This window comes from Mus caroli, unplaced genomic scaffold (assembly GCF_978045245.1).
Source record: "Mus caroli unplaced genomic scaffold, Mus_caroli_1 scaffold_5, whole genome shotgun sequence".
NCBI lineage: Eukaryota > Metazoa > Chordata > Mammalia > Rodentia > Muridae > Mus > Mus caroli.
This window is the reverse complement of record NW_028227260.1, coordinates 83,504,791-83,648,969: the sequence shown is the minus strand read 5'-3', so window position 1 is coordinate 83,648,969 and position 144,179 is coordinate 83,504,791. Positions and strand designations below refer to the sequence as shown.

Sequence of the window (144,179 nt, the reverse complement as noted above, 5' to 3'; positions counted from 1 at the left end):
GGCAACAGGTAAAAGAAGTATTTGTTATTGTGGTCTGTGCCAGGGACTGTACTAAACTGATTGGTAGCACTACATATTGCCCTGAAATTTAAGTATTGATATATAAAGACTGAGGACAAAAGAATAAACTAATTCATTAAAATTATATCAATAGTCCTTCTGCCTAGTGCTTGCTGCTGGGGCAGACCCATAGTTGGTCTGCTCCTGTGAAGACTCCATATCCAATCCATCCTAGAGATACTGCTGCATGCAGAGCAGTTGGTAAGAATCCCCCACCCCTGCCCTGAGTCCTGGAGCTGCTGCTTCAAGCCTGGTGGACTTGGGATCCATCTTCCACCAAAACCCCGCCCTCTTGAATACCACTCCCCTTCCTTCCATTCCTCCCAACCCTTCCACCTGGTTCTTGCTGCCAGGGCAGACACAAAGTTGGTCTCCTCCCGTGAAGACTCCATATCCTGATACATCCTAGAGGACCTGCTGCACTCAGAGCAGTTGGACATACTGCACTCAGAGCAGTCGAGAAGTTGAGGACCCTCTGCACTCAGAACAGAGCAGTTGAGGATAGGCTGCACTCAGCACAATTGGACTACAGCTTACCACTCCACGGAAGACTCAACTCTGAAGGCCTCCCACAAGACCTACTGTAGCCAGTGCAACAGATCAGCAGCTTCTCTGCCCCTGTGAAGAGCCCCCAGTTGGAAGGACCCACAGGTGGCCTGACACAGCCAAGGCCTCAAGCCTAACAGGAGACCTGAAGCAACCCAGGGACAAAAGAGGCAGACTCCATACAGTCACCCAGACCAACAAACACCACGGATATCCAGATGGCAAAAGGCAAGCACAAGACCATAAGCAACAGAAGGCCAAAATACGTGGGCATCATGAGAACCCAGTTCCCCCACCACAGCAAGCTCTGAATAGATAAAAACTCCTGAAAATCAAGAATCTGCCCTTAAATCCTATCTCATGAAGATAATAGAATCCTTTAGGAGCATAACAATACCTCACTGAAAGAAATACAGGAAAACACAGGCAAACAGGTGAAGGAATTGAATAAAGCAATCCAAGATCTAAAACTGGAAGTAGAAACAATAAAGAAAATGCAAATTGAGGCAAACCTGGAAATGGAAAACCTAGGAAAGAGGTCAGGAATTACAACAAAATACAAGAGATAGAAGAGAGAATCTCAGGTGTAGAAGATATGGCAGAAGAGATCAACTCAAATGTCAAAGAAAATTAAAAACAAAAACAAACAAACAAACAAACAAAAACTGCCTAACCCAAAGCAACCAGGAAATTCAGGACACAATGAAAAGACCAAACCTAAGAATAATTGAAATAGAGGAGAATGAAGATTCCCAGCTCAAAAGACCCGAAAACATCTTCAACAAAATCATAGAAGAAAACTTCCCCAACCTAAAGAAAGAGATGGACATAAAGGTACAAGAAACATATAAAACACCAAATAAATGGGTGTTCTTGTCACATAATTATCAAAACACTAAATAAACCGAGCAAAGAAAGAATACTAAAAGCTGCAAGGGAAAAAGGCCAAGTAACATACAAAGGTAGACCTATCAGAAGTACACAAGACTTCTCAACAGAGACTATGAAAGCCAGAAGAGCCTTGTCAGAAGTCATGCAGACTTTAAGAGAACATAAATGCCAGACCAGGTTACTATACCCAGCAAAACTCTCAATCAACATAGATGGAGAAAACAAAATATTCCAGAACAAAACCAAATTCAAACAGTATCTCCCAACCCAGCCTTACAGAGAATCCTGGAAGAAGAAATCCAACACAAGGAAGATACCTGCACCAAAGAAAGGTCAAGATATTAAGCATCTCACAGCAATGTCAAAAACAGAGAGCCACAAGCACATAAAACCACCTACAAAAACAAACATGTCAGGAACCAACACTCATCTTTCTTTAATATCTCTCAATATTAATGGACTCAACACACCTATAAAAAGACATAAGCTAACAGACTGGATATGCAAACAAGATCCAGCATTTTGCTGCATACAAGAAACACACCTCAACAACAAAGACAGCACTATATCAGGATGGAAAAAAAAATATTCCAAACAAATGGTCCAAGAAAACAAGCAGGAGTCCTAATATCCAATAAGATAGGCTTTCAACCAAAAGTTATCATGCATGATTAAGAAGGACACTTCATACTTATCAAGGGGAAAATCCACCAAGAGAAACTCTCAATTCTGAACATCTATGCCCCAAATGCAACAGCACTCAAATTCAAAAAAGAAACTTTACTAAAACTCAAAACACACATTGAACCCCACACAACAGTAGTGGAATATTTCAACACCCCACTCTCACCAATGTACAGGTCATTAAAACAGAAACTAAACAGAGACACAGTTAAACTAAGAGAGGTTATAAACCAAATGGATTTAACAGATATCTACAGAACATTTCACCCTAAAAGAAAAGAATACACCTTCCTCTCAACACCTCATGGTGCCTTCTCCAAAATCGACCATATAATTGGTCACAAAACAACCCACAAGAGATACAAGAAGATTGAAATAATACCATGCATCCTATAAGACCATCATGGTCTAAAGCCTGGTCTTCAATAACACCAAAAACTACAGAAAGCCCACATACCCGTGGAAACTGAACAACTCTTTACTCAGTGATAACTTGGTCAAGGAAGAAATAAAGAAATTAAAGACTTCCTGGAATTTAATGAAAATGTTGGCATATCATACCCAAACTGATGGGACACAATGAAAGCAGTGCTAAGAGGAAAGTTCATAGCACTAAGTGCCCTGGTAAAGAAACTGGAGAGATCTTATACTAACAACTTAACACATACCTGAGAGCCCTAGAAAAAAAAAGAGAACAAACTCACCTAAGAGGAGTAGAAGGCAGGAAATAATCAAACTCGGGGCCGAAATTAACCAAATAGAAAAAAAGAAAATATGTATACAAAGAACACAAGAAGTTAGACTCCAGAAAACCAAATAACCCTATTAAAAATGGGGTACAGAGCTAAACAAAGAATGCTCAACTGAGGAATACTCAATGGCTGAGAAGCATCTAAAAATGTTCAACATCCTTAATCATCAGGGAAATGCAAATCAAAACAACCATGAGATTCCACCTCACACCAGTCAGAATGGCAAAGATCAAAAACTCAGGTGACAGCAGATGCTGGCAAGGATGTGGAGAAAGAGAAACACTCCTCCATTACTGGTGGGATTGCAAGCAGGAACAACTACTCTGGAACTCATTTTGGCAGTTCCTCAGAAAATTGGACATAGCACTACCAGAGGATCCAGCAATTCCTCTCCTGAGCATATACCCAGAAGATGTTCCAACATGTAATAAGGACACATGCTCCATCATTCACCACAATCAAGTAGGCTCCATCCCAGGTATGCAAGGTTGGCTTAATATATGAAAAACCATTAATGTAATCCTCTATATAAACAAGCTCAAAGAAAAAAAATCACATGATAATCTCCTTAGATGCTGAAAAAGCATTTGACAAAATACAACACCCCTTCATGTATTGGAGAGATCAGGAATTCAAGGCCCGTACCTAAACATAATAAAAGCAATTTACTGCAAACCAACAGTCAATATCAAATTAAATGGAGACATACTTGAAGCAATCCCACTGATATTGGGGACAAGACTAGGATGCCCACTCTCCCCATATCTATTTAATATATTACTCCTAGTGTTAGCTAAAACAGTAAGACAACAAAAAGAGGTCAAGGGGATAAAAATTGATAAGGAAGAAATAAAAGTATCACTATTTGCAGATGATATGATAGTATACCTAAGCAACCCCAAAAATTCTACCAGAGAACTTCTCCAGCTGATAAACAACTTGAGAAAATTGGCCAGATATAAAACTAACTCAAATAAATCAGTAGACTTCCTTTATACAAAGGATAAATAGAATGAGAAAGAAATTAGGGAAATAATTCCCTTCACAATAGCCACAAATAGCATAAAATATCTTGGGGTAACTCTAACCAAACAAGTGAAAGACCTATATAGCAATAATGTCAAGACTCTCAAGAAAGACATCAAAGATCTCAGAAAATGGAGAGATCTCCCATGCTCATGGATTGGAAGAATTAACATAGTAAAAATGGCCATCCTACCAAAGGCAATCTATAGGTTCAATGCAATCCCCATCAAAATCCCAAAACAATTCTTCAAAGACATGGAAAGAGCAATTCTCAAATTCATCTGGAAAAGCAAAAAAACCCAGAACAGCGAAAACAATTCTTAACAATAAGAGAACAGCTAGGGGAATCACCATCCCTGACCTCAAGCTTTACTACACAGCAATAGTGATAAAAACTGCACGGTATTGGTACAGAGACAGACATGTTGATCAATGGAATAGAAATGAAGACCCAGAAATAAAACCACACTCTTACCATCACTTGATTTTTGACAAAGGTGCCAAAATTGTACAATGGAAAAAAGAAAGCCTCTTCAATAAATGCTGCTGATCTAACTGGATGTCTATATGTAGAAGAATAAAAATAGACCCATATTTGTGACCTTGTACAAAGCGCAAGTCCAAGTGGTTCAAGGACTTCAACATAAAACCAGATACACTGAATCAAATAGAAGAGAAAGTGGGAAAGAGCCTTGAACTCATTGGCACGGGGGGAAATTTCCTAAACAGAACTCCAATGGCTCATGCTCTAAGATCAAGAATTGATAAATGGGACCTCATAAAACTGGAAAGCTTCTGTAAGGCAAAGGACATAGTCAATAAGATAAATCGACAACCTATAGACAGGGAAAAAAATCTTCACTAACCCCACATCCGATAGAGAGCTTATATCCAATATATATAAAGAACTCAAGAAGTTAATCACCAAAAAACCTAACAACCCAATCAAAAAATGGGGTATATCACTAAACTGAGAATTCACAACTGAGGAATCTCAAATAGCTGAGAAGCACCTAAAGAAATGTTCAAAGTCCTTAGTGATCAGAGAAAGGCAAATCAAAACAACCCTGAGATTCCACCTTACACCAGTCAGAATGGCTAAGATCAAAACCTCAGGTGACAACACATGCTGGAGAGGATGTGCAGAAAGAGGAACACTCCTCCATTGCTGGTGGGATTACAAACTGGTACAACCACTCTGGAAATCAATCTGGGGGTTCCTCAGAAAATTGGAAATAGATCTACCTGAAGACCCACCTATACCACTCTTGGGAATATACCCAAATGGTGCCTCACCATGACACAGGGGCAAGTGTTCCACTATGTTCATAACAGCCTTATTTGTGATAGCCAGAAGCTGGAAACAGCCCAGATGTCCCTCAACAGAGGAATGGGTACAGAAAATGTTGTTCATTTATACAGTGGAATAGTACTCAGCTATTAAGAATGAGGATATCCTGACTTTTGCAGGCTAATGGATATAACTAGAAAATATCCTGGTGAGGTAACTCAGACACAAAAGGATGTGCATGGTATGTACACACTAATCAGTGGATATTAGCAAAAAAAAAAAAAAGAAAGAAAGAAAAAGAAGAAGAAGAAAGAAAGAAAAGAAAAAGAAAAGAAAAGAAAAAAGAAACCATACAGAATACACAAGATACTGCCCACAGAATTCAAAAGGCTCAATAAGCTGAAATGCCCCAGTGAAGACACCTAAGTCCCACTTGGGAGAGAAAGGAAAGCAATCATAAGTGGGGAGGGAGGCAGGGAATTGGGAGGGAAAGTGGATGGGGAGAGGGGAACCTGATCTGGTATTGGGTGAGGGAAGAGGACTGAAGCCCTGAGGGCCTGCAGAAAGAATATAAACAGGCAACCTCAGAAAAGAGGAGGTTGGGAGATCACCCCCCCCCCAGAGTGCACCAGAGACATGGGAGAGGAGAGACTCCCAGGACCTTTGATGAGGGAACTTATAGAGCCCACCTCCTGAAGGAAGACAGGACATCAAATAAGGAATTGGTTGCCATCCCACAGTCACTCCTTTGACCCATTATTGTTTCTGTATGAAAGAGTTACAGAGATGGAAATGGAGAGGAGTTTGAGGAAAAGAAGATCCAGTGGCAGGCCTAAAGCAGGATCCCCCTCAAGGGGAGGTCCCAAGGCCTGACACTATTACTGAGGCTATGGAGCACTCACAAAAAAAAGGGAACTATCATGGCTGCCCTCAGAAAGACCCAACAAGCAGCTGAAAGAGTCAGATGCAGATATTTGCACCCAACCAATGGACAGAAGCTGCTGACCCCTGTTGTTGAATTAGGGAAGGATGAAAGAATTTGAGAAGGGCAATCCTATAGCAGGACCAGCACTCATAATTAATCTGGACCCCTGAGAACTTTCAAACACTGGACCACCAAACAGAGAGCATAAACCAGCTGATATGAGGCCCCCAACACAGAAGCAGTAGAGGAATTCCAGGTCTGTGTTCATTCAGAGATGATGCACCTAACCCTCAAGAGACTGAAGGCCCTAGGGAGTTTAGAGATCAGATGGGCTAGAGGGTGGAGACATCCATGTGGAGATGGTGGGGAGGAGGTGTGGGATGTGGAGGAGTTGGAAGGTGGAGGGTGGAGGGGAGGGGCAGGGAATGGAATATGGAGTGTAAAAATTAATTACAAATAAAATTAAATTTTAAAATGATTATATCAATGGTCATGGTAGAATCATAATATAAAATTAAGACTTTGGGTGACTATCAGAAATATTTCTTATTGCTAATAGTCCTCAAAGCAAGGTCTCTGGACAAAAGCATCAGTATTACCTGCAAATATTTGGAATCCATCCCATACTTACGGAGTAAGATGAGTAAGGCAACCAGCAACTCTATCCTTCCAGGTAACTGGTTAATGCCGAACCTTGAGATTCACCACTGTCAGATACTCTCTGCTTAGAATCACTTGGACAGCTGGTCAATTCGCATTAAATAAGAACCTCTGAGACTAAGGCTTGGGCAACAATAAAATATGTTTTAACATGTGGTTAAAATGTGTAGCCTCTGTTGAAAAAGTTCCATGGCATTTAAATATCAAGTCAGCTGCAGACATAGCTCTGGCCAGAAGCAACAACTTGGCTAAGTCCAGAGCCCAGCAATCTGAGCTTCTGCTCTGGATACATAAGTAGAATAAAAGAGTGGGACGTTGTTTTACTCTTAGGTGCTCAGGAGAGACCAATCAACCTTTAGGAACATAAACGGTTAGTAAGTGTTTCAGCTTGTGCAGCCACTATGAACCAAATCATAGGATACTGAATCGAAAAGACTCTTGGGTAGAATTTGTATGAGAGGTGAGAAAAAAAAATCAAAGTTCAGAGAGGTGAGCTAATTTAGATTCAGTCTGTTTCAGAGATACCTTTTTTGTCCCAAATTTCTTTAGGGCATGTCTACTACATGAACGTATACAAAAACTATATTATAAAATCTCTATTTACTTCCATTTTTTCTTTCTAGGCTTTCAATAAAGATGAGAACTGATAGCTAAAGAGGATTGTAGGCCTCAAGATTGGAGTAAGTACATTAAACACTCTGAGAACAACAATCACATATTTTAATTCTAATAGTTCTAAATTGGATACAGGCTGTTTGTGGTATTTGGACTTTCATTGTGAAAATACACCATTAAAATATATTTAGTGGTTAAACTTGGTGATACATGTCTTTAGTTGCAGAATTTAGGAGGCAGAGGCAGAAGCAGGCACATCTCAGTAAGTTGGCGGCCATCCAGGACTACGCATAGAGATCCTGTCTTTCTTGTGTCTGCATGTGTGCATGAATGTGTGTGTTTGTGTAGTGGCAGGGAGTTGTGTATAGCCCATGGAGATTTCATTCTATCCATTTTCAATGGGAAGTTTTTGTACAGATAAGGATTATTTGTCTTCATTCAGCAGATAGCTATCAACACCAGTGCAGAAGATACAAAGATAAATCTAGTCACTAAACTGAAATAGCCTAGCATCTGAATGTGGGTGGTCTTAATGTTAATGTATCTTTCTAACATCACAGAGAAGTACTTGTTTTGAGTTCTTAAGCTCGCAACCTCTTATGCTAGTTTTAAGGTTGGCTGCTATCCCATGCTAAGCCTTTTTTTTTCCTGTTCCTTTTAACTGTAAGTCTTCTTTGAAACCAGCCCACACATCCTACAAGGTACTTAGTTACAAGACCTTTTTAAAGCCAGTGTATGAAAGAATTCTGTCCAGTGGGAACCAAATTCTAAACTGCCATTGACTCTTGGGTTGATATCTACATATAGTCTCCAAAGCACATAATCTGTTTATATAATTAATAGACAGAATAAAGCATTGTTGATGTAAGGAATCTAGCTCCAGTAAACACTAATGCCTGTAACTATAAATTGTTATGAACCATTATTATAGAGGAGAAAGAAAAGGAAAGAGGACTTGTGTAGGTTGCCAATGCAGATTTGTTATTAATCAACAAATTGATTTACAAAAGAACTGTGTGATGTATTGACTAGTCAAAGGGAAATGGGATGATCCTTTTTGTAGTTGGCAGATTTGCAAATGAAGACACAGAATTAAATCCTGTTTTAGTTTTAATGCTGTGTCTGCAATGCTAATTTGAATTTGAGTTTGTTATTACTGAATACTTGTATACCTTCCAGGCCATGCAGTTCTTGGAAGATTATTTTCCTTATGTGCCTTATGCTGTTTCCTATCTGCTCTGGTTCTTATGTCCCCTTGTATCCATAATTGTAAACAGCAACTGTTTTCCAGGTTATATGCCTGAGAGATAATTGAAAAACAAGTAGACATAAAATCACTAGGAAGTATCACTCCCTATGCCCTTTTCCAAACTCATGTACTTGTTGGTGTTGGCTGATTTAGTGCCTTGTGATTGTAAGACTGAAGCTCTCACTTTCTTCCTAACTACTGACTGAAAGTGGCTCTCACTTTTTTAGGGCTTGCCCAGTTTCTTCCCATGTTGGTTCGCAAAATACAGCCACGTGCTTCTTCAGGTAAAGAGGAAAATCCCCTTTTCTGGGCTATTGAAACAGTTTAATATAATGTAACACAAGCAAGGGAATAGCTATATCATCACGTTTTTTATACTTTATTGATGAGGAGCCAGTGGCAGGTTCCAGCCACTCTCAGAAAAAAATATTTGAGAAAAGATCTGCCATAGCATATAGATGCTGACCTCACCATCACCGGTGCTAGCCTCTTATGACCAGTATTACATAAATGTTATCTTTCTTTTTAAATAAATTATCTTTAATCTTATTTTATAGTCTACTTCATTATTCCCCTCCCGGTCTGTGCTCCATCCCATTCCTCCTCCCACATCTCCAAGAGGATGTCCCCACCCCACACTCCCACACACCTCACCCTTACACCCCACCCCACATCCACCACCACACCACACCCCCACCCCACCCCACCCCACCAGGCCTCCCCACTCCCTTGGGCCTCTCTCAAGGTTAGGCACCTTTCCTCTCACTGAAGCCAGACCAGGCAGTCCTCTGCTGTATCAGAGGGCCTCTGTGTCAGAGGCCCCATACCAGCTGGTGTATGCTGCCTGGTTGGTGGCTCAGTGTCTGAGAGATCTCAGGGGTCCGGGTTAGTTGAGACTGCTGGTCTTCCTGTGGGTTCACCCTCCTCCTCAGTTTCTTCCAGTCTTTCCCTAATTCAACCACAGGAGTCCCCAGCTCCTGACCATTGGTTGGGTATAAGTATCTACATCTGTCTCAGTCAGCTGCCTGTTGGGCCTCTCAGAAAGGCACCCATGCTAGGTTTCTATCTGGAAGCACACCATAGCGTCAATAAAAGTGTCAGGTCTTGGAGCCTCCCCTTGAGATGGACTGCAACTTTTGCCAATCACTGGACCTCCTTTCCCTCAGTCTCCTCTCCATTTTTGTCCCTGCAGTTCTTTTACACAGGAACAATTCTGGGTCAGAGATTTTGACTGTGGGATTGCAACCCATTCCTCCACTTGATGCCTTGTCTTTCCACTGGAGGTGGACTCTAGCAGCCTTATTAGTGATAACTAGAAGCTGGAAACAACCTAGATGTCCCACAGTGGAAGAATGGACATAGAAAATGTTCATTTACACAATGGAGTACTACTCAGCTGTTAAGAATGAGGACTTCATGAGTTTTGCAGGCAGATGGATGGAACTAGAAAATGCCATCCCAAGTGAGGTAACTCAGACCTAAAAGGACATGCGTGGTATCTACTCACTGCTAAGTGGATATTAGCCAAAAAAGTATAGAATACCCAGGATACAATCCTCAGAACACAAAAAAGTTAACAAGCCAAAGGGCCCAAAGTGAGGATGTGTCAATCCCACTTGGGAGGGAGAAGAAAGCAATAACAGGGTGGGAAGCAGGATGTGTGAGGTGGGGGAACCCTCTAGAATATACCAGAGACCTGGGAGGTGAGAGACTCTCAGGACTCAAAGGGAGGGACCTCAAATGAAAATCCCTACAGTGGGGAGAGGAAACTTGTAATGTCTACCTCCAATAGATATATATAAATGTTTTCTATACTCCATATTTTGCTGTTATGACTTCAAGATTCAAAGAAGCATTCATTGGCTATATTGTTATGTGCACATTGTTCCCTTTCTAGGTAATAAGAAATAATCATTTTCTTCATTGTGTTCCATATTGTGCCTACTAATACTGCACAAAATAGGGAAATCATCCTAGATGTCTGGTTCCCTTCATTTTCTCAGGTTATCTGTTTTAACACAATATAAACTGTTGTGCTATTGGCCACATTACCTATACACATCAACATTAGGAATTTGTTTGTTTGTTTGAGATTTTGTGTTGCTCAAATCCAGGTGGATCAAAAACTTCCATATAAAACCAGATACACTGAAACTAATAGAAGAGAAAGTGGGGAAGAGCCTCAAGCACATGGGCACAGGGGAAAATTTCCTAAACAGAACATCAGTGGCTTATGCTCTAAGATCAACAATTGGCAAATGGGACCCCATAAAATTGAAAAGCTTCTGTAAGGCAAAGGACACTGTCAATAGGACAAAACAGCAACCAACAGATTGGGAAAAGATCTTTACCAGTCCTATATCTGATAGAGGGCTAATATCCAATATATACAAAGAACTCAAGATGTTAGACTCAAGAGAAACAAATAACCGTATTATAAATGGGGTACAGAGCTAAACAAAGAATGGTCAACTGAAGAAACTCATATGGCCAACAAGCACCTAAAGAAATGTTCAACATCCTTAATCATCAGAGAAATGGAAATCAAAACAACCCTGAGATTCCACCTCACACCAGTCAGAATAGCTAAGATCAAAACCTCAGATGACAGCAGATGCTGGTGAGGATGTGGAGGAAGAGGAACACTCCTCCATTGCTGGTGGGATTGCAAGCTTGTACAACCACTCTGGAAATCAGTCTGGTGGTTCCTCCGAAAATTGAACATAGGACCTGAGGACCCAGCTATACCACTCCTGAAGATGCTCCAGCATGCAATAAGGACACATGCTCCACTATGTTCGTAGCAGTCCTATTTATAATAGCCAGAAGCTGGAAAGAACCCAGATGTCCCTCAACAGAGTAATTCATAAAGAAAATATGGTACATTTACACAATGGAGTACTACTCAGCTATTAAACAATGACTTCATGAAATTTGCAGGCAAATGGATGGATCTAGAAAATATCATCCTGAGTGAGATAACCCAGTCACAAAAGAATACACATGGTATGCACTCACTGATAAGTGGATATTAGGAAGAAAGCTTGGAATATCCACAATACAATTCACAGACCATATGAAGCTCAGAAGAAGGAAGACCAAAGTATGGATGCTTCAGTCCTACTTAGAAGGAAGAATAAAATAATCATGGGAGGTAGAGGGTGGCACAGACTTGAGAGAAAGAGAAGAGGGAAAGGAGAAGGGGAGGGGGGCAGGATCAGGTTTGGGAGGAGACAGGGGAGATGTACCATGGGTCAGGAAATTGAACAGATGTGTATAGCATTTGGGTATGGGGAACTGAGGGTAGCTACCAGAAAGTCCCAGATGCCAAGAAAGCAAGAGGTTCCCAGGACCCAAACAGGGATGATATTAGCTGAAATACCCCAAAAAAGGGCAGGAGAACCTGTTAGAGACCATATCCAGAGGTTAGGCATGGCCCCCTGCTTGAGGGATGGGGCCACACATACATCTCCAAAATTTTAACCCAGAATTGCTCCTGTCTAAAGGAAATACAGGGACAAAGAATGGAGCAGAGACTGAAGGAAAGACCATCCAGAGACTGCCCCACCTGGGGATCTACCTCATCTGCTGACACCAAACCCAGACACTTTTGGTGATGCCAAGAAGTGCTTGCTGACAGGAACCTGATACAGCTGTCTCCTTGAGAGGCTCTGCCAGGGCCTGACATATACAGATGTGGATGCTTGCAACCAACCATTAGACTGAGCACGGGACCCCAAAGGAGGAGTTAAGAGAAGGACTAAAGGAGCTGAAGGGTTTACAATCCAATAGGAAGAACAACAATATCAACCAAACAGACTGCCCCCCCAGAGCTCCCAGGGACTAAACCACCAGCCAAAGAGTACATATGTGAGGGGGGATCCATAGCTCCAGCAGAGGATGGCCTTGTTGGGTATCAGTGGGAGGGGAGGCCCTTGATCTTGTGAAGAATCAATGCCCCAGGGTAGGGGATGCTAGAGGGGTGAGGCATATGTGGGTGGGTGGGAGGGCACCCTCATACAGGCAGGGTGAGGGTGGATGGGATAGGGGTTTGACCCTTGCCCAGATAGGAAGTTTGGGACAAGCCTATGCTTTAAGATACCCTCTGTCAAGAAAGGAAAGGAAAGGAAAGGAAATGAAAGGAAAGGAAAGGAAAGGAAAGGAAAGGAAAGGAAAGGAAAGGAAAGGAAAGGAAAGGAAAGGAAAGGAAAGGAAAGGAAAGGAAAGAAAAGAAAAGAAAAGAAAAGAAAAGAAAAGAAAAGAAAAGAAAAGAAAAGAAAAGAAAAGAAAGGATTATTGTGTCAGCTATTAATACTGCCAGAGGCAGTGCTAGTTTACAGACTCCCTTGGAATGTCTCTCTCTCCCCACCCCATCCCTATCTTTCCCATTCCATCTCCCTCTCTTTCCTCATCTCCTGGTTTATCTCCTGCCTTAAGTCCCTCCAGGAGCAACAGACCTTTGCCTGTGAGATAAGGAATCAAGTTGTGCAATGTATCTATACCTGCACAAAGAAAACAAACATTCACAATCCCAAAATTTGAGTGCATCCAAATAAAATTTTCAAATCTGTTGTAAAAGTATTTCACTGGAAATTAGAAACCATAAAAGATGTGAGAACTTCCATTCCTTATAGTAATATGTTTTAAATATACATTACAGTTTAACTTTTTGTATAAATGTTTTTAAAATTAGAATATAATTATGTGATTTTTCCCTTCCCTATCTTCCCTCTAAACCCTCCCATGCACCATCACCACCCACTCTACCCTGTATACCCTTTCAAAATCATGTTTTTCCTTTGATTGCTATATATGTAAAATAATTATCTACAATATATGCCCAAATATGTAAATCTAACATGTTTAGCCTTTTAGTACCAAGTGGTCAGCCATAAAATCATATACATACAAATAATTTATCTCTTAAGTAACCATAAAAATGCAACTTTCTTTCTCTTTATACTTAATCTACCTATTAAGGTTCCCCTGGGGTGGGAGGTCATGGGATATTCAGCAGTATGCACCTGGGTAAAAGTCATATTTAACTTGCAACTCAGACTTCCTTGAGTGACTCCTACGTCTTAATCTTCCCACAAATGAGCTACTTTCTTGCTGGGTGGTTTATTGCAGGTCATGGTTCAAAGAGTTTCTAGATACAGAGGTCACATCTTTGCTCAGAATTTACTGGAATTTAACTTCTTATCTGCTTTTAGTCACTGAGTATAATCCCACTATGACCCTTGGTCCCTAGAAAACAACTGATATTTCTCCATTGTGACCGTAGACGTGCTCAATTCCTCTAGCACTCTTCAAGACTTTTGGTGGTTTAGAAACAGTCACCTATTTTCCTAACATTAGGCTAATGCACGGACTTCTGTGAAGGTCACCTAAGCTATATCTGCTTGGACACTTCTCTCAGCCTGTGCCTTCTGTTTGATAAAGGAGAGGCTGTCCTGCTAGGACTTCAGTCTGCTGGCTACATTTTGAGCCATCTGGCATCTACCTTCAGATACCCCCAGGCCTATCTAAGACTTGGATCAAGCCTTCCCTTTCCAGATACACACTACAGAATGCAAAGAAGGCGCCAGGACTGTCGGGGATATTTGCTAATCTCTAACTCCTTGTTTCTTCTTGAATTTCAAGTTTTTCCTGATCCCACTGGAGTCATCTGTTGGCATGATACAGGAGCTACTTTTTCAACAGCAGGCACTCTCATCTACTTTGGTGTTTACAGGTTAAACTTACATTCTCCGCCACTTTGGAAGTTATAAATGGGATGAAATGGATGGAATGGTCCTTAAAGTTACTAAAGTTCTATTACAATACAAGGTTGTATGTCACCTAAGATTTTCATAATGGATTATACTTTCATAGTTTTAACTTGGTATTTCTCAAAACTATTTTTTGAGGAGTGGGGGTGCAAAGCATTACATAATTGATGGTCCTAAAACACACATTAATAAAGCTGTTTGCCCCTGATATTCTTCAACAAAATACCTTATTTCTGTAGGGCATGATTCCCCTTTGCAGAAAGTTTGCATTAGCTACAATAACAGCTGATTTTTCTTCTTGGCATCAAAACTAGTTTTAGGCTACATTTTTTTTCTCATGTCTCATGTAATTAATTGTTAGATGACTCTCCTCCAAAAACATTGACCAAACTTTTAATATATTCAGATCACAGGCATCCCAAGCAATCATTGATGTAGAATTGAAACAAAGAGGAAAATGTATAACATTCAACTTGAAATCAGATATAAGGAGCCTAGGAAGTATTACACGCATTCCATAGGCCAGAGAATCATTTCATAATCCTCTCTCATTTGTGTTTATATATTAGAATATCCCCAAACATTTGTAAACATAGTATTTTATATTTTAAACAACTTTATGCTGATATAATCGTATTTTGAAAAATTGGATACAGCATTTAAATAATCTTATCAACACATTTTTCTTTTACAAATTGCTGAATTTCATGTGGCATTTACATAAATATATGCATGTATTTATTATAAATACATGCTTTGAACAAATTAAATCACTAATCTCTATACTCAGTCCCCCTTTCTCAGTCTTTCCTAACAATGATAATACTTTCAGGTAAACATTTTTAAACATTCATATAAGAGAAATAATATATAGTATTTTATTCTGTGTCTGCCTGATTTTCTTTACCATAATGTCCACCATTTCTATACACTTTTCTGTAAATAATACAATTTCCTTCTTCTTTGTGGCTGAATAGAACTCTGTTGTAGAGTAAATACACCATATTCTTTTCACCCATTTAAGCATTGATGGGAACAGAAGTAGATTCCAAGCTACTACATTTATAGTAGCTTTTGGCTACTATAAATAGGGCTACAATAAATATGTGTGTGCAAGTATTGCTTAGATGTGTTGAACTTATTTCCTTTGACTATATGTCCAGAAGTAGGATGGCTGGGTTATATGACTGATCTGATTTCAGTCTTTAAGGAACTTCCAATTATTCTCTGTGAAGGCTACACAAATTTATAGGCCGATGAACAGTGTATAAGAATACCTTTTTCTCAACAATCACAGAAAGAGAAAAGTTACAGAACAAACATTTCTATAATAATATTTCAATAACGTTTTGAAAATGCAAAAATGCCATGTTATACACATATTCCATATAATACATATGCTACTTAGAAAAATACATCTACAGAGAGTTAATACATTAAATACATAATTCTAGAAGATCTCTTAAACAATATAGCACTTGTAGGACTCATAGTACTTTTGATATACTTTCACATTTATTTTTAGTGATTTTATACACACACACACAGGTACGCACACATGCACACACTCAATGTATCTTGCTCATATCTATCTCCAACTCCCACCATAACCTCCACCATGCTTCTCTCCCAAAGTCATCTCTTTGTTTTAATCATCCATTGAGTTCAGTTCCAGCTCCCTGTATGAGCACTGGCAACCTACCCATGGCCACGCCACAGAACAAAAATGACTCTACTTCCTCTAGCAGACATCAACTGCCAATAGAACCTCCACTAGCGGTGAGACCTCTAAGGCCCCTTCCGAAAACATGCAGGGATTTTGACTAGCTTGATGTTGCACAGGCAATCACAGTTGTAGATTTATAATTTTATACTATTTTTTTTACATTCTGTATTCACTCAATAGTATCATGAATTGCTTGAGGGTATAACTCTATGGTAGAAAACTTAATAGTCACAAGGCCTAGCTTCAATTCTCAGGCTACAAAAATGTGATGAATATCTTTTATTATAGTTACCATATATTTCAAAATATTTTAACGTATTATACTTTCATCATGATTTTGTACTAAATTGAATCTGCATTGTATTGCATCAGAAAGTTATCTGTATTTTATTATCATAATCACAACTTCAAAATATTATTTTTGTGTGTTTATAAACTTTATTTATTTATTTATTTATTTATTTATTTACACTCCAGATTTTATTCCCCTCCCAGTCCACCCTCTGAATGTTCCACATCCCATACCTCCCCCCAGCCCTCCTGTCTCCAAGAGGACGTCCCCACCACAACCCCTACCACCGCCCCATCAGACCTCTAAACTCCCTGGAGTCTCCAGTCTCTTGAAGATTAGGTGCATCTTCTCTGACTAAACACAGATCCAGCAGTCCTCTGCTGTATATGTTTCAGGGGCCTCATATAAACTGGTGTGTGCTGCCTGGTTGCTGATCCAGTATCTGAGAGATCTTGGTGGTCCAGGTTAATTGAGAATGGTGGTCCTCCTACAGGGTCACCCTTCTCCTCAGCTTCTTCCAGCTTTCCCCTAATTCAACCAGAGGGGTCCGCAGCTTCTTTCCATTGGTGGGGTGCAAATATCTGCATCTGACTCTTTTAGCTGCATTTAGGGTCTTTCTGAGGACAGTCATGATAGGTCCCTTTTTGTGAGTGCTCCATAGCCTCAGTAATAGTTTCAGGTCCTGGGACCTCCATTTGAGTTGGATCCCACTTTGGGCCTATTGCTGAACCTTCTTTTTCTCAGACTTCTCTCCATTTCCATCCCTGCAGTTCTTTCAGACAGCAACAATTATGGGTCAAAGTTTTGACTGTGGGATGGCAACCCCATTCCTCACTTGATGCCCTGTCTTTATGCTGGAGGTGGACTCTATAAGTTCCCTCTCTCTACTGTCAGGCATTTCATCTAAGGTCCCTCTCTTTGAATCCTGAGATTTTTTCACCTCCCAGGTATCTGGTACATTCTGGAGCCCTCCACCCCAACCTCCTACCTCCCGAAGTTGCATGTTTCCATTTAGGGATTTCAGTCCCTTTACCCCACCCAATATCTGTCTCTTTTCACTCGTGTGATTATATTTTTATAAAATAGTCTTGAAATAGAAGATGCTTTGATAAAAACCACACTTTTGCTTTTCAGTTTTGACACATTGACAAGTTCCCTTTCTGAGAAAAATAGTCTATTATATACTTTAAGTATTTCTATGATTCTGTTTTCTCTATTTAAATCTTTATAACCTTCTATAATCTTTGAAATTCTAAACTCACAACTGACAGAGGCAGCTATAACTGGTCTTCCATAGCAACTATCTTTAGAGACCTGTGATCACTTAAATGCAAAATTTCTCGACAAACTGTCTATAACTGTAAATTGTATGTTGGTGAGTGGCAGGAAATATGATGCATCTTCAAAAATTAGTATATATTGCCTTAAAATTGGTATCATACATTTTGTTATAGATATTTTAATGCTGTAGAAACTAATAAGCTTACTTCTACTCCAACCAGTAACTTGTCCTAGAATCCAATTAGTCTAAATAAGAATGATAAAAAGTTGAGAATAGTGATCTGGAACACTTTTTATTGGATATTTTATTTATTTACATTTCAATTGTTTCTTCCCCCTCAGCAAACCCCCTATCGTATCCCCCATCCTCTTTGCCTCTATAAGGGTGCTCCTCTACCCACCTACCCACTCCTACCTCACTGCCCCAGCATTCCCCACTTAGTATCCTCATATGTATATAGCTATTGAGAGCTGAATTTTTGGGACTCATACTGGAAAACACCCATTCTTATTCCCCCACAGCCATTAATTATTTATAACTTTTCATCATGTTCTTGTGGGATTTTCCTTATCCATGTTGGTCTGTCAACTGGTGTTTTGATTATGCAGATCTGCTTTAGGTGACTATATTGTAGAGATTATAAGAGTGCAACTTCCCAGTCACATATAGAAGGCACTATTTTCACAAGATATTCTGCTCCTCTGGTTCTTGCAACTTCCCCTTCTGTGACATTCTCCAGGCCTTAGATATAGAGGTTGTGTTGTATTAATTGGAATTAGAAACCCCATATCTGCTGTTCTCTGCACTTTAGCTAGCTGAAGATTTGTGTATCCATGGGCCCCCAAAAGAAACATTTTTGATAAGGTGTAACAGTTATACTTATCTGTCAAGATGGGGGGATACCCAGCAGTCCCCAATTTACTCAGAGAAAAAGGAGAGAGGAGATGGGGGAAGGATTGTGGGGCGGGGTGACCTGGAGGTGGGCAGTGAGCAAGATGTAAAGTGAATTAAGTGAAAAATAAAATAAAATTTTAAAAAGTTACATTTTTTCTGTGGATATAAGGATATGTATTTAGAGGGTAACTAAAAATTATACTCATTTTAAAAAGTAGAAGTCGTAGGTTTTCCTCTAGGGTTTATGACCTCACCAGCCACTGGTAGTTGGCCAAGTTTATAGCAACAGGCATGCATTGCCTTCTATTGAGTGGCACAAAGTCCAATTAGAGAGCTGTTGTTAACCACAAGATATAGGTGCCACTGCTGCATCCTTGGGGCTATCTTGCTGGGCTGCTAGCTAATATTGAGGCTCACAGGTTTTAAAACTGGATAAGACTACTGATTGCTTCTGTCCCTTGGTAGTTTGCACAGTACCTTCTGATACTATGGCAGTTAATCTCAGAGAGGAGGCTACCAGGTTTGTCCCAGCTGAATTCCTCCAGTTCTATGTCTGTAGTATGTGTAGTCTTCAGTAAAGTTCCTTGATTTTCCCTGAAATTTCCAGAATCTTTGGAGTAAGGAGCCTCTCTTTTTGTTTCTAACAATAGACTATTGGCAATTAAACTTGTGTTTCAGATTTTGTTCAGTATGGGTCTCGCCCTTCCCAATTCTGGTTTGACAAGTTGTGCTGGGATGCAACAAAAGAAAATGCAAGTTCAGTCAGGCTAATGAGGTACCATGTGAAAAGAGATAGAGGAGAGGTCCTCTCAGTGGTACTTACTAATGTTAACTCTCATTAACACTTGTCTCACTGTCTAAGAAATGCCCAACTAAAATAATGCATTTAGAATATTTTATACAGGACTATTCTTTGAAAATTTCATACACAAATCCAGTGTTTCTTCTCAACCCTTCTCCCATCCTCTTACCTTCATGTCCTACTTTTTCGTAATTCATTGAATCTAATTAGTGCTACCTGTGTTTATATAGATATGGTACCATCACTGGGGTATGAACATAAAATATTTGAAGTAAAAACAATGTATAAACAGTATATACCCTTGAGATATATTGTGTCCCAGGTCAAGCCCCATTGGCACTAATGAATGTAGAGTAGAGAGTGATATAAATCTGTACTTTGAATTTGATCAATCAAATTAATCCTGCTCAGATTTCAATTGACAATCATCAAACTTCCTTAATTTTTTGCAATCTTATTAAGTCATCTTAATCATCATTCCTGGCTCAAGCTTATTAAAAAATTATTTTATGGGTAATCCCTTATCGAATCTCAGCTGCAATAATGAGGTCTGTGCATACAGAATGTATTCAGTATATTTTTCTACTTGACAATTTTTTCCTAAAAATGTTTAGATCTCTGAATTTTTATGACAATTTAATAATAGTAAATCAAAATGGAATGTTGACTTAGTTGACTGTTCTTTGAATATTGATAGCCAGATATAAGCAAAAACTCTATGATTGCACAATGAACCACTTATTATTCTCACTTACTCAGCTACTACCCCTGGCGCTATTGTGAAGGTTGGATCTGGTTATACAGAAGCATATGATTTTAAATAGAGTAATACAGGGCTGTTTGTCACCTTATTTTCCTTGCCTTTTATCTTGGATGTTTGAAAGCTCTTTTAGGAAACCTAGAATCATCTCTCACTTTCATTCCCAGTATGCAATAGAAGGACCATTATGTTTTTTTATTGACTTCAACTGGCAGCAATATCAATAAACAGTTCTGTTATGTAATTATCTTCAGAAATAGATCTTAAAATCAATAGTACTAAAATTCCACCATTACTTTGTAATATGATCTTGTATCATGATAAGTATTGGCTACAAGTGACAGAAACTGCAAACATTAGCTTAACCTAATTGGGTTTATTTTCCTTGAACAGAAATAGAATCCTAAACAATCTTGTGTTGATAGAGAGGCACGATTATGATCAGGGAACTTGGACCTGCCGAACTTTTTCTTTGACCATCCCTAAAATATAGCTGCCACATTGTGCCCCGAGACTGCTGCTTGAGCTTCCATCTACATCTCACTGTTTATCTAATAAAAAAGAATTAGGGATGTTTACTCTCCCTTTCAGAAAAACCCATTTAAAATGCACTGACTGCAACTTTGATAAAATACTCATCTAACTGCAAAAGAGCCTGAGAAGTGTAATGTTTCTTTCAGGCATCAACATGTCCCACTAACATTTGTAGGCTCTCTTGGTAAAGAGAGATAGGAAAATGGATATAAGTGTGTGAGTGCTCCTCACATGTATACATACATACACCCAAATTTGTGATCTAATTGACAGAAACTCGAGTCCTGTTCAGTTTTTGCAGTCACATCATAGTGTTGGGGAATCACATCTGATGATGTTTCTTTATAGCCTGGGCACTTCAATCTAAAGGTGTAAGTCATTTGCCTTCAAATGCTTCAAACTCCAAGGCTTCTTCTTCTTCTTGAAATAGAAGACCAGAGCTAATATGTAGGCACTCCTATAATTCCACCACTAGGAAAACTCATGCTAGCCTGTGTTCTGCAGTAACAAAAAAAAAATTGTAGACAATTTTATGTAATAGAGTATAAATTCATTCAAGGTTCCAGAACTTTGTTTTTAAAGAACTTCTTAGTTAACCATTTTCTCATCTCCCTAGCAAACTGAGTTATTGTGTAAGTTAAAATCAGTATCAAAATGCATCCTTTATAACTTAGTTGTCAAGCACAGAAATCTAGTTTAAATCAGTGTACTGGCTAGTTTTGTGTCAACTTGACACAGCTGGAGTTATCACGGAGAAAGGAGCTTCAGTTGAGGAAATGCCTCCATGAGATCCAACTGTAAGGCATTTTCTCAATTAGTGATCAAGGGGGAAAGGCCCCTTGTGGGTGGGACCATCCCTGGGCTGGTAGTCTTGGGTTCTATAAGAGAGCAGGCTGAGCAAGCCAGAGGAGGCAAGCCAGTGAAGAACATCCCTCCATGGCCTCTGCATCAGCTCCTGCTCCCTGACCTGTCTGAGTTCCAGTCCTGACTTCCTTTGGTGATGAACAGCATTATGGAAGTGTAAGCCGAATAAACCCTTTCCTCCCCAACTTGCTTCTTGGTCATGATGTTTGTGCAGGAATAGAAACCCTGACTAAGACAATCAGTAACATGAAAAAAAAATTCCATTTTCAGTGCAAGAATCATGATGTGTTCACTCACCTCCTTTAAGGGAGGTAACTAATCCATGGTCACTGTATGAGATAAACTCGACTGTTGATTGTTAAGTAACAGAAACTCAACTAAAATTAGCCTAAGCCTTTTATGGTTGACACCAATGACTGAGAAGCCCCCAATAGATGGCTTGATGTGCCTGCTATTTGTCTCCTTGTTCACTCGTTGTCTTTTCCATAGTATATGTTCCCTTGTGAACAGCAACATGTGAAATGAAAGTTTTCAATCTGTGTGTCCATTAATAATTTTTTGAGATGGATATTTGTTGTGTTTATGGATCTTTTGCCTTTGTACATCTATGCATCAGTGGCATGCAGTGTCTGTGGAGGGCAGAAGAATGCACCAGATCCCCTGGGAACTGGAGTTACAGATGGTAGTTAGCCACCATGTGGATCCTGGGAATCAAACCCTGGTCATGAGGCAGAGCAGTCGGTGCACGGAACTGACGAACCATTTAGTCACTACCTCAGATTTCCTCACCCTCAAATATTCCCTTTTGTTTTCCTTTCTACCTTCCTGAACAGCCAGACAGCTTATTTGTCACTGTCCACAATTCTGTATATGCCTTCATATTGTGTGTCTTTCCCTCTGCACAAAGTTCAGCGTAGGTGGTCTGCATAAGCCCTGCCTGCCTCCTGACATTTTTCTTCACTGTTGTCATGATGGTGCTTCAAGCATGGTGCTAAGAAGTACCTGCTGACCATTTTTAGCTCACAGTTACATATCTAGTTGAACTGTGTTTAAGTATACTCAGATATTTTTCTTCTCCTTCTGGTGATGTATTGTACATGACCCACATAAGGCCATAGATGCAGACTGAGGAAAGTATACTGCTACACTCATGGTAGATAACTTGATGTCTAATTTATCTGCTCATGTAGCTTACTCATACACTCTGGGACTATTTAGGCTTGACTCTGGATGTATAATTTCCATCTTTTAATGTATTGTTCCTGAGTCCACCTAAGATTATAGTTTTGTGAATCTGACAGGAACCAACTCCTATTGGCAGTTCCTGTGTCTTTGTAGCCTGTAATTAACCACTACATCCTAACCTACTAATAGTGCCTAGTAGCCTACTGCAGAATGACAGAGGCACATTATAATCCTTCCACTGAAAGTTAGCATAAACCCCATGTATTTCTGACATCCCAACTCTAAGTCCTCTGGATCATTGACTGCACTGTAGCTTGGATCTATAGCAGAGTTCTCTATTGTTTTATACACATTTAACGTTGGCTGCACTTGTACCACCCAGTTATCTTCCCAGGTCAGTATTCCTAAATATGTAAAGTATTGCCTCCAAGAGAGATCAAGGGTATGGTGGCTTCTATTCTTTATGGGAGGTATATTAGATCACCAATTATATTTTAATTTGAAAAGGATATGCTGTCATGTCCCAAACTCTGGATATTTAATTGTTCTGCTGACATTTAAGATCCCTATTGGCCATCCCCTTTCCTGTTTTCATCCTTTCAAAGCAGGTAGGGCCATAAAACAATAGAAACATGTTAGCTAAACTTTGGCTCTCATACATCTATACTGAAATAGGAGACCCCAGTAATATTCTGAATTTATGGAGTTCCATGATAGCTCAGGTATTTATCTAATAGCCCTCCCACTGTCTTCATTTGTCTTTTCCCCAAATTAAACCATCACTTGATTACATCTGTCCCAGTTGATACTGTACTTACCATAGTATTTCAGGATGTATTCTCCAAGGGATGTGGAGACCAGTCAATGAGTTCTAGTTCAAAAACATAGCTTGGATTTAGGAATGGGCATTGAGTTGGACTTTCTACTAGAGTAGCACTGAGTTCTCTGTGTCTATACTTTTGCTTCCTTTTGATTAAGCATTACCCTGGTTGGATACCCATCAGTTTTGTCCCTAAAGAACTGTAGCTTTCAACCATCATCACAATTTGCTGCTGGTTAAGACTCCTTGGCAGCCACTCCAGTGATTTCTTGTCATAATGATAATTGCATGCCCCCATGGTTTCCGTTGATTAAGCACTACCACCTGTCCAGTTTTGAATCCACCATCCCTGTTGTTATGAACAAACCAAGCTTTATAGCAGCATCTGCATTACAACCCAGGCCAGCATGCAGCCAAAAACAGAACAAAATGCCTTAGTAATACTGATGGCCATCTCAATGTTGTTTTTCTGACAGCACTGGCGAATATGTCTTCTGGGATTTTCCATGGGGCATAATCCACTAGTGACAGTGGTGACATTTGGATTTACATAATAAATGCACTGCTGTCTATACATTTGTCTCACACTCCTCATTTCTTGATGTATCATTTGTTATAACAATGTATTTTTTTGTGCTTAGTTAGGTTTGGGCTACCGCTTTAGAAATCACCAGGCAGTGAGTTTGCCCCATTCCCCTCAAGTCTTTGTCAAGGTGTCCCAGTACAGCAATGCGAAGTTAATAAGTTCTCCTGAGAACTTAGGAAGACAATGAGTTATTGTCCTCATTGATTAATAACAATGAAAATTTAGTCCACTGTTATCCCATGACTCTTGTAAGTTCAGGGTTAGTGGATCTTTCAGCTCACTTTGGATATGCCCCAACCTCATCAGACCCAGCACATCCCCATCTGAGTGGCATTGACATATGCAAAACACATATCAGTTGTGCAGAGTACTACATTAGCTCTTAATGTGAGGAGTAGGCCACCTCTGAAGAGTCTTTGTTCAAAGAAGCTCAGAAAGCCAGTCTTCAGCATCACCTCTGTCCAAGTCTCATCTTTCAAAGCTTAAGATTTACCCAGATCTCTGACCTTGGTAGAATACAGTGACTCAACTGAGCCTTTAACATCTTGGAAAGACAGTGAATATGACAACTGAATCATGAGTTTTGTTCTCAAATTTATCTGTCCTCCCACTGAAAAGATAAGTGCCTTTTTTGTAAACTACCAAAGAGGCCTTCTGTCCTTCACATTTGTTTTTCAATTGTTCATGAACTACTCCTAGTTTTCATTATCTCTCTAGAGTGTCTTTGAAACATAATATAACCAAGCAATTCCACTGCTTTTGTGCATTGTGATTATTCCACCAAAGCCTATCAAGTCCCTGCACCAGTCAGAACATCCCCCTCCAGCAGAACTTTCTCCTGAATCAGCACCAGTAGAAGTTTTATCCATGAGATTGGATCACTAGACCAGGGACCTTTCTGCAACCCAGGATAGGGTCCTCATTGCCAGTTAGGTGTTGATTAAAATTATCCCAGTTCTTCATCTTCCCCCCTGCTCCCTCAAACCACTTTCAGTACCACTATATTATTTCAGATCTCCTGGGAAGCAAATGTCAAGACAGAATGAGTACTGCGAAAGAATTGAGTGGTTTAGCACCTGTGAGAAAGGAGAGGGAGGGAGAATCAACAGAGAAGGCCTTCAAATAGTGCTGTGAACCTGATGGCTCAAGAAGCTGGGGGAGAAGTAGAATTTGTCAGAGAGCCCCTTCAGGCTCTGATGCATATCTCACAACTTCAGCTAAGCCCCTGGAGAAAGAATGTCTACTGATGAAAACCCACATCATTCAGAAGTTGCCCTGAAAGAAGAGCACTTCCTGGGGCCCTGATGCTATTACTGACGCTGAGAATGTAATTGTGGTGTAATTGCAGACAGGGGCCTAGCATGGCTGCCCTCTGAGAGGACCAACAAGCAGCTGAAATAGACAGAGGCAGATACTAGCACCCAACCAAAATGGACAGAAGCCAGGGATCCCTGTGATTGAATTAGGGAAAGGCTGGAAGAAACTGAGGAGGAGGGCAACCCCATAGGAAGACCAGCCGTCCCAACTAACCCGGATCCTGAGATCTCTCAGACACTGAGTCCACCACTGAGGCAGCATACACCAGCTGATATGGGGCCCCTGACATATATACAGCAGAGGAATGCCTGGTCTGGCCTCAGTGAGAGAAGAAGCACCTAACCCTAGAGAGACTAAGGCCCCAGAGAGTGAGGAGGTCTAGTGTGTGGGGGCCAGGGGGATAGGGACATCCATTTGGAGATGGGGGGGGAGAGGAGGTATGGGACGGGGAGTGGTGGGGGCAGACTGAGAGGAGGGATGAAGTCTGAACTGTAAAAAAGGATTAAAGAATAAAGATTAATAAATTTAAAATAATAAGAATGATATGCTGAGGCAGATCCTAAGGACACTGGAGTTGGGGGCTATAAAGCTAACTCGTATCTGTAGCTGATAAATAAGTTATTTCTGGGAGGAAAATGCAGCTAGCACTGTTTTCATGTTTTCCACAGCAGGCAAAAACAATAGCTGTCCATCTCATTTTCAATGGTAATATGAATAGGTTTTTATCATACATGTCATAGATTCTTTATTCTGACATGGTTCTTTTTTTTTTTTTAAGAAAATTACCTTATCTATAACCTGCACTCAGAGAAAACAATATAAAAAGTATAATCACTAGTATTCTATTAAGTACCGTCTATTTTTAGATACTAAACAAAGGCCCAGTGTAAATTATCTCTAGTCTTTCTGCTATTCGTTGCCCAGGGTAACCTCAGTCTTCAAGAATATGCCATCCCACAATATTGGCAAAGCTGATTAGCACAAAGGCTGTAGGCCTTTTGTGTCTCAGATATGGAATTCAGGTCAGGATTCACTCTCATCTTCTTTTTTCCCCATTGCTTCATTTGAGGTCCAAATTCATGTAATCCTTTGGTTAAAACATGCTCCTGGATTTATCTCTGAGTTTCTTCTCCATTTGACTCTTGCTTAGATTTTTCTGCCTTTTATCATTTGGTTTTCCTTCTAGATTCCACATCCCCTAAGTACAATAACCAGGATGCAGTCCATTTTTTTCAGCCACATCCCAACACTCTCAGGTCTCTAGGACTAGTCGTGGGTGTTAGTTTTACTTAGCTCCATCTTCTACCAATTCAGGCATTATTTCTACTTTGTCTCCATTTGTTGAAGAGCTAGTAATAATAATAATAGTCAATAAAGATAATCAGTCAAGGAATAACTTTTGACCAAATTGACAGGTAAAGAAACAGAATGTGGAAAGCTAGTGTATAGCACAGTAAGGTGTCCTGTCTGTAGTTATTACACATTATTTAAAACATAGAAATGGGAGGTATGAGTTATATGTTTTCCAGTACTTCAATGGAATGATGGTAGGATCACCAAAGGATCATTTAATTATCTAAAGCAGTAGACAGTGTGCCACTGTACTGTAAACTATTAAGTACAGGCTCAAACTCTGCATATTCATGTCATTTTTTTTGTCTAATAAAAACGATATAACTGAAAGTAATTTACAGTTTCACCACCTTTGGACATTAGCCAGTTTTGTTTCTTACATTGTAAGCTTATTTAAAACGCCTTTCTAGGAGTTTTATAAATGCACCACTGCTTAAAATTTAAGCCAGCTTTTCCTGATGATTGAAGTTTTTATTCTGTGGGACTTCCATACATGAGTATAAGGCATTCTGATCATATCCACCCTTCCACCCCTGACTTCAACTCCCCCATGTCCCCATATCAAATTCATGTCCCCTTCTTCATACATGCATATATGCATACATAACCTATTAAATCCAGATGAATTTGCCCACATACACAAGGGTATAAAGCTTACCACTGAGGCATGGCTGACCAATCACTGAGCTAGTCCCAGTAGAAACTGAGTCTCTCTCAGCCAGCAGCTGCAGAGTGCCTGTAGCACTCCTCAGCTAGGGTTTGATGCCTTGTGAGCCCTTCCCCCATTCGTGCTGAAAGGTTGACTGATGTAATCTTGTTAAGAACTTATGCAGGCAATCATAATTGTTTTGAGCTCATGGGGGTACTACATCACTTTCATATCAGAAGTCACTCTCAGAGTAGTCCTCCTGACCTCATGTTTTTTTTACAGTCTTCCCGCTCCCTTTTCTTAGATGTTTCCTAAAATTTGGGTGTAGAAATTGTGTTATAGGTATCCCATTTGGGGATTGGAACACCACGAACACCTAATCTTTGCACTTTGCCCATTTGTAGTTCTCTGCTGCTCAGAGAAAGAAGGTCTTTGATGAGGAGTAAGAGATGCATTAATCTATAGATACAGGAAAGCCTCCTTCCTGATGACTAGGTCTTATTGTGTTAAAAAGTGCTATGCAGACTTCCAGGAGAGAAAAATAATCAACAACCCTATATAACTGTAAATCTTGCTAACTATAAAAATAACTACTGGCCTAACAACATATGCCCAATATTGCCCTAGTAATCTGTGGATAAACAACAGGAAGGAACTCATGCCTGGTACTGTAATTAGCCAAAAACCTGTGGCTGAATACCAAAGAGGAGCACCTATTACTACCATTTTGCTAAACTGACATTTTTCATATTGAACTATCTTCACATTATTTTCTCTTTCATGAATTAAATAATACATTTGATATGTGTCTATTCTATATGAGTATGAGAGTCATATTTTTAAATTTAGAAAGTAATATTTTACCAATATATTTTTACCAATAGAGTCCCTGTTCTAAACTACCTTTCAAATTGGCAATGGCAATATATGGAACAGGAAAGTAATTATGCTACTGGACATTAATATTCATCTTCAGGGCTGACCTACTGGCCAAAAAAATCCCTGGGATTCAAGATGAAGAATAAAGTCAGTCATAATACTGGACATAGTCTCTTTATAGAAAGGTAGACACTAGGGAGGGGCTCCCTGTTCTTTTCCAAAAAAATAAAACTAGAATGCACAAAATTAGGTAACCACCAAGGATCATAGACAGAACTACCTACCTATAATAATCTGAAACTCCTAGGTCTGATCTTTGACTAGGGATTAAAAAAAAGTTGTTTTTAAGACATTGAAATACGAGCATTTGTGAGAAATTTACTCAAAACTGATCTTAAATCTGAAATGTACAAGGCCATTTGAAAAGCAAATGTTAAACCATCTACTTTTAATATCTACTTAATCTGGGTTATACAGAAGAATCTTTTGGGTTGTTTTTTTTTTTTTTTTTTTTTTTTTTTTTTTTTTTGGTGGAGGGGAGGAAAGGGTTTATTTGGCTTACACTTCCATACTGCTGTTAATCACCAAGGAAGTCAGGACTGGAACTCAAGTGGGTAAGAAAGCAGGAGCTTATGCAGAGGCCATGAAGGGATGTTCTTTAGTGGCTTGCTTCTCCTGACTTGCTCAGCCTGCTCTCTTATAGAACCAAGACTGCCAGCCCAGAGATGGTCCCACCCACAAGGGGCCTTTTCCCCTTGATCTCTAATTAAGAAAATGCCTTACAGTTGGATCTCATGGAGGCATTTCCTCAACTGAAGTTCCTTTCTCTGTGATAACTCCAGCTGTGTCAAGTTGACACAAAACTAGCCAGCACAATTGACCCCTTGTCAACTTGACACACAAACACATCCCTAGTAAGCCTCAACCCTTACATTCTTATTCATCCCCAAGGTCTAAATAACTTTAAACGTCCCACAGTCTTTACATATTCTTAAATTTTCAATCTCTTTAAAATATCCATCTCTTTTAAAATCCAAAGTCTTTTTACAATTAAAAGTCTCTTAACTGTGGGCTCCACTAAAATAATTTCTTCCTTCAAGAGGGAAAATATCAGGGCACAGTCACAATCAAAAGCAAAAATCAATCTCCAACCATCTAATGTCTGGGATCCAACTCACGATCTTCTGGGCTCCTCAGAAGAATCTTATAGAAGATAATATTCACTAAAGATGAGCTCACAGAATGATAAATGAAGCACATGAGGGCATTCTGTGCCTTGTGTGTTTGATACTATTAATGAAAGAATCCATTGCAAAGAATGATGGTGAGATTAAACAAGTATATAAGGAACCACCAGTACCCTTTCTCTTTGCCTTTTCCTTTCTTCTTCTTGAGCTTAACTAAAAAGATAAATATTTCCCCTTTATGTTTTATTTATTTTTTTATTGTTTGAGAAATCCATGCATTCATATGATGCATTATGATCAAACCCATCACCAGTTTCCTCCCCTCCAATGCCTCTCCTATCTCCACCACCTTTTTCTCCCAATTTCATCTGCTCATCTGTCACACCCACAGAGTCCATTAAGTTATAAGTGCATGAGTGTAGGATCATCTATATCGGTACTCTCTCGGGGACCATATTCCTGAAGGGAACTGCCTCTCCATCTGCCAGCAGCCATAAGTTGCCAATATCTCCTCAGCTGGGGATAGCATTTCACCATCCCCTCACCTACCCATGTTGGGAATTTTGTCTAGATTGATGGAGTTCAGGTGTCATGTGTGCAGTAACAATCACTGTGAGCTCATTCATGCATTTCTCTTATGTCTAGATAACAGTTTCAGTGGAGTTGTCTATTGCCTCTGGCTCTTACAATCATTTCACCACCTCATTGGCAATAATCCCTAAGCTTCATAGAGACATGGTGTGATATAAATGTACCATCTGTAGTTAAGCATTTCATAGTGTATTATTCTCTACATGTCCAATTGTGGGTCTCTATATTAATCACCATTTACTAACAAAAGAAGTGATTTTGATGAGGGTTGAGTGGTGACATGCTTATCTGTGTGTATAAAGATAAGAATTTAGAGGGTAGTTAATTACTATATCCATTTAGTAGATTAATAGTATGAGGACCCCTCCTATGGCCTATGGCCTATCCACAGGTCTTTGTACCAGTAAACAGTAGCATATATGAGGTCTGTCTTGTGGAGCAGGCCTTAAATTCAATCAGAAAGCAATTGGTTACTCCCATAACATTCATGCCATTTTTACATCCATGGGTGTATCTTGCCAAGCCAGTGGTTACTGTACAATGCAAAATTCACACTTGAGTAATACTGTTGATTACTTTTCTTCACCAATAACACTTCCATAAATGAAAAGTAGCTGGTGGTTATGAAGCTCCCAAATCAATACCAGCTTAATTTCCTCAGGTTCTATAACTCAAGTATGTACCTTCAGCAATAGAGTCTTGTCATCAAATTCTGAAGGGTAATCAAGAATAATGGAAATAGCCTATAGAACATCACTGGACAACTACTCAAAAAAGGGTAACCTATGTTTGGGTTTTTAATGGATAGAAAGTGGTGTTTGTGGGATATGGTCCCTTTGTTATAGAGTAACTTCTAAGTGATTTTTATATAAATGTTTATATAAATGTTGCAAGATGTTTCTATGACATGTTGAATGGTATTTAGTGTTAGTTATCCCTTCCTGTATTCCCTCCAACACCCACCTAATTTTAACTTTTTTGCTCAATTATTTCCCTAATCCCCTTTGTACTACAATTTTCTATCTCCTTCCCTTTAACCTTTCCTTATGGCCCCTTACTAGTTTCTTCCCTTCTATAGGTACAAAAATTTAAACATATATATCTGAAGATTCAAAGATAGTGTACACATATGAGAGAATATAAAGCATTTGTCTTTCTGGGTGAAGGACACCTTAATTATAATGATTATTTCCAGTTCCATCTATTTATCTACACATTTGATAATTTCACTTTTCTTTAATATGCATTGTGTATATGTACCACATTTTCATAATACATTGATCAGCTGATGGACAATATAAAAGTATCTTTTATTCACCAAATATAATTTTCATCTTGTAGGCTTACTGCTGTATAAGCTCACACTTTCTAGCTCTTTCTGAATTCTGACCAGCTAATTCAACTCGCATATTCTGTCGCCATCTCCTCTCCAAGCTGACTGATTCAAACTTACTTCTCCCAGTTTTTGACCAAATTGCTCTGCTTGGCCTCAAACTAATATTAGCGATTTGTTCTTATCTTCTGGCTCCCCATTCTCTGGCTTATTCTGTCTTCACCCGTGTCTTGCTTGTTGTCTCTGTAACCTGCCTCTGTAAAACTGTCCTGGTAAAAACTGCCTCTGAACTCCATGAACTGAACTCCAATAACTGAACTGCCACAAACTCAACTTTACTGCATTGTACTCACTGCACTGACTCCCAACTGAATGAGCAGAACTGACTCATTCTTTCTCCCTGAATTCCTCTTAAATAGCTTCTCTTGTCTGTGCTGTTCTCTAATGAGTTGGGTGTATCCTACTTCTGACTCACTCTGTCAAATCTTTCTCTGACTTGTCACTTTGTCTGCCTCTCAAGTAGATGGCATTTCCAAACATGGCTGCTTCCTTCTACAAACTGATTTTTACCTTCATTTTTTGGGATTAAAGGTGTATACTATGGGTGTGTCTGTATTCCAGGCAAAGGAATTAGGTATGTGGTATATCTGTATTCCAAAAGATCATACAGACCTAGGTCTTTGGATGTGATCCCTTGCTAGAGCAGCCATGTTGATGTATTAAAATTCCTCTGCAGACATTTAAGCTGTTTTCATTTCCTGACTATTTTGAATAGATTAGCAATGGAAATGGAAGAACATGTATCTCTGTAGCAGGGAATATGGGAATATGCCCAAGAATCCTATGACTGGATGAAATAGATCTGTTTCTAGCTTTTTAGGGACATTTGCACTTCCACCAAGAGTAAATAAATGTTCCTCTTGCCCCATATTCCCACTAGCATTTACTGTCATTTGATTTTGTGATCTTAGTCATTCTGACTAGGGTAAAATAAATCATTGGAAAGAGTTGTGCATTGGAAATAGAGAGATGGTTCAGGAGTTAAGAACACTTCTGGCTCCTTCAGAAGACACAAGTTTAGTTCCCAGCACCCATATTAGGTGGACCACAAACACATGCAACTCTAGCTCCAATGAATCTAATGCCCTTTTCTGGGCTCCAGAGGTACCCAGACATACATGGCATGGCCGTGTGCACGTGTGTGCGCACGCACGCACGCGCACACACACACAAATAATTTAAAATCCCTTTAAAAAGTTATCCTTTGATCTAGGTGTTTGGAAAGCAGATTTGGACATAATGATGAAAGTATTAGTGTGACAGATATACAAAGCACTTGTATGAGGATGTGTGTTTGGTGGGTGTGATACAAATTTAATTATCATGAAATACAGCCATACAAACTCTCTGCATATCACTCTGACTACACATATCTTATCTGATTTAAGTAAATCAGATAAGGTACATTACTTAGCTATTTATTACATGAATACTTGGAGCTTAACACCACAGGGCAGCTCTGGAGGAAAAGCATAAAACACATAACTCAGAATTATCCTACAAAAGATATAAGATCATAGGGTTTTAGTAAATCCATATCATTTATAATAGGAAGTATAATTATAATCTCCTTTATAATTATATAAAGGTTGCTCTCAAATCTGATTCCTGGCACTTCTGATCTCTACATCACACAGAATTATTAGTGGGACTGGGGAAGTGGCAAAACCTTAAAATTCATAGGTGAAGGTATAGGTCAGTGGAGAGAACACACTGAAATGATGAAGCTTAAAGGTCAAAGGATGTGGTAGTGAGAGTCTCTACTATATAAACATTCTCAACTATGCCTTTTCCCTTTCATTCTCTTTGCCTATACAGGGGTAGCGAGAATGTGTTTGGGGAATAGAAATCAATCTCAGGAATATATTTCTATATTTTATTTTCCTTTCTGACCCTTTTCTTTGCTAGTCCTGGGGAGACTTTGCATAACTTCAGTCAGCACAGATTGATCTGGTTGTCTCCTAGATATTTCTCTGTGTAGGCTGAAACCTTCAGGGCCTTAATTTTTGATATCTAAATCATTGAGGATCTTGAAGTCCCCCCCCACACACACACACATAAAAAAAAACATTTTCTTTTATAAACAGCATCTCTGCCATAGGCTTCAAAACCCTGTTTGTAGTACAAAATGATTATCATCTGTATTTCTGTTCATTTTAGTAAGAAAAGAGCCGTAGGGTAAAAAGGAGTCACTACTAATAAAATCACACTGATTTCTACTGCAAAATATTGTCCTGCTGCTTCATATATTCAGGCATTATGTTCCACAAATCATTTTTAATTCAGTTTTGAGTCTCCATAGCCATTGAACAGATAATCTCAATCATTATTGCAATAAATCCCTTTTTAAAGTTATCAAAACAGGGGGAAAGGGCCCTATTATAGTTAAGAATTTGACTTTTTCCTAAGGAGTACTCTGCCTTTGTCCTGACTCCTACAGGTAAACTAAATGCTTGGAATTTCAGGAGTGATAGAAGTTATGTTTGTTACCCATGATGGGCCATATGGCTATAACTGATAACCTATGCTAAGGTGATAAGTTCAGGATGTGGAATACCATATAGTCTTCCTATAGGGGCTGAACAAACAGAAATGGCCAACCTTTGATGGGGTGTATGTTCTAGAGATTTCATTCTGTGTTACCAAGTCATGCTTGTACAATACAATCTCAATAGAAATTTTCATCACCAAAGTTCAAATAAAAGTCCTGAGTTGACAATTCACACATAATATTATTAGCATTACTCTTTGAGTGTTGTTTGACATCATTGTGTACTGACATCTATGGTAACTTCATGTTTGAAAGGATTTTATACATTTCCACATTGTCTTCTGTGTTTGGTTATACTTTGTCCATTTCTTATAACAAATGAAGCCAAGTATGATCTGTTTCAGTGAGTTCTGTGACTTTTTTGAAATTAGTGAATTAGAGAACCCAAGGGTGGCTTGGTGAAAAATCTTGAACTTTTAGTTGATACTAGAGCCTTGAGAAGATTTGGCAATCTGGAAGTGTGTGCCCTAAGCCTCACTATTTGAGTGACTGTTTGTAACCCTTAGCCTTCAATTATCTGTGGCTGATTGATTTGTTATTAAAATATGCATTTTCTTTGATGTACAACATTTCTTTGCTTTCATCCTTTGCCTGGGTCACAGAATTCAGAGGTGAAGCTATTCATAACTTGGGTTATTATTCCTATATATACTTTGTGCTGGCTCCCTTGAGTATTTCTGTCCTTTAGACCCTGCCAAATACCCACCCCCTCTCTCCTTATCATCAAAAATTATTCATAGCATATGCATATTCAGTAGCATAGTTCACAATAGCCTCAACGTGGAAACAATCCAAATGTCCATCAAAAATAGAATGGATAAATAAATTGTGGTATAGTTATACAATGAGATATTATATAGCAACATGAATGAAAAAACTAAATGACAGCAACAACACAGATGGATTTTTATTAAAATGATGGTAAATGAAAGAAACTAGAAATAAGAGTATGTTTCATACAAGCCATGCTAATCTGAAGTATTATAAGTCAGTATAATGGTTACTCAAGAGGACAGAGTTTGAAAAACACATGCAAAGATACTTCTGAGAAACATTCTCTTTCTTGATCTGGATATGTTTTACATGTATATGATCATTTGAACAAAATTAATGGAGCTGTAAATGTGATTTTTGTATGTGTGTCATACCCAAACAAATATACATAACCATAACACTCCTTTCTCATTTTGCCTTTAAGAATATTTGTTTTCAGTTATTTCATATTTTAGAAAAAAAATTCAGAATAAGAAGTATCGCATGTGACTTCTGCTTAAGGTGATCAGGCTTGCCAGGGGATTTTTTTATTTTTTATCACCAAGAATGCTGTGTGCTAGGAACTATTCCCCACAGTTAAAATACTAAGCAAAGTAGGACATCTGGTGCTGTGGTTTGAATGTGCTCCTCAAATTCTTGGGCTAGCAATTTAATCAGCAGTTTTTTATATTGATGGCATTTGCAGGTGGGCCACTGGGAGGTAATTGGGTTGAGAAGTCATAGAGTTGGCTTCCTATTAAAAGATGAGTGGCCTTACAGAAAAGAGGAACAGAGACTTGAGCTTATCCAGTCCCTTTCATCATGTGATACAATCTCCAATGCTACAACACAGCAAAAAGACCCTCACCAAATGCCAGATCTTGATACTGGATTGCTCAACCTCCAAAACTATGAAAAACAAGTTTCTTTTCAGTGTGAATAGTCCAGTCCACTGTATTTTATGATAACAGCAAAAAAAAGTAAAGCATTTAGTCACCCTAGTTGTTTCCACAAATAAGCTCTAAGTTCTCTTCTGGGAAGGTATTCAAAACAACTGATTAACCTGAAATGAGGAAGGAAAAAATGGACTGGAAGAATATGTACTATGATCTCAGTATTAACAACTATTTGTAGTTTACTCGTCACAGGCAGCAAAAGCTCACTCTGGGAAATTAGAGACTTGGTGTATCACTTTGAAGAGTCAGAATCCCCATTAATATAAAAGCTTGAGTCACATGTACACACACACACACCTACACACATACAACCATCATCTGAAGCTAGATCCAGAGGGAGATGCTGAGTTAGAAAGTTTACTTTTAAAAAGGTCGAGTTATTCTGCCTGAAGTTCTTACAGACAAGTGATTTTAGAGATAGAGTTCCCTTGAGCTCTAAAGGAAATGCTGTTATAATACAAATAAACCTTCGTGCAACTCTGCCGTGACATTTGATACCAGAGAGAATATGACTGAAAATACATAGCACCATTCTGGCTTTTCTCAAATGAAAAGGGAACTGTCAATGACAACTATTATAACTTGCAAGGACAAAACCCAAATCATGTGAATTTCCACTTATAGTTAAAAGTAATTGAGGCTGCTTGGGGCGTGGTGGTAGCACTGAGCTGCAGAAGAACTACCAGACAGAAATATTATGTTTAATGAGCAAACATTTCCAAAATGGAAAGACAAAGACAAAAAGGAGAATGAGGACTCTGTTTAAATTAACTTTAGCTAATGTCTCTTAAAGTGCTATTTCTTTAAAGTCTTCTATTACACAATGATTAAATGTGCTCCCACATAGCTCTGATTAAAAACACTTTGTGGGGCTCAGCTTTCCAATTCCAGTTCTATAGCACTTAATGTTCCCTCCAAAATTGCTTTGGGGAAAGCAATCTCATGTCAAGGAAATGAATTCAAAAGTGTTTCCCTATAAGGGCTGAGGGAAGTCTCACCTTCAGTCCACACCTTAGCAAATAGCAGGCTTCAGATTGCTTTGAAAATTTTGCAAAATAAATTCACAGATCTTGATATTGAATGAGGCAATCTATAGACATTTCACATAGACATGTGAGCTTTACAACTATTATTACTAATATCCCTTAGCAAAATACACTTGTAACCCAGGAAAACTCTCAGAATATAGTGTTTTATGTTTACTTTCTTTAAAAAAAAATAGTATTTCATTAATCCTTTGAGAATTTCATACAACGCATTTCAATTATATTCACTGTCCTCCAAATCTTCCCAGATCCACCCCCAAATCTCTACCGACACAACTTTGGATTGTTTCTCTTTGCTTTTTTAAAAAGATGGATTTATTTTTATTTTATGTATGTGAGTACACTATTGCTCTCTTCAGACGCACCAGAAGAGGGAACCCCATCCCATTAAAGATGGTTCTGGGCCACCATGTGGTTGCTGGGAATTGAACTCAGGACCTCTGGAAGAGCAGTCAGTGTTCTTAACTGCTGAGAGTGAGCCATGTCGACAGCGCCATTTCTCTTTTCTTAAGCCCGCAGAGTTTGGTTTGTGTTGCCCCAATTCTCCTGGGTGTGGCTCCTTCCCTAAAAAGTGGTTGATCTACCAGGGATCATACTCTTAAAGAAAACTGACTGTCCCTCTACCAACAGCTATCAAATGTCACTAGCTGTTCATCTCCCTCCATGGTGGGATTTTGTCTAGCTTGAGCTTGTATAGGTTTTGTGCATGGTGTCACAATCACTGTGAGTTCATACATAAATCTGCTATCCTGTGACTGCAGAACAGTTTCCTTGAAATCAGTTACCTCCTCTGACTCTTAAAACCTTTCTACCTCTCTTCTATGACGATCCCTGAGCATCATTGGGTAAGGTGAGATATAAATGTCTGATTTAAGGTTGGGCACTAGACAGTCTTACTCTCTGCATGTTGACCAGTTTGAAGCATTTGCTTTAATAAAAATATCCCTTTCAAAGGTTGTACTTGAAAGTTCAGAACTGTTATGCATATTGTGCATCTAAATATTAAAATACATAACTTAGTTTTCAGAAACAGACTGAAAAAGATTTCTCTATAGTTTCCTGGATCTTTCCTAGCTTTTCTGCTCTCTTCTACCACTTTGTCCATTATGCCTGCACAATACCATCCACTGGCCAGTGTTTCTGGACTTATGGGCAATGATGTATATTGGTGCATCTTGCTTGGTGTCTGTTGAGTAATAGATACCACATAACTTCTTTTACATGTGACTGTATTATTGTTTTCTCTAAATGGATTTTCTCACAAAACCCATAGATCAATATAATTCCATGGAAAATTATTCACTATATGACACAAGAGATGCTACTCACTTGAATTTGTTTTGTGTCCAGGTCCTGTCTCACCTTCTATTCTGTTTGCTGAAAGAAAGAGCATCCACCTGTTCATATTTTACTAAAACGATGGCATCTATGATTTCTTACGTTTCCCCATCAATAAAAATATTTTGTTTTCATACCTTGAATTTATCTTTATTTATAAAATTCATTCATCTACATACACATATACCTCATACCCCTATGAGAAGGAAAAATAAAACCCAGTGGAATTGAAAGGTAAAATGTATAATTCCACTGTATGATTAGCAACTTAAATACCATTTTTTTCAGTAACCAATAGACTAAGCATAAAACCATATGTGTGTGTGTGTGTGTGTGAAATTTGAGCACTACTAACATGATCATCAAGTATTGCTACTAAGAACAGAATACAGTAGAACATATAGCAACATATAGAACATTTATCAAGGTTGAACATATTCTGGGCCATAATCAAGTCTTAATATATTTAAAAGAGCACAAATTACACACTATGTTGTATGACCAAAATGGAATTGAGTAAGAAAGCAATAAGAAAAAAAGATCTCTGAAAAGTCAGCAAATAGCATAACTCCAACTAATGCATTATTAGATCAAAGAAGTCAAATGTTAAACTAGAAAGTATTTTGAACTCTAAAGTGAAAATATGTCAAATTAAATTTTATGTAACACTTCTAAAGCCATGCCTGGAAGAAAATACGTTCCAATACAAAATCAGAAAAGATATCTCAAATCCATGGCATGAGTCAGCTTCCATCGCAGGTTAGAAAGTTCTTGACAACATGCATGACATAGGGATTCTTCCTTTGTCTGTGATGCCTTCTTGGAGATTCTTGCTCAGATTCTGACTACTTGCTTCTTTCTCTAACCGGCTGGTAAGAGAAAATGAACCGTATTTCTTCTTTCTTTACCCCCTCTCAACTAGAATATAAGCTCCGATGCCCAAGTAACTTCCCATTAGAGACTTGAGCAAAACCATGTTCAGACCTAGGAGGAAGGACACACAGAGAAAGCCACTGCAGCTAGCCAGGCAAAAACAGTGGTCATTGTTTCATATTATGAGCTGTCTACTTTAAGGAGGCCAAAGAAGTTTAGAGTACATCTTTATCAGTTTATGCTATCATAAAATTTTCATATATTGAGAGACTTAAACAACAGAAGTGTGTTTTTGGCTACAATGTCATAGATAAATGTGTCTACTGATTTGCTTCCTGGTCAGGACTTTCTCCATAGACTTTAGATATCCACCTTTTCACTATGTTCTCACACGGGCTTTTTACTCTCTGTGTGGGTAGAAAGTAATGATGTCCTCTTCACCTCATCTCTTCTCCCCTCTTCATTCTTCTCTTCATGCTCCCTCTTCATTCTCTTCTTCTTTCCTCTGATCTTCCTCCTCCTCCTTCTCTTAAATAATTTTTATTAAATGTGTTTATTTATTCACTTTACAACCCAGTATCAGCTCTTCATCTCCTCCTAATACCCCCCTCATGTAAACCCTACCCCCATTTTCCTTAGAAGGGGAAGGCCCCTCTGAGAGTCAACCCCCCATACTCATCTCACATTCACTCCCCACCCCCCCACCTACTCCACTAGCTCTCCCCTCCCACCCTACACATTAAGTTGCTGCTGAACTAGGCACATTCTCTCCCACTGAGGCCTGACAAGGATGTCCATTTAGGGGCATGGGATCTACAGGTAGGCAGGCAACAGGCTCAGGGATAGGTCCTACTCCAGTTGTTTGGGAAACCAGCATGAAGACTTAGCTGCTTATTTGCTACATGTATGTGTAGGGGGTCTAGGTCCAGGCCATGCTCACTCTTTGGTTGGTGATGCAGACCTTGAGAGCCCCAAGGGTCCAAGTTAGTTGACTGTGTTGTCTTCCTATAGATTCCCTGTCCTCTTTGAGTCCTTCAGTCTTTCTCCCAACTCTTCTGTATGACACCTCAACCTCCATCTACTCTTTGCCTGTGAGTCTCTGCATCTCTTTCCATTAGCTGCTGGGTGGAGCCTCTCAGAGGACAGTTTTGCTAGGTTCCTATCTGCAAGCATAACAGACAGAGTATCATTAATAGTTTCAGGGATTAGTTCTTGCCCATAAGATGGGTTTCAATTTGGGGCAGTCTTTGGTTGGTCATTCCGTCAGACTCCGCTCTATCATTTTCCCTGCATATCTTGTAGGCAGGGCACATTTTGGGTCGAAACATTGTGGGGTTATTTTTCTCTATTCTTCCACTAGGAAGAATAGGAAGTGGCCACTTACATGGTATTTATTATTTATCTATCTATCTATTTATTTATTTATTCATTCATTCACTTTACAACCCAGTGAATTTTAGGCATAAAGTACAGGATAACCATGTTATAGTCAACAGACCTAAAGAAGCCAATTAACAAGGAGAGCACAAGGGAGGATGCTTGAAGCTTTCTCAGAAGGGGAAACAAAATAGATATTGGAGGTCAATGAAAGGAGGAAACTGGGTGGAAAGGGGGATGGGAAGGGGAGCGGGGTAGAGGTTGGATCATATGTTGAGAGAAGGGCGATCAGGTTGGAGGGGTGGGGACAATCTCTAGGAAGTTCCAGAGACCTGGATTGGGAGAGGCCTCAGAGGATGTAAAGGGTCAACTCTAACTGAGACTCCTAGCAGTGGGGGAATATTCTCTTCCTCCTCTTAACACTGACACCATTATGCCCTCATTTTTACCCTCTCATCCAAAGCCCCATTACCAAATAGCATCACATTGGACATTGTGGCTTCAATGCATGCAAATTACTCTTACTAAATAACTCCCTTTGAATTCTGTAACATTATATACTGCTAGTGGACAATTCTGGACTTTGGTAACAATAATACTAAGGCAAATGCAACAAAATCTGACTACAATTTTCTTTCTTTCTTTTTAATTCTTTTTTTTCTGTAGTTTTCTACTGGGCATTTTCTTTTCTTTTTTAAAATATTTTTATTAGGTATTTTCCTCATTTACATTTCCAATGCTATCCCAAAATTCCCCCATACCCTCCCACCCAACCACTCCCACGTTTTGGCCCTGGCGTTCCCCTGTACTGGGGCATATAAAGTTTGCAAGTCCAATGGACCTCTCTTTCCAGTGATGGCCGACTGGGCCATCTTTTGATACCTATGCAGCTAGAGTCAAGAGCTCCAGGGTACTGGTTAGTTCACTAATGAGCCAGTTCAGATATGGTAGGAGATAGAGGAGAAGTATAGAGGGACAGGAATTTAAAATTAGGTGTGTAGCAGTGGGTGGGGAACAGGGGCCAGTAGTGACTAGAAATCCCAGATGCCAGGGACCCAAGACCTTCCCAGGACACAACAGAGAAGACTTTAGCCGAAATACCCAAGGGAAGATAGAACCTGTATAGACCATATCCAGTGGATAGGCATGGCGCCCAATTGAGGGATAGGGCCACCTACCCATCTCAAAAATATTAATGCAGAATTCTTCCTGTCAAAAGGAAATGCAGTAACAAAGAGTGGAGCAGAAACTGAAGGAAAGACCATCCAGAGACTGTCCCACCTAGGGATCCATCTCATCTGCTGACACCAAACCCAGACACTATTGCTGATGCCAAGAAGTGCTTACTGACAAGAGCCCAGTATAGCTGCCCCTTGAGCAGTTCTGCCAGAGCCGGACCAATACAGATGTGGATGTATACAGTCAAACATTGGACTGAGCGTGGGGACCCCAATGGGGAAGTTAGGGCAAGGACTGAAGGAGCTGTAGGGGTTTGCAATCTCATAGGAAGAACAACAATATCAATAAACCAGACCCCCAAAGCTCTCAGGGACTAAACCACCATCCAAAGAGTACACAGGGGGTATCCATGACCCCAGCTGGATATGTAGTGAAGGAATGCCTTATCTGTATCACTGGGCAGGGAGCCCCTTGGTCCTGTGGAGGCTTGATGACCCAGGATAGAGGAATGCTAGGCCGCTGAGTCAGGAGTGGGGGGGGGCAGGTGGGGGAGCACCCTCATGGAGGCAGGGGGATGGAGAAGGGTATAGGGAGCTTGTGGAGGGGAAACTGGAAAGGGAAATAACATTTGAAATGTAAATAAATACAATAACCAATAAAAAAAAAATCCCGAATCCTTGTGTAAAGTAAGCACCAAGACCAAGAGCATGGCTTTCTAAAAACTAAATGTGCTCTTATTGTTAAAATACGTTCAAATCTTGCTTTTACAAAGCAACAGCTACATGACTTTAGACAGGTTACACATCTGAATCTCAATTTCTACACTGGCAAAACAAAAATTAACAACAGAATCCTGGTTAGCCTTTGTTGTCAACTTGAAACAGTTTAAAGTCATCCTAGAGAAGAGGCATCCTCAATCACAATTAAGCAGTTGCCTAAATCATTTTCATCTGTGGCCATATCGGCACAGAATTCTCTTGATTATTGATTCCTATAGGAGGATGGAACCAATGGTGGCCAGCACCATTCCACCAACAGGTGGTCTTAAGCATTCTAAATATGGCTAGCTAAGCATGAGCAAGTCAGAAAGCAAGCCAGCAAGCAGCATTCCTCATGGGTCCTGATTCAACTTCCTGCCTAAGTTCCTGCCTTGATGTCCCTCAGTGATGGATTGTGACCTGAAGCAGAAGCCAAATAAACACTTTCCTCCCCGAGTTACTTTTGGTCAGATTATTTTATCACAGGGACAGAATGAAACTAGAACAAACAGAAACCACTTATCAACTTTGTGTGGAACTAAAAGACTCTGTATATGAAGAACACTTGAAAATGCTTATTTTGGTACTGTTTCTAGCCATTTGGATCCCTGTCTCCTTGATTATCTTCTATCAGAGACATCATATCACATAACTGTGTTCTCACAAGTTATGTCCTGGTATGAATATTTGGAGACATTAAATGCGGTTAAGTGCCTTTTCATCAAGTATAGAGGCTTTCATGACACTAACGTCCAAATTATATAATACTTTTATGCTTTCTTGTTAGCCTTGAAAAATATAATATTCTTTTAACTTCCTTTGCTAAATGTGTCCTAGAGCATTTAAGGATTATTAAAAAGAAAACCCAGGCATAAGGACTCATGGCCATAATCCTAGGCAGCAAGCATGTGCTTTTGAGATCAGCTTGGAATACACAGTGAGAATTTGTCTTACAAAAGAAAACCTACCAACCCACCAACCAACAGCAATAACAAAACAAAACACAATCAAACAAAAAAAAAAGTGCTAGAGAAAATAAATTTTACTACCTCAATAAATATCTATTGAGTCTCCACCACATGTGTTCTAGGTCCCAGGAATGTAACAGTGAGCAAAACAAGCAACCCCTCCCCATGTTTCGTAATACTGCACATAACTATAATAACACATATTTCTTTAAAAGTCTGTTGCTTTTTTTCCCAGAACTTCTGCTTAGGTTGGTCACTGTTCTCCTTCTTAAATATAAATTGCTATTTAGTTCGTATTTTGACAGTGTAGATTAATGAAAGTATCTTTAGCACTTAAATTAAATTAATATGGAGTACATTTATCAGAAGAAATGAACATCAAGGAAATTACATATAATAAAGCCGAGGAGCATGCTGAGAAGAGACGAGATAATATCTGTGACAATCATGAATTTTTTATGTTCTCTGAAGGATTTTCTTCTAATGTAATAGCAGAATAAACATCATGCAGTATTTGGAACATTATGATCTCCAAATGTACATTAAATATATCTAATAGAAGATGAAATGTTTTCAGAAGTAACTTCAGGATCTGACAAGCACACTGACAAGTTATAATGGTGCATCGCTTTCATCATTTTTGTACATTTTAAAATAAGCATGTGTTTTGCTTGACTTTCAGAATCAAGTTCTTCATTTGGTTTTTGACAGGACCCATAAATTCAGTTCCATTGCTAGTTACAATATAATCTTTAGACATCCATATGAGTCATGAAAAACTAGCAAACACTTAGCTATCATTTTTTCATGTGGGGGAGGCTGTCTGGATTTCCTTTTTACAGTGACTTCTTTCATACCATACAATATGGCAATCTGAGGATGCCGGTTTTCCATTTCACTGGCCCCGTGCCTTGTGCAAGTTGCTGACTCACTTGATGGAGTAGAATAGAGAATCAGATGATTTGTCACAGGGACTGATAGTATTCCTTCAATACCCATTTTATCCTTGTCCCAAGGAATTAGAAATTTTCATTCTGCAGAGCATCAAAAAAGTCAACAATATCTTAAAAGAAAACTCACAAATGCTGGAAGCCACAACATTGGAAAAGTAAAATCGAGTACAAATGTGAGGGGAATATATGCTTTATCATGCTAGCTTTGGCAATATCCTACAGGGGGATGGACTCTGGTCACAACTAGCCAGACAACCCCAAATAAAAGAGGATACAGCTCAGTTGGAGTAACCCTTTGCTTCTGGCCTGCAATGTCAGAGTCCCCACGTAATTGAAAAAGCCAACTACTTTCTCTTAGTTACTAGGCCTCTACAGTGAACCAATTTATAAAAGCTTCACAAAAGGGAGGCCTTGGCAAGTGATAATGGTGGCTCCTCAAGCCACTTTCTTCCTTGACCAGTAAATGAGAGTAAGGGTTAGAAAGGTCATAGTCGAGATTTTAACTTCTCAGCCAGACTCATTAAGGACGACCTTCAGGAAGCAGCAATTAAGTTGAAGAAGAGAAAATGAGTTAGCACAGAGATGGTGACAGAGGAAAAGATTTTGCCTGGAAGAGATCTTGGGCTGGGATTACTTCTATATGTAACTGACAAGTAGCAAACAGACCAGAATCCAATTATCTTAGAATGGATCCAAGAGGCAAAGAAACCAAAAGCTTCACTTACAATTTTTTGCGATGATTAGAGTGCCCCAAATAGTGTTGGCCCCCTACAAATGCTCAGCAGGAAATAACTTGTCAAAGCTGAGCAATTGCCAAGAAAAGCCCACTGCAGATGTGACCTTAGTAATCAATGGAAATGAACTATCTGGAGGGCAGAAAACAAAGCGAAGGACTGTCAGAAGGCATATTTAACTAAGGAACTTAATACAATGCTAGACAAGGGGCTTTTGTACTTCCTAGCCAATTAGGTCTTAATAATTATTATAAGTCAATGACTTCTGAGTCATTCTACTTCTTTCCTTTCAACATCAATTCGGTTCTTTTTTTTTACTTTATTCTTACACCAACAGTACATTGTAGATGGGACACAGGCATGTATACGTCTACTTGCTTAAAAAAAAAATAAAACTCAGTATCACTAGAAAACACATGTGACCATCATATAGGGAATCTTACCTTACTCAGAGGCCTTATATTGAGAAGTGTGTAGTAACAGGATTGTACTTTGGAGTTCTGTCCCTTGGTGACTCCATAGATTTTAGGTGTAGGAAGAAGGGTACACACAGCTGTTTGCATGACCATAATAGCAGAGGCCAATAATTCTTTCCACATGTATGCTTTAACTGTCTCCTGAGAGGCTTTATCCACTGGTGGATAGGGGCAGATGCAGAGACCCACAGCCAAACACCAGCCCAGGAAGTCTTGTGGAAGAGTGGGGATAGAAATGAATAAGTCAGAGGGGTCAAGAAGACCCACATAGTCAACTAACCTGAGACCATGTGGGCTCAAGAGCCTGACATCCAGATAGCATGCAGGAGCTGGACCTAGACCCCCTATACATTTGTAGCAAATGTGTACCTTGGTCTTCATATAGGTCTCCTAACAAGAGGAGCAGGGACTGTCTCAGTCTCTGTTGCCTACCATTGGATCTCCTTCCCCTTTACTTGGACTGTCTGGTTGGGCCTCAGTGGGAGAGGATGTGCCTAGACTTGATGAGGCTAGATGTCTCAGGGTGGGATGGTACCCAAGGGGGCTTTCCCTTTTCTGAGGAGAAGGGGAGGGGTCAATAGGAAGAGGGATTTGTAAGGGTGGGCCTGGGAAGAGAGGAGGAAATGGGGCCATGATCAGAATGTAAAGTGAATAAAATAATAAATAACAATTTTAAAAAGCAAAGTATATACTTGCTTCTTCCATACTCAGTGAATTTTGAGCTGCACATACATCTATCCAAAAGAATACTTCTTTCCAAAGTCTGCTTTGCAACTATATTTGCTCACCAGACCAAATTCTAGTCAGGGGTATGTCACAACGTTACATATGTACAACTTTACTTCTGTAATCCTAACTTTTGGCATAAAACCTCACAGTCACTTACTGAGTCCCCTTATTTATTTATTTATTTATTTATTTATTTACTTATTTTTGATTGAAGGAATGAGGAAAGATGGAGAGTAGTTATGGTACAATGGTATGATTATAGATAGTTTGATAAAAAATTTAAATAATTATCAATCTAATTTTACTATAAATCTATGTTTTAGTTATAATTTTCTAACTTCTTATGCAGTTTTTATTTGTTTTGGAACAAGTTGTCCTTATGCAGCCCTGGTTGACCTAAAGCTTGCCTGTAGATCAGGCTAGCATGGAATTTGGGTCAGTGCTCTTGCCTTTGCCTCTGCTTCTGCCTCCCAGCATCATAGCTGCACATCAGAACTAAGTATGCTAAGGATTAGAAACAGTTTCATCGTACCCCTCTTACAGGATTGAAAGTTGCTTTAACTTTTCAAGTTTCTTTAGCTGGAATTGTACCATGTAAAAGAAGAAAAAGAGAGATATGCTCTCTGACTCTGGTTGTTTGATTTTGTCTTGAAATTGTTTTTGCTCTATAGCTCAGGTTGGCCTAAACCTGGAGGTCTTCCTGCCTCAGTTTCCAAGCTATGGAATTACAGGTATGTGATATAATATCTGGCTTTGATACTGTTTCTAATAAACTGTATTGTGTTGCCTCTTCTCTTTTCATGTTTGTAATTCTAAATGGGGGTATAGAAAAGAAGTCAGAGAAAAAAAAACTATTGATAAGCTTGTCACAATCTCAATCTATTTGTCTTAATTATTGTTTCCAATTAAAATCCTGGTTTATTTAGGAAAGATAGTATATTTAAATTATTTGAAAATTATCTACATTAAATTTGAATTGTTATGCACACTCCTCCAAATAAACTAAACATCCAAAGGATCACATGGCTATTGCCATAAAACTACAAGTATGTTATCCCACGAGATAACCAGAAGTCATCTAAGGCAACTAAACCTATGAAGGTGTATGCCCATTAAATAGAAACTAGATCTTGGAGATTTGTCCAAGGTCACAGAGCTAGTCAAAGGATTGGAGAGAGGTTTAGGTTGCTGAGTCCTCATGCAGTATGAAACCAGCACTTAACTCGCTCTTGTACAAAAGAACTATATGTGCAATTTCTTAGTTGCCCCCAAATTATACCCTGCCCAAGGAATATAGCTATTCTTCCACACAGGCTGGAAATCACAACATAGTGAACCCAATTTCAAGTGGAATATATTATGTCAAAGTATATATAACAATACCTAATCTATTACACCACAGATCCTATAGAGCATCAGCTGCTTCTGTCCTTCGTGATATTGTGGCTGATGCAGAGTTTTATGGAGTTGCAGCTCAGCTATATTGGAAAATATAAGAACATATGTTTCTGGTATGGGGGAATCAAAATTCAAAAATTAAAGTACACTTTATCCTGATCACATATTACATTCACAACGTCAATACATTAAAAAAATATACCCTGTAAGTTGAATGATCATTCATCATGAGTCAGGTAGTTTCTGTCCTCAAAAAGACCCACTCCTGTGCATGTGATGTACTATCTCTTAGTTGTTCTTTCTCATCCCTGTGGCCTTGTAATCAATCCAAAGTCTGTGACGTTCAAAATAGTTCTTGTGCTGTCATCAGTTTCTGATCAGGAGGACAAGATCTAGGGATCAATAAAGGATCTTTTTATGTGATAAAAGAGAGTGCTATTTTGAATGCTTTATTTTGTCCTTGGTTAAACTGGAATAATGATAAACCTTATGTTTAAGGGATAAACAGGTTAGTGCTGATAATGGTTTAAGAAGGCAGAGTACTTATGCTAGGGAAGTCATAGTGGATTTATAGCAGGAACGGAGCTGAGACCTCTTTCTCCTGTGCAGACCAAAAAGCAAAAAGCAGGTAATTCTGGGAGTCAGCTCACTTTATCTTTGTTCAACCCAGGATTCCGACCCCTCCATGGAGTGGTCTAATTTTATCTTTTTTTTATTTGAATAAGTTATTTAATATATAGTGACTAGATTTGCTAGATTTGCAATCCCTCTTTTTGCTTTAATCTTCTTTTGAGACAAGGTCTTACTATGTGGCCCAACTGGCCTTAGACTCCCAATTCTCTTGGCTCCCCATCCATTTTTATCACAGGTTTCCATATAGCTTTCTTTGTGAAAAACTTCTCAGAGCACTCTACTCATAACTTTTTCCTAACCCTGCTCTCTCAAACACATGTAGACTCATAGCTTCTGCAACACCAAATGCTTGAACTCTAGCTTCATTTTCAACATCCTTTGTGCTTATTTGTTTATGTGACATTTTCTTCTAATAGACTGGAAATACCTTGAAGCCAGGGATTTTGTCCTATTTGTCTCTGTATCCTCATAGCCTGGCTCTGTGAATGTTTGTTGAACAATGAATGAATCCCTTAGGCTATGAGTTAATGATTCTCACTGTTTCGGGTATTCCTGGCAGAGAGCTCATTACATTGGGGAAAGAAAGAACCAAATTCCCTTCTATTCTGGACCAGTTACCTATTACCTTGGGCAATTCTCTTAACCTCAATTTTCATCTGTCAAACACCTCTTTGTACTATTACATGTTTACTATGAAAAGGAAACTGTGCTCCACAAAGACCCAAAGGCCATCTGGAAAAGAAAGCAGCTAAAACCAGTTTTATACTTATTAAAGAGTTTAGCAGTAGTCTTGCCAAAACTAAAGAATCCAAGACTGGGGAGATAGTTGAGTTGCTAGAGTGCTTACTTGGTATGTTTAGCTCCCTAGAACTAGTGTTCAAGCTGGGCCCGAGAATAGTGTGCACTCAAACTTGTGGGGATTCGTCAGAAACAATCAGATTCTAGGGCTCACTGGCCAGCCACTCTAGGTTACCTTCAGTGAGAGGGCCTGTCTCAAATAAAGTGGAGTATAATAGGGTACAACACACACACACACACACACACACACACACACACACACACACACACAGAGAGAGAGAGAGAGAGAGAGAGAGAGAGAGAGAGAGAGAGAGAGAGAGAGAGAGAACAGACACAGACAGATAAAGACAGACAAGACAGAGAGATAGAGAGACAGAAAGCTCTCAGCTACAATATTTGGAAAGCAGTACTGATACTTAAACCATTGATCTAAGTGATAATCGAGGGGATACGTTTCAATTTTACCTTTGTGCTAATTCCTTGTATCCTCTTAGGTTTGCCTAGATTGTTTCTTTTTGTAGAATTCAATTAATTTAATCAAGGCTTCTTGAGCACCTACATCTTGAGTGCTTGTTATATTAAATGCTGAGCCCTAAGCTCTAGGCACAAATTAGGTTGTTCTTAAATTTTTTTATGCCATGTTTCTCCAGACTCCTGGTTTCCAATGTTCAAATTATTCACCTCTATATTTATTATTCAGTCGTATATAAGTCTAGACTCTGCTGTTTACAGTGGTAGAAGTGTATCCACATAAAAGGAGATTGTATTAGTTCATGAAACTGAATAGTGTTGGGGGGATAAAGGTGGTTTGAGGTGTTCCCTCACATAGGAGTTCAAATGTTATCCTCCAAACCTAGTTGGTCTATCAGGCCTTTGATCCTCACCTTTTATTTAGTTCACTTGCTTTGGGATGGAATTAATCTTTAGACAATGTCCCCATTTGTGGTGCTGAAATGGTAGCAGCCAGTTACAACCTTTCAGGAAAACAAAAAACAAGTCCATATATATGTGTCTGTTTCTAAGTCATGGACTCACTCCTGAGCCACTTACGGTGGCCTGGAGGATTAGGAGGTTCTAACTAACCAGAACTAAGTTGGAGACAACTTTGTCAGAGATGCACATACACTTAAAGGTGGTGGCAGTCTTCTCCAACTCACTAATACAAATCTGGGGCAACTGTTAGAAGGGCTAGTATGTAATAGACACTAAAACATCTTAATCTCCAACACATCCTCCTTCTGGCTGTGCCTATCTCTGTACTACTAAAACAAAATATCTGGGAGTGGCTAATTTATAAAGAATAGAGATTGAAGGCCATTAGGGTGAGCTCTGAAGGGAAAAGACCTTGATATTGGTCCTGACAAGGTAACTTTGATCCCTGAGAACTATACAGTGAAAGAAAAGAACCAATTCCTATAAGTTGGCCCCCAAATAAATAAATAAATGTAACATAAATATTTAAAACTAATAGAAATGTATTTATCATTCTGGATGTTAGGAATGCTAATAATAGGAAGAGCAAATATCCTTCGAGGAATTCTTGCTTTCTTATCTTGTAGAGGAAGGTGACAGGGTGAAAGAGGGGAGAAACTAGGTCTCTGCCTTTTTGGAGACAGAGGCTATATATTCTGTCCAGGCTGTTAGTGCACTCAATATATAGAAAGGCTGCCCTAAAATCGGGGTGATTCTCTTGCTTCTGCCTCCCAAGTACTAGGATTAAAGGCATGCTGCCACCATGCTCCATCTCCAGCTACCCCTTTCCAATGAACCATTCTCACACTAATGACGTGAAGGTGGAGCACCTGGAGCTGTAGCTCTTAAGATCCAATCTCTTAATACTGTTAAAATGATAAAATTCCACATGAGTTTGGTAGGGCATATTCAGATCATCGCATTCTCTATAAGTATGCTTTAGATTAGATTCTCTGGGGCTTTATTTGAAATATATGAATGCACAAGTCTTGTTAAGACATTCTCTTGGGGTATATAATTTTACAGTGGTAGGGAAGACAGGATTGGATAGAGGAAAAGACTAAATCATCATGTGGTTGCAATCAAGGACTATAGATTACTACATGGAACTTAAAGATGGGACTGGCATTTCAGAGCTATCCCACATTAAGGCAAAGGTTCTTGTGTTATTTTTATCTCCACATCAGCTGGGCATTGGCTATGGGCCACCCACTGTGACAGTGCATAACCATTGTGAGGCAGTTCCTTGAAGGTGAAAGCATTTCTTAGTGAGAGGCAAAGATGTAAACTTTCAGGAACCAGTTGTTAACACAGTGACATTGCCCAGAGGCAGAGCTCTTAGAGGAGCAGCACACTACACACCATGCAGGTCATTTATTGTTAGATATAGATGTAGGAAGTTACTCCACAGGAGCCCTTTGTAATTCACCTACCGATCATTAGGAGTTTCTTGCCTAGCCAAAACCAGTGTTTGTTCCAAAATCCTATTATCAACTCACCGTTTCTGTAGCAAATCCACCTTGCTGTCGCATTAGAGTAAAAATTGTCTTAACAAATTTGTGACTCAGCCGGGCGTGGTGGCGCACGCCTTTAGTCCCAGCACTTGGGAGGCAGAGGCAGGCGGATTTCTGAGTTCGAGGCCAGCCTGGTCTACAAAGTGAGTGCCAGGACAGCCAGAGCTACACAGAGAAACCCTGTCTCGAAAAACCAAAAAAAAAAAAAAAAAAAATTTGTGACTCTTCTTACAAGTTAAGGAAAGTGCGACACTGTTGGCCTCTGAATGAAGATCAGGCTAGAACACTGTTGAGCATATGTAGCATTAAGGAAGGAAACAACACCTCAATGAATGAATTTAGAAAAGATTGAGATGTGTTCTATCGGAAATGAATGTTTGGAAAAAAGAATTAGGAATTACTTTGTTCTGTTGAAGAGAACTGCTCCGAAAATGGTTTTGTTTCTAATACTAGTTAAACTTTGACTTAAAACAAGAAAAAGAAGTTGAACTATAATCAATTTTTTCTGAGATATATTTCCCATCCTGATATGACCGCTTTGATAGGGACAAGACAGGGAAGAATTGATCTTTACCCACTGAATGGATATATAAACATCTAGTAGTAATAGACAAGAATGGAAAGGAAAAGTTGGGACAGGTCCTATAGTTTGTAACTGGAATTGCCAAGATCCGTGTCTTTTATCAATTTACTTGAGGTAATTAATCCCTGAAACCCAACCTCAAACTTTTGGCTTAGTCCAAAAAAGAGCCATTGTACATATAAGTGGTTTCAGATACCAAGAACATCATAGGTGATTTCATATATTAAGAGGAACATCAATTTCCTGCCACCAGCTATTATAAGTCCAAAGTCAGAGAACATCATGTGATATGTTTGGGGCCCACAAGTAAAACAGGGTGGAGTGATACAAAACTGCTATTTCTTCCTTCTCTGTGACTTTGCCTATTTACTAATGATATATTCCTTCTTTTAGTGTCTTGGGCAGCTCCACTTTCCTGATCACAGTCAGTTCAGTTGATAGAAAGTATTAGAGTAGGTGGTACTTAATTCTCTATCAAGCTGAAAAGAAAGTGTGATTTTCTCTTTCTCCCCCCCCCTCTTTCATTAGTTTGTCTTTAGGGAGTTGTTTTTTAGTTTATTGAAACCAAATCTGGCTATGCAACACAGGCTGCCCTTGATCTAATTATCCTCCTGCACCTGCCTGCCAAATTCTGTGGTTGCAGGTCTGTACCACAAGTTTTGGCTAGGAAGTTCTAAGTGAAGGTTGGGTGGGGAACAAGGTAGTTCATAGAATATGTGCAAAAGATTGTATTATGGGGGACTCCTACTCCTTTGAACATTACTAAATTAAAGATTACAGTAAAGATTCATTAAAGCATCTGCATAATGTAAAATTAACATAATAAAACAGGATATGTTAACATAAAGAGATCTATCTGAATGAGAGCTTGAGAACTTAGGCTAGGTTGCAGGCAAAAAGATATAGACAGAAGATTTGGCCTTGCTCAGAAGGAAGAGTTACACATCCAAGTTCAACTTCCCATGGGGGCTTTTTCCCTTACAGAGGATTACAGTGTCCCATGAACCTCAGTGTTCAAGAGGAGAACAAATGGCCTCAGAAATTCAAATTGGCTAACACCAAACAGTCTGACAAGGTAACCATAAAATAAATGGTCATTCTGTGGGCCCAGAAAGGGCTCACTCCCACCAAGGATCAACTAGGTGCTTAGCAGTATCTCAGACCAATACTGTGTCTACAACATAGCACCACTCTCAGGGAGAGCAGCCATCCAGTTTGTCAGAGTAATTACTTTGGATCCCTTCCACAGGGTGTGTATGTCTATTGGGCAGCAATTCGTTCTTTCTAGAACTGATTCATAATGTCAATAAGAGTTGTCCTTCCATATTCACAGTTCCCCCACCAACATATCAGTTCTAAACTTCACAATATGGTCACATACTGACACGATATGCTGTATACTATTACCTGAAACTAATGAATTTATTAGACTGTTAAATTGAACATTAAAATGAGAACCACAAACAACTCTTACCACATACCTCATCAGGAAGAAGCAGAAGGCTTAGTGAAATGGCCCATTTGAAAGCCACAGCTATATTTTTTAAGCTTTTATATTATATCCTATGGACTTGTTGGGAACACCAAATACTGTTAGTCTCATAAATAGCCTTTATTCATGTGACCATGTGAAATCCTGAGACCAGAAAGATAAATGCTAAACTGAATACACTTCAAGTTGCATCCACTGCATAATCAGCAAATGAAATGAATGCTTTAAAAACTATTATGTTTGAAGCAGTTTGTTGCATGAGAGAATAGGTTCTCCATACAGCAGGTGTGGCCAACAATACCTAAAAATAAGATGTGTCCGATACAGGCAAAGGAAATACATCATAAATTCTTTCCTATTTTAAAGAGGGATTCTAGGCTCTTTTTCACAGGATCCAGGCAGAGGTAGCAAAACCGGTTGTGTGACTATCACTCATACATTTCCTGCAGCCTAAATAAAAGCTGGCTACAAGGGAAATATTTATTAACTATCACATTTGAAGGACTGTTACAGATTTTCTTGCTTTATAGGGAAGGGAAGGCCACACAAGGTGGCCTCTGAGCTGAATTAGAGCTGTCTTCAAGATGTATCACCCACCAGCTGCTTCATTACTGAACTATACATATCTGTAGGTCATACCTGATGAGCCTTAGGGAGACCTTGCCACATGTCTTTGGAATTCGGAGGCCTGAATCAATATAGACACAGCTGCTTGCGTCATGAGAATCATGAAGGTAGGAATCTTAATGGAACAACAGTTCGACCTGTTTGTTGTTTAGCATAACAACGATATATCAACGTCCCCCAGGATCAGATGAATGTTTCAGAAGGAAAAATAACCCCAAGGCTTTTGCTCATGTCCTTCTTTGGTACCTATTAATGGCTAAGGGGTTCCTGGCAGTAAGAATTGTGAATATTCAGCAAGGAATGGGAACAGAGACAGAATTAGAAGACTGTTGGTTTGTATCTAAGAACTGTGTGGTGAAAAGGGTCCTGAACAGTTATGCTTGCTGCATGAGCGACAGCACTTGCCTTACAGTTACACACAATGCCCTGAAAATTAGGAGAGGATTTACAGCCTCAGTCAAGTCAAAGAGACCAGGAGCTGAGCAGAAAGTTCTGGCAGAGAAAAGGCACCTGGGGTGTCCTGGGTTGTGCTAATTACTGTTCCTGGTGAAAGGCTACAAAATTATGAACAATTAAAGCAGAAAGAAAGAACTAGTTTTAAGCATCTGCCATTTCCAGAGGACAAAGCTATCTTAAGACAGTATTGGTTAGTGGTAACTTGGCCAATTCCATTCTCACCGTCTTTGCTCCTGAAGAAGCTGCTAGATTTAGCAAGATTGGAGGTGGGGTAGGAAATGATGGAGAAACACAGGGACAGAATAAAAGAGAAGGGTTTTCTTGTTTTGATTTCAAGATTCTCATTAGTGGCACTATCCAAATGGGAGAGCGGGTAAAATACAACTTTAAATATTTATTGTTTTTTTAATTGATGTGTGTGCATGCATGTGTGCATGCACACCCTTGTATAAATATATATGTTTCGTGTGTGTGTTCATGGAGGCTGGGAGAGGAGAAGAGCTCTCCTGGAGGTAGAGTTATAGGTGGTCCTGGGATACCTGCTGGGATGCTGGGAATTGAAGTTGAGTCCTCTGCAGGAGCAGCAGAAGCTCTCGACTCCTGACCCAATTCTCTAGTTCCAAGATACGACTTTAAGTCAACTTCTAGGATTTGATTGAATATTTTAGATATTTGATGGCTATTTTCTCAAATGTTACCTCTTTCCAGGTCTCCCATCCAAAACCCCCTCCCCCTGCCTCTATGAGGGTACTCCCCCACCAATCCACCCACTCCCATCCTCCCGCCCTGGCATTCACCTACACTGGGACATTGAACACTCTCAGGCTCAAGGGCTTCTCCTCTCACTGATGTCCAACAAGGCTACATATGTGGCCAGTGTAATGGATCCCTCCATGTGTACTCTTAGGTTGGAGGTCCAGTCTGTAGGAGCTCCAGGGGGAGGTCTGGCCTGTTGACACTGTTGCTCCCCCCATGGGGCTGCAAACCACCTCAGCTCTTCCAGTCCCTTCTCCAACTCTTCCATAAGGTAAGGGACCCCCAAGCTCAGTCCAATGGTTGGCTGCAAGCTTCTGCCTCTGTATTTGTCAGGCTCTGGCAGATATTTGTCCAGCTCTCAGGAGACAGACACATCAGGCCCCTGTCAGCAAGCACTTCCCAGCATTTGCAATAGAGTCCAGGCTTGGCTACTGTTTATGGGATGGATCCCCAGGTGGGGTAGTTTCTGGATGGTCTTTCCTTTGGTCTCTGCTCCACACTTTGTTCCCATATTTCCTCCTGTGAGTATTTTGTTACCCCTCTTTTTTTTTAAAGATTTATTTATTTATTTTATGTACACAAGTACATTGTAGCTGTACAGATGGTTGTGAGCCTTCATGTGGTTGTTGGAAATTGTATTTTAGGACCTCTGCTCACTCTGGTCAGCCCCGCTCGCTCAGTCTCTGACTGCTCCGGCCCAAAGATTTATTTATTATTATAAATAAGTACACTGTAGCTGACTTCAGACATACCAGAAGAGGGTGTCAGATCTCATTAAGGGTGGTTATAAGCCACCATGTGGTTGCTGGGATTTGAACTTTGGACCTTCGATAAAGCAGTCAGTGCTCTTACCCGCTGAGTCATCTCACCAGCCCTTGTTCCTTCTTCTAACAAGTACTGAAGAATCCATGCCTTGGTCTTCCTTCTTCTTGAGCTTCATATGAGCTGTGAATTATATCTTGGGTATTCTGAACTTTTGAGCTAATATCCACTTATCAGTGAGTGCATACCATGTATGTTCTTTTGTGACTGGGCTACCTCACATAGGATGATATTTTCAAGTTCCATCTATTTGCCTGCAAATTTCATGAAGTCATTGTTTTTAATTCCTGAGTAGCATCCCATTGTGTATATGTATGTATGTATACCACATGTATGTATGTATACCACATTTTCTATATACATTCCTCTGTTGAGGGACATCTGGGTTCTTTTCAGCTTCTGACTATTATAAATAAGGCTACTATGAACATAGTGGAGCATGTATTCTTGTTACATGTTAGAGCATCTTCTGGATATATGCCCAGGAGTGGTATTGCTGGGTCCTCTGGTAGAACTATGGCCAATTTCCTGAGGAACCGCCAAATTGATTTCCAGAGTGTTTGTACCAGCTTGCAATTTCACCAGCAATGGAGGAGTGTTCCTCTTTCTCCACATCCTCACCAGCATCTGCTGTCACCTGAATTTTTGATCTTAGCCATTCTGACTATTGTGAGGTGAAATCTCAGGGTTGTTTTGATTTGCATTTCCCTGATGATTAAGAATGTTGAACATTTCTTTAGGTGTTTCTTGTCAATATGAGTTTCCTCAGTTGAAAATTCTTTGTTTAGCTCTGTACCCCATTTTTAATAGGGTTATTTGGTTCTCGGAGTCTAACTTCTTCAGTTCTTTTTATATATTGGATATCAGCCCTCTATCTGATATACGATTGGTTAAGATCTTTTCCCAATTTGTCAGTTGCTGTTTTGTCCTCTTGACAGTATCCTTTGTCTTACAGAAGCTTTGCAATTTTATGAGGTCTCATTTGTTGATTCTTGATCTTAGAGCATAAGCCATTGATGTTCTGTTCAGTTATCTACAATATATATATATATATATATATATATATATATATATATATAGCATAGTAGCCTTCCCTATGTGCAGTATGAGATAGTGACTTAGGACTCCTGCCTCTTCTGAACACCTATACCTTCCAAAACAAGTGGCTTTTGACGCCGGAAGTTAAGGATCAGATTCAGCTCTAGTCCATATCTCATTTTCATCAGACTGAGGGGAATTTAGGAAACTGGTACTTCCTTTCCCTAGCAGCCCTTGGATCTAGATTGTAGTTTCCCAGGACATGCAAATCCCGTGTCAGATGTTTCCCCCAGGGACCCCATCTCCACTGAAAGCTCCCCTCTCCTCAGAAGTTTGAGATTTGCTTTTACAAACCGTCTTCTAAGCATCTAAACTGGACCCCACCCCGCAGTCTATGTTCCCCTTTCTTCCCATTCACCTTACACAATGGAGGACTACTCAGTGACTAAAAGCAATGACTTCATGAAATTTACATATAGCCTTTAAAAATATAGATGCTGCATACAAGAGAAAGGACACATCGGAATGTCTTATTCCAATTAATATAATTATTTCCAGTTTCATCCATTTTCCTGAAAATATATAGTTTGTCTTCGTAGTAGTATAAATTCCACATTTTTACATGCCACATTTTATCCACTCATCTGTCGGTGAGCATCTTGGCTGATTCTTTATCTTGGCTGTTGTGAGTCGTGATATATAGTACATGTAAATGTACAAGTATGTCTGTGGTATGCTTGGAGTCCTCGGGTGTATATTCCAGAATGATATATCTAGGTCATGTGGAAGTTCTATTTCTAGTTCTTTTTCTTCTTTGAGCGATGACATCTCTCTTTGAATCCTATCTCTGTTTATTTATACCACAAAACTTTTTTCCTGTCCTCCATGTCAGACCAATATTTGTGTGTGTGTGTGTGTGGTCAGAGCATTATGTTCCTCAATAGTAGGTGTATAGGAAATTGAACAATACTTATTTGACTCTATGAATCAAAAGAAAAAAAAACTAGAAAAAGAGTTATTTGTGTCCAAAACCTGACAACAGTTGTTTTCTCCGAAGAGCATGGTAATGTGAACCAACAGAATGAAAGAGCATCGGAGACTTTCTGAACACCAGGGTCACAGCAGAGATCAGGAGAAGCAAAGGACTTGGAGGACTTCTGGGAGCGTCTAAGCCTGTTTTAACCTTCGGAGCCTATGTGGGATGCCAAGCCTTAAGAGATGTATCTCAGTTTGACTCCAGACCATGCGGAGCGCTTTACTGAGTTTCGCTCTGTTACTCCGCCCCACACCTCAGGAGGAAACAGGTACAAACTCTGAGCCGGGTTCTCACTTTAGAGGCAGTTCTGGGAAGCGGCAGAACCCACGGTCTCGCGCAGGCGTACTAAACTCCCCCAGTGCGGGGGCGGGGCCCAGCTCGGACCTGGGCGAGCCCTCGCGGTGGGGAGGGGGGAGCGAGATTCATTTATCACCTTTCCTGTAGGGACCCCGCCCTCTGGTTCCCGTGGGGAAAGCCTCGCGAGATCGCTCACAGCAGGCCCGGGCGGTGCCATCTTTGTGTCTGGCGAGCGAAGGCGCCCGACGGAAGCCCTGAAGCCGGTAGCTCTTTGGCCCAACCTCTCCCCGAGACCGGATCCAGGAAATACGAGGCGGGCTTCAGTGGGAGGGACGCCGCGAGGGAGGAGGAGGAGGCAAGGGGGCGGCGGCGGCGGCGGCTCACACCGGATCTGCCCTCGGCACGGCGCGCACTCAAGGGGGTTCGGCCGGGGAAGCCGTGCCCGCCCGGACCCCCCGTGGGAGCCTGCGGACAGACCGAGGGCCAGGCGGAGGAGCCCGGAGCGGCTGCGGGGGCTCGGTGAGTGGTGGCGGGGAGGCCCGGCACCTGCCCGAGGCTAGGACTTCGGAGGTGCCCTGGGGTCGTCTTAGTGACCCCGCGACCACGACGCTGGGCGTGGGCGAGACTGCGGGTGTAGGCGGGGCTCGCCCCGGCCTCTGGCTCTCAGCCGGCCCGGGTAAGTACCTGGCTGCGGGAGGTTTGCGCAGGGCCTGTCGTGGCGGCTGCGCCCGCCCGGACGCCCTGAACGCCCCGAGGCCGAGGGGAGAGGGAGTGGCTGCGGGTTGGGGGTGGAGGGGCTTGATCGCTATCAGCCCTCGCGGGAGAGGCGAGGATGCCTTTCCTCCTGGGCTCCTGGACATCCTGCAGAACGCACCTCTATGGACAGGTTTGAAGTCTGGGTAATGCGTTCGGGGATTAGGACTCACAGAACTAAGGCTGGTTCTTTTAAAGGTGTTGGGACATGTGCGCAAGGTTAGTAGTGGTAGAAATGATTGTCGTGGAAGTGGTTTGCAAATAATTGTTGCCAGGTGTTGAGGAAAGCTAAGATACTGCCGTCTTTTAAAGATGACACTGAACAGCCGCCTTCTGAGGTCCAACAACAGATTAGAGTTGGTCCTAGTTGGAGGTTTATAGTTTACTACCGCGTATCTGCTTATAAAGTGGATTAAGTAAGATAGGAGGAGGGAAGATGTAAGCAAGGTGAAGGAGAAAGTAAGCTGCACAGTAAAGAACCAAAAGTTCAGATTCAAGACGCGTCGAAGTATAAAACACTGCCTGTTCTGAAGCATAACATTTAGAATTTGGTTGTTGCTGGGAAAATTGCCTGTTAGTGGTGCAAGGCAGGGCTCTTGTTGTGGGCTTCAGTAACCTTTGTCAATTTTTATCATTTATAATGTATTTAGGAGTTTGTAAATGGAAAGGAAGGAGCAGTGTAAAAGAATAACTTGATGAACCCGGCTTGCTCTGTACTTTGTTAGTGGGTGGGGGTCCGGGGCTTACTTTTTGCTTTATGAGTGATTTATAGGACTATAAATGAACACACTTAGAAAGGAAGCATGGTTGCGAAGTTTTTGGATTTTTTTAAATGGAGATTTAACTATAATATTCAATTACAAAGTACATCATCTTCTATGGTAACTTTTCTCAATGAACACTGGAAGTGAGCAAGCACATCTTCAATTCTACACATACGTAATTTTTAATCAGTGGGTTATGTAATTTTTACAAACGTATAGTCCCCCTCCCCTTTCTCCTAGAACTTGTTTAATCAAGGCAAAGTTGGCTTTAGTGAAGGTAGATAATAAATATATGATCACTGAGGTTGCATCTGACAAGGCATAGTGAATGTGCAGTCGCCCTGACTTTTCTTCTGGTATTTGACATATTCTTTAATTGCAGGCCACCCTGTGTAGTTTGTGTTGGAGCAAAGTGAGCTGAGTATTTGCAGTCACTGGACTTGGTAGGCAGTATGCATTTTAATTGAACCCTAAGTGTTTCTCGATGTTAGAGACAATGTCTATTACACAGATAACAGCATACAACTTCAGTATTCTTCTGTAGCTTGCTTACATAGCTAAGGTTATATAGTGCATAAACTGCAAAGCTAGAACTCAGATTCTTGTATATCTAAGTTTAGAGCATGTGTTCTTTCTAGATACACTGTATGTGCTTATGTGCTGGCATAAATTTATTGAAAGTAGAAATTTTTTATTGTAAAGAAACCATTCAATTCTGTTGAAAGTTTTCGTGTGTCTTAAAAGATAATCTCAAGTATTTTTTTTTTATTTTAGATGTGTCTATTTTTTAGACAGAGGTATGGTTTGAGGTAATGTGTAAAGATTCTAAATAGTTAGCAGTGACCAATACCTGAAATTCATGGTTTTGGTAACTTCACCTTAGTGTACCCAAGATACTCAAAGAATAAATGTTTTGTTTACTCTGATCTTGAATTATATTTATAATTGTACTACTAAAGTAAATAGCAAGTGTTTATAGGGGCCTTGGGTTGTGATAGTGTCCACAGTTCCTTCTTAGACCTTAGAACAGTACTTGTTAGGCAGTTTTGCTGTTCTTTACATTTAGTCCCAAAGTTTAGAGTTAGATTGCATTTTGCAAAATATAGGGCCAATATTGGGGTAAGCAGCAGCATCTCTTATGGGCCTAGGGGTGGACAGATTTTAGATCCTCTAGAGCAGCCAGTTTCCGAGCCCCGAGCCGGTAGTGAAATCACAGGGACACTTTGCAGAGGTGTTAGGTTGGAGAAGGCATGGCTTTTGGCTCCCATTGCTCTCTGCTGTTGGGTCTCTTGACGTGCTGTTGAGCTCGTCCTTGTCCTAGCTCTTATCTCTGTTGAAGAGACAGGCCCCACATCTGGGTAGAGTTCAGCTGGAAGAAAAGCCAGAACAGTAGGGGGTGGGGTGGGGAGGGGAGGAAGATGACACCTAAGTGGTGTTCATCCTCCAGCAGGTCATTTGGCCAGAGTTAATTATGTGGTTAATTATCTTTGGCTGGAAATTCTAGAAATGTTTTGCAGTTTGGGATCTTTTTTTTTTTCTTTCTAAAGATGTTTTAGAAGTCTTCCTGGAGTAGCCCTGTCTCACAGACATGGAGAAAAGATTTCTGAGTTTCTTAGTCTGGGTATGTGTTCTATGGAGTATGGGGCTGGTTTAAATAACACCTTGTAATCTTGACGGACAATCTTTGGGCTGAAGGAGCAAGTTTTTAATTATAGTTGTACTCCCAAGAAAGAGTTAAATATACTTTACTTGGGAAGGTAATTACTCCTGGTATTTGGCCTATTAGAGTGGAAAATATTGACAAATGAGAAAACCTACCTAGAAGTAAACAGAAAGCCTTTCTGACATATTTTATATTATCACTATATAATAAAGCACACCAGGAAAGTGTATGTATGTAGAAGCTTATTTTCATACCTTTGGCATAACCCTATATTAATATCATAATCATGAATATTTGTCTAAAACTGAAATAGATGTAATGAAATACTTGGAACTATCCAACTGAATCCTAAATATTGAACAACATTTTTATAATTTAGTTAATTGAAAGCTCTATTTGCTTACTATCCAACAGTCCAGAATCTCACTTTTCTTATTGCTTAAAGTCTCTCAGCTTGTATTCCTTCCTTTCTTGATGCTACCCTACCATTACCTGAATCTTTCCTTTAATTCTCAGTTGACCCTGGGGTCTTTTGCAAGTTGTATGAAAAGTGAAGAGGCCTACAAAGCCTTTAAGCCCATCCCCTGGTCTGAATTCTTTTGCCCTAGCAAGTCGAGAGGAATGCAGTTAAGACCCTATAACCCACCAGATTGTGCCTTTAAAAGGAGAATGAGAATAACAGATTGAGGGAGGCAGTGTCCAGACTCTTGCTATGGTTTCCTGTCTCCCTTCTCCTTAAGAGTCAAGAAGCTAAGTTTGTAGAAGCCTGTGTGCTGCAGAAGTGGGCGCTGTTCCCTCCTTCTCTTCACTACCCACCTTACTCTCAGACGGTCCACTCCTTCCTTTAAGCAGTCATCCTCAATTTCTGTCCTTCTCCTAACTAGGTTTCGCCTTCGTCCTCTCTGATCTCTCCCCTACCCGCAGCTCTGACTTTTGTCCTTTTTCATGCCCTTTCTCCTGCTCTGCTTTGATCAGAATTTAAGGAAGCTCAGACTGTTTTCTTAATGAGGGAAGATTTCCTTCTACTTGCAGAACTTAATAGGGCAATGATAGTTGGTGTGCTACTGAGTTGCAATGCTAAATGTGTTTTCCCATAGAACCATTGCTCACAGAACTTGGTGTTTTGTATACTTCTGTTACCTTCTGGATGTTTAGGTTTTCATGGATTGGTTTAGAAATGCAGCACATTTATTATTGTTTCCTGGGAAGCCTATGCCTGAGGTTCCAATATATGATTTTAAAAATACTGCAAGGCAACTGTGAAGTGGAAATTTCTGGTTTCTTTGGAGACTCAGTTGTGTCATATGACGTTTTCATGGAAATTCTACCTTTCCATTCCACTACCTCTGGTGGGTGGTAGGCTAGAAGGGAGGCTAAAACATTTAAGTACCCTTATTAAAAATAGGTTTTGAAAAATATAAGCCTATACAGCTGTACATATGAATTCAAAGTGCTCTCAGCAGTGTGCATAAGACTTGTACAAGTTCAAGACAGAACAAATCCCAGTGTAAAGACGGGAGTTGGGCACAAAAAGTATTGGCAGTTTTAGCTTTTTAGAGAGGCAGAGTTAGTTTTCTCTAACAATTAATGGACCCTGATAAGTTAAGCACACTCCAGTAGAAGGCAGAACTTAATAGGGCAGTGATATCCAGGAGTATTTGGGAAGCACAAATGGGTTTTGATAGGATTTTCTTTTAAAGGACTTGAAGTTGGGAAGGGCAGGGAATCAGGGAAGAGATGGTAGAGGGAAAGTGAATATGATCAAAACATATTATTTTAAAAATCTCAGAATACTAATTAAATATTAAAAGTGCCTTGTGTTCCAGAAATTGTTGGAGGTTACTTGCTTTTTGTGAGAATAGTAGATAGCCCACCTGTGACTATCCAACTTCAGTGTACTTATGCTGATGGGATGGCTCTTCTAGGAAATAAGTTGATAAAAGGTTTGTTTTAAGTGTCTAGTCTTTGAAAATGTTTATTTTATACATATGGGTGTTTTGCCAGCATGTATATGTGTGTACCACCTGCCCAAGTTGACCAGAAGACATTAGATCTCCTGGGACTGAAGTTACAGAAAGTTATCAGATGCCATGTGGAACTAGGACTTGAACTTTGGTCCCCTGAAAGAGTAGCCTATGCTCTTAACCACTGATTTGGTCTTTTAGGATGTCAGTGAAATTTTTCTGAATTAGGGTACACATTTTGAAATAAAAAGCATCTTTGTTCCATCTCAGGTTAATGTTTGTCATTAAAGCATATCTTATGGTGGTGTTACAACAACAAAGTTCCAGTTTGTCATGGAAATGCTATCTTGCTTGCACTATTTCTTGTTGACGTTTTGAAACTTTTCAAAGGCCCTGGCCATCTTGGTGTTATTTACTCATTTTTACTTACTGATAAGTGAGGATGGTGTTTGTTACCTGAAAGTTTTAAGATAAAGGTTTATTAGGCGCTGTGATATATGCTGTAAATGGTTGTGGTAATGAGATGATTCAGTGAGAGATTTCAAAGTGAGAAAAACAAAGTCAGACTTACTTTGCACTTGTTTGTCATAAGTGTATTGAACTTAGCTTGCTGGAAGGAAATAATCCAGTAAAAGTCAAGATGAGGCTGCAAGGGTTGCTCCAGGTCGTTCTTGTGTGAAAACTGAATTTCAGTTTACACCCTCTGTTCATTTTAAGTTTACCAAATTCTCTAATTATATACAGAATGTGATGGTTGAAAAACATCTCTGTGAGCAAAATTCTCAAACAGCTAGATCTTTTGACACACACTAGCTCTGTGTTTTGGGGCAAATTGCTTAATCTCTGACCTGTTTCCTCAGTTTTGAAATGAGGATAATGTGGTATTTACCTCACGAGGATTAAATGGGCCAGAGGATATATTATATTTAAAGCATGACTAGCAATAGTCAGTGCACAAAAGAATTGTTTCTGTTACTAACATTGTCATTGTTGTTAATATTTGATCTTCCTTTCTATTGTGATAGGAGTAGCTATAAAAGATGTCTTTACTTACTTGATAGTAACCCTTGAAGCTAAAGCTTATGAAGGGGGCCCAGGCTAGATGTATGATAACTGCCAGATCTACTCACAATTGGTCATAGTTCAGGAAACCCATAGAATATTAAGATTTTTTTTCCTATAGCCCCAATTCTATTATGTCTAGTATAAAGACTGCCTATATGAGCAAAATAGGATTGAGTAACTGTAGTTTCTTTATTAAAAATTAATGATATTGGCATCTATAAAGCTAGAGTCTGTAGAAAGGGAGCCTCAATTTCTATAAGGTCTATAAATACATTTTTTTAAAAACTTGAAGTGCACTCCACTTTCCCACAGGAAAAAAAAAAAAAAACTTACATGGTGTTCTGCTTCTCAGGCCAGTTCAGCATATCTGAATTTGAATATTGATAGTACTGTTAAAAACTAACTTTCTCTATGACAATGTATCAGCAAAAACATGCATGCAGAACATCAGGTACTAAAAGATTATGAGTGTAACTTTGTAGAAAAGACAGTGGGCTCCTCCCTCTCTGTGCATGAAGAGCCTTGAGGAAGAGCTTTCTTTTCTGGTGAAGGATGAGAATAGGGTAATGATGAGAGCCATTTTTTTCTGGCTTGTATTTCAAAAGACTGTACTGCCTAATAAAGTGACTATGACTACCAACTATGTATCCAGAGTGCCTGCCTTCACTTCTCTGTTCCACTATTGAAGTGGTACTCTCCTTACAAGGCTTGTGGAAGGATTAAGTGTATTGGTAATGGATGAAATACATAAAACTGTAACTTGCTGGAAGGTGGGTTCATAAGAAATGTTATATATTCATCTTTGTTAAGCTTTACTATTTAGAACATCTAGAATACCCTGCTCTACTTAGTTGTCTACTGCCTATCTCTGGTGTACCTTCAATAGGATTCTTCTCTCCCACTTAAGAGTAGTTTTCTTGTCTTCTGTCCACAGAGGAGTGGATTTAGATTTCTCATTTTTATTTCCATTCAGATTGAGGTGAGTTTTTATTTGTTTGGGCCTTTTGGGTTTGATGGTATAATGTTAGAAAAGTAGCTAGCATTTAAAGACTCCTTCCTGGGGGCTTGCTGTTAGAGCTCCACCTTACTGCCATCTCACTGCCCTGCCAGAGGCTGGTATATAAAGGGCCAGATCACCTCAGATGTACCTCAGCACCCATCTACAGCACAGTAGCACTACATATATTCGTTTCCTTCCTTATCTAATAGCCAGAGATCTCACAGCAATATTTTTAAATGTTTTAGGATACACAGTTAAAGGGATGGATCTCCCTATTGCAAACAAACAAAAAATTCTCTGAGTCCCAGGCCAGCCTAGACTACAGAGAGCTTTTATTTAATAAACAAACAAACAAACAAAAATAACAGTATGGACCAGAGAGATGGCTCAGTAGGGAAAACCTTTGCTGTGCCAGTGTGAGGGAGGACCTGACTTCAAATTTCAAACCCACATAAAGCTGGGTACCAAACTAGCAAGATAGCTCAGAGGGGAAAAAGTTGCTATGTAAGCCCAACCATCTGAGTTTGATACTCTGGACCCATGTAAAGGTGGAAGGAAAAACCTAGCTATACAAAGTGGGTTTTGATCCTTCCAAGCATGCTGTGGCATGCACATACACTCCCCATAGTAAACAAACCAATAAATAAATGCTTTACAATCTTTTAAAAGTCTGCTTTATAGTCTCCCCTCTCCTCCATTAGGTGATTGGGGGAACTTGCTTGTGCTCAGTTGAGGTATACATTTCTCAGGTTTTAGTAGCTTTTACAAAAGCATTTATTTATTTATTTATTTATTTATTTATTTATTTATTTATTCTTTCATTCATTTATTGCTTTGGAACAACTTTAGACTTAAATTTGCAGAAATAAATTACCCACATACTCTTCACCCAATCCTGTCATACTTGTAAAAACTAAGATTATATTACCCAAGTTGCAAAGTTTATTATTTCCCTCCACTACAACCCTTTTTCTGTGCCAAGATGGCATGTTGCATTTAGCCATGAAATAGGCTACTTTTTTTTACATGTATTTGTATGTGTGTATGTACACATAATGGCATTTGTGTGGGGATCAGAGGACATGTGGAACTCCATACTCTCCTTCGATATATGAGTCTCCAGGTTTGAATACAGATCATTAGGTGTGGTAGAAGTGCTTTTTTTTTTAACTCACTGAACCATTTCACTGGAACCATTTTTAATTTTTTGCATGTATATCATTGGCATCTCCATTTTATTAGAAAAATATTGCCATAAAAGCATTCTGTGCTTTATTCTTCAATTCATGCAGGTTCCAAAAGGCCAGGTGTTTCCTCTATGGTTGGCAAACCAGAGATTTATCTTAGCACTGAACTTTATGCTCTGAAATAAAAGGTATGCGTCGTGTGAGAGTGAGAAGAGCCTTGTTGGATTTGTAGTTGCCACTAAGCACTTTTATCATTTAAAACTATCTCCACAAGATTACATGGGCAATTTGTATTGTTGGTATTTGATCATTTTAGCTTCAGAGTCACACAACATCCTTTTAAAATTTTAAGTATGCTTATTTGTTGACATAGATATAAATTGGGATGACCTGGAAATTTAACTTTTAAGGGAATTATGATTTAGTAAGAAACTAGTATAATCACTTAAGGTCAGCATTGTTTATATAAGCTTTTAGAAAACCCTAGGTTTCAATCAATGATTGAGTTAGTTTTAAATTAAACATTTCTTTAGGGATTCCATATGTGGAGCTTCCACTATTCTGAATTTTCATAAATGCTTTAAATTTGCTGTCAAAAGTCATCATGGTGTAAACAGAGTTATCTAGTAGGCTGCACATCACAGACTTTACAAAGTCTTATCTTTCCTGCCACAGAAATAACTTTCGGCTATAACTTATGGATGGCAAAGAAAATAGTTTTGGGTTGGTTGGGTGGAAATGTTTCAAATAAATGTGGTGCATATTGAGAGACACTCCCAGTAAACCCTCTTTTATGTAGAAATGCCTTAGAACTTAGCAAATTGGGAAGGCTGGCTCTAAGTCAGTAATTCCAGGTGTTTTATACTTACTTAGATCTTTTCATGACCTTGGACAAATCATCTACCTTCATAGGAGCTTTGTTTCTTTATTTGTAACATTAAGGGATGGTTGTTTCTCTTAGTGCTGAGATTATAGCAAGAATGAGAGGTGTTTCCTTGAAATGTGAGCATTTAATCATTTTCTTACTTCTGAGACAGGCTCTTACTTACTCCGTCCGTCCCTCTGGCTGTCTTGAAACTTAGAGAGGTCCACTTCCCCCTGCTTCCCAGTGCTGGCATTGTAGATGAGTAACAGCATGCCCAGCTCAACACAGTTCTAACAAATCTTTACAACTTTATTATGCAAATCTCAGGGAGAGGTTCAATATTTTAGCTAAATGTTATAATTAGAGGTTTGTGCTTTCATAACTTTCATGTACAATTCCTTCAAAAAGTGTCATATACACCTTGTCCCTTGTCACTTCCTCATATGTAGTTATTATGTGCTGGAAATAAGCTCTTGCTGTTTACAAGTACATTCTGCCACTGTGTGATATCTTCTTCCATTTTTCACGAGTCTCTTCAAATAAAATTTTCTCATTTTTAATATAGTTATTTTTTCTCACAGATTTCAATTTAAACCATTTTTCCTATCCCATGATTTTAAAGATTATCCGCTCACATTTGGAAGCTTTGTGGCTTTGGTGATCACACAAATATCCAGTGATTACCTAAAATTGATTGTTTTCTGTCCTTTTCTCCATATGGATAGGCAGCTGTCCCTGCACATAGGTTTCCATACTATTGAGAAGAATTAAACATGTATATGTACCATGGTTCTGTTTCTGTGTTCTCTGTTCCCTTTGTATCACCTTGTTCTGACACCACACTGTGTTGTTTATTAGAGCTTCATACTACGTCTCAGTACTCAGTAGAACAAGTTCTTCCACCTTGTCCTCAAAACATCTTGGCTGTTCTCAGCCCTTCGCACATTTATATGAATTTTAGTATCATGTTACATAGACAGACATGCATATGCATACACAGTCTGTTAATGCTTTGATTATGATTGTGAGGATTCTAAACATTTGGTGGAGAAGTGACATCTTTGTTTTTAACTTCGTTAACATTGAACATGACTCTATTTTTTCTCTGTGGTATTTATAATCTCTAGAAACTTTTATTATGTATTTGGTATTTTCATGTTACTGTATGTAAGTGCTTATAGACTTTATTTTGTTTACATTTTTATGCAGACCTTATATATGATCATTGAGTTAAACTTTTATTACCCTTAGTACTTATCTTTGGAATCATTTACTAGGTAGTTAATCATCTTATCTGCCAATAAAGAAAATTTTATTTCTTCCTTTCAAAATGTTATATATGATTTTTGTGTTACTGCACGGACTAATTCTCTAATACCGACTAGAAGTAGTATTAGTGGGAACCGGTTTTGTTCCATTTGTCAAAGAAAAGTGTTTACCATTTCTGTACTAATTAAGATACTTGTGTTTAATTTTTTCCTAGCTTTTTTTGAGAATAATGAAGCTTTGGTTTATTCTTAGATTGGTAAACATTTATATTATGAGTGATAAGATCTCATCAGGTGTTCTTCCTAGCAAAATAACCATATCATTATGTTCTTCAAATCAAATTTATTGATTACTAGTCAGTAAATCAAGTTTACAACCCAGCCCGGTCAACAAAACAGTTTTCTTTTACATTACTTGGGAATTTCAGACCTTTGTTCATGAGTAAGATTGTCTTGAATTACACAGTTTTTTTTTTTGTTGTTGTTGTTTTGTTTTGTTTTGTTTTTTGTATTCTTGTCAAATTTTAAGAGTTTTATATGCTGGGCGGTGGTGGTGCACACCTTTAATCCCAGCACTTGAGAGGCAGAGGCAGGTGGATTTCTGAGTTCAAGGCCAGCCTGGTCTACAGAGTGAGTTCCAGGACAGCCACGGCTACACAGAGAGACCCTGTCTCGAAAAAAAACAAAAAAACAAAAAAAAAAGTGTTTTATAATAGGGTTTTGGTGTATGTACATGGTAACATTCAGTAGAGAAGCTATTTAGATACAGGGTTTTCTTTATGGGAAACTTCAGTCACAGGTTCAGTTTTTTTTTTTTTAAAGATTTATTTATTTGTTATATGTAAGTACACTGTAGCTGTCTTCAGACGCACCAGAAGAGGGCATCAGATCTCATTACAGGTGGTTGTGAGCCACCATGTGGTTGCTGAGATTTGAACTTCGGACCTTCGGAAGAGCAGTTGGGTGCTCTTACCTGGTGAGCCATATCACCAGCCCGATAGTGAAAGTTTTTAAAATAAAAACTGGGAACCTGACTTGGTAGAATGTTTTGAGTAATAAACATTAAGCCCTCAATTCAATCACTAGCTGAATGTAAACGTGACTTGTACTTCATGCCTGGAAGTAGAGTCAGGAACTGTCTAGAGTTCAGGGTCATTCTGACTATATAATGAGTGCCAAGTGAGTGAGGGCTACATATCACAATCCTGTTTGAAACAAAAGACAGAGCGAATGAATGAGAATTTAAAAATATGTTGTTTTAGTATGTATTCTTCAGGATCATTTCTTCCCACTGTTTTGGCAGATTACTTTGATAAGCTTTTCAACTTCATTTAAAATCATTTAAAATATTATTGTATGAGGTAAACACTCATACATCTCTTAAAAAGCAAACATTTTTACAAATTAAATCCAATGCCAATCTGTTTTAAATACCATGTGCATGCCTGGTCCCCATGCAGGCCAGAAGAGGATGTTGAGTCCCCTCGAACTGGAGTTACAGATATGCCGAGTGAATGTTGGATATCAAAACAGTGAGCCCTGCAAGAACAAGTGCTCTTTAACCCTGAGCCAGCGTTCCAGCACTTTGCATTATATTTAGAACCTCATTGGGAACTCCTAGAGTCCTTTTTTCTCCTCTGCCATAGGTCTCCCCAAGTTCTGCCTAATGTTCCCATCAGTTGCTGGATGAAGCCTTTCTGGTGACAGTTATGCTCCTGTCTACCAGTATAGCAGAATATCATTAGGTATCATTTCATTGACTTTTTTTTTCTGGTTGTCTTTGGTTCTATCCTAGGTGTCTGGGTCCTGGCCCTCCAGACAGTGTCAGGAGTGGGCTTCCTCTAGTGGTTTGGGTCTCAAGTTGGACTAGTTATCAGTTGGCCACCCACAGGTTTTGTTCCACTCTTACCTCAGTACATCTTGCAGGCAGGATAGATTGTAGGTCAAAGGTTTTATGCCTGGGTCGGTGTCTTAGTCCCTCCACTGGAAACTTTTGTCTGGTTACAGATAATGGCCAGTTCAGGCTCTATATCCCCCATTACTAAGAGTATTCGATAGGGTCCTAGGGTCACCCTTGTAGATTCTAGGGAGTTTCCGTTGCCCTAGGTATCTACCTTATCCCAGAAATGTGTTCCAGTTCCAGCTGTTTCTCCCAGTGCTCTCCCCCTCCTCTCCCCACAACCTGATCCCTCCTGTTCCCATCCCCACCCACCCACAGTATACCCACAAAATCTGTTCCATTTCCCCTTTCCCCTTCCCAGGGAGATACATGTGTCTACCCTTGAGCCCTTCTTGGTACTTCACTTCTTTGGGTCTGTAGTTTGTAGCATTATTATACTATATTTTACAGTTAATATCCACTTATATGTGAGTACATACTTTAACTTTCTGACTCTGGCTTATCTCACTTAGGATTTTTTTTTTCTAGTTCCATATATTTGACTGAGATTTTCATTTTTGGCTTTGTATATAACATTTTCCCCCTTACAACCTTTCTGGCCCAGGGCTTATTTTGGTGGGGGGAGGGAAATTTTAATGACTGCATGGATTTCCTTAGTGGTTATAGGACCATTCAGATAGTTTACCTGATCTTGGTTTAGCTTTGGTAATGGGTATCTGTCTAGAAAAATCATCCATTTCATTTAGATTTTCCTTTTTTTTTTTGTTTTTTTGTTTTTGTTTTTGGAGACAGAGTTTCTCTGTATAGCCCTGGCTGTCCTGGAACTCAGCCTGCAGACCAGGCCGGCCTCGAACTCAGAAATCCGCCTGCCTCTGCCTGCCGAGTGCTGGGATTAAAGGCGTGCACCACCATTTCGTGGAGTACAGGCTTTTGAAGTAAGACCTAATGACTCTTTGAATTTCCTCAGTGCCCATTGTAATACTGGGTTTTAGTTGGGTCTCTTGACAATACCATATATGTGTGGCTTTTTTTTTTTTTTTTTTTGTGAATCTAGCCTGACAAACACCATTTGTGTTTGAAACATTCCATTCATTTAAATTTAATGTAATTGCTGGAATATAAGGGATTAAGAAAATCGTTGCTAGCTTTTCCTATAGCTCTATTTTTTTCTCTTCCTTTGCTTCTTATTAGTTTTCTTTTTATTCTAATATCACATACTCATTTCTATTCCTCATGAAATTACTATAGCATTTCCAGTGTATGTCTAATGATACTTTTACCTCACTAATATTTGGAACAAGTACATTTTACACTTCAGTTCTGTTTATTATCTATCTCCTGGAATTATGCAGTTGTGTATCCTGTAATTCTTTATACATTTGTAACTGTGGGTACTAATTGTTTTGAGACATCAGTGTTCTTTAAATTGTTTTCACATGCTTACGTACACTTCATAGCTCCTTCTTGGCTCAGTTTTGTTTAGCCTTATGACTTAGTTCGGATTGCCTGGCTGTGTTTTCTATTTTTATTTATGAATGTTTTTTATTTTTATTTTTAAAGAGTATTATATGAATATATGGAGTATGCGTGTGTGCATATGTGTGCATGCATGCTATCTTAACAGCTTTTAGTTCTTTCCTTTTACTGTGGACCTCAGGAATCAAACTAAACTCAGGTTGTCAGTCTTGTGCTGCAAACGCTTTTACTCAGTTGAGCCATTTCACTTGGGCCCTGAAATTTCATGTTTTTAAAAATTTTATTCATGGGTACTGTATATATAACCACTGAAATTCATTATTTGTATTTTTAATTTGATATATGGGTACTGTGTTTACAGTCCCTAAGATTTCGTTCTTGATCAATATTTCCCCAAGTGGAATTGTAATCTGCTGATTATTGTCTGTTTTTATGGTTTCCCACCCCCCCCCTTTTTTTTTTTTTTAAGAATAAAGCCTTCAGCCTACCATTTGTTTCTTTGAAAGCAGCCTCTTCCTCGTAAGGATGCTCTTAAAATTTCTTTCCATTGTGGGTTTTTCAACCAGTAATTTATTGAAATTTTTAAGTATGAGGTTTGACATCTTTCATCATTTTTGGAATCTTTTCAATCATACACATAATGTTGCTTCATTTTTTCCTTATTCCTTGGATTTCAATGACCTGTGGACTATTAGAACATCCAACGCTATGTTAGTCATGTTGCCTACCCCTTCTCTTCGTTCTGAAACCCTTCCCCAAGTCTTTGAGTTTACACTTGTGATAATATCCATCACCCATTAAATTATCTTTCATTAATTTAAATTTTTGCAGTTTTAGTAACAGTTACTTTTCATTTAAAAAAATCTATAGTCATTTGGTGCATGTCATTATTTGTGACAACCAAGCTCCATCCACAGATGATGCAGTCGATATCCCCAAGATTATATTCCATAACAACACCATAGAGTTGTTACCTTGCACATTATGATGTCTGCACAGTGATTTATTTCTTAAAATCTCTCCTTGTTAGGTGTAACATAATGGCTATAGTTTGCTACTTTTTATGGTTCTCAGGTTTGGTGCTGAGATATTAAACATAGCAAGCATAATTTAAAACTTGTAACCTGATAAAGCTCTAATAACTGTAGCCCCTATGAATCTATTCTAGATTATTTTGTTATTGCAGTGGTGATGTTGATGATGGTGGTTGTGGTTGTTATGGTTTGGTCATATCCTCTGTTTAGTTTTTGTTAATTTTATTCTGGACATTGTATTTGAAAAGCAATTTTAGAAATCATTTGAGGGCTGGAGAGATGGCTCAGCAGTTAAGAGCACTGACTGCTCTTCCAAAGGTCCTGAGTTCAAATTCCAGCAACCACATGGTGGCTCACAACCATTCGTAATGAGATCTGACGCCCTCTTCTGGTGTGTCTGAAGACAGCTGCAGTGTACTTACATAAAATAGTGAATGAATCTTTGGGGCTGAGAGAGCGGGACCAGAGCAAGCAGAGGTCCTGAGTTCAATTCCTAGCAACCACATGGTGCCTCACAACCATCTGTACAGCTACAGTGTGCTCATATACATAAAAATAAATAAATAAACCTTTTTAAAAAAAGAATTTAAAAAAAGAAATCATTTGAAACCAAAGGTGATTCATTTCAGAAACGTGTGTGTGTGTGTGTGTGTGTGTGTGTGTGTGTGTACACACACACACACACACACGCATACTGGTGAGGTTGCGGAGAGAATTTGCTTTTGCCAGTCCAGGTATTGCTTAATAAAATTTCAGGTAGGGCTTTTGTTGTTTCTTTTGGTGGTAGTGGTAGTATTAGGAATTGAACCTAAGGACTATACATGCTAGGCAAGCATTTTAATGCTCAGTCAGTTAGATGACTCAAGACCACATTATATTCAGTGATTGATTACTGAGTTACATTTATTTCTAAAATGCTGGTTCCAAGCTGAAGGTGGGAAAAGAGTACTCACCACCCTTGTGGATGTGGCCTGTCAGGTAAACTTTAAATTTCCTACTTTCCTAGATCTCAAAGTACTTTCCTGATAGATCTTTGACCCTTTAAGAAAAAGACTTTTTAAAATGTGCTGTCTAACTCTGTTACTTGTCTGTGGTGGGAGGGTTGATTTAAATAAAGGCTTTTGATATATTTGAGTCTTGATTGACAGAATTTCCTTATGAATGTCAGTTGACTCTTTTCTTTGAGACTTAGGCTATTTTCATAGTTGTATATAAGCTTTGTTTTAGATAGTTATACATACATGTATAATTATGTAATTTTTACTCAAAGTTTACCATATTCTGTGTATATATAAATGTGAGTAAATTCTTTCCTGACCGTTCAGCAAGAGTTTTGAGTCCTTTTAACTCTAGCAATTCCTAGTCCTTGGCAATAGATAAGTTTACTGTTTTAATGTTGTAGCTAAATGCAGTGTCTGAAATGATTATCTTTGGAATGTGAAATTCTTCTGGATTGCTGTTGAAATTGGAGTAATAAGTAATATTACTAATAGCAACTAATTTTTTATTACTTTTATGGAGACTAGTGTCCTAGTTTCCCATTGCCCATGACTTGTTAGTGTACCTATATGTAGGAATTATAGACATCTGTTGGTAAAAACAAAACACAGGAGGAAACTCTGGAAGTCTTAGATTTGCTACTATTTGAGCACTTAACAGAGTGAATAAGTATGACACATCCAGCAAATAAATATATTATAACTCTTTTCTTTTATGTATATTAATTCCTGCAGTAGCCTTTGAAGTGAGTATCTAATTACATGTGATTTTAATCAAATAACTTGTCTGTGGCCCAACGCCTGGAAAATGAATATATTTGTCTTTTATTAGTACACATTTTATTTCAAGTCTTATGATGGTCTAGAGATGCACACTGACTTTTCAGTTTTATCTCTTTATACTTTTCCCCATGTAAACCCTCATACTAAGACCTCATGACTCATGTCCTAAGGTTAGAGATAGTTAAGAGATGAGCCTTTGCTATCCTATTGTTACTGACCCTCCACTACCCTATTTCTAGAGCATTATTTTCCTGGCTCTGAGATTTACTGAGCTGTGTGCCCTGTTAGAAAGCTTGCTGGGTTACTCTTCCCTCCCATCCCTGTCCCTGCACACATTACTCCTTTCCCTTGACTAGTTCTAAAGAAGTTGTTTCTCGGCTTCCCATTATATTATTCACCTTTACAGTTAAACTCAGACTTCCCTCCTTTCTGTCTTCAAGAATGTCTTCTGTAAACCTTCCTTGTTTGCTTCTTTAGCCAATCTTGATGGAATCGTAGCCAAAATCCTGTTTGTTCTATCCCTCTGAATGTTAACAGCCAAAAGCTGAGCTGTTTCAGGCCTGTCCTAGCCATAATCAGCACTTGTGTATGTGTGGATTTGCACTGGGACATATCCCTCACATCTCATTTTCACTCTGTGTGCTGTGGTCCCCTTGGAAAACTAGCAGATTACCCTTGCAAACGTTGGTGCTTTTATTCAGTTGTAACATATCCAACTGCATGACAGTCAGTTCCTGCACTTCTAAGATATGAATATGCTGTCTCCTCTAATTTTGTATTAATGTTTTTTTTTCATGATTTTTTTCATTTAAAGCTGTTTAAGGATTCTTTTGGGGGAGAATGCAAATTAATTAGTGGTCTCCCATGTTCTACTCACAAAAATCACTTACACGTTTAAAAGTGTTGAAGGAACTCTTGACTTGTACCAAATCCCTTTGAATATACTATACTGGTTTGTCCCCCCTTTTTTCTTTTAATTATCCATACTTTTTGTGGTCTACTTTGGGGTTATTTTCCTTCAATAAGCTTACTTTTCTGAATCCATTTCTCCCTCGTATAACCTTCATTCTGAGCATACAAAGTGTGCACACTTCACTAGCTCAAGAGAATAAGGGTATGGAGTTTATGCTTGTGTGTTTCATCACTTACTGCAAGTCTGTTTGAGAATTCATGCAGAAATACACTTAGTTTCATCATTCCCACCCCTCCCTCTGCCCTTTCAACTCCTCCATCAAATTCTTGACCTCTTTTACAATTATTGCTGTGCTTTGGGGCTGACCACCTAGGATTGGGGGCTCATTCTGAAATCTCATTCTGCTTCCTTCAGCAGCCATTGACTGGAGCAGCAGTTCATCTTGGGGTGGGTTTGCAGATTTTATACAGGCAACCATATTGTTGGAAGTTTGTAGGTACCACCACATCCCTGCCCTGTCCAAAAGACACTTATCTTGTAGCAGAGTCATCCTGGGTCCCTAAGCTCTTAGAGTTTCTTTCTCTCTCTCTTCTTCAGTGTTCCCTGAGCTGTAGGTGTAGATGTGCTAAAGGTATCTCACTTGGGGCTGGGTACCAATTTTTGCCAGATTTTGGACCACTAACATAGCCTCTGCCTACTGAATTCAAAAAAGCTTTATTGAGACATCAACGAGAGCTGTTCTTATCTAGGAAAGAGGATAAGCACATTTAGAAGGCAGTTGAAAACTAGAGTACTTAAGTAGTAGTAGGTTCTCCTCTAGGACCTGTGAACTCTGTGGTTGACAGTCCATACTTGAGTTTCTTCCAACTGAGTAGGTTTGGGATACAGTTAGTTGTTGGTTACTCCTAAGAGACAAATGACTCACTTCATTTCTAATAAATATATAAAGGTACTAGCTTGTTTTTTTTTTCTGCTTCTAGCTTTTTTTCTATATTCTGAATGAGAAAATAATCCTTTTTCTTCCAACATTTTTCTTTTCTTTACTGATTGAGTCAAGGTCTTTCTATGTGGCCTGGGCTGGTCTCGAACGTGATTTTATCCCTTCCATAACCTCCCAAGTACTTGAATTTTAAGTGTGGATCACCACACTCAGTTAAAATCATTATCTTTCAGGTATTACTTGAAATATGTTACTTTTTTCTTGAATATAGTGATTCTTAGTTGATTTCATTTAACTTTATGAACATTTCCAAATGTATATAAATAAAAAGTTCAGCACACTTCTAATTGCTGTAGCTGACAACATACTGCCGAATTTGTTTTCTCCATTGCTTTTTCTTTTTTCTACAAAAACTGAAAGCATAAATAAGATGTAATTGCACTCCAAAGTGAATGTGCCTCATAATACATTTTCTTATCTAAATGCAATGGCATTATCATACAACACACCTAATAATACCCTAGCAGCCAAGGCAACACTTGGTCCATCTGAAAGTTTCCCCGGTTAAGCCTCTTCACGATTTGCTTGAGATCTCTGTCAGCTCTCTTATCCCATCCTGGTGAAAGGTTCGTCTGTTATTTATCCTTTGTATTTCAAATGAACTAGAAATTATCTAGCTGCTTAATTTGGTTCAGCTTATATCTTTGGATGTGTGGCAAGAACACTTGCTGTCATTTCATGTTGCATCATACCTGAGAGCACATAATAAATAATTTGGTCACTTCTGTTATTATTAGCTATTTTTTTTTTATCTGCGGGACATCCTTATTCTGCTTCACGGGTGCTAGTTGCTTAACCCAAAATCTCTTGTCAGTTGTGTATTGTTAAGAAAAAAATCCTAGTTTAGAGATCTTAAGACTCTGCTTTCATGTTTAATACTTTGTATTGTTTCACTGAAGTTTATGATAAAGTAATTTTCTTCCTTCTGAAAGAAGTTAAAAGTCATTCCCAGAATGATAGATTAGTGAGTTTGTGGGTTATGCAGAAGTATCTAGTCTCCTAGTTCTGGATGAGTTATCCTATTCTATTGAGATTGAATGGCAGAAAAACAAAACCAGAAAGAAAAGACTTTATACCTACTTCCTGCTGTTGCCTTGTAGTTAGGGTATGGTGCTCACTGGAGCTGTGGGAATGCACAGTCTTGTAGGTTACTGGAGACTAAATCAGGCTCACTATGGAGTCATTTAAATTTTAAAGACCCAGGGCCTTAAAAGAGCCCCAGCACAGTTTTGTAATCAAATGCATTAAATTTTAATGACTACTTTATCTTGGGAAGCTGCAGGGACCCCCTGATGGTTTACTCTTCTTGCTAGGTTTTTCTGAAGCCAAAAGCTCAGCAAAGCATTGTGCCTTTGCAATTTGGACCTGTGCCTTAGGCCCTAGAGGTGACTGATGGGAACAGCCTATCTCAGGCAGCCAAGGGAGCAGTTTTCTTCAGTGTTGATTAAATGTAAACTTAATTCAATGAAATTTCATGTAGTCAAATGACCATTTACATTTTCATGACCTTTCATTTCATTGTACACGGTTATCATTTATTCATGATCCCTTTTAAGCCTTTCACTGTTTTTAATCTTACCTCTTTGGTCATTCTTTTTTTTTTTTTTTTTTTTATAGGACAGTGGTGCCAGCATTTTCTTCAAGTTATTCATTCTGAATTATAGTGTGTCTAACTTTGCAATGTGTCTTAGCTGAAGTATTACCAATTGAGACATTGACGGTAAGACATTTGTATAACTTTGCTGAGAGTGGATTTTTATAGCTCTTAACAAGTTTCATATTTACACTGATCCCCATAAGTAATCCTTCCCCGTTATGCATTTAAAGGATAAGCTAGGTGATGTGTGCCTATAGTTCCAGCTACTTGAGATACTCAGTATCCTTTGAATGTACAAGATGAAACATCACATCAAAACTAAGCCAAACCAAGCAACCTGCAGAGCAAGGATAACAAAAGAAAAAGATGTCCATGTGATTTATTTTATTTAAATTCGGGCCTTATACCCTAAGCAGCTGTTACTGCCTGTTTAACAGAAATTTAAGTTCTTTGGATAATTCATTTAGTGTTAGATACTAATCTGGCTCATGGCTCAGATCGCTATTGTTTGGAGCTATTAGAATATTGAAGACCTACCCGAAACATTAACTTTATCTAATTTATCTCTCCGTATATACATATATATGTGTGTGTGCATATATACACACACATACACACACACACAAATATACATACATACATTCATACACACACATATATATTCTGGATTCTCACATTCTTCTATAACAAAATTGAACAAACAGTAATGCCAATATCCTTAACAAACAAGGGTATCTGGCTTTGAACCTGGTAGATCTGAATCAATTGATTATATAATGCTATCAGCTTTGATTACTGCATATCTTATCTTTTTACCTTTAAGAACTTTCTTACCCTTTTAAATGCATTTCTCATTATAACTGTATGTGTGTGTGTGTGTATATATGAATGTATTATCTCTTGCAAATGAAGCACTGAAGCCTATTTAATACATACTGTCTTTTTTAGCCAGCTTTAAACCCTTCTTCCCATCAGTTATTTTTAGTAAACCAAGAGATTAGATTGGGCTTGGGCTCAGGAATTCTCTCTCAGCTTCAGTATTATGATATTGAGGTAGATGATCCCTTGACATCAGGGGTTGTCCTGTATACTGTGGGTTGTTCAGGAGCATGCCTGGCCTCTGCCTGACAGATTCCAGTACACTCCTCGTTATGACAACTAAAGGTAGCTCTAGATATCAAATGTCTCTATAATGAAAATATTTTATATACATGTGTGCACATATAAATGTCTGAATGCCATGGAGTACATACAGAGGCCAGAAAACAAGTTTCAGGAATCAGTTCTCTCCTGTGGGTACCAGGCTTGTGTGACAAGAGCTTCTTTTAACTACTGAGACATCTCAGCAGCCTTCCAAATGGCTTTTGCAGGGAGACCAGCTGGTATATATGATGTGGTAGAGCCTTCTAGCTTTATGATTATGTTCTTTTTATTTAAAAGAGAGCAGGGCCTACTCTTTGTAGGTGCAGCTTCAATGCCATTTCTTCCATGAAGTTTTCTGCAACTCTCCTTTTCTTTGTCTTACCATAAGCAACATTTTCTCATTTATAGCTTCCAGTGTGTTGTTTTTAATTTGAGGGTATGGACTTTCTTTATTTTTAATTTCAGTTTTTCTTGAATGAACAACTATTTGGGAATATCAGATTAGAAACTGTTAAATGAATGGTTTTAAATACTGTTTTTGTTGACTTTTCAAATCCATCCACTAGAAGAACCCCTCAGAACTTAAATTTCTGGATTAAGAAGACCAATATAGATCATCTAAATCATTTGTAGATGTATTCTAAGATAGAAACCTGTTAATGTATATGTGAAATAGCTATATAGGAACACTTGGAGGCTATATTTGAAAGACACAGAAATTAATAGCTTAAGCTGTTTGAGTTTTCATATAGACATTTTATCACATTTTTATTGTGTGCATGTGTGCCAAAGCATGCATGTGGAAGGTGAGAGTACAACTTGCAGAAGTTTGTTTTCTTATTTTGCCATGTGGGTCCTAGGGATTGAACACCAGTTGCCAGGCTTGATGCCAAGCACTTTTGATTGCTAAGCCAATCTCATAGGTCCAAAGACTTTTTTTTTTTAATCAAATAGAAAGCGTCTAGGTTATTAAAAAAAGTAAACAGGGATAGCAGTAAATATTTTATTTAAGTAACCTAGAATATTTACCACACTCTAAGCCAGCTATCAAATCCTCCAACAATAAGAAACACATTTTAATTATATCTTATATATACACACACATATTAGAAACCAGTTTTTCACTTAGTATTTTTCGGTATGCATTGAACTTCATTATTTTTCAGTTATCTTTGTTTTATCTTAAAGAATAGCCATTGCCTAGTACATTTGTCTAATACAGGAATTGGTCATAACCCTAGAATTTGAAAAGCACTAGTAATAAATATCGAGATTATCTGCCTCTAGAGTATGTCACTAATAGGTTGTGTTGTCATTCTTTTGAAATAATGTCATTTAGGAATTGAGCCAACAAAGACATTAGGATACCTTAACCAGAGCATATTAAATTTCCAACTACTTTGAATTCCTATATTTTGACATTTCTACTAAGTATTTATAAATTCTACTAAGTATGTATAAATTATTGTACTCAAAAGAGCTTGTCTTTATTTGTATTCAAGAATTACATTAATAAAACTTAGGAGAGAATAAAAACTTAACAGATATATTATGTGAGGTTTAGAAAGTGGTATCAAACACTCCATGCTTTTATAGGCATGTAAAGGGGAGAAAACTGTATTTATAGAAGTTCCTGGTAGATGAGGACTGGATTTTGTGTTATATCAGAGGTTATTGCACATGGTAGAAATAGCAATAAGTTGGATGATGAATACTTATACCTGATACTTAAAGATCATTTTTATTCAAGATAAAGTGAGAGGTTTTAAAATTATATGTTAAAGTTCTGGCAATGTAAATGAGATATAGTACTTTAGTTCTGTGTTTATGAAATGAAGTGTATTCAGGAGATTAATTAGAAACTTGTGTGTATGATAGCTATGATAGAACCTGATACTCTAGCATGATGATGTTAACCTTGGATTACTAGGTTTACTGAGAGTGCGGATAATTTCTAAATTACAGAAAGTATTCACCATCAAAATATGTGGATAAAGTTATTCTCAATATAAACCCTTCTTTGTAGAACAAAAACATGCAATAGCATTTTCAAAATAAATATTTTACTTACACAATTAAAAGCTATTTTTTATATCATAGACCCAGGTGTAATCCTTTCTTGTCTCAATAGAATGAGAGCTCAGGATGTTAAGTTACAGCCAGGCGCCACAAAGCCTCAAAGTAAGCATAGACTATGCCTTTGTCTTTTTAAACTGCAGCTTCTTCTATGGAACAATGAAGAATTTAATTACTGTAGAAAAAAATTATCTAAAAAAGATAAGTCAGCTTGTGATGATACTTGGCAAAGAGCCACATGCCCTAGTCAAGTATCATGTCTGCCAGTCTTGTAAGTCACCAGAAGTCTCATAGATGTCATACATTTTCAGTTGAGAAAAGAGCAAAAGGATATCTTTACATTTCTCGGATTCCTAGACAACTGAAAAGAATGTCATTTCAGAGCTGGAGATGTGAGTAAAAATCTTCTGTTCCAGGACACATACACCATATTATAGACTTCAATTTTTTTAAATTTTTAATTGGATATTTTATTTATTTACACTTCAAATGTTATCCCTTTTCTTGGATTCCCCTCTGCAACCCCCTAGCCCATCCCCCATTACCATGCTTCTATGAAGGTGCTCCCCCACCTGCCCACCCACTCCCACTCACAGCATTCCCCTACACTGGGGCATTGAGCCTTCACAGGACCAAGGGCCTGTCCTCCTTTTGATGACAGACAAGGCTATCCTCTGTAGACTTTAATACTTAAGAACAGATTTAGTTCGCAAAAGAATTGAGAATATAGTACAGAGTTTCCAAATACCTTGTACTCAGCTTCTGCTCTTATTAATAGTGTATATTAGCATGGTGTTTTTGTTAAAACATATACCTGTAGTTTGCACTTTATTCACTTTTCCTTGGGTTTTAACCAGGTCTGTTTTTTTCCCTTGTGTTTTAAGCTTCCATACAGGAAAATAGGTAACTTTTGGTTGTTATGTCTCCTTGGGTTTCTTTTGGCTGTTACACTTTTTCAGTCTTCTTTTTCCTTTTGAGACCATGACAATTTTGAGGTGAACATGGCAATCGGGTACTTTGTAGAGTATTCCTCAGATGTGTTGCTCGTAGCTAGGCTGGGGTTATGGATGGTTTTAGAGGAAGGCTATAAACATAAAGTACCATTTGATGCTCTTTTCAAATATCCAGAGTGCTATCAATAAGGCTTAACATTGCTCATATTGACCTTGATTCACCTGGGAGAGGAAGTGTTTGCCATGTTTCTCTTCTATAAGGCCAACCTTTTGTCTTCATCTTGTTCTGTATTTTTGCTCTTTGGAGAGAAAGCAGTGTATACACCACACATAAGGAAAAGAAAATTATTCTTATGCATGGTAGATGTATCTCCCTTTCCCCAATTATTTTAGCATTTCCTTTTATCAGTGTGGGCTTATTTAGTTTATACTCTGGTTCATAATCTACCACTACTTTATTTTGATGTCCTGGTTCTTTTAGCTGTGGTCATTGGGAGTTCTTTCAGTTTTCTCCTGTGTTACTTTGATATGACCCTATCATTATGGGACTTCTTTTTTTTTTTTTAAATACTTCTTTTTTTTTTTTTTTGGACTTTGGTCATATTGTTTTTTTTTTTTTAATATTTTTATTACATATTTTCCTCAATTACATTTCCAATACTATCCCAAAAGTCCCCCATAGTGCCCCCCACTTCCCTACCCACCCATTCCCATTCTTTTGGCCCTGGCATTCCCCTATATTGGGGCATATAAAGTTTGCAAGTCCAATGGGCCTCTCTTTCCATTGATGGCCGACTAGGCCATCTTTCGATACATATGCAGCTAGAGACAAGAGCTCCAGGGTTCTGGTTAGTACATCATGTTGTTCCAACAATAGGGTTGCAGATCCCTTTAGCTCCTTGGGTACTTTCTCTAGCTTCTCCATTGGGAGCCCTGTGATACATCCAATAGCTGACTGTGAACATCCACTCCTGTGTTTGCTAGGCCCCGGCATCGTCTCACAAGAGACAGCTATATTTGGGTCCTTTCAGCAAAATCTTGCTAGTGTATGCAATGGTGTCAGCGTTTAGAAGCTGATTATGGGACGGATCCCTGGATACAGCAGTCTCTAAATGGTCCATCCTTTCATCACAGCTACGAACTTTGTCTCTGTAACTCCTTCCCTGGGTGTTTTGTTCCCAATTCTAAGAAGGTGCACAGTGTCCACACTTTGGTCTTCATTCTTCTTGAGTTTCATGCGTTTATCAAATTGTATCTTATATCTTGGGTATCCTAAGTTTTGGGCTAATATCCACTTATCAATGAATACATATTGTGTGAGTTCTTTTGTGATTGTGTTACTTCACTCAAGATGATGCCTCCAGGTCCATCCATTTGGCTAGGAATTTCATAAATTCATTCTTTTTAATAGCTGAGTAGTACTCCATTGTGTAAATGTACCATAATTTCTGTATCCATTCCTCTGTTGAGGGACATCTGGGTTCTTTCCAGCTTCTGGCTATTATAAATAGGGCTGCTATGAACATAGTGGAGCATGTGTCCTTTTTACCAGTTGGGACATCTTCTGGATATATGCCCAGGAGAGGTATTGCTGGATCCTCTGGTAGTACTATGTCCAATTTTCTGAGGAACCGCCAGACTGATTTCCAGAGTGGTTGTACAAGCTTGCAATCCCACCAACAATGGAGGATTGTTCCTCTTTCTCCACATCCTCGCCAGCATCTGCTGTCACCTGAATTTTTGTTCTTAGACAAACTGACTGGAGTGAGGTGGAATCTCAGGGTTGTTTTGATTTGCATTTCCCTGATGATTAAGGATGTTGAACATTTTTTCAGGTGCTTCTCTGCCATTCGGTATTCCTCAGGTGAGAATTCTTTGTTCAGTTCTGAGCCCCATTTTTTAATGGGGTTATTTGACTTTCTGGAGTCCACCTTCTTGAGTTCTTTATATATATTGGATATTAGTCCCTTATCTGATTTAGGATAGGTGAAGATCCTTTCCCAATCTGTTGGTGTTTTTTTTGTCTTATTGATGGTGTCTTTAGCCTTGCAGAAGCTTTGTACTTTCATGAGGTCCCACTTGTCAATTCTCGATCTTACAGCACAAGCCATTACTGTTCTATTCAGGAATTTTTCCCCTGTGCCCATATCTTCAAGGCTTTTCCCCACTTTCTCCTCTATAAGTTTCAGTGTCTCTGGTTTTATGTGAAGTTCCTTGATCCACTTAGACTTGACCTTAGTACAAGGAGATAGGAATGGATCGATTCGCATTCTTCTACATGTTAACAACCAGTTGTGCCAGCACCATTTGTTGAAAATGCTGTCTTTCTTCCACTGGATGTTTTTAGCTCCCTTGTCGAAGATCAAGTGACCATAGGTGTGTGGGTTCATTTCTGGGTCTTCAATTCTATTCCATTGGTCTATTTGTCTGTCACTATACCAGTACCATGCAGTTTTTATCACAATTGCTCTGTAGTAGAGCTTTAGGTCCGCCATGGTGATTCCACCAGAGGTTCTTTTATCCTTGAGAAGAGTTTTTGCTATCCTAGGTTTTTTGTTATTCCAGATGAATTTGCAGATTGCACTTTCTAATTCGTTGAAGAATTGATTTGGAATTTTGATGGGGATTGCATTTAATCTGTAGATTGCTTTTGGCAAGATAGCCATTTTTACAATGTTGATCCTGCCAATCCATGAGCATGGGAGATCTTTCCATCTTCTGAGATCTTCTATAATTTCTTTCTTCAGAGACTTGAAGTTTTTATTATACAGATCTTTCACTTCCTTAGTTAGAGTCACGCCAAGATATTTTATATTATTTGTGACTATTGAGAAGGGTGTTGTTTCCCTAATTTCTTTCTCAGCCTGTTTATTCTTTGTGTAGAGAAAGGCCATTGATTTGTTTGAGTTAATTTTATATCCAGCTACTTCACCGAAGCTGTTTATCAGGCTTAGGAGTTCTCTGGTGGAATTTTTAGGGTCACTTAATATATACTATCATATCATCTGCAAAAAGTGATATTTTGACTTCATCTTTTCCAATTTGTATCCCTTTGATCTCCTTTTGTTGTCGAATTGCTCTGGCTAGGACTTCAAGTACAATGTTGAATAGGTATGGAGAAAGTGGACAGCCTTGTCTAGTCCCTGATTTTAGAGGGATTGCTTCAAGCTTCTCACCATTTACTTTGATGTTGGCTATTGGTTTGCTGTAGATTGCTTTTATCATGTTAAGGTATGGGCCTTGAATTCCTGATCTTTCCAAGACTTTTATCATGAATGGGTGTTGGATCTTGTCAAATGCTTTTTCCGCATCTAAGGAGATGACCATGTGGTTTTTGTCTTTGAGTTTGTTTATATACTGGGTTACGTTGATGGATTTCCGTATATTGAACCATCCCTGCATCCCTGGGATGAAACCTACTTGGTCAGGATGGATGATTGTTTTGATGTGTTCTTGGATTCGGTTAGCAAGAACTTTATTGAGGATTTTTGCATCAATATTCATAAGGGATATTGGTCTGAAGTTTTCTATCTTTGTTGGGTCTTTTTGTGGTTTAGGTATCAGAGTAATTGTGGCTTCATAGAATGAGTTGGGTAGAGTACCTTCTGTTTCTATTTTGTGGAATAGTTTGTGAAGAACTGGGATTAGATCTTCTTTGAAGGTCTGATAGAACTCTGCACTAAACCCATCTGGTCCTGGGCTTTTTTTAGTTGGGAGACTATTAATGACTGCTTCTATTTCTTTGGGGGATATAGGGCTGTTTAGATCATTAACCTGATCTTGATTCAACTTTGGTACCTGGTATCTGTCTAGGAACTTCTCCATTTCATCCAGGTTCTCCAGTTTTGTTGAGTATAGCCTTTGGTAGAAGGATCTGATGGTGTTTTGGATGTCTTCAGGATCTGTTGTTATGTCTCCTTTTTCATTTCTGATTTTGTTAATTAGGATGCTTTCCCTGTGCCCTCTAGTGAGTCTGGCTAAGGGTTTATCTATCTTGTTGATTTTCTCAAAGAACCAGCTCCTTGATTGGTTGATTCTTTGAATAGTTTTTCTTGTTTCCACTTGGTTGATTTCACCCCTGAGTTTGATTATTTCCTGCCGTCTACTCCTCTTGGGTGAATTTGCTTCCTTTTGTTCTAGTGCTTTTAGGTGTGTTGTCAAGCTGCTAATGTGTGCTCTCTCTAGTTTCCTTTTGGAGGCACTCAGAGCTATGAGTTTTCCTCTTAGAAATGCTTTCATTGCGTCCCATAAGTTTGGGTATGTTGTGGCTTCATTTTCATTGAACTCTAAAAAGTCCTTAATTTCTTTCTTTATTCCTTCCTTGACAGAGGTATCATTGAGAAGAGTGTTGTTCAGTTTCCACGTGAAGGTTGGCTTTCTATTATTTATTTTGTTATTGAAGATCAGCCTTAGGCCATGGTGATCTGATAGGATGCATGGGACAATTTCAATATTTTTATATCTGTTGAGGCCTGCTTTGTGACCAATTATGTGGTCAATTTTGGAGAAGGTACCATGAGGTGCTGAGAAGAAGGTATATCCTTTTGTTTTAGGATAGAATGTTCTGTAGATATCTGCCAGATCCATTTGATTCATAATTTCTCTTAGTTTCACTGTGTCCCTGTTTAGTTTCTGTTTCCATGATCTGTCCATTGGTGAAAGTGGTGTGTTGAAGTCTCCCACTATTATTGTATGAGGTGCAATGTGTGCTTTGAGATTTACTAAAGTTTCTTTAATGAATGAGGCTGCCTTTGTATTTGGAGCATAGATATTCAGGATTGATAGTTCCTCTTGGAGGATTTTACCTTTGATGAGTATGAAGTGTCCCTCCCTGTCTTTTTTAATGACTTTGGGTTGGAAGTCAATCTTATCAGATATTAGAATGGCTACTCCAGCTTGTTTCTTCATGCCATTTGCTTGGAAAATTGTTTTCCAGCCTTTCATTCTGAGGTAGTGTCTATCCTTTTCTCTGAGATGAGTTTCCTGTAAGCAGCAAAATGTTGGGTCTTGTTTGTGTAGCCAGTTTGTTAGTCTATGTCTTTTTATCGGGGAGTTGAGTCCATTGATATTAAGAGATATTAAGGAAAAGTAATTGTTGTTTCCTGTTATTTTTGTTGTTAAAGTTGGCATTTTGTTCTTGTGGCTGTCTTCTTTTAGGTTTGTTGAGGGATTACCTTCTTGTTGTTTCTAGGGCGTGGTTCCTGTCCTTGTATTGGTTTTTTTCTGTTATTATCCTTTGAAGGGCTGGATTCGTGGAGAGATAATGTGTGAATTTGGTTTTGTCGTGGAATACTTTGGTTTCTCCATCTATGTTAATTGAGAGTTTGGCTGGGTATAGTAGCCTGGGCTGGAATTTGTGTTCTTTTAGTGTCTGTATAACATCCGTCCAGGATCTTCTGGCTTTCATAGTCTCTGGTGAAAAATCTGGTGTAATTCTGATAGGCTTGCCTTTATATGTTACTTGGCCTTTTTCTCTTACTGCTTTTAGTATTCTATCTTTATTTAGAGCATTTGTTGCTCTGATTATTATGTGTCGGGAGGTATTTCTTTTCTGGTCCAGTCTATTTGGAGTTCTGTAGGCTTCTTGTATGTTCATGGGCATCTCTTTCTTTAGATTTGGGAAGTTTTCTTCTATAATTTTGTTGAAGATGTTTGCTGGTCCTTTGAGTTGAAAATCTTCATTCTCATCCATTCCTATTATCCGTAGGTTTGGTCTTCTCATTGTGTCCTGTATTTCTTGGATGTTTTGAGTTAGGATCTTTTTGCATTTTACATTTTCCTTGATTGTTGTGCCGATGTTCTCTATGGAATCTTCTGCACCTGAGATTCTCTCTTCCATCTCTTGTATTCTGTTGCTGATGCTGGTATCTATGGTTCCAGATTTCTTTCCTAGGGTTTCTATCTCCAGTGTTGCCTCATTTTGGGTTTTCTTTATTGTGTCTACTTCCCTTTTTAGGTCTAGTATGGTTTTGTTCATTTCCATCATCTGTTTGGATGTGTTTTCCTGTTTTTCTGTAAGGACTTCTACCTGTTTGATTATGTTATCATGTTTTTCTTTAAGGATTTGTAACTCTTTAGCAGTGTTCTCCTGCAATTCTTTAAGGGATTTTTGTGCTTCCTCTTTATTGTCTTCTGCCTGTTTAGCAGTGTTCTTCTGCATTTCTTTAAGTGTGTTATTAAAGTCCTTCTTGAAGTCCTCTATCATCATCAGGAGATATGCTTTTAAATCCGTGTCTAGCTTTTCCGGTGTGTTGGGGTGCCCTGGACTGGGCGAAGTGGGGGTGCTGGGTTCTGATGATGGTGAGTGGTCTTGGTTTCTCTTAGTAAGATTATTACGTTTACCTTTCGCCATCTGGTAATCTCTGGGGTTAGTTGTTGTCGTTGTCACTGTTTAAAGATTGGAGCAGAAGCTGTGTTCCACTCACCAGCAGTCTCTAAATCCTGCGGCGGGGGTCGTGGGTAGCTGATGGTACCCCGGTGCTGGTCCAGCCGGAAGAGGCCTGTGGTCCTACTCAGGCCGTTTTTCTGCTTCCCTAACTAATGCAGTCTCTGGTCCCGCGTGCAATTGGATTGGAGCAGAAGCTGTGTTCCACTCTCCAGAAGTCTTAAGATCCTGTGGTGGGTGTTGTGGGTAGCTGGTGAGTGTCAGCCGACCCTGCGCCCCAGCTGCCCCGGTGCTTTTCTGACCGGAAGAGGGATGTGGCCCTATGTAGGCCGGATTTCTCTCTCCCCAACCAGAGCAGTCTCAGGTCCCGCGTGATTGGACTGGAGCAGAAGCTGTGTTCCACTCACCAGCAGTCCCAAAATCCTGTGGTGGGGGTCGTGGGTAGCTGGCGGGTGTCAGGCAACCCTGCGCTCCCGCTACCCTGGCGCTGATCCGCAGGATGAGGCCTGTGGCCCTACTCAGGCCGGTTTCTGCTTCCCTAACTAATGCAGTCTCAGGTCCCGAGCAATTGGATTGGAGCAGAAGCTGTGTTCCACTCACCAGCAGTCCCAAAATCCTGCGGCGGGGGGTCGTGGGTAGCTGGCGGGTGTCAGGCAACTCTGCGCTCCTGCTACCCCGGCGCTGATCCGGCCGGATCTTAAATACTTCTTTACTTTCTGGCACTACAAGATGCTTCAAGCTGAGCAGGTGAGTTGGCTCAGTGGTTAAGAGCACGGACCTCTCTTCCAGAGGTCCTGAGTTCAATTCCCAGCAATCACGTGGTGGCTCACAACCATCTGTAATGGGATCTGATGCCCTCCTCTGCTATGTCTGAAGACAGCTACAGTGTACTAATATACAAAAAACAAATAAATAACTCTTTTTTTTTTTAAAAAAAGATGCCTCAAGCCCATCATGTATAATCCTTGAATGAGTTCTAGAATCATCCATTCCTCTATAGGGCTGTGATTCATTCTGTTAAAGAAAACTACTAGAAACTTAGCTTGTTTCTAGATGTTCTAGATGTGGTCATTCCATCTAGATACATGATTTCCCACCTTCGTAGTACTGAGACCCTTTAAAACAGTTCTTTGGGTTTTTTTGACCCCCTCCAACCAGAAAATTATTTTGTTGCTGCTTCATAACTGTAACTTTGCTATTGTTATGAATCATAACGTATATATCTGTGTTTTCTAATAGATTTGAAAGGGTTGTTGGACACCCAAAGGAGTGCAAGCAACCCTGTGGTTGCGAGAACTCCTGTTCTAGATTATCCTGGCTAGGATTTTGTGGATATATTTTACCATACACACACACCGAAGCTTATGTTTCAATATTTCAGCATATAGGTTATAGATAACAAATTCATAATCCCTTTGGAATGTTTTAGAATTAAATTTAACATGAATATGCTTTTATTTGTTTCTAGGGTTATATTTAACTTGAAATGTTTTTCTTGGTCATTTAAATGGAAATGCTACTTGGGTTTTATTTCTTTTGAGAATATAATAAAATATGGGCTATGTGCCAGAAACCTGTGATTATTTGAAATTAGTTTTTCTATAATGAAAATCCTATAGGATGCTTATTTCAGAAATTATCAGAGTATCCTTTTAGGAGAAACAAGTGATCATTTTCTATATCTGTTTTTACATATGTGTGCAAAAAGTCCTGAAATTGGAAATATGTCTTTGAAAGATCTGCTTTTTTAAAATTCCTCCAATAGTGTACACTTCCTGTCTCCATTTAGTATGAAAAGTTCAGTCTAGTGCAAGTATTCCTGTTTAAACAAAATTTATTTTAAATTTTCCTTTAAGAGTTAAGGCATCATCAGAACCTTGCCAGATAGCAGAACAGGAAACCACTGGCTAAGAGCATAGACTTCTATTTACATTTAACACTATACATTTGCCTCTGTGCCTCAATTTTTAAAAGACCTTAAAAGTCCTCTCACAACAAAGCATATTTTCCTTCAAACCTAGGAACTGCTTGCCTCACCAGTCAATAGCATCAGCCAGGGTATTCTCCAGTGGTCTTTTACTGCTACTGAGATTTGTTGATGGGATAGGCCACTGTGCTGAATAGCTCTCCTATCCCAAGACAGTCTTGATATAATGAATTACTGTTCCTCAGATTATAATATACCATTAGACATGCTAAACTGATTCTGTCTTTATAACACATTTCAGGTACCACACCTCCAGAAGGTATGCAAATAAATGGACCAAAGACAGAACTCTTTTATTTGTGGCTTCTAGTGGGTAGAATTGGAGTAGATTAAAATGGCTTCAGGCAGTTATTTCCTATAGTTGCCAGATGGTCTAACTTTGAAAAGTTTAATGTTGACCTTCTTGTATGAGTTATCCTATTTTAAAATGTAATTTACCCTTAAAAATCATTGCAAGACCAAATCTAGGATATCTATAAGCTGGATTTGGCCCCTCAGACCATTTGTTTGCAACCTCTGGGGTAATTATTTTAGGAAGTGAACTAACGTTTTAGCAGAGGTAGAACACTGAGCCATAATGGTATATCTTGTATCTTTGCTGAGCTTACAAAAGCCTGTAGAAACCAAACACTTAGGTATCAATGCCATTTTCTAGACTGTAGGGAACTGTGGTTCGACAGAGCCTTCAGAGCACTTTTTCAGAACAGAACTCACTGTAGGTTGTGGGGCGTGGCCAGTACTCCTGATTAGGGAGATGGCTATACAACCAAAGAACCCTCCCTATGATGCCACTGCTAAGCATAATTTCTGTCCTCCTAATCTTGCCATCAAAAATTAGGAGTCCCAGTCACATGTAGCATATATCAATAATTCCAGCACTTGAGATGTTTAGACAGAGAGACCATTGTTAGTCATAGTCCAGTTTATTAGTCATAGTCTAGTTTAGGCTAAAATGTGAACCCCTGTCTTTAAAATAAACAGGGCTAGAGAAATGGCTCAGTGGATGAAGCACTTGCCTGATGTTTGGATATCTAGAACCAACAACATAAAGGCTGCTTGTAATCTCAGCACTGAGGAGACAGACAGGATTTATGAGACAAGCTAGATAGCTAGACTACCTGGAATGGGTGAGTTATGGGTTCGGCAAGAGATCCTGTTAATCAAAAAGGAAGCACAATCAAGGAAGACGTGTGACATCAGATCCAAGCCTCCATACATGTGTACATACACACAGCACACTCATTTAGGAGTTTACAAAACCCAACAAGAAATAAAGGCTCAACAACCTTAGAAAGTCTTCTGGTTCATGTGATCCTATCTGTTGGATTAACTTTTTAAGTGAACAAAATGGAAATTATTTTAAACATTATATAGTATTCAAGAAAGTATAATATTTGAGTGTTTTATGCCACTATGAAACACTAAACAGTACCATTTTGGTACTTACGTAAGGGAATGCCTAAGGCAGAATAGTAAGCATTATTAAGAGTACATGAGCTTCCTGACCAGAGTCATATCTGTGAGTATAGCACAGCCTTGTTAGTTGTTCAGTTGCTGTGTTTCTTTAGCAGAACAGTAGTACTTGGTTTTCCCTAATCCCATGTTCTGTCTAGTGTCAGGTCCTTGGTTATATTGTACTGTCAGGCATGGGTTCCGTCTCATGGCCTTGAATTTAATCACGTAGTGGTTGGTGACTCCCATGTCTTTTGTGCCGTTACTGTGCCAGCATATTATGCAGACAGCTAACCATTGTAGAGCAAAGTGTTCATAGCTGTTTTGATGTTTACCTGTCTGCTTTGGTAACATGCAGAATACCTTCTAGTACCATGAACACTAGTCAGTAGGAGTGAAGGCTCTAGATAGGTACCAGCTCAAGTTCTCTGTTGTATTCAGTGACTTATATAAGTGTTGTCTTCAGCAATAGGGCCTTACTGTTGGTTTGTGGAGAGCAACCAATAATAGCCTTGGCAATTGCCTCGTTATTTTGGGGTTGGGGCGTCTGTGAGGCCCTGGAGGCAGAAAGAGTGTAAGAGTCAGTGGGGATGGAAATTACCAAGGAAACAAGCCTTCTAGATACAGGAAGACTGGTGCACATAGGAACTCATAGAGACTGTGGCAGCATATAGAGTTTCAGGGGTCCATAGCCCTGAAAGAGGAAGTGGACGCAATCTCCCCCATCCTTAGCCAGAAGTTATCTTTACCTGAAAACCACTCACAAAAGAAAAGTAAGTTTTCTCCAGCAGAGTCTCACCGATTATAGAAACCACATTTAAATACAGGCAGGATCTGTCCAGCAGTAGATGGCCAACACAACTGAGTGATGTGCTTGGCATGCTTTCGGTTTTGTTGGTTGTTATTGCTTTTGTTTTGGGTGGTGGCACACACCTTTAAGCTTAGCAGAGGCAAAGATAGGTAAATCTCTGTGGGTTAAAGGCCAGCCTGGTCTACAGAGTACATTTTTTTTTTCTGATAATGCTTTTTCTGGGTATATTTCCTTTAACCTTGCAGGCCTCTTACTTACATATTACGGTTTCTGATTTTGTGTTCTTAATGCTATATGTGCAAGTGTGTGTACGTGTGTACATCTGTACATCTGTATGTTTCTCGTCCCTTTCTTTGGCTCTTTTTTTCTTGCTTGTTTTTTTTTTTTTTTTTCAAGTTACCTATTCGTGTTCTAATGAGAATGTTAAAGGGTTAAATCTAATTTTGCTGGATGGGGAGGGGGAAAGGAATTGGGGGATGGGAAACTTTGATCAGAATAGAGTGTATGAAAAAATCTGTTTTTAATAGAATAGTGAATAAAATATAAGCACTGGAAAAATAAAAAAAAAAAGAAGAATACATGAAGAATCCCAGTACAAAAGGTATCTTCTCTAGCTCTGCAGTTCATATAACCTGTAAAATCAACTAATTACTTTGTTCAAGAATTTTTTCTTTGCTTCCAGCGTTCTACCTCCCCACATACCCAGAACTTCCTGTTTGGATGACTAACCAATGAGAGTTCACTCTCATTTTTGCCCCAGCCATTGAGAGACAGAAAGTCATCTCTGAGTATGTACACTGGAATTGTTAAAGATATCTACCAGGGACAGTGTGTAAAACCAGACTTTGTAGAATGCAGGTTTTAGATTTGAGTTAGGATTTTATCCTAAGTATATTCTCTGAATTAATTTTGTTATTTGCAAAGTGGAGCTAATTATAGTTACCCTTGAGGGCATAGTTGTTTAGTAAATGAGAGCTAATAATAGTGATAAATTGAATGGAAAGTTTGTGCTGACAGAGCACTCTAACTCTGAACATGCATGGAGCTTGTGCTGTGGCACTTGAAACCAGTTCTCGTCTTCTTTCTCGTAATAAGAAAACTGTGCGGGCTTTGCATTGTGAGAACGTCTCAGTAGGGTCAGGAAATTATTTAAAAGTGGTCTTTTTGAGCTATTATGAAATCTTAAACAGTTGGATGCTTAAGAAGTTCTTCATTAAAATTTCAGTTAAATAGTCATGATTTGTTTTGGACATGGCAGTCCCTCAATGGTTAAAAAGTTGTTCCTATTTCTGTAAATACAAATTTGATTAAACTCATTCTTATTAAATTTGTTCCCTTCCTCTTAATTTCACTTAAAATCTCCTAAACACCTAGTCTCTGCTAGGCTTTGTACGTCGTCAATAGTAAACATTGAAAAGTTTTACAGGTTGAATCTCTTTAACCCCAAATGCTTGGGAACAGAAATTTTTCTGGATTCTAGTTTTTCTTCATTTTTGTATTGTTTGCACAGAGTTTATGTTCTGCTTGAATAATCTCAGTTGGAAAATCTGAAACTTGAAAAGTTTTAATGCCTGAAACTGATGATTTTGTTGGTGCTAAAAAAGTTTCAGTATATTCACACATGCACAACACACAGTATGTATATATATATTCTGTTTGAGAGTAGGTTGCATGTCCTTTACTGCCAAGAAGTTTTACGGTACAATTTATAAACCTAAGTATTTTTTCGTGCAACCACAGTAGAGTTATTGGTGTAAAATGTTCCTCTTTTCAACCAATAAAGCTTAAGTAGATACTTGGAAGATGATATAAATATAGATATAGATCCCACTTTTTTCTCAAATTTTCCCTGAAATTAGCATTCATTAGTGATACATCAATCAATCCTATGATGGATGCAAGTGTTCCCAGCTCTAACATTAGCCTGTATGTTTACCATTTGGATTCTCCTGTGAGTATATGTGTGTGTATTTAGCTTTTCATCATTTGTGTGAATTCCAGGTGCTTCATTTCTATAGGCCTATAATTCATTTGTGTCCCTCCTCCCATCCTTCCCATCTAATCAGAGAGACTAGAGCCCCATCCCCTGGCATCCCCCCACTCTGGCACATCAAGTCTCTGCAAGTCTAGGCAGTTCTTCTCCAACTGAAGCCAAACAAGACAGCCAGAGTTAGTGGAATGGATTAACAGACAGGCAACAGCTTTTGAGATAGCTCCCCATTCTAGCTGTTCAGGACCTACATGAAGACCAAGCTACACATCTGTTATATACATGCATGGGAGGCCTAGGTCCAGCCCATGTATGCTCTTTGGTTGGTGTTTCAGTCTCAGCCCCAAGGGTCTAGGCTAGTTGACTCTTGGCTTTCCTAGGGAGATCCTTTCCCCTTCAGAGCCCTCAGTCTATCCCCTAACTCTTCCGTAAGAGTACCCAAGCTCCATCCACTGTTTGGTTATGAGTCTTTGTATAAGTCTGAGTGAGCTCATGGGTGGAGGAGGAGACACAGGACAGCCATGCTAGATTTATGTCTGCAAGCATAACAGAGTATTGTTAATAGTGTCAGGGATTGGTACTTGACCATGAGATGGGTCTCTAGTTGGACCATTCCCTCAGTCCCTGCTCCATCTCCCCTCTCTCTATTTCTTGTAGGCTGAATAAATTTTGGATGGAAAGTTGTGGGTAGGTTGGTGTCTCTGTAGCTCCACTGGGGTTCCTGCATGGCTACAGAGGTGGCCTCTTTAGGTTCCATATCTCCACTTAGTCTCAGCTAATGTCACCCTCATTGATTCTTAGGAGCCTTCCATATCCCAGGATTCTTTGCATGTCCTTGAGATGCTTCCCACCCCCACCCCCTGCAGGCTGTAGATTTCCATTCATTCTCATGGCCTTCTGGCCATCTCCCTGTCTGTTCCCACATCTGATCCTGAAACCTCCCCATCCCCTCTCCCACCCACTTTTCTCCCTCCAGCTGCCTCCTATGACTATTTTGTTCCCCCTTCTCAGTGAGATTCAAGCTATTTTGTCCTAATGGCAATGTCCTTTGCCTGGTCCTCGGTGTTCTGTTCAGGAATTTGTCTCCTGTACTAAAGAATTCAAAGCTATTCTCCACTTTCTGTTCTATTAGATTTAGTGTATCGGATTTTATTTTGAGGTCTTTAATCCACTTGGACTTGAGTTTTGCGCGGGGTGATAGATATAGATCTATTTGCATTCTTCTACATGCAGACATCCAGTTAGACCAGCACCATTTGAAGATGCTTTCTTTGTTTACATTGTATGGTTTTGCCTTTGTCAAAAATCAAGTGTTCATGAATATGGAGTTCATGTCAGGGTCTTTGATTAAATTACATTGATCCACCCCTCTGTTTCTGTACGAATACTGCAGTGTTTATTACTATTGCTCTGTAGTATAACTTGAGTCGAGGGATGGTGATTCTTGTTTTAGCTATCCTGGGTTTTTGTTTTTCCATATGAAGTTGAGAATTGCTTTGTCAAGGTCTATAAAAATTTTTGTTGGATTTTTTTATGGAAATTGTATTGAATGTGTAGATTGCTTTTGGTAAAAGGGCCATTTTTACTATGTTAATCCTGCCAATCCATGAACATGGGAGATCTTTCCATCTTCTGAGATCTTCCTCAGTTTCTTTCTTCAGCAGCTTGAAGTTCTTGTCATATAGGTCTTTCACTTGTTTGGTTAGAGTTACACCAAGACATTTTATATAGTATTTGTGGCTATTGTGAATGGTATTGTTTCCATAATTTCTTTCTCAGCCCGTTTATCATTTATATAAAGGAAGGCTACTGATGTTTTTGAGAAAATTTTATATCCAGCCACTTTGCTGAAGGTGTTTATCAGCTGTAGGAGTTCTCTGGTAGAATTTTTTTGTGTTGTTTATCCATACTATCAGATCATCCACAAATAGCGTTACTTTGACTTCTTCCTTTCCATTTTGTATCCCCATGATCTCCTTTAGTTGTCTTATTGGTTTAGTTAGAACTTCACATATACTATATTGAATAGGTTAGAACAGAGTGGGCAGCCTTGTCTTGTTCCTGATTTTAGTGGGATTGCTTCAAGCTTCTCAATTTAATTTGATGTTGGCTATTGGCTTGGTGTGTATTGCTTTTATTAAGTTTAGGAATGTGCCTTGTATTCCTTATCTATAAAGTCTTTTCACATGAATGGGTATTGGATTTTGTCAAAGACTTTTTCAGAATCTAAGATGATCCTATGGATTTTTTCTTTCAGTTTGTTCATAGGGTGTATTGCATTGGTGGATTTTCATATATTGAACCATCCCTGCATCCCTGGAATGAAGCCTGCTTGATCATAGAAGATGTTTTTGATGTGTTCTTGGATTCAGTTTTCGAGTTTATTGAGTGTTTTTGCATTAATGTTTATAAGAGAAATTGCTCTGAAATTCTTTGTTGAGTCTTTGCATGGTTTAGGTATCAGGGTGACTGTGGTTTCATAGACTGAGTTTGGCAGTGTTCCTTCTGTTTCTATTTTATGGAATAGTCTGAGGACTATTGGAAGTAGCTCTTCTTTGAAGTTCTGGTATAATTCATTAAAACTATCTTGTCCTAGTCTTTTTTGGTTGGGAGACTTTTTATGTCTGTTTCTATTTACTTTGGGGTTATAGGGCTGTTTAAATAGTTTACCTGATCTTGATTTAACTTTGGTAAATAGTATCTGTCTAGAAAATCATCTATTTCATTAAGATTTTTCAGTTTTGTGGAGTACAGGCTTTTGAAGCAAGGTCCAACGATTCTTTGAATTTCCTCAGTGTTTATTGCTATGTTATTGTTATCAGTTTTTATTTCTGATCTTGTTTATTTAGATACTTTCTCTGTCTTTAGGGTAATTTGGCTAACGATTTGTCTATCATAATGATTTTCTCAAAGAACCAGCTATTGGGTTTGTTAATTCTATGTATTGTTTTCTTTGTTTCTAATTGATTGTTTTTAGGCCTAATTTTGATTATTTCCTGCCTTTTACCCCTCTTCAGTTTGCTTACTTTTTTTTGTAAGTTGCTGATATGAGTACTTTCTAATTTCTTTATGGGGCATTTAGTGCTTTGACTTTTCCTCTTAGTACTACTTTCATTGTGTCCCATAATTTTGGGTATGTTGTGCCTTTTATTTTCATTGAATTCTAGAGAGTTTCATTTCTTTCTTTCTTCCCTGACACACAGATCATTGAGTAGAGAATTGTTCAGTTTCCTTGAGTGTGTAGGCTTTCTGGTGTTTCTGTTCTTGTTGAAGTCTGGCTTTAATCTCTGGGAGTCTGATAAGATACAAGGCCAAGGTGTTATTTAAATTTTCTTGTATTTGTTGAAGCTTGCTTTGTGACAGACTATCTTGTCAGTATTGCAGAAGGCTCCCTGAGGTGCAGAGGAAGGGATATTCTTTTGTGTTTTGGTGGGAATATTCTTCTTTGGTTTTTCCAGATAAGGTTTCTCTGTGTAGCCCTGGCTGCCCTGGAACTCACTCTGTAGACCAGTCTGGCCTCGAACTCAGAAGTCTGCCTGCCTCTGCCTTCTAAGTGCTGGGATTAAAGGTGTGTGCCACCACACCCAGCTTGGTGGGAATATTCTGTAGATATCTGTTAGGTCCATCAATTCAGAATATCTCTTAATTTCATTATTTCTCCATTCAGTGTTTTTCTGGATGACCTATCAGTTGGTAAGAGTGGGGTGTTGAAGACACCTAGTATTAAAGTGTGGGATTTGATGTATGTTTAAGCTTTAGCAATGTTTTTCTTTCCTTTATAAATGTGGGTGCATTTGTGTTTGGGGCATAGATTGTCATAATTGAGATATTATCTTAATAGATTTTTTTTGATGAGTATGAACTGTCTTTCCCTTTCTCTTTTGAATGATGTTGGTTGAAAGTCTATTTTCTTACATATTAAAATGAGTATTGCAGCTTGCTTTTTGGGCCCATTTGCTTGGGAAACTTTTTTCCAGCCCTTTACTCTGAGGTAGTGTCTGTCTTTCTTGCTTATGTGTGTTTCTTCTATGTAGTGGAATGCTGGATCCTGTTTGCTTATCCAGCCTGTTATCCTGTATCTTTTTATTGGGGAATTGAGTCCATTGATGTTGAGAGGTATTAAAGACCAGTGATCGTAACTTCCTGCCATTTTTATGTTGTTGTCATTTGTGCGTGTGTATGTGCGTGCATGTGTGTGTGTGTGTGTGTGTGTGTGTGTGTGTGTACTTGTTTACGCTGGTATGGATTTACTTATTTCCTGTATTTTCTTGAATATAGTTATCTTCCTTAGGTTGGAGTTTTCCTTCTAGTACTTTCTCTTGGACTGAATTTAAGAATAGATATTGTTTAACTTTGATGTTGTCTTGAAATACCTAATTTTCTTCACCTATGGTGACTGAGAGTTCTTCTGGGTATTGTAGTCTAGGTTGGCATATGTGCTTATCTAGAGGTTGCAAGGTACACCCTTCTAGATAGTAGATCCTCTGTTGAGAAGTCAGGTGAAATTCTGATTAGGTAGGCCTTTATATGTTAACTGGCCTTTTTCCCTTATGTTCTTTAATATTGTTTATTAGTTCTATAGATTTTGTGTTTTGATTATTATGTGGTAAGAGGTTTTACTTTTTCTGGTTGAATCTAATTGGTATTCTATTTCTTTTTTTTTTTTTTTTTTTTTTTTGGTTTTTCGAGACAGGGTTTCTCTGTGTAGTCCTGGCTGTCCTGGAACTCACTCTGTAGCCCAGGCTGGCCTCGAACTCAGAAATCCGCCTGCCTCTGCCTCCCGAGTGCTGGGATTAAAGGCGTGCGCCACCACGCCCGGCTAATTGGTATTCTAGAAGCTTGTTAAATGTTTATCGGTGTTTCCTTAGTTTTGAGAGGTTTTCTTCTATTTTGTTGAAAATATTTTCTGGGACTTGGAGGTGGGATTCTTCACCTACTCTTATTCCTGTTATTCTTAGGGTACGTCTTTTCATAACATCCCAGATTTCCTATATGTTTGCTGTCAGGAAGTTTTTAGATTTAACATTTTCTTTGACTGGTGTATCTGTTTCTTTAATCATATCTTCTACACCTGAGATTCTTGCTTCCATTTCCTATATTCTGTTGGCAATGCTTGCATCTGTTGTCCCTGTCCTCCTCCCTAGGTTTTCTATCTCCAGGGTTACCTCAGTTTGTGGGTTTTTTTTTTTTATTGCTTCTATTTTCATTTTCAGGTCTTGAACAGTTTTATTATTTCCTTCACCTGCTTAATTATATTTTCCTGTATTATTTTGATCAGTTTATTTGTTTTCTCTTTAAAGGCTTCTACTTGTTTGATTGTATTTTCCTGTATTTCTTAAAGGGATTTATTCATTTCTTCTTAAAGGACTCTATCATCTTTATAAGATTGGTTTTAAGGTCATTTTCTTGTAGCTTTGGTTGTGTTAAGATATCCAGGGTTTGCTATAGTAGGGTAGCTGTACTCTGAAGGTATCATATTGCTTTTTGTTGATTGTAGGGTCAACTGGATGGCTTTGGTCCCTGGATGTTCCTGTTGTAGTAGGTATTGGGAGGGGGCCTAAGCTCGATGATCCTGGTGTGGCAGACCTCTGATGTGTATGCTTGGGCTGTAAGGTTCCTGATCAGCAGTTCTGATGATGGTGGCCTGAGATGTGTCAGGAGAATAGGGATTCAGTGGAGACTGCAAGCTGCTCAGGGTAGCTAGGGTGCCCCAGAAGACTCAGTAGGCAGGGAAAGTGGATGTGGATGGAATCCAACATGTATTTTTGCAAATCATCAGGTCTGATGAAGATGGGTGGAAAGGTGGTGGGATGATGTGTTATTATCTTTTTAAAAATACTAATATTGTTGGCTATTTTATATCAAAAGAAATAAACTGAATATATCTTTTCTAACATTGGTCCCAGGTATAATTATTTTCATTTTCTTGATTTTAATAATTGATGGTGTCTTAAGTAAAATATGGAATTAGACTTAACTAAACTTTTATTTATTTTAGAAGAAGATGACAGAGTGTTTGGAAGATTATTACTTTTGGAAGTCCTGCTAATACCCATTTCCTAAGAGATAGTTGACCAACATTGGCTCTGGCATGGCGCAGAACAGTCCACAGCTTGATATTCAGGTTCTCCATGATCTTCGACAACGTTTTCCTGAAATTCCAGAGGGTGTGGTATCCCAGTGTATGTTACAGGTACGTTTCCTGAAAGTGATGTTACAGTTTTCCTTGTTAGAGTTGGCATGTTAGAGTACTTGTTAGAGTACTACATGTGCTAGTGCATGTTTTATAGGATTTCTCAGACTTAGTGTTGTAGTTGATATTGTGGGGCAGATAACTCTGACTGTAAGCTCTTTATCATCTTTCCTGAGCCCTACCCACTGTATAACAGTAGCATTTTTACAGTTTTGACAATGGAAAATGTCTTTATGAATTGCTAAATATTCCACAAAAGGTACAATCTCACCCACTTAAAATCCTCCTAAATTGGGAAGAATAATCACATGTAGAAAATAAAATCCCCCAGCAAGAAGAAATAGTGGGATATTGAACTCGAGTTGGAAGAGGCAAGTCCGGTCTCAAAATGGAGGGCCATGATCCAAAGGAACCAGAGCAGCTGAGGAAGCTGTTTATTGGTGGTCTGAGCTTTGAAACCACAGATGATAGCTTAAGAGAACATTTTGAGAAATGGGGCACACTTACAGACTGTGTGGTAATGAGTGTTGAAGAGGTGGATGCTGCAATGTGTGCTCGGCCACACAAGGTTGACGAGTGTGTGGTGGAACCAAAGAGAGCTGTTTCTAGAGAGGATTCTGTAAGGCCTGGTGCCCATTTAGCGGTGAGGAAAATTTTTGTTGGTGGTATTAAAGAGGATACGGAAGAATATAACCTGAGAGACTACTTTGAAAAGTATGGCAAGATTGAAACCATAGAGGTTATGGAAGACAGGCAGAGTGGGAAAAAGAGAGGATTTGCTTTTGTAACTTTTGATGATCATGACACAGTTGATAAGATTGTTGTTCAGAAATACCACACTATTAATGGGCATAACTGTGAAGTGAAAAAGGCCCTTTCTAAACAAGAGATGCAGTCTGCTGGATCACAGAGAGGTCATGGAGGTGGATCTGGCAGCTTTATGGCTCATGGAGGAAACTTTGGTCGTGGAGGAAACTTTGGTGAAGAGGTGGCTATGGTGGTGGAGGTGGTAGCAGCAGAGGTAATTATGGAGGTGGTGATGGTGGATAAAATGGATTTGGAGGTGATGGTGGCAACTATGGTGGTGGTCCTGGTTACAGCAGTGGAGGAGGTTATGGAGGTGGTGGACCGGGCTATGGAAACCAGGGCGGTGAATGTGGTGGTGGAGGAGGAGGCTATGATGGTTACAATGAAGGAGGAAATTTTGGTGGAGATAACTATGGTGGTGGTGGAAACTATAATGACTTTGGAAATTATAGTGGACAGCAACAATCAAATTATGGACCCATGAAGGGGGGCAGTTTTTGGTGGAAGAAGCTCAGGCAGTCCCTATGGTGTTGGCTATGGATCTGGAGATGGAAGTGGTAGATATGGTAGCAAAAGGTTTTAAAATAAAACAGTTCTTAGCAGGAGAGAGAGCGAGGAGTTGTCAGGAAAGCTGCAGGTTACTTTGAGACAGTCGTCCCAAATGCATTAGAGGAACTGTAAAAATCTGCCACAGAAGGAACAATGATCCATAGTCAGAAAAGTCACTGCAGCTTAAACAGGAAACCCTTCTTGTTCAGGACTGTCATAGCCACAGTTTGCAAAAAGTGCAGCTATTGATTAATGCAATGTAGTGTCAATTAGATGTACATTCCTGAGGTCTTTTATCTGTTGTAGCTTTGTCTTTTGCTTTTTCTTTTCATTACATCAGGTATATTGCCCTGTAAATTGTGGTAGTGGTACCAGGAATAAAAAATTAAGGAATTTTTAACTTTTCAAAAAAAAAAAAAGAAGAAATAGTGGGGAAAGGTGTTTCCTGCCAAGTCTGATGTTATGAGTTTGATCTCTGAAAACCACATGATAAAAAAAGAACTATCCCCACAAATTCCTCTGACCTCCACATGCACACTCCACTCTCCAATGAGTAAATAATTTTTAAACAGGTTGCCAATAATCCTTGAATCCTTAGAGTTCAACTTTTCTTTGATTTGCTCGTAGGTTGTATGTATTCTGAGGAAGCTCTCTACCTCAGAACTATGCCCCTAGTCCCCAGAGATGCATTTTAAATCCCAAACGTAACCTTAAGTTCTGTAGAAAAACTCCTTACTCCCTCTTTTCAGTTTTTTAGTTCATAAGTCCTTACTAGGTATAAATTTGAGACAACTTTCTTTTGTTCAGAAACATTCCTTTTGTCTTGTCCTCAACACTGAAATCTTTTATTTCTTAGTTTTGGACTGTATTTTTACTCAGGAGACAACAGATAAAACAACCATTACTGTTTAGTCCGTTACCTTGGCCTGGTATCTCTGCTTTAGATTGTGACATATCCCTGTTTGGTTGACATGGGGAGCAAGCAGTACATGATACACAGACTGTATTCATGTTCACACTCCCTTACTAGAGTGTGAGAAGCTGAAGATGCAGCAGAACTCTGTAGACAGGGATGGTTAATTACAAGTAGAGACCAGACAACCCAAGCAAGGATTTCCATTGTTTACAAATTCTTTACTAAATGTAGGCCTTTGGGCCCAAGGTTATTGTGCTATATGCAGTTGCTAACATCTGCGCACTCCTAATCTCAGCTCTTTAGGTCCACTTATGTTTATGGGTTAAGAAAAGGCTACTTCCTAGTACAGGAAAACCAAGCCACAGTGGAATCTTCTAGTTGGAACCATTTTCTAGAATTGACTTTCTTTTCTTGTCTTAGGACCCCTTTTCGCTCCAACGTGGTTGTAACTTAAATTTGACCTTTCCTTATTTGTACTATCGTGGCCTTTAACTAAAGGAATAAAATTTAAAATTCAGCTCAGTGAACACTGTCCTAAATCTTTTCCTTCTTTTTTTTGACTTAAATCTTTTACTTTTTTTTTTAATATTGACAGAATATTAGTGTGGACATTGATTACCTGCTGGCTCCAGGAAGTACCTACATTAACCTTCTATATGATGGTACATGCCTGTGATCAGGAGGCTGATGCAGGAGGAGTGCTGCAAATTGTGGTTAGCTTGGGCTATATATCAAGACTTTGTTTTAACTCCTACCATCCAAAAAGCATTTGTGTATACAGTGATGTACATGAGCATAATAGTTTGCATCTGAAACACGGGCCTTAAATTCTCTGTGGACTATCTTCCCTTAATTTACATCATTTAGAGAGCTATGAAACATTGTTCCTTTAGTTTTTAAAGAAGAGTTTATATATGTCTTTTAAAAATTATGTGTGCATATACTGAGGCCACAAAAGGACATTATTTGCCCGAGTCTATCACTTTTCACTTATTCCTTTAAGTCAGGGTCTCTCCTTAAATCTGGAACTGAGCTGAGAGTCAGCATGCCTCAACAATCCTCCTGTCTGCTTCTTTTGGTCCAGGGGTTACAGGCACAGCATAGCCACACACAGCTTGTTATGCGGGTACTAGGATCTCAACTCGGGTTCTCATGCTCTCACTGAGCCATATAGTTCCCTTCTTAAATATTTTTACCTGTTACTAAGCCAGTGGCCCAGGGATGTAATCGCCACTTTTTGGGAGAATGAAACAAAAGAGTTGCAAGTTAGAAGACAGCCAGGGGAACTTAATGAGACTGGTTCAAAAATGAAGAAAATGGTTGGGGCTATAACTTAGTGGTAGAATATGTGTAAAGGTCTAGGTTCAGTGTCTAGTTCTGCATAGAAAATTATGACCCTTGTATCCAACTAAACAACTTGGAACTCTGATTACTCTTTGACATGTTTATTCTTTTCTTATCAAAACATTTAGCAAGTCAAGTATGACATTTGAGTCTCCTCTGTAGTGTTGTTTCTCTAGTAGTTCTATAACAATACTATTTCCGTAGTTTGTATTTGTGGTTTAAATTTGTCTGTATAGAATTTACTCATATATTTTTACTTTAGGCATGCCTGTGAATATGTTCATAGACTAACTTTTTATTGTTTGTATTAGGGTCCTTTTTGTAAGATTACTATTAGGCTTACAGATTTGTTATGTAAAGAATAAGGTTTCAGGGTTATTCACAAAAATACCAAATACTGAAGTATGTTCTCCCCTAATTTTATACATTTGTTGAAGTTTTGAAATAGTTTATTTTTATATATATTTTTCTTTCCAGTATCTGTTACTGCCCCAATTCTAGTTATCAGTCTACCTGAATTCTTTGGCTGCAGATTTGCTTCATTTTTATTTTTTAAATTACTTTTATTTTATGTTTATGAGTATTTTTGTACATGTGTGTCTATACCATGTGCATACCTGTTGCCTACGGAGGCCAAAGGAGAGCCTTCAGTCCTTGGGACTGGACTTGGATAGTTGTGAACTGCCATGTAAGTGCTTGGAATTGAACCTAGATCCTCTGGATGAGCAGCCAGTGCTTTTTCCTGCTCAGCCATCTTCCCAGGCATTCCAGACCTGGTTTTCATAGGTAGCTTCTTGCCCTTGCTCAGCATGATTCAAGAAGAGAAAATAAATTTTGCAGTATTAATTCATCCTAAACTTCAATTAGTACTTTTTTCTATAGTACTTTCCACGTACTTTATTTAAGGCAAATAAAGTTACCTATGTTTTTCATGAAGGAAATTCTTTAAATTACTTAGATTTCATTTTGCAAATGTTTGCTTGACTATGGGATTGGGTTTTTTTTTTTTTTTTATTAACGTCCTAAATTTCCAGTTTAGTAATGTCTTTGACAACACATCCTTTCCTTTGAAGTTACTGTGTAGAAGGACACTGGAACTTGAGAGTAGGAACTAGAATTGGTTATATGGTTAGCTTGTTCAGTGCCTCTTATGAAGTATGCCACTTAGCACTCTTCTTTCTCAGCATCTGGAAATGGGAAATGGGAATGGGATTGTAGAGGAACTCTGAATTTGTCTCAACACTAACCATCACCTCATTGCATGTCCTGTGGTAGGCTTAGTATCTTACTTGGGTCACTGCAGAAGTAAAGTATTTCCCTTCATTTTTAGTAAAATGAACTTAAATATAATAACATGTTTCAGTTACAGAGAAATTCATGTTAAGAAATTCGTTAATCATTTCAAAAGTGTTGAATAATATGTGTTTGTACTCTAATAGATGAGAGTTCTGTAATTTAGTGGAACCTTACAATGTTTGAACATTTTTTAAACTAAGAATTTGATTATTGTCCATTGAAACTTCAGTTGCAGTTACTACCTGTGCCTAACTAAAAAGCTATTTCAAATATATTAAATCACTGTTCAGCTGGTACAAACTTGGCATAGTGAATTTCATTAAGGCAGTCTGAATACGGTTGCTTGTAAATTCTCATTAACTCTGGCAAAATCATGAAGGCATGAGTCAAACTATAGCATTTTGCTTGTTGCTCATTTTTCTTTGTTTAAATCTTTGCTAATGATATACACTAATGTTATATGATGATAAATTTGGATGAAAGGAAGGAAAAGAGTAATAACATTGTTTAAAATCTTCAGGAATATTACTTTTTTCATTTTGTGATTTTGGTGCTCTTTGAAACTAAAGAATGGTTATTTTCATTTTCATAGGGTTAAACAGTAATGATGGATGTTACAGCAAGTGTGAATCCAAGAGTAGCACAACATTTTAAGGTGTTGAGCTACAGCAAGTGTAGAGTGAGTCCTGGATTTGGAATGAGAACACTTGGGGTTGAGTCACAATGTTCATTACCCTTCTGTATCAGTAGTGGTAGAGCTAGTAATGCGAGCTAAATGTTTATACTTTGGATCGTTTAACATCCCTTTTGTAGGACAATGGTGGGCTTTATGGTTAAAATACCACTCTTGACTTATTCTGTGACAGTATTTATGTAACTGACTTCCATTCTTAAGCTTTGTTAATTTTCCCAATGTTGTTTGTACCATTTCTCCCATAGAATAACAACAATCTAGAAGCCTGTTGTCGTGCCCTTTCCCAGGAGAGCAGCAAATACTTGTATATGGAATACCATAGTCCAGAAGACAATAGAATGAATAGAAATCGCCTTTTGCATATTAATCTGGGTATTCATTCTCCTAGTAGCTACCACCCAGGAGATGGAGCTCACCTTAATGGTGGTCGGACACTGGTACATAGCTCAAGTGATGGACATATTGATCCTCAGCATACAGCAGGCAAACAGCTGATATGTTTAGTTCAGGAACCACACTCAGCTCCAGCTGTTGTGGCTGCTACTCCCAACTATAATCCGTTTTTTATGAATGAACAGAACAGAAGTGCAGCTACCCCACCTTCACAGCCACCTCAGCAGCCATCTTCCATGCAAACAGGAATGAATCCATCTGCTATGCAAGGTCCTTCACCACCACCACCACCTCCGTCCTACATGCACATACCTCGGTATAGTACAAATCCAATTACTGTTACAGTGTCCCAAAACCTTCCTTCTGGACAGACTGTGCCAAGAGCTTTACAGATTCTTCCACAAATTCCAAGCAATCTCTATGGATCTCCTGGGTCTATTTTTATTAGACAGACATCTCAGAGTTCATCAGGAAGACAGACTCCTCAGAATGCTCCATGGCAGTCCTCACCACAAGGCCCAGTGCCTCATTACAGCCAGCGTCCTTTACCTGTTTATCCACATCAACAGAACTATCAACCTTCTCAGTATTCTCCCAAACAACAGCAGATTCCTCAGTCAGTTTACCATTCACCACCTCCTTCTCAGTGTCCTTCCCCCTTTAGCTCTCCACAGCATCAAGTACAACCACCCCAGCTGGGTCACCCAAGCTCTCATGTGTTTATGCCACCCAGTCCTTCAACTACTCCACCCCACCTATATCAACAAGGACCTCCTAGTTATCAGAAACCAGGAAGTCATTCAGTAGCCTATCTCCCTTACACAGCATCTAGCTTACCCAAAGGTTCCATGAAGAAGATAGAAATTACAGTTGAACCTTCTCAAAGACCTGGGACAGCAATAACTAGAAGTCCGTCACCTATCGCTAATCAACCGTCTCCAAGGAACCAGCATTCACTGTATACAGCCACCACACCACCTTCAAGTTCCCCTTCAAGAGGGGTCTCTAGTCAACCAAAACCTCCATTTAGTGTTAATCCTGTGTATATTACATACACGCAGCCAACTGGACCTTCATGTGCTCCATCACCATCTCCTCGGGTGATACCAAACCCAACTACAGTTTTTAAAATTACTGTAGGCCGAGCAACAACTGAAAACCTTTTAAATTTAGTGGACCAAGAAGAACGCTCTGCAGCACCAGAACCTATTCAGCCCATTTCAGTGATACCAGGCTCTGGGGGAGAAAAGGGAAACCACAAATATCAAAGGAGTTCTAGTTCTGGATCAGATGACTATGCCTATACCCAAGGTAAACTTTAGACTGATGGAATTTCATATTTATAGTCATGTGATAAATGATTGAAAATAAAATTGAACATATTTAGTTTCAATTAAATGCTTTATATAGTAAGTGATGACTGGTAATATTACCAAGAGTAAAATTATTGTTTCAGAGTCATCTGTTCACTCTTTTAAAATATAAAACTGCAAATATGATCATTGAAATCTTGTAACCTAATAAGACTTTATTCGCAGATATCATTCATTGGCAAAAAATATAGACAAGTATAATGAGTTGTGAAAAGGATACATGTACCTTGGACTGGTTTGTCAAAGAATTTGAGTCTTTATAATGTTATATATAAGTGATATTATAGGAAGTAGAATTAATGAAATAATTTGTATTGTCAAGGTAAATCAGAGTTTATAAAGTCTATTCAAATTTTTTCAAGTTGTACCAGAATATATGAGAGTTTAGGATTCTTTCAATATTTGAGAAGGGAACTGACTATAATTGTGATTCAGAATGCTTAATGTTAAGCCTTCATTTCTTAATTTTGTGTGTGTGGGTGTGTTTATGAATATGAATGCAAATGTAAGCCTGCTGTGACACGTGTGGAGTCAGAGGTACCATTCTCAGGAGTCAGTTCTCTCCTGTCAAATTGTGGAATTTATAGATGCAACTCGGGCCTGCATGCTGCTGAGCCATCTCACTGATCCTAAAGCATTTAACAAGTACAGATAAGCAGGCTTTCAGGAAAACTAAGTGTTAAAGAACAAGAGGTATGAACAGATGATGCTATTTTGGCTAAATTAAAGCAGAAATGGTTGTGGCCCAGCATTACTAAGACCTTAAGGTAAATGCTGATGCCCAGGTCAGATGAGACTTATGTTCATTAACAGTGCATGTAGAAATTCTCCTATAATGTGTTTGGTGTTGTTTTCTGCAATGACTTTATCTGTCATGCTGTAGCCTTGCTGTTACATCAGCGAGCAAGAATGGAGAGGTTAGCAAAGCAATTGAAACTTGAAAAAGAGGAGCTAGAGCGGTTGAAAGCTGAAGTTAACAGTATGGAGCATGACCTGATGCAGAGACGGCTTAGAAGAGTCAGCTGCACTACTGCAATTCCCACGGTAAGTCATCTGTTGCAATATATAGTGATAGGAAGATATGGACATTCTCTGTTAAAGCCATTTGATTTTCTTTCAAGTTCTAGTCCTGGAGGAATTTTTAAAACAGTAATGAATGCAAAAGATTTGCCCCCAACAGTTCTTATCAGAGTAACTAAATGTTTTTTTTTATTTACATTTGCACTTGCATGGGATTATAGCTATTTTCAAAGACTGACAGTTAGAATATAGTGTTTATTGCAAGAATATATGATAACAAAAGGTTTCATAAATTATTCTTCTAAGCATAGACTTATTTTTTTCTAATTGTTTAAAGTGAGTTTAAATAAGTTAATTACTAATTTTGAGGAAGTATTGGTAGAATTTCTTAAGGCATGGTAGTTTCATTGTGTGTAATTGTAGAAATTAAGATGTTCAGCGTGGACCCTTAATGATCTTAAAAGAAATTACTGTGGTAAAGAGTTTTTATATTTTTAGCCTATTGGCTAATGTAGTTGATTCTAATAATGTCAAATAACTTTGAAAATCATTAAGTCTATCTCCATTGAGATGTCACCTTTTCTGTGATATAATCGATCTTTTCACTATTCAGTATTCATGTATTCAGTGTTTATGAATATGATACTATGTTAGGTGCTTAGTACTTATCTGCCAGTGAAAAGAAGTAGACTTCAATGGCAGTTGCTTTATTTGCTCACATGTAATGAAGGAAATTTTCCAGTAACTGCTTTATCAATGTACTCAGTACATATGTCCACTTTTTTACATCATCCTGGAATGACCAGCCAAAGCTTCAAGTGTGTAGATCCTGTCTGTTTTCAAGGGTCTTCATTGTCTTTCCCTCTCTAAAGCTGGGGTGACCTGGCTCTTGAACATATATGCAAAGCTTCTTGTCCTCACGGTTACTGTGGCTACTTTCTTGGAGACTTCATCCTACATTATAGAAAGAAAGGAAAGGGGAAGGTTTTTTTGAAGGGAAAAGAATATAAGGTAATTAAGGCTTGAATTCCAGGCAGTATTTTAAGACACAGTACGTAAAGCTTTCATACTTAGGCCTGAAATTTCTAATGAGTTTATAGAGGTTAGTGAGCATAGAGTGCTGTGTAGACCTTGAACACTGTGTCTAGGTGCTTGAGTTTTATTCTGCTCTTACAGGGAACAAATAGAAACATTTTGAGGAAGAAGATTCTTGAGGAAGAGGCATATTCGGGAAATTAATGACTTTTTCTGCTATTACCTATATTCCTCAGTTTAGGCATTGTTAAAAAGGAGAACTTTAATTACATAAAGCACTGAAAAAATTACAAAGTTAAATCAAACAGTTATGTTAATGGAATTGAGTATCTTTTCTGATTTTCTTTTTTTTATCTTTAACTCTTTTTTTATTGGGTATTTATTTCATTTACATTGGCAATGCTATCTCAAAAGTCCCCCACCCGCTCCCCCACCCACCCACTCCCACTTCTTGGCCCTGGAGTTCCCCTGTACTGAGGCATATAAAGTTTGCACGACCAATGGGCCTCTCTTTCCACTGATAGCCGACTAGGCCATCTTCTGATACATATGCAGCTAGAGACACGAGCTCCGGGGGGTACTGGGTAGTTCATATTGTTGTTCCACCTATAGGGTTGCAGACCCCTTTAGCTCCTTGGTTACTTTCTCTAGCTCCTCCATTGGGGGCCCTGTGATCCATCCAATAGCTGACTGTGAGCATCCACTTCTGTGTTTGCTAGGCCCCCACATAGTCTCACAAGAGACAGTTATATCAGGGTCCTTTCAGCAAAATCTTGCTAGTGTATGCAATGGTGTCAGCGTTTGGAGGCTGATTATGGGATGGATCCCTGGATATGGCAGTCTCTAGATGGCCCATCCTTTTGTCTCAGCTCCCAGAATCTCCTTGATTTTCTCTATTTAAAATCTTTATTGATTCCTCTCAGTTAGGAAGTTAGCAAAGGATAGTTAGGCAACTTGTAATCATTTAGGTATCAGTAAGGTTTTGTTTGTTTGTTTGTTTGTTTGTTTGGTAAGGCTTTGTTTTGAAACACCTGGTCCATTATAGGTCCTGCTAAATAAACCTTAGTTTTAATTAGAAGTAAAAAACTGTCTGGTGTGGCATTAATTAGTGCTTCAAATATAAGCACCCACAGTTTATATAAGAGTTTTTATTACTGAGTCATTGTTTTCTTTAAAAAAGGAAGGTAAACCTTCCTGGGACTGTAGTTTATGATTTATAATTTAAAAATTAAAAATGAAATAGAAAAAATAGTTTACTAAACCAAGTGTAATCATCCCTCACCTAGAGAAATTAGTTTCTTTCAATGCCTATCTTTAGACTGCAATCAAGGACAGTAGGACATGGCTGAGGGGGTGGCTACTGTGGCCATGAAGGTTATGTCAGCAAGTGGGTTTGCAAGCCCAAATTTGGTTATTGCTTTCACTGCTTGTGTCAGTCGCATAGCCTTGGATATGTAACATTTGGACTTATTTTCTCATCTCCAAAATATATATGGTAGAATACCCATGGTAAGGGATTTTCTTTAGAATTACATAAGGCATGTTAAGCAACTTATACAGTATCCAACAAATAGCAAGAATCTATAAACTAGCTTGGTAACAAAAATGCTGAAAGTTTTTGCTTGAAATAGATAACACAAATCTGAAGCATTTTATAAAACCAATTTTGTTTTAAGCAATAAGGTAACATATTTACAGCTAACTTGGTAAAAACAAAACCAAAATAACAAAACAAAACCAATTAATCTACTCAGAATTTTCAGGTTGTTAATTGAGTCTCATTTGAAGGAATGCCCATATGGGATTTGGAATCAGATTACCTTTGATATTTACTAGCTATATTGACTGCTTAGTTAACAGAGGTGCTAGAGCTGTGGTATAATATTGGCCACATAAGGAAGCAATGTATGTAGTGTGCCTTGGGTGTCATTATGTACCCAGCAAATATATAAGAATACCGATGAAATCATCCATGTTGATGCTCAAGCATGTGTTTTATACCATTTTAATATCACTTGGCAAGCATTTTACATATTAACATCACATACTTTGTCCATAGGAATGAAGAAAGGAGAGCAGTTCATACTAAATGTTTCCAGATGGTTCTTGTTGATCCACTAGCATTCTGAGGGCCTAGAGCTTTTTCTTTTTTAAGTTAAAATTCAGTTTGATATTTTTCTTCAAAATGTTTGAGACTGAATAATGATAGTTATCTGTAAGGTCCCGAGATAAATGGGCACAAAAAGCATGTAAAATTAGCAGTCTTCAAATGCTCTTAAATAAGAAGGACATGTACAAATAATATCCAGAAATTGCTTTTTACGTCACTGTGTTGAACTTTTGGTCCCTTCTTGTTTGTGGACATTGCCATTTATTCTGCTAGAATCTCCCAACAGCATAAGGCATCCTATCTGCTTTTGTAGGGCCCTATTAACCTGTTTAGTCTCTGACAGAATACATGTGTTTTTTAACAAAAGCAATCTTTCTCAATCTTTTTGTCTCTATCTGCCTGTATGTATCTGTTTGTCTGTCTCTCTCTCTGTCTCTATCCCCCTCTCTCCTTCCTTCCTCCCTCTCTCTTACTCCACCCCTCTCTGTTAGTAGATAATTTAACATTCTACTTTGTGTATTTAAAATTACCCTAGTAATTAAGCTTATACCTGGGCTATGTGGGAAATACTTCAGTATCCATACCATTAGAGTCTAGGCACAGAAATTCTAAAGTCCTGAGTTCTATTCCCAGCAACCACATCGTGGCTCACAGCCATCTGTAATGGGATCTGATGCCCTCTTCTGGTGTGTCTGAAGACAGTGACAGTGTACTAATATACATAAAACAAATAAATAATTCTTAAAAAATATAATGGTATGGGAATTACAGGCTCGTCAGAAAAAGGTCTTTTCAGTTACTGAAAAGACCCTAAGGATTGGAATGGGCTGGACAGACTAACGTAGAAGAAACAAAGGAGTGTATTGATGCCTGATATTTCTCTGTGTTAAAGTGTTTCTTTTGATCTAGAAAAAATAAGTATCTCTATAAATTTATATAAATTTGTATAAGTTCTGGTTCTACCACTTAGGAGCTTTATACCCGTAGGAAATTTAACCTCTCTGATATTTTCTCATCAGTAAATTTGTGCAATACTCCCTACCTTAAAGCTCTTTTTAGCAGAAGGATTGAGAGAATTCTGGTAAACCTGGTACCCAAAGCTAAGTAAGAACTAACTTTTACCAGGTTAGACAAGATTAAAATCATGAACAGTGCTAATTTCAAAGGTTGGTTGTTGCACTTTACCACAAAAACATAAATAAGGTATTTTCTGTGCCCTGTTATTGCAGTGAACATAGCTTTTATGATAGAACAGAGTTCAGTTTGTACCTGGCTACCACACATGGAATTTGTTATTATGTGGCCACATCGATGTCTTCAGTGTACTTTTGACTTCAAAAGCATACACAGACATGTTCTATAATCCATCTTATAGACAAGGCTGGATTCTTAGTTATATCCCATCAGATCAATTAACATGAAAGATAGTTCTTAAATGTTGGGCTTGATAATGACTTTCCCACAATTGCTATTTTGGGTGCTTTCTTACTAGCCTGAGGAAATGACAAGATTGAGAAGCATGAACAGACAACTCCAGATAAATGTTGACTGTACACTGAAAGAAGTTGACCTCCTTCAATCTAGAGGTATAGACTTGATTATTTGGTAAATCATAAGTCATGATGTGGTGTTTTAAACTGCTTAGATGGCAATACTTTTGGGTTCATAGATTTAAGGACAGGTTTTTGTATAACTGTTGTAAGAATGGCTTTAAAGAGATTCCTACACTTCAAGGATCAAAGTGTCAAACAATGATGTTACTTCGGCAGTTTCATCATTTATCCTCATTGTTTTATATTGTCACATTGCATTTTTGTCATTGAATGTGTTTCATAAATTGATGAGTATTATTTCTAAGACACAGTTTATATTATATGATAGTCTTCGAAAATACTGTGACAGAAAGGGAGTCCAGAGTAGGCTATCTGAGTTCTTGGTTTTAAAAGAAGTTCTCTATGTTACAGTAAAAGCTCTCTCTCAGGTAGCCAGCTCATCAAATTACAGAAGGACTTGCTTTCCTGTATACTGCGGCCTCCATTGATTACATGTGCTGCATAGGCTAGTTAGCTATGCTTCTGCAGTTAAAATTAGTAGTTCACAACCAAAAAGAATTCAGGAGAATGCTTCTCTTTTAAAAACTGTCTTTGGCTTTTATAGAGAGTCAAGCATAAAATGATAGAACCCATAATTAGATTTGAATGAACACAAGTAGAAAGGGGAAAGCTTTGTAAGAAAGTGTCCTTAGTATATCACATGCTGCATTCAGAAGACACCAAAATGCAAAATTATAAATCAAGGTTCAGCAAACTAGGGCCCTACTGCCTGTTTTTAGGGAAAAAAAGAAAAGTTTTAGCGGAAACAGACATGCCCATTTATTTACCTAGTATCTGTGGCTTCTTTATGTTTCAAGGACAGAGTTGAATACTTGTAACAGATTGCATTGCAAGTCTGCAAAACCTCAGTTAGTATCTGCTCTTTGACAGAGAGTTTGCTGACACTTGGCTTTAGGTTATCATGAACGTACTTTGTATACGGCAATATGAAGTATCCTTGTTCAGCATCAAAATACAACTATTGAAGATGCAGTGTAGTGATAGAATGTTTGCATAGCATATACAATCCCTGGGCATTTCAGTCTTCAACACTTTCATAAGAAAAATAGAAAAACGCTGCTATATTTATGTTACATTAAAGGTGATGTGTAATTTTACTTAACAATCCTTTCTTTGAATCCACCTACTCCCAAACTGTAGTAGTCTTAATTATGGCAGTTAAGAGAGCTTCTACAGTACTTTAAGAGTAGTATATAATAACAGTGTCAAACAATTGAACTAAAAATAATAAAGATACAGAACCATCTGAACATGAAAGTTGAGCTATCAAGCCAGGTTCTCATTTTCAAAAGCCACATTACTCTTTCTTTTTTTTTTTTTTTTTTTTTTTTTTTTTGTCATCGAGACAGGGTTTCTCTGTATAGCCCTGGCTGTCCTGAAACTCACTCTGTAGATCAGGGTGGCCTCGAACTCAGAAATCCGCCTGCCTCTGCCCCCCCCCCCCCCGCCCCCGAGTGCTGGGATTAAAGGTGTGCGCCACCACCGCCCAGCACCACATTACTCTTATATTAGCTTTATGCTAGTAGTAAAAGAATCACTATGTATAATACACAGGGTATGTCAACTACTGTTACTATATGATTATATCAATTTTTTAAAAAACGGATATGGTTTCTGGAGCAAAGTAAAAATCAATAACATTTGATTAGGATGATTAGAACATGAACTGTAACATTAGTGCCTGACAAAAAATATGTGCAGCACTTAATATGTCAAGTAGCATTGTACCTTTCAGGAGCTATAAGAATTTTTTAAAAATTCTCTTTAAAATAGCCTATTCAAGTGGATGAAACTTTGAATAATAGGATCAATTAAGGTTTTTTAAGGAAGGAGCTGTGTTTTTTGGTATGAATTGAACAAATGTGGTATTTTTGTATTTAAGATTTAGAAATGCTTAAGGTGTCCAAATATTGTATTCTTTTTCTAAACTGTTTTTGGCAGTAGGGGAGGCACTTTCAAGTAGATGCAAATAAATCATTGCATGACTTGATGAAAAGCTTAGTATTTGATTTGCAGGAAGGAAAGTTTTCATTAGGGGAAAAATCAATACTTAAAAAGAGGAAACTTGGTACAGTACAGAATCCTCAGTATCCAAGCTCAGGTGGATTTGGGTACAGCAGGCAGAGTCCAGGAGTGAAGGTGAGAATCAGAACTGGCACCTAATGCAATCTGACCTTGAAGGAGTCACAGGGTATATCACTGATATAAACATATCTGCCAGAGAGTGAGCAGATCCAAAGAAAGTTTTGTATCAGCAATTCTCCGGGCTTGTTTACTCTAAAATTTACATAATACCATCATTGATAAGCCCATAGGGTTATGTAACATATACATTTGGCTTCTTCCTTAGATGGCTTTATGATAAATTATGAAAAGAAGTGTCACAATCTTCTTTCATGTTGTTTTTTCATTAGACCAAACAGGTCAACCATTCCTTGTTTCTCATATACTGAATCTTGCTAATGGATGCTAGTCCTGCAATTAGAAATATTCCTTTAGGTAATATATTATAGACAAACAGTGTTCTCCTGGTCTGCTTGGATCTTTTCTCACAGCCATAAAGAAAAGAGTATAGTATAATGACATTTGAAACCCTAGAAAACATGTTCTTTTCCTATATTTCATCAATGTATTTTCTTTTTAAAAGATCAAATAACAAAGGAACAATTCCTAAATACTTGTGGTTTCCTCTTTGCTTTGTAGGAAACTTTGATCCAAAAGCCATAAATAATTTTTATGACCACATAGAACCTGGCCCAGTTGTACCACCGAAGCCATCTAAAAAAGGTGAGTGGAGGTCATAGCACAAATACTGTAGAAGTTGAATAGATTTCTGAAGAAGTTTCTATTTGAACTATTCACTAGAGTATATTCCTCATAAAGTTATCTATATTAATGTAACAATAGTAAAATAGTCCCCAAACTTGATTTTTTTTTTACTAAACACTAAAATAATGTTAGAATTATTGTAAGGCATAATAGTGATTTTTTTATCATAATAAAAACTATACTCCTGAAAGAAAATTGTTCTAGAACAATGAGGATCTTGAAAAATCCTCAGTAGACTTTGTACATAAGAATTCTTTTGCTGCTTGATAAACAGTGTAAGCTGGAGTGATGGGGACATGAGTGTTTTCTCATCAAGAACAAAGCAAGTCTTAAGTTGTTTTCAGTATCTTACAGTAAGTGTAGGTTGGAAGGTGTGGATTGAGCACTCATTTTCACCCATATACTTACAGGCCTTATTGTTTTATAAAAGTTCTCAATATACAACTAATGTTTAAAGTTCATATTTTAATCCTTTTTCATTAAGCAGTTCAAGACAGTTTGGTTATGAAGACATATTGAATAGTAGAGAGTGCATAAATTGTAGTTTATTTTTAGATGGCAGCCTAGGAGTTGGTCTTTTTATTGTTTTATACTACTGTGGATGTTTCATCTGACCTACATTTGAAATAGTATAGTGATTTCTAAAAATGACTCAAAATGAATTTTAGTGGATAACTGCCAAGTACTAAATTTGGCACTGTGGCAATGTCACATGTAGTTTCAAGCTGAAAGCCTCTAGATTATATATCATTGATCACTTTTAGCCTTTTAGGTTCATAAAATATGCATCTTTAAACTTGATTTTGCCTTAGTACCTTCTAAGGTAATTTTTCTTACAGATAGTCTAGCAGATGAGCTACAGTTAAATGACTCAAGAGCTGGCATAGAATAACTGACAAAATTCATCAGAAATGACCAAAAATCCAAGCAGTCCACCACATGTAAATCTTGAAATTTCTTGAATAGTGAGTGGTATCTCCACGGAGCAAGATACAAAGCCATAACTTCCCCTGTTCAAGGACAATGAACTTGGTACTAGGAATGAGGCTAGGGCTTTAGATCTACTAAGAAGATCCTTAGCTGAGTCTTTCTGGCCCTTAATTGTTAGGTACTTTGAAGGAAATTTGATGTTTGTTTTTGGTAGTGGAATTTTATATCAAAGTAGAGAAAAATGAAACAAAATTAGTAAACTTCAAGGTAGACTGATGTGCAGAGACGAAAAAAATGCAGGATACCATGAATAGAAATAAAAGATGGGTTATCCATTAAAAATGGTAATAAAGGCATGTGACTAATAGCTTCAGGTCAGTAAACTGTGCAACCTAGATAAACACGTTTCTTGAAAAAAGTATAAAAGGCCAGATTTTTTAAATAGGTGAAAGGAAATGTTAATAGCTGTTCATATTATATTAAAACTGAGTACATTGTTAAAAAAAAGTTCCACAAACATAGTTTCAGAACAACATTCTGCTAGTCAGCGAGTTCTTCTAAACATTTTAAAAAGATAGGAAACAATTTTGAACATAATTTAAAAAAGAAAATAAGAAAAGGGAAGAGTGTTTCACATTTGTTTCCCTAACCTTCCAAATGAATCCTGACTCCCCCGCCCCTATTGGCTACATTCTGCAGCCAAGCAGTGTGTTTGCTAATTTTAATGGACTTATCACCCTCTGTATCCAAAGCCTAATTCATCTTAGAGCTCATTGTTGGATTTTATCTGAAGCTAGCAGAGCCTGATTCCAAAACCTTACCCATAAAGATACTATTAACCCATTTCTACAGAAGGAAAAGTGACAAATGCATGTAAAGGGCTCTGCTCCTCAGCCAGTTCACTGCAAATGGAACTCACTAATGCTGATGGGGGAAATCCGTGAAGTCATAATGGGTCCAGTTTTCAGCAATTTCTTAAATAATTACCAAATGCATAATTGTAGATAAATGTATGATCCTATTATTACTCCTGCCCCAAGGAATTTTTACCCAACATGTAAAGTCTTACCTATCCTTATGAATAAGTTTCTACTTTAAAAATTTAGTTGAGCCGGGGAGTGATGGTGCATGCCTTTAATCCCATCACTTGGGAGGCAGAGGCAGGCAGATTTCTGAGTTTGAGGCCAGCCGGGGCTACACAGAAAAACCCTGTCTCAAAAAAAAATTTCGTTGAGATGAGCTTAAAGTATATCTTGCATATTATTGGTGAGAGTATAAAATGGTACTATTATTTGCCAAGTTATTTTAAGCCTTTAATCACAGATTAGTAAAAAGCTTTTCAGTTTGAAGTCAGATATATTTTCTGTTAAGCACTTTATTCCATTTTGAAGATGGTCTCATATGCTAGCTACTAGGTTTATAGATATGCACCGCCACACCCAGTATCATTTTTCTGAAAACACTTCTAAAATTAGTGCAAATTGGCTTGCAATACTGTTTGCTTAAAAACAAAACAGTAAACTGCTTGTATGCTGCAAATCTAAGTAGACTCTATAATACTATCTGAGTGATGAGTGGGCTAGAGAATTAAGAGGACAAAGGAAGAGAGGCAACAGAAACCTTTGGGATTGGCATGTACAGTTAATAAGCAACATAAGTCTTCAGGTAACTCAGCAAATCTTCCTGTATCCTCATTGCAAGGACAGTGAATGACCTGGGTGTCATGTGGCCTAGCTCACTGTCTTCAGATCTAATCTGTGTACCACAGAGAGGTGATCTATTCAATCCTGACCTGTGTACTTTCCAAGATGCTGAGATTACAACAGTGTACTACTGTCATCATCACCGTTATCTCTGTTGTCTTCTTCCTTCCTCTTTATTCTTCCTTCTTATTTCTTCCATCTTCTTTCTTTCTTCATCTTCTTTTTATTTTTAATTTTTGGTCCTTTGAGACAGGTTCCCACATAACCCAGGCATTCAACTTGTATGTGTGTATATATATATATATATATATATATATATATATATATATATATATATATATAGTTTATTTTTAGACATTTTTACTGAGTGGTTTAATCAGAACTAAAGTCCAGTTTGCGTTCATATTTCCATTTAATTGCTGTCACTGACTTTTTACTCCAAGTATATTTTTCCACCACGAATCACTATTTGAGATGAGTGGTGTAGCTTGTAAAGAAGCGTTCTGTTTATATTTAACCTCAGAGACAAAGGAAAGCTCCTATGGAGGCAGGAGAGGTAAATTCTCTCAGCTGAGTGAGTAGCAGGAACAGTCCTTGGGAGCCCAATCTTCCTGACAGATGATGTTGTCCCCTCTCTTCTTTTCTTCTGCAGACTCCTCAGACTCCTGTGCAATTGAGAGAAAAGCCCGAAGAATTAGTGTGACTTCCAAAGCGCCAGTAGATATCCATGACTCCCAGGCAGCAGCTACAGATGGTTTGTACCTGTGTCCCTGGGGTGTGTTAACCCATCCAAGTTATCATAACTAGAGCATGCCTTCAGGTTTCCCTTTGAAGATTACAGTTCATGTGCATATGCTAAATGTTTAGTAGATCCTTGGTGCTTGCTAAAAACTGTTTTAAAAGATATTTTCTTAATTTCTGCATGCTTTATATGCACACCTTGATTTGCATATAGCCACATTGCTCATGTTCAGCAGCTACATCTGAACACCTTATTGGAGAGGCCAGCTCTCTAGAAATAGAATATAGAAAGCAAGACAAAATACTTCTCAAATGAGTTGCAAATTCTGCATTTGATAAACCTTTTCACACAAATGTCTAAGGCTTCTTCAGCTTGGTCTGCTGCCATCCAATTGAAAGCAGGTCTCTAAAGTAGTAATATATGTTATACTGAATTACTATTATAGTATACATCATAAATGTTAAATCACCCTTAATTTGCAAATGAAAAGGCCCCATGATAAGAAGAAACAAGATACATGAAAGTACCTTGTATATTTTTTCCTTTTTCATTAGAATATGTTTGTAAAAGTAACTTTTTCATTTACCATTGAAACCCTTTCTATTTAGTATTTTTAATTGTGTGCCTTTTGAGCACTTTTTGTCTTTTATATAGAAGCAATATTGACTAATGTATTTGTGAAGCTATTCATTTTTATGAAAATATAAACTATTATATAACTGGAAACCTACTTTAGACCTTTATACAGTTTTTAGTGTATGGGCTACAAAATAGTCTTTCCTGCACACCCTTTGATCTGGATAGAAATACTCCTTTTTGAATAAATATTTTCTACAAGGTAGTCTGCAAACTGCTTTTAAGAGTGCTATAAAAACGATTGTTCATGCAAATCAAAGTAAATATTCTAAAATAGTACTTTGAAATGATTTGAATAGATTTTTATACTCACAAAGTTGTTTGGTCATTTACCTCATAGTGATTCATGACTTCAAATTAAGTCAGCATGATATTTAACAGGGTATAGAGTCATCAGATAGACTGAATTGACCTAAGAATGTAACAACTAACAGTTTTGATTTGTTAGCCTTTTTCACTCTGATACTGTTTATGGGATAAAAAGTCAACTGTCCTAAGGGTAAAATTGTGCATTGTGGAGCCTGTCTATAAAAACAACTCTAGAGCAGTAATTTATATCTAGTAAGATGGCTAAAGGTGGCAACTGAAACAAGTCTAGCTCCTGTTTGTGGTTACAGGAACCCACCTAGAGAACACTGGAAACCCACCTCCCCAGTGAGCTTGCTTCTGAATAGGGAGACTTCCAACAAAGCAGAGTTGCCAGATGAATTCTAGGAGTCCAGCCCTTTTAAGCCTAAGACTAGAGAGAATTAAGACCTAACAGGAATACACGTTTTGAGTTTTTATTTCCATGTGAGAGGCTTGCTTTCTTAAACCTCTAGTTTGATGTACCTGGTAACACAGACTTGAGTCTATATTTTACATTTCACTCCTTTGTAAATTGGGTTTTGATATTGCCAGGTATAGGCAGTTTTCAAAAAGTAATATATGCACAACTTTTTTGGCAAGAGGTAATAACTTTGAGAACAAAAGAAACATGTATATAGAATGATTCTTAGCTTAATAACTAGCTGTAGAGTTCGTCTTTTTTCACTCTTCTGGGAACACCTTTGTTTTGAATTTTACCTGTCATTGATGAAGCATTAATATAAAACACACATGTCTTCCTGGAAGCAGATATCCTGTAGAAGAGATAGCCATTTACTAGTCTATGGCAGAGAGGAAAGTCAGAGTTTTCTGAATATGCTGTCACATATATCTCAATGTTTTCCCCCTATTTGGCTGGACTATAGCTTAATTATCTATTGTTTATGGGTAATAAACTAGAAAAGTCATCTAATTCTGGACTTCTCAGAGCACAAAAATCAATATGTTTAGAACAAAGTGGAGCATGGATCTAGCTTCTGTACAGCTATGGGTTTCCAGTGGTGTGGTTACTAATTAGCTTATTCAATGGGTAAGATAGGTAGTGCTTCCTTTGTTTTGGAATAGTTTGTCATTTCAGTTTTGGTCAGTTTGTGTTTTGCTTGGAGAAACAGCTTGATCTAGCTTCCTTTCTTTTAAATCCCCTCTTTCCTCAGAACATTTAAGTATCTGCAAACAGAGTGCTCGGACACAACCCCGCGATGAGGATTATGAAGGGGCTCCGTGGAATTGTGACAGCTGTACCTTTCTCAACCACCCTGCACTGAATCGCTGTGAGCAGTGTGAGATGCCACGGTACACTTGAATTCAGAAGAGTTGACACCAGGTTGAGAGTGAAACTTTGAGCACTCACCAAAAGAAAAGGAAACTTTGGGATTGTGTTCATCTGCCCAGCCTTTTCATTTCTTGATTGCACAGGGGGACGTGGGGGAATGGTGCCCTGGCTCATGAAAGGAAAAGTGGGGAGGTCTTTCTTTTTTCCTTTCTTAACTCATTACAGAGTGAGAAGTAGAAGGGGATACTTGAATTCACTCCTGTAAGAATGTACACAGAGATGTTAAGGGCTCTTCTGTGGAATCCAAATTGTTACAGTTACTGCTGAGTGGCTCTTCATTTCTAAAGGTGAACTTTGGATTATGGTAGGACATGTTACAGTTTATGCAGACAAACTGTGAATTCCAGAGCAGACTTACTTGGTCACAGCTCTCTGGAAACCAAGGCTCCCTGTGCCTCTTCCTGCTGCTTCCTGTGAAGAGATGGACAGGAAAAAGCACCCAGGATATGCTTTATTTCCTTTTGTGCAAAATAATGACTTTATTTGTAATTGCTGCTTTTTTCAGGGGTAATTTCAAACACACATTCAAACGCAAACAGGATACTTTAAAATGTGATTTGTAGTAGTCAGGAATTAGGCATATTGTGCCCTTTGTGAGGAAGTACAATCAGAGGTAGTATTATCTCTTTTGCTTGAACAATGGTTCATCAAGCTGCATTGACACTGGTAACTAAGACCTACTTATACCACATAAATTATTGTATATTTTCTTAGGTTATTGATTTTGAAAGTAATGAAGTATGGTTTTATAAAATGCCATTCTCATAAAACTGTGCTTTGCCAGTAGCACACTGAATGTATGCCAAATGCAAGTCCATTCCAAAACCATTGGAAATTCTAAGCTCAGTTGTGGTTCTTAAGAAAAGCTTGCAGTATACAGGGCCCCCTACTTCTGGTTTGTAATGAATACATGATGTTTACAGCACAGAAAATACTTTGTGCCGTAGTCCTAATTTAGCTGAAAAAAAATCAATATGAGCTATTTATTTGCACATTTGTTACCTAGCCAATGAGAGGGAAAGTGAAGTTGGCCAACATCATAAAGTTGCATTAATGAAGGAGTGAGACGAGACTACTCAAGAAATACCATTGGGCTGGGGATATATAGCTCAGTGGAAGCACGGTAGCCTGGCATTAACAAGGTGCTATAGGTGGAAAAGAAAAAAAAACTACTGTCAAAAGAATGATGTATACAGGGAGTTTGATTTTTTTTTTTTTTTAGTTGAATAGACAGATCATACTGAATTTCAGCAGTTCAGGGAATACTAAAGCACTACTTATGAACCAATGCAGGTGTGGATATACTGAAAAAGATAGTAAATCAGGCCACTTGCTGGGATGTATAATGAGAAAATTAATGATAGTAGATTTAAGGAGGTTCTTTGCCTTAAATTTCCTTCTTGGCTCAGAATTGAATTTTGGAATTTTTCCCCATTTCAGTGAACATAGACAGCAATAAAATTGCTAGGTTTCTCCATCCTGAAGAATTTCACCTGAGGTTATAACCTTAGGAATACTAGGTCTGTCCCCAACTCCTGTATACACAGCCACTTTGTACTGTCACTGTATTCTCATTTAGCAGAAATTGCTGCCAGACCTGGAAAAAGAAGCTGCACTCAATAGCATATTGAAACCAAAGGCATAGCTCATTGTAGTTTTCTATCAGTCATAATCTTCTACATCGTATCTAGCCTTCATATGTGGAGAATGCCCCAAATACATTCATTTGTCTCAAGAAGAGCATGTTTATGTAACTATCTCTCACACAACTGCGACAAAACTGTGAAAATTGTAATGGTGGGAAAACAGACAGGCGCAAACCCATGGACTTGGAAAGGGTGAAAGGCTTGTAACGTGGGTTTCCTGTCAATCCCCAGAAGTAGTCTAGCAGTCCTACTGTTCTTAAAGGTGCCCTTGCCTTTGTGTAGTTTTTTTGTCTCCCTTAGAGATGGACAACTCCACTTGCTATTATGAGACAAGTTAGGAGGATCATATACACTACTTGACATATCTGACTAAAGGTGTCCCAGTGTTCGTAATAAGATGCTGAAATACCAACAGCATGGCACTTGTCAGTTGACCATGAAAGAAGCATGTGTGAAAAGTCTGATGCTTTATTAAAACTATTGCATGAAAACTCACCAAGGTCAATAAGCTGTTAACATACAGTAGATGCATGGTTTCAGGCCTTCGATGATGTATCTAGTCACTCATGGCTTTCATCTGCCAGGAAAAATGAGGCCCCAGTTAATTTGCTTGCTATGGAAGTTAGATATGAGACATCAGGGGCCATTAAGAAAGCTTTAGATGTGGTAAGGTTTGAATGCCCACATAAGTTGTATTCAGTTCCTAAAAATGAACAAAACAACTTGACCCTGATGAACTTGATACATTTGACTGCATCATCATCTATAGACCCATATATAGACTGCTCCTTATCTATGACCACTTTGAATAAGAATTCATTGAGCCATCCAGGTGGTTTTGTTTCTTTTTTCCAGAATGTTCTGCTCAGATTGGCAGCCATAAGCAGGTGGCATATGGTGGATACTGCTATGGAGGTGTCCATGCCCTTTGGGTCAGTTAGTGTACTCTTATGTTCGTGTGAAAGGCTTGCTTTCTTAAACTGCTAGTTTGATGTACCTGGTAAGGCAGACCTGACTCTACATTTTACATTTCACTCTTTTTGTAAACTGGGTTTTTAGAAAGCGTGTTAGCCATTGTGTTAAAAGAACATTGTTCCCATAAAATTTAGTGGTCTTAAAGTTTAAAATGGAAAGAAAGGAGCCACAAACTTCTAAGGATTGTAAAATGTTTGGATTGATTCTGATCTAGTTTGGGAAACAGTGGAGGCAGGGGATATTAAAGAAACAAAAGAAATACATTGTACAAATATGTAGTTTTAGTGCAGGTTAATGATGGTGGAGGAAAGTGTTGCTAATTTGTTTATTTCCCAGGATGGAATGGGAAGTGTGATATGCAGTTTAATTTTTAAGGAGCTGGTCTCAATTTTAGTACTCTCTAATTATAAAAGAAATCAATGTTTCCTTAAATTTTGTCACTGGTTTGTCACAATTATCTAGGGGTTCATATCCAATTCTCTGTGGCAACTCAATTTTATATAATCTTTTCATTGTTTATGTATTTCTGACAGTATGAAGAGAAAGCATATGAGGCATAGAACTGTCTTTTAGAAATATCGATGATGTATCCTGGAATGTGAAGGTGTCCCTCTAAGATGAAAAATGGAATTATTTTACTGTTGTACCATTGTTAGACCTTGAATGAATCCATGTTGCAGTGTGTGTCTGTATATTTGTACAGAAAGGGAAACGACAATTGAAAGGTTACTTTAAAAATTTCAAATTGGGCACTGCCTGTGTTGCAGCACTACTGTATCTTTGTTGAAAGGCTTAACAGTATTTCCCTGTTGTGAAAGTTAATTTTGATGATGTTTCACATTCACCAGCTTTTTTTCTGTACTATTTGCATCCCCAAATACTTAGTACAAGTAGAATTGTGCATGGCTTGGGCATTCAAAGATAACTGAGTGATGAGTCAGTCTGAGTTTCTAAAGCCATGAAAAGTTGCTTTGAGACTGAATAGTTCTGAGTTATTTACAACAGCACCCATTGTCCAAGTTTCTTTCCCTACTGTAAAAGAATTGATCAGTTTCTTCATTAAAGCAGCAAGAAATTAATTAAATTTGTACATACCATGTCTCTTAGATTTCTGTGTATGTTGTGAAGGACATTATTTTGAGAAGAAATGTACAAAGGCATATTACAAGGCTATGCATGCACCGTCCAAGCAGTACATATTCAGAAAGTCAAAGATTCCTGCAAAATAAATTAATAAACTAAAAACAAGCTCTACATTCTGCATCTTTTCTGTGAACTAACTCTGATTCTAAACACTCAGGTTTCTACATTGCAAGAGCTACTTGGTATAGTTCCCTTTATTTTAGAGCATTCAGTAGCTTTAGGTGTGAAGTGAGTATCTTATTAGGTATCCATTAACCCTGACTTGAAAGTTTGGTAAAAGTGTGCATACATAAGTTTTATAGAAAACTTGAAAAATGATAGAGACTCAAATGCTTCATTCTGTTCAGGATTATTTATCAAAGAATGATTAATTTGTTTTTTTTTCCCTCACCCAATACCAGATCAGGTATCCCCCACTGCCCCCCCATCCTGTTCACTTTCCCTCCCAAGCCCCTCCCTCCCTCCCTCCCTCCCTCCTTTCCCACTTGTGATTGCTTTCTTCTCTCTCCCAAGTGGGACTGAAGCATCGTCCCTTGGGCCTTCAACTTGTTGAGATTTTTTAGTTCTGTGGACTGTATCTTGGGTATTCTGTACTTTGTTTGCTTGCTTTTTGGCTAATGTCCACTTATTAGTAAGTACATACCATGCGTGTCCTTTTGGGTCTGAGTTACCTCACTCAGGGTAATATTCGCAAGTTCCATCCGTTTGACTGCACAAGTCAGGATGTTCTTGTTCTTAGCAGCTGAGTAGTACTCCATTGTGTAAATGAACATTTTCTGTATCCATTCTTCTGTTGTGGGATATCTAGGTTTTTTCCAGCTTCGGGCTATCACAAATAAGGCCACTATGAACATAGTGGAACACGCACCCCTGTGGGTGCATTTTCTGGGTATATTCTCAAGAGGGGTATTGCTGGGTCTTCGGGTAGATCTATTTTCAATTTTCTTAGAAACCACCAAACTGATCTCCAGAGTGGTTGGTTGTACCAGTTTGCAATCCCACCAGCAATGGAGGAGTGTCCTCTGTTCCTCTTTCTCCACATTCTCTCCAACGTGTGTTGTCACTCAGCTATTAAAAACAATGAATTTATGAAATTCTTAGGCAAATGGATGGATCTGGAGAATATCATCCTGCGGTTTTAATTTTAGCCACTCTGATTGGTGTAAGGTGGAATCTCAGGGTCATTTTGATCATTTCTCTGATCGCTAAGGACTTTGAACATTTCTTTTTTTATTAGATATTTTCTTCATTTACATTTCAAATGCTATCCCCAAGGCCCTCTATACCCTCCCCCACCCTGCTTCCTGGCCCTGGCATTCCCCTGTACTGGGGCATATGATCTTCACAAGACCAAGGGCCTCTCCTCCCATTGATGGCTGACTAGGTCACCTTCTGCTACATATGCAGCTAGAGACACAGCTCTGGGGGTACTGGTTAGTTCATATTGTTGTTCCTCCTATAGGGTTGCAGACCCCTTCAGCTCCTTGGGTACTTTCTCTAGCTCCTTCATTAGGGGCCCTGTGATACATCCAATAGCTGACTGGTTCTTTAGGTGCTTCTCAGCCATTCGATATTCCTCAGTTGTGAATTCTTAGTTTAGTTCTATACTCGATTTTTTTTTGATTGGGTTGTTTGGGTTTTTTTGGTGATTAAAGTAGCATTTATAACTAGTTTTCAAAGGTAAAAGAGAGGCCCTGAAACATTTGCCTCAAGTCTACTGAGCTTTCCCATCTTCTGCAGAGAAATCACAGATTATAACCTATGCTTTAAATAAATAAGGGTTGCTATATGTCTGATTAAAAAAAATATTAAAATTACAAACATAAAGAACAGTTCTGTAATGATACCCCATTTGTTCATCGGTCTCCTGCCAAAATTCTTAAGTCTATCAGTTCATTTGTAAATACACTAAGCTAAGCACATTGTGCTCATGGTATCTTAAATATTGAATACCCAATGTTGAATTCCCTCAATAGGTATTAGACTTTTTAAGCTTTCCTAAATTACAATATAAATAGAACACTTGAAATACATAGCTCTGAAGTCTTTTTGCATACACACAAATGAGTTTCCATATTCTTCCTCTCCTTCACTGTTATAAACGATTTATTAGCCAGAATGCTTTCATAAGGACAGGAGCTATTTAGTTAAGCTATAGCACATTGTACAGATATTGCATAGGGAGAATATGGCATCCCATCCCTTAAAGAGGCTACGGCAAGAAAGAGAAAAAGCCTGGACTATAATACTGAGACACTCCCCAAGAGTGTATGTAAATATTTTTTATTCCTCCATTTTCCATATCCTAGGTTATCAGTTAAATGTCTTATTCTGAAATAGTTAATTCAAATCCTTGCTTACCACACTGTTGGTTTTCTGTGGTGCTCATTTTTTTGTAGTGACATTCCTGAGGACTATATTACCCATTTGTCTTCTACTACTGGCCAGGGTCTAGGGGGTCTATCTCACTAGTAGAACAAAAATATCATGTGTGAACTCATAGGTTTGATGCTCACCATCACAAGAAAATCAGATTCTGACCAGCTTAGTTTCCATATGTAAGGTTAGGGAATAAATAGTGTGTGTGGGGGGGGGGTGTATTGGGAGATGCCCAGTGTTTGTTTCCCAACTGCACTGTCCTCAGAAACTGTAAGCTGGATGTGGAGGATCAAAGGAAACAGTGTTTGTTTCTTTTGTTTTCAATAATTTGTATATTCACTTTCTACATTCCAGGTAGCAGCCCCCTCCCTCCTCTCCTCCCAGTGCCACCCTCACAAGTGCCTCCCCCACTATCCCTTCCCCTTCTCCTCTGAGAAGGGCAAAGCCCTGTCTTGGGCACCCACCTGCCCTGGAACATCAAGTGTTGGCAGGGCTAAGTGAATACTCTCCCACTGAGGCCTGACCAGTCAGTCCAGCTAGGAGAAGGGGATCCAGTGGCAGGCAGCAGAGTCAGAGACAGCCCCTACTCCAGTTGTTAGGGGACCCACTTGAAGCCCAAGCAGTGTGTTCTTTGTGAATTTCTGGTCACATGGCAGTGTTCTGGTAATTCTATTCCTTGATGAAAACTGGTAGCTGGAACGTGAAAAACTCTTCTGAACATGGCAGGACTGCTACACTAATGAGCTCACAGTGACTGGTTGCCTGCACAAGATCAAAGCCAGTCAGCATTCCACTGTGGAGGGAGAAGGGGCTCATGAGTTACTGATGGCTGCTTGAAGAAATAAAAGTCAAATTTCTTTTAAGCGTATGGCCTCTGGTAAGTTGGACATATCCCGGTAGATGGCCATGTGCCCATTTGTATATAGACAGTGCAGATGGGACTTGGTTGGAATATGTGTATGTGCATAGAAAGGGGTGGGGGATGATGGAAAAGGGACAAGTAGATGGATATGGGAGGAGAGAGGAGTTGGGACTAAGAGTAAGGAATAAATGTGATCAAAATACTGAAAAGCAGCTTCACTATCCTTACCCTGCCTCAACCCCACCACATGAGTTTGTATATCTGTATAAAATCTAAAAACTACTATGTGCTTTGTTCCCCTCTCCTGACTCCTTCCTCTCCAACTTCTCCCTCTCCTCCATCTCTTCTCTCTTCCCTCCCTCTCTTTCTTCCCCACACACCATTCAGGTCTGAAGCCTACAGCATTTCATGGAAAGACTTATCATTTAATTTTTAAAAAATGATACAAAACTTACAAATTAAGTTTTGAGTACAGGGCTTTGAAAGGCATCAGGTAGGTTAAGGGCCTGAGCTTAGATCATAAGCTTCATGGCAAATCTTCCTTCTACACTGGATGTGAATCTTACCACCTAGGTGAAATAATTCCCTTACACTTTAAAAATGATATACAATTCATACATGATATTACATATTTTCTACATGTTAACATTTATTTGCATGCTATCCTCCATATGTTTTTGCAAACCATTTTTGCTATCAACATTTTAATCAGAAAATTTATCCTTTGGATATACTTATATACCCTTGTTTTTCAAATTGGCATATAGAAATTAAGTATGTGACTTGGAATCTATCCATTCACATGTTGCAGTTTTCCACTTTAAAAAAACAACAAAACTGGTTTTGTAAAAAGCCAAAAAAAAATATCAAAACACACTGTGAGATTCTCAAATAGTTAACGAAAATATTTTAAGAACAGAACTGATGGGTGGCCATGGTGCCTTAGAGTTGGCTGTTTTCTCAGCACTTAGGAGAGGATCTTAAGTTTGTAACCAGCCTGGTATACGGGGAGGTACACTGTGTGCAGGAAAAACTACAAGTGCAAATGGCTGGGCATATGGATATGCAAGCATGGTGTGATAATACACATTGCTAAGATATTAACATAGTAAACTGGGCATGGAGTATCAAGCCTATAACGCCATCACTCAGGAGGCTGAGGCAGGACCAAGGTTAGACCAGCCTGTGCATACCAAGAACTTGAAAACAAAACCTTCCCAACATTAACAGCTACTTTGAAATCCCATTCTTCAGTTCTGTTTTGTTTTAAGGCAACAGTAATGGTACATTGGTGTGGTGCATGATTCAGGAAATATCTCAAAGTATTGGAGAAGAGCAGGAAACAACACACTGCCCTATAGACACTATCTGACAATGAATTAAATGGCTTCACATGGCAAAGACTGATTTCACCTTTTCTTCTCAAGTCTCACTAGCAGAACTAATACAAACAGTTTTCAAGGTTGAAAATAGGGAATAGTGCCCTCCAGGGATCAGAAGTGGCAGGAGGCAGATGGGGATATATTGAGACAATTATCTGCCAGGGCCAGCCAAGCTCTTGCTCTACCCATCAATGAAGTCAATGCAAAGCAGGTCCACAACAGGGCTCATGCTGAGCCCAGCCCTGAGCAGCAAGCCAAAGAAATGTGAGAACTGGACAAGAAGTGGATTGAAGCATTTGCTTTTTTATTCATATTTTTATTGAATATTTTCTTTATTTACATTTCATGTTATCCCCCTTCCTGGTTTCCTCTCCAGAAACTCCCTATCCAATCCCCCCCCCACTGCTTCTATGAGGGTGCTCCCCCACCCACCCACTCCTGCCTCCCTGCCCTGGCATTCTCCTACACTGGAGCATAGAGCCTTCACAACACCAAGGGCCTCTCCTCCCATTGATTCCCAACAAGGCCATCCTCTACTACATATGCAGCTGGAGCCATGGGTCGCTCCATGAGCAAGAAAGCGAATGCACGTGGAGCATTTGCTTTCTTGCTCTTTGGGCACCAGCACTCACTAAAAAGAGAGGCACATAGGAAAACTTGTTTCCCAACTTGTTGAGTGGCATAAGGCACCAGGTCACTGTAAGCTTCCACCATGAACAGAGGGAAACTCAGCATGGCCGGCTGAGTATTCCAGCATTCTCCACTTTTGCTGCTTATTGAGAGGTAAAAAGAAACAAACCTAGCACTCAGCAAAACAATGCGCTTGCCAGTCTTTCTAATAACCAAATAATTTTCAACCAAGAAAAGTAAAACTATAGAAGGGTAAAACTATTTTCATTTTTGTTAGACATTACAGGATATGACCAGTGTGACCCATGTGTCATTTATAATTTTCTTTTGTGAGACGGTGTCTCATATAGAGCACAGTGCCCTACAACTTACTATATACCCGCAGATGACATTGACCACTTCGTTCACTTGCTTTTGATGCCCCTGGGCTGAAATTTCAGGTGTTCATCCTGCGCCATGTGTGCAATCCTAGACACGGAATCCAGGACTTACTTCTTGCTTGGCAAGCCCTCCTACCACTGAACTGCATTCCAGGCACGTCTAAAAACTGTCAGCAAATGTGGGGTAGGGGGACAAGGAATAAAGTTTCTAAAAATAGAGTCTTTATTCCAAACAACTTGAGTCAATATTGTATTCATCAAAAAGGAAAAGACAGACAAGGAAAGATAGCATTCAAATAAAAATAAAAGTGATTTTTTTTTACTTGCTTGTACAGTGCAAATACAAAAGAAGTGAAGGGTGTAAACAACAGACTAGATGGATAGAGGAGCTGACATATGAGAAACAAAATTGTAGGACTCAGGAGATTGCTCAGTGGCTAAACTGGGGACTTAGTTTGGATGCCCAGCAACTATATAGAAAGCCTGGTATGACAGCATGCAACTGTAACCCTATTACTAGGGGACAGAAACAGGCAAATGCCAGGGAACTTACTAGACAGACAGTCTAGCTGAAATGGTTACCAGGTATTGTGAAAGACTCTTTGTCTCCAAAAATAAGCTGTAGAGCAACAAAGGGAAACATCCTCAATCAGTGTCTCTGTCCTTCATATCTCTCTCTCTCTCTCTCTCTCTCTCTCTCTCTCTCTCTCTCTCTCTCTCTCTCTCTCTCTCTCTCTCTCACACACACACACACACACACACACACACACACACACACACACACACACACACAAACTCTGTCCAGGAAATTAAATAAGGAACACCAGAAGGAACACAGCAACATGCAATACTGAAACACAAATACCCAGCTAGCCCTCAAATAACAAGGTCTCAGTCAGTGAAAGTATGCATATATGACAGTGCTCTGATAAAATAATGAAGCAGCTGAAAATTGCTATTATGATGTGATAGGCACACTACATTTTCTACAAGTTTGTGGTGATAATGTAAATGTCTGTAGGGCTACTCCTATAAAATATAGCAATGCGGTTATTTACAGTTCACATTTGATAATGATAATAAAGTGCTGTTACTGACCCATTATTTACTAAACTATATTTTGAATTCTTATTTTACAAGAACCCCCGCCTATAAAAATGTATCTAAAGTAGCATTCTGTACTAGGCTTTCAGTGCCTTCATTCATCATTCATAATTTCTAATACATTTCTTGAGTACATTAGAGTTTGTATTTGCATTCTCTATCCCATTAACAATAATGAAATTTCCTAACACATTTCTTCAAATATATCCCCGTCTATAAGTGATACATATAAGAAAATTTAGAGCATGAAGTCTGAATAAACATTTCCCACAAAACTAGACAATAAGAGTGACATGAGAGGCTTCCAAACTTGTGAAATACTCAAATACACCCCTCAGATTTTGAGATGTAAAGATAGACTAAATTGTGAATACTATGGACATTCTTAGTTAATCCTCATGTAATCGAACCTTATACATCATAGCAACTGTTTTAAAGAAATTTATTTTTCAGATTATGGTTCCATCAGTTCCATTTCCTCAAAACTCTCCCATATAACTCTTACTGTTCTCCAGATTCATGGCCTCTTTTTTTCCTTAACTGTTGTTATGTACATATGCACATACATGCATTCGTGTGTGTGTGTGTGTGTGTGTGTGTGTGTGTGTGTTCTACTCAGTCTATATTATGTTGCTTTTATTTATGTTTTCAGGGAATGTGGTGTTTTGAACATGGTTGGCCTAGGGAGTGGCACTATTAGGAGGTGTGGCCTTGGTAGAGGAAGTGTATCACTGTGGGGGTGGGCTTTGTGATCCTCCTACTAGCTACATGGGAGCCTGTCTTCTCCTGTTTGTCTTTGGAACAAGATGTAGAGCTCTCAGTTCCTCCTGCACCATGCATGCCTAGATGCTGCCATGTTCTGCCATGATAACAGACTGAACCTCTGAACCTGCAAGCCCGCCCCAATTAAATGGTGTTCTTATAAGAGTTGCCTTGGTCATGGTGTCTCTATACATCATTGGAAGCCCTAACTAAGACAAGGAGCAACTATTTCTAAATGTCTATTGTTTGACAAAAGCAATTTCTGAAATGGAATTATATAAGCTACATTTTTTTCTGATTGTAAGGCATTAAATATAAAATTACTAAAATAAACAAATAGGTAAATAAGTAAAAGAATAAATGAATAAAGCCACCTCAAAACCCACAGAGCTCTTAAGAATGCTTAATTCAAACATGAAGTAAAATGAAAAAGTCCTTTTGTTCAAGCAAATCCACAAAGACTTTAATAAAGACAGCATCTAAAATTACAAAGAAAAATTTCTACTGTCAGAAAACAAGACATATCAAGAACACCAAGCCATGGAGTTAGTTAAGAGAAGGTAAATGCTGTGTCTCCTGAGAGGCTCTGCCAGTGCCTGGCAAATACAGAAGTAGATGCTTACAGTCATCCATTGGATGGAGCATAGGGTCCCAATGGAGGAGCTAGAGAAAGGACCCAAGGTGCTGAAGGGGTTTGCAGCCCCATAGTAGGAACAACAATATGAACTAACCAGTACGCTCAGAGCTCTCTAGGACTAAACCGCCAATCAAAGAAAACACATGGTGGGACTCATGGCTCTAGCTGCATATGTAGCAGGAGGATGGCCTAGGCAGTCATCAATGGGAAGAGAGCCCCTCGGTCCTGTGAAGGTTCTATGCCCCAGTATAGGGGAATGCCCATGGCCAGGAAATGGGAGTGGGTGAGTTGGGGAGCAGGGGGAGGGGGAAGGGGATAGGAGATTTTAGGAGGGGGAAACTAGGAAAGGGGATAGTATTTGAAATGTAAAGAAAGAAAATAATAAGAAAAAGAAAAAAAGACGGCAAATGTTGCATTCTTTCTAGGCACATATAAACTCTCCACATCTGTAGCAGACTAAGTTGCACAAATAATTCAGAACTAAAAATGATGTCTCTTGTGAGAGATACATTCCCAGCTTTATGTCTCTATGCCTTCTGTAAGGCAAAGAACACTGCCAATAAGACAAAAAAGGCAACCAACAGATTGGGAAAAGACCTTTACCAGTCCTTCATCCGATAGAGGGCTAATATCCAATATAAGGAACTCAAGAAGTTAGATTCCAGAGAAACAGATAACTCTATTAAAAAATGGGCCACAGAGCTAAACTGAGAATTCTCAACCGAGGAAATTCTAAGGGCTGAGAAACACCTAAAGAAATGTTCAACATCCTTAGTCATCAGGGAAATGCAAATCAAAAGAACCTGAGATTCCACCTCACACCAGTCAGAATGGCTAAGATCAAAAACTCAGATGACAGCAGATGCTGGCGAGGATGTGGAGAAAGAGGAACACTCCTCCATTGCTGGTGGGATATTGCAAGCTGGTACAACCACTCTGGAAATCAGTTTGGCAGTTCCTCGGAAAATTGGGCATAGTATTACCTGAGGACCTGGCTATATCACTCATGGGCATATACTCAGAAGATACTTCAACATGGAATAAGGACACATGCTGTACTATGTTCATAGCAGCCATATTTATAATAGCCAAAAGCAGGAAAAAACCCAGACGTCCCTCAACAGAGGAATGGATAAAGAAAATATGGTACATTTACACAATGGAGTACTACTCAGCTATTAAAAAGAATGACTTCATGAAAATCGCAGGCAAATGGATGGAACTTGAGAATATCATCCTGAGTGAGGTGACTCAGTCACAAAGGAACAAACTCAGTATGTACTCACTGATAAGTGGGTATTAGTCCAAAAGTTGAGAATACCCAAGATTCAATTCACAGACCATATGAAGACTAAGAAGGAAGAAGAGCAAAATGTAGATGCTTCAGTGCTTCTTAGAAGGGGAACAACATATTCATAGGAGGAAATATGGAGACAAAGTGTGGAACAGAGACTGAAGGAAAGGCCGTCCAGAGACTGCCCCACCTGAGGATCCATCCCATATACAGCCACCAAACCCAGATGTTATTGTGGATGCTGGGAAGTGCTTGCTGATGGAAGCCTGATAAATGGCTTCCTGAGAGGCTCTGCCAGAGCCTGACAAATACAGAGTACAGAGGCAGTCAACCTTTGGACTGAGCTCAGGTGTCCCCGATGGAGGAAGTAGAGAAGAGACTGAAGGAATTGAGGGGGGTTGCAGCCCCATGGAGGAACAATACTGTCAACAGGCCAGGTCCCTCGGAACTCCCGGGGACTAGACCACCAACCAAAGAATACACATGGAGCGACCCATGGCACTGGCCACATATGTGGCAGAGGATGGCCTTTTTGGACATCAGTGGGAGGAGAGGCCCGCGGGCCTGAGGGTGTTCAATGCCCCAGTGTAGGGGAATGCCAGGTTTGGAAGATGGGAGTGGGTGGGTGGGTGGGAAGCACCCTCATAGAGGCAGGGGGAGGGGGTTTCTGAAGGGGAGACCTGGAAAGGGGAAAACATTTGAAATGTAAATACGGGGAGTTAATTCTTCATGAGTGGAACAAGTCCCTGAGCTGGTTTGGCACTCACAGGTAAACAGACTGACTTCAAACACACAGTCCTCCCATCTAACTCTCACAACTGACAGTATTTGCTTTGAATCAATACCTAGTAGTGAGATGGTATGCTGATATGATAGTTACACTTTTAATTCTTTATGGAGCTGCCATATTGTTTTCCGCTATGACTCTACTTACATTCCTCCCGACAGTGCACAGGGCTTTCTTTTCCCCACATTGCCTAAAGTCAGAATGAAAGATGGCTGCCTTCACAACTGCCATCTAAGATGGCACAGGCAATGCCAGCTGAAACGATTGAGAAATGAAAAGTACCCGTATTGGAAAAGAAAACTACTTTGGATCAGGTCCAAGAAGGCTGAGTAAAGGTGCTCCAGCAACTGACTTTCTGCAGGAAAAAACAAAGCAAACCGAACCGTGAACAGCCGAGTGTACCAAGCTGTCATCCCAAGAACTAGGAAAATGTATAGTATTTGCTTTTCTATACTATAGTAAGAAAAGCTGCAGTGCAGAAAACAAACTACAAAGGCTTTCTTCAGCTACACCTTCCTCAACTCCAAGCTTTGCCTTCTATCGAGAGATGCCTTCCTTTTGGAGAAAGTGCAGGGACAAAGAAGTCCATACCTTAGCCAGGAAAACCAATGCCAGGCCATCTGTGGAGGAACTCCACAGCAGACCATCCACTGGGGCCATTGGCCTGATCCTCTGAATTCTCCTTAGATAGTCAAGAGTCCACTACGATCACTCTATCCCTCGAGCTCTAGCCGTAGAATAGGGACTGAGAATCTGCTGTCAAATGAGGCAGAAGAGTAAACTCAGAAATTTGCCTTAGAGCTCAATGGTGAGTCTTCTGCAGTGAGGGCCAGCAGCAGACTAGGCCCAAACACAAACTCATGTGACCTGGCAGACATATGTATTATAATAGAATGGTCCCTCGTTTTAGCATGTGTCACTGCCGGCCATTGGAGCTACACAGATGAGGGTGGTTCCAACTCACTATGTAGACCCTTGGAAATGTTACCAGCAAGACGAGGCCTGAGCACAGGCCAATGACTGTGGATGAGGCATCTGGGCCTGTATTGGATTGAAATGTAGGCCTACAGAGACGAACTATTCACTTTAGGTACACTAGGCCGTGTTGAATGACAGATCAACTGCAGATTTGGAGCTAATGTAGACTTGGTGCATGAAAAGAGCAACATAGACACAGCTGCTATGAGGTGATTTTGGTCTTAGAGCGCCATCTAGTGCTTACAAAGAAATGTCTATCTATTTAGAGAAAATGAGCTGAAGGCTTGGAATTTCTAGGATAGCTACAAACAAAGCCTCATTACAAAAACTGGAATAACTGTTGACTTGATCATGGTGCAGATGATGATGGTGCACGCTGATAAGCATCACGCTCTCAATAACTCAGTGGAAATGATGTACAAAATAAGGCACAAGAAGCTGATTGTATAATGACCAATATCTGAAAGATTAAGATAGCTTTTAGCTTTTTAAAGAAAACTCAATGTGAGAGAGATAGAGACAGAGAGCGAGAGCTGACTGTCATGGTGGTTCAGTTTTTATTAAAATATAATTCCATCATTTTCTTTGTTCCCTCCAAACCCTCCCACATCTCTTCCCTCAACCCTTTAAATTACTAGGCTTCTGTTAAATGGACATTGTATTGAATTGACTTCTAACAACTTATAGTTAGACCATCAGCTAATGCATCTCTTAACCCTCATCAGAATAACCTACTTGCAGTAGATGGTAAGTCATACAGAGAGCCACAAGTGATCAAGGTTCAGAGAAAAAGAGGACAGAGTGCTTAGCCCTAACTGTGATATCTGTTCCACATCCCACATCCCTTCCTTCAAAGTCTCAGAGATCATTGTGGAAAAGGGATTTGTCAGAAAAACTGTAAGAGCCAGAGGTTGTGGATGGCAGTGTTTGAACTCACAGTGATTATAACTGCTTGCACAAGACCCAAGCTCAAGCAAGACAAAATTTTAGCACGGAGAGGGGAGATTATTGTCAGTAGCAAAGATATGTAATACACTGTCCATTGATGGAAAATAGAGATATTGTGATGCACATAAATACACAGAAATAATGTTATTCAGCCATAATAAGAAGGAAATCCTACCTTGTGTGACAACAGTGCATGATATCTCTTATAGCATTATTATAGAGAATCCTAAAGAGTCAAGAGTGTAACTTGGGTGTGGAGTGCTTATAGCATGCACAAGGTCATGGATTGGATTTACAGCACCAAAGGGAAAAAGTCAAACATAGACACTAACTAGTGTGGCGATTATTATGGGCTAAGGGAATGAGGAAATGAAGAACTGAAGGTTTGAAAGTGTCAAATAGCATGAGATGTGTGTGAGTTTAATATTCAGCATGTAATTTATAGCTCACAATTCTATTATACATATAAAACTTAAGAGATGAGAAGCCTGTGGATAAGATGAGGTATATGGATGGCCTTGATGGTAATGATAATTTTCAAGTGCATATTCATCCCCAAACTCTCATCAAGATTAAATATGCATAGCTGTTTAGGTACCAATCACATGTCATCAAAGTGCTTTCCAAAGTAAGATACTAGAAAACTTAGTTCTGGAGGACACTCTAACCAGGGAAACAGGCAGCCTAACTGCATATCTTCATGTCTCCCTCAACTCCTTCAAATCTAATCCCCCAGTCTCATCCACAGCTCTGTAGTAGACCTTGTGCCTCTATTCCTAGGGGACTAAGCAGATCCAGGTAGAACACCCTCATGTGGATTTCCTCAGCCTGCCAAGCTCATTTCCATCCTATACCCAGACATTTATTTTACCTGGAGCCCCCAGTGTCAGTACCTATCAGAATCTCAAAACAATTTCCTATCAGGAAATACGTAGCTACCACACTCTCCTAAGAACCAGAGAGGCCATCATAAACCAATGAACAAAACACTCACCTGACAGAGACAAGATCATAACTAGAATTATAATCTCCCCAATGCCAGATGCCTAGATGTCAGTATAAAAGCACAATAACAGCTAGAAATATATGTCTCCACTACAGATCAGCAACTCTACAACAGTAGACCCTGGGAATTTTAACATAGCAGAAGCACAAGATAAAGATCTTAAATAGCCTTTATGAATATAATAGAGGTCTGTCTTAGTTAGGGTTTTACTGATGTGAACAGACAGAATGACCCAGGCAAGTCTTATAAAGGACAACATTTAATTGGGGCTGGCTTATAGGTTCAGAGGTTCAGTCCATTATCATCAAGGGAGGAACATGGCTGCATCTATCCAGGCACCATTGCAAGAGGAGCTGAGAGTTCTACATCTTCATCTGAAGGCTGCTAGCAGAATCCTGACTTCCAGGCAGCTAGGGTGAGGGTTTTATAGCCCATACCCAAAGTGACACACCTACTCCAACAGGGCCACACTTTCTAATAGTGCCACTCCCTGGGCCGAGCATATGCAAACCATCACAAGGTCTTTAAAGAGGAAATGAATAAATCCCTTAAAGAAATATATGAAAACACAAACATGGGAGGGAATGAATAAAATGGTTCTAGACAAGAAAGTGGAAATAGAATCAATAAAGTAACCCCAAACTGAAGGAAATTTGGAAATGAAAGATTTAGGAATTTAAACAGAAATCTTAGAAGGAAGCCTCACCAACAGAATACAAGATATGGAAGAGAGAATCTCAGGAATTGAAGAAACATTAGAAAAAATGGTTATCTTGATCAAAGAAAATGTTAAATCTAAAAAGTCATACTGGCACAGAACATCCAGGAAATCTGGAACACTATGAAAAGACCAAATATAAGAATAATAGGGACAGAGGAAGAAGAAATCCAGGTTAGTGGCACAGAAAAATATTTTCAACAGAATCACAGAAGAAAATTTCCTAAACTGAAAGAAAGAGATACCTTTCCAGTTATAAGAACAAACAGAACACGAACTAAAGTAGAACAGAAAAGAGCATCCTGTTGGTACATAATTAAAACAGTAAATATATAGAACAAAGAAATAATATTAAAAATTGCAAGGAGAAAGGACCAAATAACATATAAAAGTAGACCTATTAGAATTATAATTTATGTTTTAATGACGAGTAAAACTGCAGACGGGCCTGGACAGATTGCTGCAGACTCTAATAGACCATAAATGTCAGCCCAGACTATCATAGCCAGTAAATCTTTCAATCAGAATAGATGAAGAAAATGAGATGATCCATGATAAAAAACAAATTTAACTAAAATCTATCTACAACTCCAGCTCTACTGGAGATACACTTAAAGAAATGTTCAACAGCCTTAGCCATTAGGGAAAAGCAAATCAAAACTATTTGAGATTTCATCTTTAAGCTGTCACAGTGTCTAAAACAAGAAGAAAGAGAAAAGAAAGGAAAAGAAAAGAGAAAAAAAGGAAAAGAAACGAAAAGAAAAGAAGAGAAAAGAAAGAAGACTGGCAGCACATGCTGGTGAGTATGTGGAGGAATAAGGGGACTCTCATCCATTGCTGGTGGAAGTGCAAACTTGTACAGCCACTATGGAAAGCAGCAGGGCATTTCCTTCGAAAGACAGGAATCTATTTACCTGAAGACCCAGCGATACCACTTGTCGTAGTTAGGGTTACTATTGCTGTGGTAAAATACCATCACCAAAAAGCAACTTGGGGAGTAAAGGGTTTATTCAGCTCCCACTTCCATATTGCTGTTGGAGGAAGTCGGGACAGGAGTTCAAGCAGGGCAGGAACCTAGAGGCAGAAGCTGATACAGAGGCAATGGTGGGATGCTGCTTAATGGCTTGCTCCCTATGGCTTATTTAGCCTGCTTTCTTATAGAAAAAAGGACCACCAACTCAAGGATAGCAGCACCACCCATACTCTGCTAAGCCCTCCCCGATTGATCACTAATTAAGAACATACAGTTTTGCCTACACACACACACACACACACACACACACACACACACACACACACACATTTTTAAAGGGGAACAGAGCCCCAGTTGGCCATCTCTTGTCACCAAATAAAGTTTCTAGTACTGGGAATGGGTTACATCTAAGTAAATTGTTGGCCAAAGGGGTCCCATGGAAACCTGGAACCAACCCAGGCTATTGCCAAAACTATAGGTTGCTCTCCACAAAGTGAAGGCGAGGTCTAATTGCTGAACACATCTACATAACCCACAGAACATGGAGAAGTCAAGTTGGTGCCTAACTAGAGCCTTTTCATACCTACTGACTAGTGTTCACGATACAGGAAGATACACTGTATGCTACCAAAGAAGAAATATGAATCCCAACCCAGCCACAAACCCTTTGATCCACAATGGTGTCCTGCCTGCAAGATATGCTAAGGCAACAGTGACATGAGATTTGTGGTAGTAACCAACCAATTTCTGAGTTGACATTGGACTTACTCCACAAGATGGAGCCCATGCCCAACATGGGGGTGGGGGGGCCTTTTTGTTTTTATTTTATTTATTTTATGTTATTATTATATTTAAAAACCTGTTTGTTGTGTAATAAGAGTTAGAAATGGAGTTAGATCTGGATGGGAGGGGAAGAAGGGAGGAATTGGGAGGAGTAGAGGGAGGCAAAACTACAATCAGGATATATTATGTGAGGAAAACCAGCTATTTTCAGTAAAAGAAACAACAAAAGCTAAGATATTTCTACACCTGTGTTTCTGCAGTATTACTAACCATAGCCAAAAAGTAGAATGAACCACCACAGATGGATAGAGAAACAAACTGTGGTGCATATGTATAAAGAGAACCACTCAGCCTTCAAGAAAGTTTCTCACACATATTGGAATGTAGACAGACACTGAGGAGGGTGTGCTAAGTACCATAAAGATAGTCACAAAAAAAGGCAAAAAAAAAAAAAAATCACATGGAGTGCCCAGTCAAATATTCAAGGGAGGAAGCAGAAGAGAGAAAGAGTTTCTGTTTTGCAAGATGAAAAGGTGTTGGATATTAGTTGCAAAATAATGGGAGTATATTTAATATTTATGTTGCATTTTAACACAAAAATGTGGGGTTGCTTTTCTAAGACTTAAAAACAAAAATACTTCTTAAAACTATGACATACTAATGAAGGGACTATGGTCCAACCAGATACTAAGATACCAATTAGACACGTAGCACCCATTAACTTTATGGTGGCTCACAACCACCTATATAACTCCAGTTCCAGGTGAACTGACATCTTCTGGCCTCTTTAGAAACAGTGCACATGTGGTACACTAAAATACATGCCAACTAGACATAAAGAAAATTAACTAACCCTACCACAGTCGTGTGCACTTGTAATCCTAGCACTGGGGAAGCTTTGCTAGGAGCATCCCTGGAACATTCTGGCCAGATAGCCTAGCCTAGCCAATCAGTGAGCTCCAGGGTCAGTGAGAGACCCTGTCTCAAAAGTAAGGTAGAGAGTGATTGAAGTGATTGAAGAAGACACTAAATACTGACCTTGGGTTTTATATGCACATTTACACACACACACACACACACACACATAGATAGATATACATATAGATGATATAGATATAGATATTCAAGATGTATGTGAAAATAATATCCAGGTGCAAACAAGTATTAAATTATGTAGAAAAAACAA

The 144,179-nt window shown here is 38.8% G+C and overlaps 1 protein-coding gene across 3 annotated transcripts; it reads left to right on the top strand.

Moving 5' to 3' along the window:
- The first annotated feature begins 59,058 nt into the window (after nt 1-59,058).
- Nucleotides 59,059-124,833, top strand: Tab3 (TGF-beta activated kinase 1 (MAP3K7) binding protein 3). Of its 3 annotated transcripts, none has more exons than XM_021153660.3 (9): nt 59,059-59,216; nt 78,948-79,050; nt 101,723-101,917; nt 107,769-109,227; nt 110,173-110,333; nt 114,947-115,040; nt 117,771-117,854; nt 121,182-121,283; nt 123,428-124,833. In XM_021153660.3, the coding sequence occupies exons 3-9, from the start codon at nt 101,816-101,818 to the stop codon at nt 123,574-123,576; spliced, it is 2,151 nt and encodes a 716-aa protein (XP_021009319.1). In that variant the 5' UTR covers nt 59,059-59,216; nt 78,948-79,050; nt 101,723-101,815; the 3' UTR covers nt 123,577-124,833. The 3 variants fall into 3 exon arrangements, with proteins under 3 accessions (XP_021009319.1, XP_029329180.1, XP_029329182.1); XM_029473320.2 differs by having other exon boundaries at nt 121,182-121,304; XM_029473322.2 differs by lacking the exon at nt 78,948-79,050 and having other exon boundaries at nt 121,182-121,304.
- Nucleotides 124,834-144,179: the final 19,346 nt, after the last annotated feature.

What these genes read in the sequence shown, in the direction of transcription:
- Tab3 (XM_029473322.2), top strand. Translation starts at nt 101,816, where the DNA reads ATGGCGCAGAACAGTCCACAGCTTGATATTCAGGTTCTCCATGATCTT. An exon ending in TATCCCAGTGTATGTTACAG is followed by an intron (nt 101,918 to 107,768) that starts GTACGTTTCCTG and finishes TTTCTCCCATAG; the next exon opens with AATAACAACAATCTAGAAGC. An exon ending in TTTGTACCTGTGTCCCTGGG is followed by an intron (nt 121,305 to 123,427) that starts GTGTGTTAACCC and finishes CTCTTTCCTCAG; the next exon opens with AACATTTAAGTATCTGCAAA.